Genomic DNA, 144,179 nt, shown 5'->3' with positions numbered 1-144,179 from the left:
GAGTCTGCTCACCAGACGCCAGCCGCCAAGCAAAACACTTCCTTTTGTCTCACTTAATCCTCCCTGACCCCCGCCTCCGTCCCAGCAGGAAGCTCTGCCATCTCAATGCCCCTCCCCTCAGGGGAACATTGCTCAGGGATGAATGGGTCTGGGATGCAGGCTGCCGCTGGAATAAATGAGCTCATGTGCGCCGTGCCTGGCTCTCATCGAGTGAGCATCACCCTATGAATCTCGATGAGCTTACCCAACGTATAGCGACGCTGGATCGGTGTTTAAATGGACAGCCTTGTGCTCGCTGAGAATGAACAGTCAAGAGAGGCCTGTTGACTGTGGGCAGCTCGGCTCCGCGCGGGCTCAGACGTGGGGTCCCTGCCAAGCCCTGAGAGAGGTGCAGCCCCGGCCCCAGGCTCCGAAGGGTCTGATGGTGCTCGTTTTCCACAGGGGGTGCCAAGGGCTCCGTGACCCTACTTAGCATGGCCTTTCACACACACACCCTCAGCCACAGTGTCCCAGACACCTGCTTACATGGGGACTTGCCATCCTCTGGGCCATCGCAGTCACACCTACACCCCCTTTTGGGCCTGTTCCCATTCCCTCTCATTTTAGGTGCTGCATGGGAGAGTGTCTACATAAAAGTCAAGGTGCTGGCCTGAAGGCGGGTGGCTCTGGAGTGTCTACGACCTGTGAATCCCCATTGCTCAGATTAGGAAACTGAGGCCAAGATGATTGTGGGGCCAGCTCAACGTTCCCAGCTTCTGAGTTCCCTGCTTTAGGCTCTTTCTTAAGCTGCCTTGCCATGTGTTACTGGTGAAGAATTAATTTTACAAAAAATATTTTCACAGTCTTCTCGCCCTCCCTTCCCCAGCCCCTTTCAGGAGTGTTGGCTGTTTTTAATCCTACCCCCACCCCTCCTCCTTGTAGGTAAATAGGTGATCGCCGCTCTTTAGAATTGCATGGTGTCTCCGCCCTGCCCGCAGGACTTGCCTTTAGCCGCTGGCTTGTAGATTGCCATGAGCAAGCAGATACTGACACTTGAGAGTAAGCAGAACGAGCAATTTCAATCCTGTTGCTACCCATGTCTAAATTAAGGCAAGGAGGTTCCCCCCAAAAACGCAGACGGTACTAAAGGCTTGAAGGGCACGCTGCAGGAGGCAGGCTCCTGCCGGGAAAGGTTCTCTGACTCTCCAAGGTGCCTGGAACCCCAACACCTCTCTCCTTGGAGGGTCAGCATCCACCAAGGCCGTGACCCCAGCCTCCTCCTCGCCTGCCTTCGCCTGGGTAGGGCTGGCTGTTCCCTGCCCCCAGATTCTGGGCTGCGGTGGTTCCCAAATGGGGATCCCAGTGTGAGATCACTCCCAGTGCACTGTCTCCTGGGCCTGTGACTCTTGCCCCAGCTGGCACACAGGCTGGGAGGGCCAGGGTTGAGATCTGGGGTCCCCATGTCCCTTCGCAGTGATGTCAGCATCCCCTTCTGGATGAAAGGGCTGGGCGATGAAATGCTATGTTGGCATATAGTGTGAAATCCTGTCCTTTCCTGTCCATGGCATCTCTGGATGACTCTGTGAGATCAAATATATCCTCCCCTGGCCCCTTGCCACCATCATTCTCTCTCTCTCTCTCTCTCTCTCTCTCTCTCTCTCTCTCTCTCTCTCACACACACACACACACACACACACACACACACAGACACGCATGCACGCACGATGCTGGCTGCAGTCCGACAGGAATATAGGCTTCCTGCCATTAATCGGAGGCCCTGCCTGCAGACACAGCACCACTGTCTATTCATAGTTCTTGTTTAATTCTAAGAAATGCTGCTCTAGCTAATACCTACTTCAGGGTGCATGGCTGGTTGTTGTATCAGCACTTTTCGAGTTATAAACACCCCCCTTTAGCTGCACCTCCTCATTTATTTTAAGTGCTCTTCGGAACGAAGAGCTGCCGGGTGGCCCGCAGGCCCAGGGGAGTGACACGGAGGATGAGCTGGCCGGAGAAGTGGCCGGCCCCTGGAGGTGGTCAGGGAGGGTGGCCGGGCCTGAGGCTCCACTTACTCCCGGAGTGTGAGCATGGGCACCCACCCCGCCCTCCAGACCTTTCCCGCCTTCCAGGCTCCGCCACATCTTTGGGCCCAAGGCCGTGTGGTCTTGCACACGTGTTGTTTTTTGTAAATTGAATGAATGGCGCTCTCTGGTTCCTCCGGCTCTGCTGGAGGCTTGTGGGGCCCAGGAAACACGCCTCCTCCTGAAACGTGCCCACTGAGCAGGCAGGATGGCGTCAGAATGTTGGACCAGCCCCTGTTTCCCGAGGCCCTACTGTGTGCCAAGCATTGTACCCAGGCCATCTGGTTTTACCCTCCCCAGAGTCGCAGGTGGTGGGTACCGTGCCTTTCCCCTTTTCACGGATGAGGAAGAAGGAACCAAGGAAGGTTCTGGAAGCTTGTCCACAACCTAACAATCCTGAGGGGCGGAGCCTGGATTCATGATGTCAAACTGGGACAAACACCTGACCCAGGTTTCTGGGGGCTTGGGCAGTCGTCACGGCCTTTCTGGGGGAAGTATGTTTGCCTTTGGTTCTGTGTTGCACTTGGCCCTGAGGGCTACGACTCAGCCTCCCCTTCCAGCCTTGTCCTACAGGCACCTCAGCCAGTGGGACCCGGGGGCCAGGGTCTGGGTTGCAGCCACACTCACCCACGTCCCCTGAAGATGAATCGTCACAGCTACTAATCTGAAACAGTATGACATGCCGGGGTGGCTGCCAAGGCTGAACAAAGCCGACAGACGCTTGGCCTTTGAGGGAGAACACCGCGAGCTTCCCTTCGCTTTCCTTTTGATTTGCTCTGTAATTAGAAACGAAAAACAAATTGGAGAGGGTCCGTGAGCAGAAGAAAGCTAATTTGAAAAAAAAAAAAAAAAGAAAGAAAGAAACAGAACGAGTCACACAAACAGGAAGTGGGGGGTGTTAGCTGTGGGGTGTTAGCTGTTTGGACGCTGCTCTGGGGCTTTTTAAAACGACAGCACCTGTTCTAGAGTATTCTAGACCCGTGTGCACCTCCTCTGCCTCCCTTAACGAGCCTGGGGTTTGGGCTTAGTCTTCTGGGGGTAGAGGAGCAGCGCTGAGCGGCCATGCACCAGAGGGCAGGACAGGAGGCAAATATGCCCCCTTGTGCACCGCGGAGAAGATGGATTGCGTATTCCATGAGGGGTTCTCAGTGTCTCATCTAGAAGCCTTAGCAAAATGCACAACCAAAGACAGCTTAAGCCTTTGCTGGAGGTCCAGCTTTGAAGTTCAAAGGCGTTCTTGTCCTTTTCATTATCTGACAGACGGGTCAGAAGTTGGGTTTGGGTGGTCCTTGCTGACCAGCGAGGACCATGTTGTGGGTCCCGGTGCAGAGCCTGAAGCAGACCTGGGACCTGCCCCTCCCTGTGCTGAGGGAAAGCCAGGACAGCTGGATTCAGGTGGGGACCTAAGGGGCTTATAATTAAAAGGCTGTGGTGGAAACCAGAGGCCTGGGATTGGTACCTGCGACGGCAAACTAAAAATGGACTCTACCCACAAGGCAGACAGGAGGATCCCAGCCATGGGGGGCCACCGGGAGTTGGAAAACAAGAGAGGCAGCAGGCATCTGCCTTCTCATCGCCACACCCCTGGCCCCACCCCGGGCAAAGGAGGTCAGCTCCAGGGTGGAATTTTCTAGAAAGGGTGGGCTTGGTTATTGATGTAGGGATTAGGATGGGGTGTGCTAAGATATGAGGGCTGAGACATCACAGTGTAATTTCTCCAAGAGTTTCCTAGACACGTGTTTTATAACTAACTGGGCTTTGCTGTGTGTGATTAGAATACACTGCCTACTAAACTCATCAGCAAGGTTTACTGTATCTGAACAGTCTCATTATCTGTCTAGCAGAACTCTGGGCCCTGAAAGGGTTGGGTGTGGGGCAGGATAACTTTGGGGAGATGGAATAGGGACGATATTAGGGACAAGTCTAGGGCATGTCCAATGGTTATATAACAAAATTAATAATTAGGAAGGACAAATCTGGCCACTTGGCAGTTTTGTGTGGTCCACCGAAGCTGCCCTAGGCCACCAATATAATTGTGAGCAGGTGGGTCTCTAGGGATCTAGAACCACACCCTGGCGTGGTTTCTTGGGTGGCGGTGGAGTGGAGGTGATGAGATTGGACCAGCCGGTCCGCCATCCTACACACTGCCAACATTCCTAACTGTCGAATGAATGAATGAGTTAATGTGCTTTTATGATCAGGTTTACACAGAAATCTACACTCAGGACCCAAGGAAGACAAGTTTCATTCTCCAGTGTCTTTCATTTAGTCTCATCCGAGAGGTACTTATTGGGCACCTACTATGTGCCAGGCAATGTTCTAGGTTCTGGGGACGCAGCAGTGAACACAACAAACAAACACTTGACGACAGTTTATGGACTGGTGGGAGGACAGGCACACAGTCACAGCATCATGAGAAAGGCTGTGAAGGAGGGGGACGGCCCCCTACCCTGCTCAGAAAAGTCCTCCCGGGAAGCAACTGGTTAGCCGAGGCCTGGCAGGTAAGCTAGAAGTCAGCAGACAAAGGGGCGGGAGAAGTGGACCCGGGCAACAGAGAATGCTTTGGGGTAAGATTCTGTATTGAAAGAGTGGGGGGCCTCTAGGCATAGCATGATTTTAGAAAACAGCAGTAATAATAATTGCTCACGGCTCTCCATCAAGAGGATTTTCACTTCCTTTTCATAGGCTGCTGCTCTAATTGGGTAAGAGGTCCCTTCAGAAATAGAGATTGTAATTAGTTGCTATTCAGAAGTCTTCCAAGGAACTAATTTGCAAGTCTCTTCAGGCTTGGCCTTAAAGCTTCCCCAAGGGCTGTTACTTTGTGTGAACCAAGCCCTGAGGAACCTGCTGGATTTCTGATGAAAAGAAAAGAGGAAGTCAGGTGTGCCCACAGGCAGCACACAGGGCACACAGGGCTTCCTGGTCCTGATTCAGAAGCATCTGGAATAATCGAACTGTCTTCAATCCAAACTCCTCTTATTAAAAAAAAGAAAGAAAGAAAAGAAATAGGAGAGTCCTGAGGTGAGCCTGCATCAGCTGAGAGTCTGTTTTCCTTAAGAAGGAAGGGAGTTGGGGTAGCAATCTCAGACACGAGCCACCCACCCGGCTGAGGTCAGGGTGAATTTCAGAATCCCCAGACCTGAGTTTTAAACTAATTCTCAATAGTGCTCTGCATTTTGCAATGTCCCTGTGAAAAGTGCTGGCTACAGGGTGCTGTGGTCCCCCTGGATCAACTCAAGAAAACAGTGAGGGCCTGGCCGGCGTGGCTCCGTGGTTGAGCATCAACCTACGCACCAGCAGGTCACCTGTTCTCTTCCGGATCAGGACACATGCCCAGGTTTCAGCCTCAATCTCCAGTAGGGGGCGTGCAGGAAGCAGCCGATTGATGTTTCTCTCTCTCGTCGAGGTTTCTATCTCTCCCTCTCCCTCTTGCTCCAAAATAAGTAAACGCATATTTAAAATTATTTTTTATTTTTATTTTTTAAATATATTTTTATTGATTTCAGAGAGGAAGGGAGAAGGAGAGAGAGAAAGAAATATCAATGATGAGAGAGAATCATTGATTGGCTGCCTCCTGCACGCCCCCTACTGGGGATCGAGCCCGCAACAGGCATGTGTCCTTAACCGGAATCGAACCTGGGACCCTTCAGTCCACAGGCTGATGCTCTATCCACTGAACAAAACCAGCTAGGGCTTAAATTTATTTTTTAAAAAGAAAACAGTGGGGACCCCTGAAGTCCCATCCTCGATGTCTTGAACATCCAGAGGCCCCAGCCCTGCCCGGAAGGCTCACCTCATCCTGCCCTCCCAGGTGCCTCCTGCTCTTACTGCTGCTAGAGGGGAGGGGAGGGGAAGGGAGAGGAGGGGAGGGGAGAGGGGGAGAGGAAGGGCAGTGCCACTGAGGAAGGCAGGGGGCAGAAAGGGACAAGGTGGACAGCCAGTGTCTCTCTCCCCCTTGAAGGGCCTGTTAAAGCAGTACCATCCTTGTCCCTGGTTAATTGCTGAAAGGGGAAATGCGGCTTACACGAGTGAACTAGCAATTAAAACAGGGGAACAAAGCAGGGAAAACACACCAAAGCACTCATAAAAATGCTCTCTAGTTAACGGGAGCTTGGAGGATTTTTCTTCTCCTTTGATTGTTTACCTCTAATCATGACCTTTAGTTTCTAGAATTGTTGTAAGAATTATAGTGAGAGAGAGAAAAGGGAGCAACAAAGATAAGCCGGCAGGGAAACAGACACAGGGTTGGAATGACCTGTAACAGACCAGACTCCTGCCCGACTTGCTCTGTCTCCTTGAGCCAGCGGCTCTGAACTTGAGCTTTCTCGTCTGTGAATGGCGCTGTGCCTCCCGTCCTCGCCCTGGGAGGCCGACAGCTGAGTCCAAGGCCACCTGGGAGCGGGCGGAGGGGCTCTGCTGGCTCCTGGGCTGCAGCTGCCTGGAAGGGGCCCCGCCAGCAGAGGTAGCGAGCCTGTCGGAAGCACCAGTGTCCATGCCGGTGCAAGGACCAGCCTCTTCTCCCCGGAACTGCAGCAGCTGTTCTGCGTCCTGAGCGTGGCCGGCTGCCGGCTGCTGACCAGCTGCCTTCCGAGGGCAGTCTTTCCTGCCTGCCCCTTTCACCCTGTCTATACCTGTGCCTTGACATTGGCTAGCTCCTCCGGCATTCCAAGCCAAAGAGCGCAAACTCACCGGAACCTTCCTTGGAGGGCTGGTTCGCTGCTCGCAAAGGCTTTGGAGGGGTGGAGGGTGGGCATCTCCGTCACACTGACCCCTCCCCTGAGCACGGGTGCAGCCCCAACAGCTACTCTGCCGCCAGCAAACACACAGGAAGTCCGATCCATAAGCAAAGCCAAGCCCAAATGTGTGCGCCCAAGAGATTAATGTCCTCCCGTGTGTGCGGGTGGGTGGCTCTGTGCGATCCTGAGACTGGAGGCTCCCGTCCGCTTGGTTTGGACGTATCCAGAGAACATACCCCAAAGAAGGTTTCTCTTTGTTTCATCTCGGGGGCATGGGGAGCAGAAAAGAGAGAGACTCAGGTGTCTTCCATCCCGTTCATGGGCTTTCGAACTGCGGCTCTGAGGCCACATTTTGTAACAGAAAAGCAAGCAAACGGGTGTGAGCCAGCCCTGCCCCGTCCCTGCAGCCCTGAGCCTCGCCAAGCAGCATTCTCAACTGGCAATCAGAGCCCAGCTTATCCGCCTCTCAGGGTTGGGGGCTTCAGGAACTACCTCCTCAGATTTCCAGCACCAAGGAAAGGTTTCTGGAATGTTGGGTCCCTTCCCTCTCCTCCCCTCCCCTCCCTTCCCCATCCAGGCCTGTCCTGCATTTAATGATTTCAAAATGTGGTTTGCAGTGAAACGGTGGCCTCCCCCGAGGAGCACTCACTCCCCAAATAGAAAACCCAGCGCTTCTGGGGAGACCCCAGGCAGTGGGCGTGGCCACCAGGCAGCCCTGCACGAGCCCGGGAAAGACTGGACCGGGCACACGGGGCCTGTGTTCCAAGCTCGGGAGTCTGGACTCCCCATGGAAGGCCGTAGACACTCGTGGCAGGCGGCTTCATAAAGTGCAGGAATGACGGACTCCAAGCTGGGTGTAGAGGGACCGACCTGGTCCCGAGGTTCCGGGACAGCAGTCAGGCTGGAGGGGGTGTGACTTGTGCCCAGGCTGCCAGCATGTGCAGGAGTGGCCAGGCTGTGGGGAGCAGATGTCCAGGCGTCTGGCAGGGCACCTGGGCAGAGAGCAGTGCCATGCCCGGAGGCAAGGACTTGGGAAGAGGCGGGTGACAACACGCTTTCAGCTATTTGGAGTTTGGGGTTCCTATGGGACGTGGCTGGGTGATGACCAACGGGAAGGTGAGGCCCGCCTTTCTGCCTTCGCTGGGAAGAGTCCTCCCTGCAAAACCATTCCTTGCCCTCATGTCTCTGAAAGGTCTGGGCAAAGAGCGTCCCAGGTGGAAGGGCAGGAAGTTCAACCACCCAGATGAACTGAGTGTGCTGTGTTCCCTGCAAGAGAGGGAGGGAGGGAGGGAGGGAGGGAGGGAGGGAGGGAGGGAGGGAGGGAGGGAGGAAAAGAAAGGTGGGAGGCAAGGAGGGAGGGAGGGAGATCTTGCAGAGGAGGCAGCTGGGAAGAGGTCAGTGACTCAGGCTCACCCAGCAAATGCCCAGCCTGGCTGAGCCGGAGCTTCGTCCTGAGGCATCCGATTTGGTCCCATGTATTTCCAGATGTTTCTGGTTAGAAATTTCTATAAAACTCAGAGAAAATGCCCCGCCCTTCTGGATCCTGGCCTGTGTGCAGAGCACCCCGCTGACTGAGCTGTGGCGGAGCCCAGGGAGCAGGTGGGCTGCGGCCCGGGCCCCACCTCCAGGGCACCCCGGGAAGCCCACGTGCCCGGCTGTGACCGCTCCGCTCTGCCCTGAGCTGGCCACGCCCGGGCTTCTGGAGGCTGGTTCAGTTCTGAACTCCACCCAGGTGCCCGTGGGAGACAGGGCCCCTGTAATTCCCTAAACAAAGCTGTGGATGTGCTGGAAGTCCGTGTGAGACACCCTGGAAATCCGATTGTGAGACCCAGGGGGAAAGGGGTCCCTCTGCTGAGCGAGGCGTCTTCATTTCGGATCTCGATGAAAACAGAATATGGCTTCTGGGGACAAGAAGGCAAACCCACGCCCGAGGCTTACACCCTCGAAACCTGTAGTGTCTTTGAGAAGAAAGTTTGACTTCCCTTTAGCACCATTGACAGATGATTTTTATGGGACATGCTAACTAGTTATGGGAATTTTCAAAACTCTGGGAAGGGTATTTAATCAGAGCTCCCTTCCTAAGAGTTTAGTGGTCCAGGCCATTCCCAGCGGGCATGAGGTCGAAAAGGCGGGCAGCTGAAGGTCAGCCTGGGGGGTCACTGGTGTGAGACAGAGGGTCCATGCTCCGGAACTGGACCACCAGGGCCAAACCCAGGCCCCACCTCTTAAAAGCCGTGGGCCTTGAGATTTGTGTGTAAGCTCTCTGAGCCTCAGTGTATTCATCTGTAAAGTGGGGGTAACACTTCTCAGGTTATTGTGAGAACTAATTGGCACAGTGACTGCCAAGGGCTTAGCAAATGCCTGGCCCATGGTGGGCACCCAGGACCTTCCCGTCCCTTCACCAGACAGGTCCCACCAGCCCGTCCCGTGTGACACGGACTGCGCTCAGGCACAAAACATGCAGGCATAGTGGAGAGTGTTGTGAGGAGGCCCGTGTGGGACAACAATTCTCAAAGAATGAAGCTGGGTTTCCATTCTTGCATATCAGGGGCTCTCAACAAAGCAAATATGACAGCTAATCTGGGTCAAAGAGCAAAGATAGGCCGACGACCTTGGAAAGTTCCTTAACTTTCTGGGCCTCAGTTTCCTTATCTGTAAATGGAGGTGTCAGTGTACACGGCACAGAGTTATCAGAATCAGAGAGAGTAGGGTGCATGCCAGCACGGGTCTGGGGCTGTGGGCGTGGCCGTCAGCATCGCTGTCACTCCATTGGCCAGCTGGCCCTCGGGCTGTCACTCTGGCTCTGATTACCCACGACTCCATTGAAGGATGGAGGGTTCCCCATAAAGAGGCAGGTGCCCCAAGTACCAGTTAAGTTCTCAGTCCACCTCCAGGCAGGAGTCCACCGCCACGCGGAGCCCCCGTCTCCCAGCCTGGGGTCGTCCTGGTCCATCCCTGTCCCCCCGCCCCCCATATGTGATCCCCCGCGGGACCCGGCCCTCCCCTGCCACATGGCGCGTGCTCACTAAACACTGACCTCAGTCAATGCAACACCTGGGTTTCTTCCACCTGAGCCTGCAGGTGAATTTGTAGGTCACCTTGGGGTCATGGACTTGCTAATGAGTGGTCAGTTGGTCCAGACTCTTCTAGATCATTCTGTTTTGTTCCAAACCTCACACTGACCCTTTGCCCAGTGCTTCCTGAGGGCAGTGCAGGAGACACAAGACTGGAGACCTCCCTGCCTCCTTTTGAGTGACTGGTTTTTACATTTTTCAGAAGAAATGGAGGCAAGGGGATCCTTTTCTGCCTGGTTTTGTCCCCAGGGCCCAGCCTGGAGCCGGGGCAGGGAAGGTGAGCCGGGAGGAGGGCGGGCATGGCTCGCCCCTGGGAAGGCTGGCGGCCTGTCCCCCTCCGTCCCCAGGTGCCTTTGTTCCCTGGAGCTGCAGGGCCTCCGATGGAGGATTCAGCCAGCACAGGGAGTAGATTCACTCATGGGAACCGGCTCCCCTCCCCAGACCCTGACCCACTTGCTTTCTGGCCCTCTGTTCGCTGTGTTGTCTCAGAGAATGCCACTTAGTGTATGAGAAGAGATTCCCTCGCTCCATGGGGTCGTCATGTCTGCGAAGCTTCCTTTCTGGAAGGCCTGGCGTGGGGTGCTGGGGCCTCCGTGGGCCCCGCAGCTCATGCAGCTTCGCAGGTCGGCCTGGCTCCACCACTTCGGGCGCAGCCGGTGCAGGGACAGCCATCGAGCCCCACCCACAGGTGCCCTGGGGTGGCTGACACTGCGTCTGCGCCTCCTGTTCCCCCGCCCCACTCCCTGCTTCCCCGGCCTTCTCTGGCCCAGCTTCCGTCTCCCCTCTCCGGCCTCACAGGAGCTGCCCTTTCCAGGGGAGATCGGTCCCCACCAAGGAAGGGCGTCGCCTGAGCTCTGATCCTACTCCAGCCTCACGCCCGCCTGTGAGATAATGAGCTCCAGGTGACTGAGCACCTACATCAGCATGTCAAACTCGAAGGCTCACACGGGCCACATAAACAAGGTGTACGTTTATGTGGACCACAAAGAAACAAAAGCTTCAATTTTCATAGAAACGTAGGTTTGTTTCGATAGAGACATGCTGAATACAAAGGGCTGGAATAAATGAGTCATCGTTAACATAAAATAATAGAACATTTTAATAAAAAGTAATCTTTTTTTCTTGGACATTAACTTGGCAGACACTGAATAACTGCACAAATTAATAAGCGTAACGCAAATAAACCTATCTTTCTTGTTCTTTGAAAGCGAAATATTTCCTGGTACGCACACCAAACAAGTCAGTCCAAGACTAATGACGTGGCTGTCGCCTGCTAAACTGTTCGCTGCTAGTATTAGTGGAGAGAAATGGTGAGCCTGTGCGTAAGGCACGTAAGGGAAATGAATGCAACACAATTATAGTAATCAGTCATTAGTTAATGTTGTAGTTCGTTATTAATAATTATGTATAACAGGATATTGTAAAAATTAAGTTATGAAATTTTAATTAAAATGTTTCTTACATACCGTTATATTGGGTGGGCCACATGTGGCCCGTGGGCCGCGAGTTTGACATGCTTGACTTATATGCTGAGTGAATACTATAACTCATCTGATCTTTTCAGCCACCTTTGACGCAGGGGCTATTGTTTGCCCATTTTGCAGATGGGGAAATAGAGACTTGAGGAGGTTAAGAAAGCCCCAGGCCTCTGGGCTAGCCCGTGCAAGGTCTCAGAGTCCGACACCAGGTACACCAGTCCCTGAGTTAGCACCTGTCAGCTGCCGCACAGACTGCATTGTAAAGTCTTCCTTTCCTCATCTGTGACCTGTTAGAATGTGTCTCCCCAAAGACAAACCTCACCTTGCTTTGCACTAGCCTCCTCTCACCATCACCCCCAGTAAAGAAAAGGTTGGGGGCAGCTGCCAGGTTGAGGTGACCTCCCAAGGGATGGAGCATAAGACCAGGAGGTCAGCAACCCGCTGGCCAGTGGGAGAGGGCTGACCAATCCAGATCCCACCGAGGGGCCAGGTGGGGCCTGCAGGCAGTAGGCTGGGTCGGCTGGGGGCCAGGGACAACGTGTGCCTGCCTGGCAGAGGCCAGGTGTCAGCCCTTCCACAGCGCTCAGAGCCCGGGCGTGTGGGCACATGCAGGCCTGGGCTTTCTCTCCCGCTCCGCTCTGTACAGCACTATTTGGCCTCCACCCTGGAAAGGCAGGGGAAGTGAAAGGACAAGTGACATCAGCCACTCTCCCTCCTTGTTGGTACGGAGGCTTAGTTAAGGAAGGTGAATGCAAGGGACTTCTTGATCATTTCATAACCACGTTGGCCTGAATGCAGGATGAGTGATGCCTTTGGTGCCATCCCCTGCACACCCCCAGTGCATTGAACATAAAGAAAGCTGTTTTCAGCATCACATAGAACCTTAGGAAGTCAGTGCTGTCTTATACGCCCATTTTACAGATGAGAATACTGAGGCCCGTGTTAAGTAACTAACCCAAGGTCCACCTCCGGTAGGTGGTGGAGCCAGATTTTTAAGTCCCGGCTGCCTGGCCGCAGAGCCTGTGTCTTACGCCACTCTGCCACTTGATGGAAACAGATACAAGTAAAGAAGATCTTTTTTTTTCAGGGGAAAGAACCTTTAACTTTGATTATTAATTGCCTGTGCATGAAGAGCAGCTGCAGGCCAGGGGATATGCTTAATTCTTTGCAGACCTTATTCTTTTAAACCTCATGACAGCCTGTGACGTGTGTGCTACTATCAACCCTCACCTTACAGACGAGGAAACTGAGGCTGGGAGGGTGGAAATGGGTGAGTGCCCCTGGGTCATGTGGCTAGTCAGGGGTGTTGTCAGGAGTCACGTCCAGATGTGTCTGCCTGATTCCAGCATCTGACCTCCGACCCCTGTGAGGTCAACTCAGCAGAATCCCCAGCTTCCTAGCAGGGTGAGAAACCAAATGCTCTCCATGTTTGCTCAGTGTCTATTTAATGGGTTCAGGGAGGCACTCATTTTCTATAAAAATTCTATCCTGGCTCTGGCTGAATGGCTTGGTTGGTTGGAGCATCATCCTGTACACCAAAAGGTTACAGTTCGATTCCTGGTCAGGGCACATATCTAGGTTTCAGGTTCAAACCTCAGTCAGGGCATGTATGTGAGGCAACTGATCGATGTTTCCCTCTCACATAGATCTCTCTCTCTCTCTCTCTCTCTCTCTCTCCCCCCCCCTCTCTAAAATCAATAAATATATCCTCTGGTGAAGATAAAAAAAATTCCATCCTAAAATTAATTCTTCCTTCCACTGGCCCAAACAAGGTCACTATTCCTTTTTAAAAACAAAGTTGGTGTTAGAATTTCCACTGAATATAACCCCACGTGTGTCACCAAAACACTGCCCTTAGGTTGGTAGAAGGTAGCAAGGACGTCTTCTATAGCTCACAGAGGTGGTTTAGCACCACGTGGATGGCACTTGGGCACCACCCCTCATGCTGTCCCCGAATTCATCTCTACGCCGTCAACAAGGGCGGCTGGGTGGATGAAACGAGAAGATTCCACTCTTCACAATAGATGTTTCTCTCTATATACAGCAGCCACCCCCTAGGGAAGACGGGGTCCGGGCCTAGGGCTGCCGCTCCCGGGAGTGGGCGATGAGTTCCCGTCTCTGGGCCTCAGTTTTGCCATCTACACATCAGAACATGAGATCAGATGATCGCAAAGGTGTTTTCCAACTCAAAGCTCGGCGTTCCGAAGACGCTAGGGGAGTGAATCACTCGAAAGCTCTGGGGCAAGGATGAAAGATGTTTGCACTCCGATGATCTTAACTTGAGGGCGTCTTATTCATGTCTGGGCCCCAGGTCGAAGCCCAGGACATCACGTATGGTGTGTTGTGTGTATTTGTATGCCCCAGACGTGACCTGAGAGGCAGCCCAGGATTAAAAAAAAATATATCCTGTGCGTTTCTCAGTACACAGCAGGTGAACTCAGATGTGTTTGCTCCTGAAGTGCTCGACGGTGGCCTTCCAGGAAGCTCCCAAGTGGACCATCCTTAGGAGAGGGAGGGGCAGTGAAGTGACGGAGACAAAAAATCTTCGTGCTGGAAAGGCACTAATGTGTGGGCACAAGGCTGTTCACCCTTTTCTAAGCCCTGCAAGTGCTGGGCACTGAATGCCTGGCACCTGGATGGAGAGATGCCCAGGCCCTGTCCTGAGGCCCTGGAGGAGGGAAATGAGATAAACTCCCTTCATTCCCCGTGATGCAACTATGAGCCGGGTGGAGCAGCTTCAGACAAAGAGGTCAAGGTGGTGGAAATGGCTCCATTGGGGCCCAGGTGTGTTGGGGATAGGGGTGGGGAGGGAGGGAGGGGGAGGGGCAGTGCCTCCAGGGCAGGGTGGGAGGAGGGTTTGGGGCCCCATCTGCAGAGCTGGCTCAGCCTCTCCTCTTTATGAAAGAAAGAAACACAAAACAAGCACCATGAAAGCCCAAGAGAGTGGCTTGCGGGCACCTTTGGGACAATAGGGAAAGGGGATACGGTTGAAACGTGCTACCTGATTAAGAAGTAAGGTGACCTTTTTGGATCTCTCCGTCCAGAGTTCACTTTGACATCCCAACGCACGCTGTAGAGCCTGCTGGTACATGTGAATAGCTAATCTCTGCCTACCGAGAAAATGGCTCTGCAGAGCACCGATGGGCTTAGCAGCTGCCAATCCACGTCGCCTCCGATTGCCTCTGTCTGTCTTCTGTGTCAGCGAGATATTGAATGGCCGCGAGCCAGACATTTCACACAGATGACAAATGTGTTGGACGTTCACTGCAGACCCGCGCGTGTAAAAGCAAATGCTGCCTCAGCAGTTCTCAGTGGGACGCGGGGCCAGCGGCCTTGCAGGCTCCCTCCTCCGGGGCCGTGGTCGGGAGCAGGTACCTAGGACACCCAGACCCACTGAGTCACGACTTCTCAGGAGTCCCCATTGTACCAAACACCTGCGGTCATTCTCAGTGACCCTGACGATGGAGAATTGCCATGAGGCAGAGGAAGGCGGAGCAATATGCCTGCTACACTGCCGGCCACTTAGGAAGCAACCCTCTAATACGTACAGTGATCAAGAGACGGACTGTTGACCGCGTGCCTTCTGTGTGCCAGGCTAGTGCTTTCCTGGTGGGCCCTCGCAGAACCCTCAAAGCAACCCAGAGAAGTAGACTCTCTAATTGTCCCCATTTTACAGATGGGAAAGCAAGCCTGAAAAGGTCCAGGGATTTGGACAGAATATGAATAGAACATTCTGGTGAGTCTGGGAAGAGAAGCAGGAAGAGCCAACAGAGCCTGTTGGTCCAAGGAGGGAGAGAGCAGATGGAGAAGCTGAGGGTGTCACAGCGCCCCGCCCCTGAACTGCACTGCAATTGGGGAGGCGCTTGGGTTGGGGCGCCCTCAGCAGTTTGAGGCTGCGCAGCGGAACCCTCCTCCCTCTCTCCTGCCAGCATTCAGCTCCGCCAGCAGGTGCACGCTCTGCCCGCCCTCTGACTTCTGATTTCCCAGGAAACCCAGCCTCCCCAGCAGTGTGGGAGCCGCGTCCCTTCCCCACCATTGTCCCTGTTCCGGGCCACCATTCATCGGAGGCCAGTTCAGCTTGGCAGCCACCCCATCCCTGTTCCTGTGCCCCTCCCGCACCCTCCCGGGCGTCCGGAAGCCCAAACAGCTGATCTGAGATGGAAAGGAGGCCTTCGAGCCACACCTGGCCGGGCTGGAGGGGAGCCCTGGCAGCTTGCACCCCACGCCAAAACCCCAGGGCAGCCCTTGGTGCCTGTACCCCCGCTCACGATTTCCCTCCTCCTGTTTCCTGGCCTCGCCAGATGGGTGGAAAGTACCAGTTTCCCCCTTCAGCAAAGGCTGTTGCAGTCACCGGAGCCCATTTCCACCCGACGCCCAGAGCCCAGCTGCCTCTCTCTTGGCCTCCGGCCGCTGGGCCGATGCTGAGCTCTTGCTCGGCTGCAGGATCTGTGCCAGAAACCCTCCGTGGAGGGTGGGGTGGGGCTGCCGGGGCAGGAAGCCTGTGCAGCCTCATCAGGCATTTGGTGGCCTTAAAAATCCCCGCCGTCCCCCAGTCATTCATTCAGGCATGCATTCATTCATTCCACAGAGTTTTAAGGCGGTCGCCACCCAGTGGTCCATGGACCCTGGTGGACCGTGAGGTCTGAAGGGTGGCGACGGCTGCTTTAAGGGCCTGGTATGTGCCGACACTGGGGAAACAGAGTGAACCAAAAACTGAAGCCACCTGCCCCCTCAGAGTTTGCGTTCTAGACGGGAGAGACACACAGAATAAGTGTGTAAATTGCGATGAGTATTACAGAGGCAGGTGAGGCGGGCGGCGGGAGAGGCTGAGAGCTGAGCTTCCACTGGTTTCTCTCAGTACCTGCTGCTGACGGTCAGCCTCCTGGTTGCACTCTGGAGCTCCTGCAGTCTGCCCGTTCCACCCGGTTCTCCTGTTCTCCCGTCCCGCACTGCTCCCCTGAGCGAGGCAGCTGGGCCAGAGACTCCGCGAGGGCCCCTCCTCCCTGGCCCCATCCTCAGATGCCTGGGTGAGGGCGCCAACTGGTGGCCCACAGGCAAACCCGGCCCCAACAAGTACGGTTTGGCCCACAGCATTTAAGAAAAAAAATTATTTCAATTGTAGCTAACATTAAAGAAGGCAGGGATGACACATACATACAGTCTGGTTTTCTGGCTTCTCTCCAGACACTGAAAGATCTTCAAAGACGGGGTCCCCATTCCCTCATGGGTAAGGGTGAAGTGGCATCCCCCCACCTCCCAGTGGCCCAGGGACGCCCTGCCCACTCTGGAGGGCAGCTGAGTCTGTGACCCTAACCGAGGTCACCGGACTCAAACCCTGCACACAAAAGAAGTACCTTACCCACAAGCCTAAAAGGACCCTCTAGCCCAGCGGTTCTCAACCTGTGGGTCACGACCCCTTTCGCAGTTGAACAACCCTTTCACAGGGGTCGCCTAAGACCATCCTGCATATCAGATATTTACATTACGATTCATAACAGTAGCAACATGACAGTATGGAGTAGCAACGAAAATAATTTTATGGTTGGGTCACAACATGAGGAACTGTATTTAAAGGGCCAGAAGGTTGAGAACCACTGCTCTTACAGTAAACCCTCCATGTGTGGGCCTCGATTTCACCGACTTCGGATTTAACAGACAAAATTTCCGGTCCCTATGTCATACGCGGAAATTAACACCTTGTTAATTTTAAAATGCTTTTAACCAAGATTTGCTTGAATTAACAGGTTATTTTTGTTGTTATTAATTCAGTGTTATTTTTAACACATTTTAGCGAATAGGCCATATGTTGGAAAAAACACTGGAGTAGTTTCGCCGGCATAAATGTTACATATCTACAACTAAAGTCTACGTATTTAAATCCAAGAGGCGCCGCCCGTAAACAATGTTCAGGGATGACTAGCCCGTAACCACAGGGCACTGCAAGGGTAATCGGTTCTGTTGTCTCCTGACCTGACTTTCTGCAGCCGCTGATGTTCCCACGTGCGCTAGGCCACGCCCCCTAAGCCACGCCCCCGCCGTGTGCATTTGTTTACTCATGGCGCCTGGTGAATGCGTATTTACTAGGCCTATTCAGTGTAAATATAAAATTACTGTGACACGTATAGGAAACTTTTCTGTGGAATTAAACGTTTCATACATACTTAACTTTAATTACACAAATGTGTCTGCATGAGTAAAAACAAGTAAATTAGCTAATTTGTCAATTTTTTAACAGACGCATTCGGAAAACCTACTTATGTAACGGACTTTTGGCTTTCACAGACGCCCCTCGCCTGAATTAGTCCCTTACAGCGAGGTTTTCCTGGACGCGCTTGTTTCTGCCCACGGAGCTCAGAGCCGTGGCTCACCTTGTCAGCTGAGCCTGGTCAGTGCTGGGTCAGCCCTGGGTCACCCCACAAGACGTCTCCTGCACCCCCGCCTCATGTCCTAGGGCTTCCCACCCATTGCACCTTTTCCTTCCGTTTGCTTTGGAAAGAGATGCCATCCTTGCAATCAAACAGGTGTTTCCCTTTGTGATGGGTTCAAATCCTAAAAAGCCAATTTCTCTGGCAATGTTCATGTCAGTTAACCTGGAATCACCTCCTTCCTGAACGCTTTATGTTCTGCAGCAGGTTCAGACCAGATTGGCTCTTTAAAGGCCCAATATCTTTCTCCTTTCTTTTCTAAACATGGAAGCTTAAGCATTCTAGGATTCCCAGTGGTTCTCTATGGACACACCCAAAGACATCTGAGACCTGTGACCCTCTAGGCCAGTGGTTCTCAACCGTCCTAATGCCGAGACCCTTTAATACAGTTCCTCATGTTGTGGTGACCCCCAACCATAAAATTATTTTCGTTGCTACTTCATAACTGTAATTTTGCTACTGTTATGAATCGTAATGTAAATATCTGATATGCAGGATGTATTTTCATTGTTACAAATTGAACATAATTATAGCATAGTGATTAATCACAAAACATTATGTAATTATATGTGTTTTCCAATGGTCTTAGGCGACCCCTGTGAAAGGGTCGTTCGACCCCCAAAGGGGTCGCGCCCCACAGGTTGAGAACCGCTGCTCTAGACCTTTGACCTCTGGCCCTATTGAGTGGAAAGCCCGTTTCCCTTAGATCTGAGGACCAGGAAGGTGCAGGTCACTGCTCGCGTCCAGTCTGTGCTTTTTAGGTTGTAGCTTGTGGCATTGAAGGCGCTCAGGCAGGAGTCCCCGCCTGGGCAGCTGTAGCATCCCCAGAGCTGAGCACACCCAGAGCAGGTACACCAGATCTGAGGTGGGCCCCAGGCCTCACTGGAGTTTCAAGCTCCCCTGTGGTCCCAGTGAGCTGCCAGGGTCGAGACCCACAATTTCAGGGCTGCCCTGGGGCTGGTGACCCCCAGGTGGGTCTTCAGACCATGGGAGGCTGCACAGTGCGTGGTCTCAAAGCACAGGCTGTCTGGATTTGAACCCCAGCCCCAGTGTAGTGCCTGATCGTCAGCCAATTACAGGGGGGTCTTGACTTACAAGTGTCCCCACTAACGAGTTTTTTGAGATACCAGCTGTCTCTCGGCTGATTTTTTGCATTGAGTTGATAGAGTAATTTGAACGAATTAAACTCGTAAGTCAAGGCCCCACTGTACTTACTCTCCCTGCCCCTCAGTTTTCCCATCCATAAATTGGGAACACTAGTCTTATTTAGAACGGTGACGATTAACAGGGGCTGGAACATAGTACGTAAATGGTAGCTAGTATGCTTAGTTATACTGCGTACCTCTTTTTTGCTGTAAGTGTGGTTTCACCAGTGATTCCTCATGAGTTGCCCTTTTCATGAGAGTTTAGGAATTTCTGTACCTGAAAGAAATGATAGAATCACAGCAAGTCAGGCGGTCAAGGTCTCCTCTGCCCCTCCCCCATCCTAAACGCCACAGGATGATTGATGGTCGAGCAATGAGGGGCTTGTGGGGTCAGGGAGTCTGTATTAGGATTTTCAAGTGGAGAAACCGAGGCTGGGCCCAAGCTAACGTAGTTAATGGCAGATTTCGCCAAGCCCCCTCACCTGATGCCTCCGGATTTACCTTTCTCTCTGGGATGCCACTGTTCTCTGGGAGGCTGCTCCTCCCTCCGGTTGGGTCCTCGTGCGTGAGAGAAATGTAAACATCACAGAAGATGTTTTAATTTAAGGGCAACCAGCTTCTCTTCCTTTTAAGATGAAACGCCAGAAAGTTTGAAAGACTTTTTCAAACAGCCCCTAAATGTGGTACCTACACTGATTATAGATGCCTCTTTTTAAATGTCCAAATTAAAAATAGGCATCCAAACGAGAAGGCAGGACCCAGCCGGGAGCCTGCAGCCGTGTCCACGGTTTCCTAGAACCAGCCCTCGCTCTGGCCTAATTTATACTTTCGGGAGATGAAAGGGAGGCGGGGGATCGGGGCTGGAACTGAAGGCCGATCTGGGACGCTCTTGGCATGGACGACGAACCCGGGTTCCGTCTTCTGTAATTAGGAAAAGCTACGAATGGGTGAGGGATGTCACATCACAGTCCTTTCCTCACAGTGCGACACCGTGATTCTCAACGTGGGGTCCCGGGCCAGCAGCGCCCGCCTCCCCTGGTGGGATGAGCTCCCTACAACTCCACATTCACATGTTGAAGTCCCATCCCCCAGGCTCTTCTAATGTAACTGAATTTGGAGACAGGGCCTTTAAAAAGGTTATTAAATTGAGTCCATTTAGGGTGGACCCTAATCCAGTAGGACTGGTGTCCTTGTAAGAAGAGGATGGGACAGCCAGGTGACGAGCAACAAGAAGGTGGACATATGCAAGGCAAGGAGAGAGGCCACCCCAGCCCGCACCTCCATGACTTTGAGAAATAAGTTTCTGCTGTGCCGTCCACCCAGTGTGTGTGTGATACTCTGTTATGGGAGCCCGAGCAAATTTCCACACTCGGGAACTTGCTAGAAATGTCGATTCTCAGGCCTATCCCTGACCTACCAAATCAGAAACTGCATCTTCATAAACCCTGCAGGTGATGTCCACGTGTGCTGGTGGTTGAGAACCACTAACATGAAGTATTAATACTTGGCGGTTGCCAGCCCCCCAAAAATGACATGTGGTTGGAAACATGGTCTGGTGTGTTAAATATAAACCTTCTTTTAGCAGGCTCTGGAGAAGTTCCAGTGGGTTCTTTAATGAGATGGCGTATGCGAAAGTGTTCTGTAAATGCTGGAACGTTCTGTGGACTTTAGGCGGTAGTGAATAGTAACATTGGTATTTAGTCAGCTGGGGCAAGCAACCCTCTGAATACTCCAAAGTGAGAAAATGGAACCTCCCTCGCTGACTGAAATTTCTTAAAATCTTGTCCATTTTCTGCCCCAAGCATTTGGAATGCTGCTCCTTTCTGAGCACAAAAACAAGATTTAATCACATTTCCCTTTTTGCCCTTGCTACTAGGAAGCCCACAACCGAGTGAGGTCTTTAATCACAGCCCGTGTAGTTAGTATATTTGTGTTTTTTTTTCTATTTCAGTTTTATTCTGCATCTATGTCCTTCATGGTGGCTTCAAATACCTTTGGGAAGAAAAAAAAAAAAAAGGAGAAGGAAAGGGAGTGAAAGAGGAAAGAGAGTCCTCTCACAGCTCAGAGTTACCAGATCAGCAAACCTCTGCTGAGTGGAATTGATAAAACATGGCTGGGAAAGACAGGTGTTCTCTTTCAGTGGCAAGGGAGCAAACTGCTCATCAGCGAGTCCTCTTCATGCCCCGTCTTCTTGTTGCCCCATCCCTGTGGGTGATACTCAGGGAACTTGTCCATTGCTGGAGTTATTCCTGTTACTGGAGCTCCTGTGAGCCCTGCTTGGGACCAGTGTGGAAGTGACAGGGCCAGATCTGCATGTTTTTAAGGTTAGAAATCGCTGTTTGCCTGTGGTTTTCAACCCGTGTGCCGAAAGAATTTTTACAACACGCAACACCTGACTATTTAGTCAGGGCACTGATCTCTTTTCTCTTAAATTGTCAAGTAAAAAAAAAAATGACAACAGGCAATACAACAATAGCCATCCAGTGTGGATGAATCAAAATTATACCTATTTTTTGGTCGGGTCAGCAAAAAATCTATTTCCTGGTGTGCCTTGGAATGTTAGTAGTCAGTTTATGTGTGCCATGAATGAAAAAAGGTTGGAAATCACTGTTGGGTAATTAGAAATGGGCAGAGACAGAAAGTAGATACATGATGAATCTGTAGCGAGTAAAGGTCTTGTGGTGTTACAGGGGGCTGGGTTTTACAGTAACTAGAAATGAGAAGTGGTGGGAAAATTGAGTCCTTGTGCGCACAGGGGAATGGATATCAGCTGGCCGGGAGCCTGCCCCAGCAGACAGCGAGCGCCCGACACATTTCCGACAGGACTTCGGTTCCAGTAAAACAACATCGTCCGTCAGTTAATATTGTCCATTTCAGTGTTCACATTTGTTTGGGTCACGTATACCTACTTGTGCACATTATATTTGTGCGTATTTTAAGTAACATTGTATTTTTAATAAGTTAAACCAACACCCGTCTGTATTTATTTTAAAATAAGAAGTTCTAAAAAATAGTTTGTCTGCCCTAACCAGTTTGGTTCAGTGGATAGAGCGTTTACCTGCGGACTCAAAGGTCCCAGGTTCGATTCCGGTCAAGGGCATATACCTTGGTTGCGGGCACATACCCAGTAGGGAGTGTACAGGAGGCAGCTGATCGATGTTTCTAACTCTCTATCCCTCTCCCTTCCTCTCTGTAAAAATTCAATAAAATATATATTTTTTAAAAATAGTTTGTCTAATAATTCAACACTGGAGGCCCAGGTGGACCTCCTCCCCCTGGAAGGGGCCCGGCTGTGTCTCTCGATTGAGAAGGCGCTGGTTCCCTTGACTCTGGCCTCCGAGTCCTCAGGGACTCGCTGCTACAGGTGTGCCATTCGCCACGCCAGCTGGCGCAGAGAAGAAGGAAATGGGAGAGAAAGAAACCTCAGATACCACATGGCAAAGCCCCACTGAGTTATTTTCTGTCCCTACAATTGGACGTAAAGCGATACGCTGATATCGTTTCTATTTTTCACGGCTTTGTGGTCCTGAATGCAGTATTAACTGATATGCTCCCTCCCTGGGGACGCAGAAGGCACCGAGAATTGTCTCCATTTGAAAAGAGCTGGGAAAAGGGCGGTGGAGGTGGGAGGGGTGCTGAGTCCCCGTTTCTCTGCTCTTTTAATAATTTATTGCCTTCAAAACTGTCCATAGCGATTCAAATGGGCAAAATTGATGCCCCTTTTCCTTCCTGGTCCTTCTATTTTCCTTCAGGACAATCTGTTGCTTTGTTTTTAATGGCATGAACGTTCTTCTTAAGGTGAAGGATAGATCCGCTAAGAAGTCAGGGCATGCAAAGGTCATCGTTTTCCTGTTAAAAATAAATAGTGAATCCCATGACCTAGGGCTGGCCTGCAACAATAGGGTGTTGGAGGCCAAGATGCAGGCGCACCAAGGTGGTCTGGTCTCCTGTCTCTTATTCTAGGTCAGTGGTTCTCAACCTTCCTAATGCCGCGACCCTTTAATACAGTTCCTCATGTTGTGGTGACCCAAATTTCACTGTTACAGATTGAACATAATTAAAGCATAGTGATTAATCACAAAAACAATATGTAATTATACATGTGTTTTCCGATGGTCTTAGGTGAGCCCTGTGAAAGGGTCGTTCGACCCCCAAAGGGGTCGCGACCCACAGGTTGAGAACCGCTGTTCTAGGTGGTTCATGAGAACTGGTTCCGCCTGGAAGTGAATGGCCTTTTGGGGAGAAACTTTTGCTCCTAGAATGTAGAGGAGCACACACATCTTCCCCGTGGCCCCGTTGCAGGCTGCCAGCTCTGGCCTGGTGCCTCCTAGCCTGTGAGCCCTTTAGGAAAAGGTCGTATCTCCCAGCGGAGCGGAATAGAGTGAGGGCCTTGTACACTGTTAGATCTGCGCACATCTGACTGGATAGATGAATATGGCATAAACGACGAGCTCAAAGGCAACACGTGCAAATACCCAAATGTTCTGGTTGCAAATAATATCATCCAGACTCCATCCAGCTGCCTCACACAGCAAAGCAAATGTATTAACTAATGTAACAAAAGCCCAGGAGTTGGGGGCCTGGTTTCAGCCACGTACAGACCTAGGTATTCAGATGATGTCACCCCGATACATCCCTGTGTCTTTCTGCTCTGCACCCTTCATTCCCAGCCCAGCCCCTCCCTGTCCCCACACTCCAGGGGCCAGCCACACAGCTCGGCAGCTTGAGAGAAAAGGGAACTGAGAATGGAGAACAGGTTCCCCGAGGAAAATCGAGGCCCCGGTGCCAGAGGAAGCAACAAGCAACAGACGTCCACAGTGACGGGCTTGGAGGAACAGTGCCCCCCCCGCCTTGCATCAAAATAGAGCAATCAAATGTCAGCCTCCGTGCTTGCTTGCTTTCAAGAAGATGGGGTGCTGGACATCAGGGTGGAGTTGAAAGCGGGCGGCTTTGCTTGCCAGGCAGACCTGAGTTGAATACTGACTCTGTGTGTTACTCACTGTGTGATCTCAAGCTAGTAACTTAACCTCTCTGAGCCTCCCTTTCCTGGTTCTTCCCAGCGAGACTGGAAACTCAAAGGGGCAGTTACCTCATTGTACTGTTTTATTACTGCATCTGCAGTGCCTGGCAGCATGATGCCTGTATAGAAAAACTGTATAGCCCTAGCCGGTTTGGTTCAGTGGATAGAGTGTCAGCCTGCGGACTGAAGGGTCCAGGTTTGATTCCAGTCAAGGGCACATGTCTGGGTTGCGGGCTCGATCCCCAGTAGGGGGCGTGCAGGAGGCAGCTGATCAATGATTCTCTCATTTTTGATGTTTCTCTCTCTCTCTCTCTCTCTCTCTCTCTCTCTCTCTCCCCCCTCCCCTCTGAAATCAATCTACACTAATAAAAGAGAAAAATGGTAATTGGCATACGACGATACCCTTTTCATTGGCTAATCAGGGCTATATGCAAATTAACTGCCAACTAAGATTGGCAGTTAACTGCCAACAAGATGGCGGTTAATTTGCATATGTAGGCACAATGCAGGGAGGCGAAAGGGAAAGCAGGAAGAGCCCCCTGCCACTGACAGTGATAGGAAACCCAGGGGGGAGCTATGATCGGAGAATCAGGCGCCTTTGCCGCCCTGGCCAGTGATAGCAGGAAGTAGGGGTGGAGCCAGCGATGGGAGCTGGACACGGTCGAAGCTGGCAGTCCCGGGAGCTAGGGGTCCCTTGCCTGGGCCTAAAGTGGAGCCCACGATCACGGGGCCGCTGCAGCTACGGGTCCCCGCTGCCCGAGCCGGACGCCTCAGCCAGAGGCGTTAGGCCTGGGCAGGGGCGGAGCCTGCAACCGCAGGGAGCTGGGGGTCCCCTGCCCAGGCCTGACACCTCTGCCGGAGGCCTCAGGCCTGGTCAAGGGGCCGATCCGGTGATTGGTGATCGGAGGGTGATGAGGGTCAACTCCTCTGGCCGAGGCATCAGGCCTGGGCGGGGGGCTGAGCCGGGGATTGGGGGGATATGATGGTCCCCTTGCCCAGGCCTGAAGCCTGGGTCAGAGGCGTCAGGCTTGGGCGGGGGGTGGAGCAAGCGATCAGAGGAAGATGGGGGTCCCCTGCCCAGGCATGATTCCTGGGCCAGAGGCCTCAGGCCTGGGCGGGGGCCAGAGCCAGTGATCGGGGGGAGATGGGGGTCCCCTGTCCAAGCCTGACACCTCTGGCGGAGGCATCAGGCCTGGGCAAGGGGCCGATCAGGTGATCAGAGGGTGATGGGGGTCTACGCCTCTGGCTGAGGCATCAGGCCTGGGCAAGGGGCAGAGCCAGCAATCGGAGGGGTCTGGGGGTCCCCTGCCCAGGCCTGATGCCTGGACCAGAGGCATCAGGCCTGGGCTGGGGGCAGAACCAGTGATGGGGGAAATGAGGGTCCCCTGCCCAGGCCTGACACCTCTGTCAGAGGCGTCAGGCCTGGGCAAGGAGCCGATCCTGCAATTGGAGGGTGATGGGGGTCAACGCCTGAGGGCTCCCAGTATGTGAGAGGGGGCAGGCTGGGCTGAGGGACACTCTCCCCCCCCCACACACACACCCAGTGCACGAATTTCGTGCACCGGGCCCCTAGTAAAAATATATTTAAAAAAGAAAAACTGTATTTATGTAGCTGTAGCAAAATGCCAGGCACGTAGAGGGTGATGCATATGTTATAGAGTTGATCATGATATTATTCCACAAAGGAAGGATGGTGGAACCAAGCGCAAGAATAAGGGATGGAGACTTAGGCCACGTAGTGGTCCGCTGGCTGTCTCAGTGGCCTGCTCCGGCCGTCACGGCGATGCCTGTGGCCAAGTGCAGACATCCCGCCCGAGTACTGAATTCTCCTCCCTCTTGTGTCCCCTCTGCAGCTCGAGCTGTCCAACACCGCGGTCCTGCACCAGATGCGCCGGGACCAGGTCACCGACACCTGCCGGGCCAACAGCGCCGTGAGCCGCAAGCGGCGGGTGCTGACGCCCAACGACCTGAAGCACCTGGTGGTGGACGAGGACCACGAGCTCATCTACTGCTACGTGCCCAAGGTGGCCTGCACCAACTGGAAGCGCCTCATGATGGTCCTGACGGGGCGGGGCAAGTACAGCGACCCCATGGAGATCCCGGCCAACGAGGCGCACGTCTCGGCCAACCTGAAGACCCTCAACCAGTACAGCATCCCCGAGATCAACCACCGCTTGAAAAGCTACATGAAGTTCCTGTTCGTCCGCGAGCCCTTCGAGCGGCTGGTGTCCGCCTACCGCAACAAGTTCACGCAGAAGTACAACACGTCCTTCCACAAGCGCTACGGCACCAAGATCATCAAGCGGCAGCGCAAGAACGCCACGCAGGAGGCCCTGCGCAAGGGCGACGACGTCAAGTTCGAGGAGTTCGTGGCCTATCTCATCGACCCGCACACCCAGCGCGAGGAGCCCTTCAACGAGCACTGGCAGACCGTCTACTCCCTCTGCCACCCGTGCCACATCCACTACGACCTCGTGGGCAAGTACGAGACGCTGGAGGAGGATTCCAATTACGTCCTGCAGCTGGCGGGGGTGGGCAGCTACCTGAAGTTCCCCACCTACGCCAAGTCCACAAGAACTACTGACGAAATGACCACGGAGTTCTTCCAGAACATCAGCTCGGAGCACCAAACGCAGCTGTACGAAGTCTACAAACTCGATTTTTTAATGTTCAATTACTCAGTGCCAAGCTACCTGAAATTGGAATAAAGGGGAAGGGGGAGGGGGGGCTGGGGGAGGGGGAGGGGGTGGGGACGAGGGAGAGAATCATGCTTTTTAATTTAAGATTTTTATTTGTCAAAAGAATTATATGAATATTGGGTTATTTTGTAAATTAATATTTCTTTGGGGATGATGCTGCGAGCAGCATAGTGAGAATTATTTAAAATCCTTGGTAGGGAAGGACAGCTGTCTTTGCAGGGGAATAGGGGTGGGTGTCCCTGGTTTTAGACATGAGTACTGCAACACTGTCTCAAAGGTTTCCTTGTGTTCCGGTGAATTCCATGAATTGTGCATTCCATAAATTCTAATTAATATTATTTATAGTTATTTAAACATAGTGTCTGTAGAGATTTCTTGGTGTGGCAGCATAAGAAATCTGTGCTTCATTCTGCGCTTGCTCTAGCTCACTTGGGGGCGTGAATGTTCTCAGTCGCAGCTCATAGACTCACTGTGTGATAAGAGCCATTGTGATGTGTGTTGATGCCACCGTGCTTGACATTCTGCCAGAAATAAACGGAAAGAGGCACCTTTGTAAGGGACTAATTCCACACCGATTTTCAATCACCGCAAAGTCCCTTGTCCTAAAGAAATGTGATTTTTTTTTTAACCCAAGGAGAGAGCTGATGGTAGCTTTTTATTTTCCCCCACTGGAATTAATAGTCTGATAGAATAAGCTTTTCTAAAGAAATTTTTAACTGGCAGTGCCAGTTGTGATGAAGATGAAATGGCTGTTGCTTTATAGTCAACAAGTATTTATTGAGCAACTACTATGTGCTGGGCCTCATTCTAGGCCCTGCAGATAGAGCATTGAACAAAACCAGTAGACTCAGCCCTCAAGAAGCTTTACATGGACACCGAGTATCCAGCTTGACAATTAGCAGACCTCCGCTATCTTGGGCTGTTCATGAGCATGTCCATGACCCCTATAAATTTGCATTTTTCTATGACCCAAATTTGAAAACCACATGCCTGGAGCAGGCCCCCGAACCAGGTGCATCATCCAAGCTCAAGGCCCCACACAATAGATGGCAAAAATATTTCCTATCCTGTGCCTGCTCTAAGGTATTGGTAGTGTCCACCTTTAACCCCAGAACAGACTTGCCAGGCACAGCTTGGAAGAGTGCGGTGATCGATTAGTGGTGTCTGCTTCGGGTGAGGGAAGGGGAGCTTCAGCTGCTTCCGGTGCTGCCTCCTGCCATCTCCAGCCCAGCACTCACGTCTCCATGTTGCTTCCTACTCTTGCCACATAACACCGAGGCAGGACTCCTACCCTCCGGGATTTGCAATGGTCTGGCGTTTCTACCCCTCATGGAGGTCAGGGGTGGACTCCGGGTACACACGGGCACATGCACACCCTCTCTCAAGTCCTCCCAAGGCTAAGAGGCCATCAGTACCTGTGTGATCGCCACGCCTGAGCAGCAAGGACAGCCTTCCGTGATGGTAATCCATGCCCCTTTCCTCTGGAAGGCTGGAAACGTCCACTTCCGGTTCCTTGCTAATGAACACCTGCTCCCGCTCCTCACCTGCAGCCATTTCCCACTTCTCGGTTGACATTTGAGCCACCTCTCTCTTGCAGCTAGTGAATGAGTTGGTAGCAGATATTGTACATAATAATAATAATAATAATAGTTCTAACAATAGGGGATGGGGTGGGCTGGGGCATGGGTAAGTTTTGCTTTTTGTTTCGTTTTTTTGATGCAGCCTATAGCCAAGGGGTGAGAAGACTATTCTAAAACAACAAAAAATGAATAATTTATTCACAGAAACTATGAAAATTGTATGATAAATCTCAGAGCCAGCTCAGTGAGCAGCAGCTGCCACATCTCACCGAGAAAATTATTTTATTGAATGTGAGTGAGGTGTGCCCGGGAGGAGGTGGCCGGAGCTATTTATAAATGCTGTGTACCCCCTTCCACGCTCTCTCCCCTTGTGAAGGGCGCAGCGACTCTACCCTGGATGGATAGAGATTTATGCAACCTGTTTTACCCTTACAGTCTCCGGCTGTCCCTGGAATTGGGACTCTGAACTCTATTTCCAGGCAAAGGAAACTATCCTCAGAAACAGGGCTTCTGCTGACAAAACAGGCTGTCCGTCGTTTTAAAATGTGTGCTCTACAGAACACAGGTCCTAGGGGATGTCAAGTTCATGTGACGCAAAATGAGAGTTTTGCGGTCACGTATCCTTGGCAAACGAAGTGAAGTCGGTTCCCTCCCTGCAGGACTTTTCAGAGCCCTAATGTGTGCTGTGCATTGCCAATCCCAAGAGGATCGTTGCGTCAGCAGCATTTCCTGAACTTACGTGACCAGAATTCTCTATTTTGCAGATCATCTCACAGAGCTAGCGTTCCGCAGAGTATGCTTTGGTTAGGTTGATTTAGCCCATCTGAGTTCTTCAAGGATAAAAACTGCCTCTCTTACCCCCTCCAAAAACCAAAAAAAATCAAAATCAAACAGCACCACAGTGACCAACAGAGGTAGGTACCTTATCCAATGAATTCAACTTTAACTTACGTGCAATGGTTCTAATCCTGGATTCTACCACAGGCAATACTTCCTCCCTCCCAAGGCAGTGCAGGAAAGTTTTGGGTGGTATGGACAGAAGCAGGGGGAGCGGGGGCATAAGGCCCAAGTGGTCCCCCTATGCCTCAAGCCTTAGGCTGCTCAGTGCAAGCAGAGTGAGCTCAACTCTTGATGAGCGCTTCTTCGGTTCCATAGGTTGGAGTTGTTCACTGTGAGTTCTTTGGTTTTTAAATGGAAAGTCGCTTGGGTTTCCTGACTTTTGCATTTCCGTGCCTGTCTTTGATCAGCTGTGCGAGCGAGCTCGGTGCTGTGTGCAGGTCGCCTTCTTTCATCCGTTTTCTCTCTCTACAGTGAGAAAGATTGTCCTTCAGGGGATGATACATCACCATGGTTCTGCAGCGAGAGATTCTTCCTCCTTGTATTTTGTTTTCAGGTTTCATTTTCTAATGGTCTAAAAAGTTTTTAATTGATCCCACTGTTTTTGCCGAATGTAGAAATTAGTGTGTCCTTGGTTAAAAAGAATTCATGGTTAAAAAATGTGCCTGGAAAACAAAACTTTGTGGGGTTTTGTTAAAGAAAACTGTTTGAAATGCTTGCTGTGGCGTGCTCAGCTGGAGAAAAGTACAGGCAGGGGTCCCACCTCTGAGCCACTCTTCAGGGGTGCTGCCGTGTGCGCAAAACCAGGTACAGCCAGGGTAGTACTGACAAGGACATTCCTGCTGACCTACTAGCCATAGCGTTGGAATCCTTGCACCTTCTCTGCCCCCACTCCGCTCCCCGCCTCCCCAGCTGGTCTGGGGAGAAGGGCAGTCTGCTGACCCTGGTGTCTCAGAGGGGACCTTCCTTCCTACCTGTCCACCAGGTGAGCTTCACCGTCCTGCTTGCTCAGGACCCGGGTGCCACAGGAGAGCAGTGGGCAGTGGAAACTCCAGTCAGACCAGTCCTCCTGGTGGCAGAGCCCGGGAAGCCCAGCGTCTGAATCCTGCCCACAGAACAGTGATGGCGAACCTCTGACACGCGTGTCAGAGGTGACACGCGAACTCATTTTTTGGGTTGATTTTTCTTTGTTAAATGGCCTTTAAATATATAAAATAAATATCAAAAATATGTCTTTGTTTTACTATGGTTGCAAAGATCAAAAAATTTCTATATGTGACACGGCACCAGAGTTAAGGTTTTTCAAAAGGCTGGCACGCCGAGCTCAAAAGGTTCGCCATCACTGCCGTAGAAAGTTCCCATCACTAAAGCCAGTCCCTAGCACACTTAGCTGGTGGGGTCTGGACTAGTGCTGAGGTGGTGATTGCAAAAGTCCCTCTTCTAACCTGGCAAGAAGCCGAGGGACTCTGTCCCGGTGGGTGATGCTCAGAGGACATCTCTCAGCCCGGTCCTTCCCCACGCGCACACGCACGCGCACACAATCCGTGCAGACCTGGGGAGCAGGATCCTTCCCTTGCCCACTCGTATGTCAGCAGGACTGACCTCATCACTCCCCGACGTTCCCACAACCAGCATTTCCCCCAGCCTTTTCCCATCACAACCAACTAGACCCTATGAACAGGCAATAGGACCTTCTACAGCCAGCCCGCCTGTTGGCCGTTAACAGGCGCTTTGCAGTCTGCTACTCTGTCAGGTACGGAAGGGGCTGCCCGTACTGTTGTCTTAGGAGCATGCTCAGTATGGCATATGGACATATACTTTAACATCTCTGTGGAGTGTGATTTTTTTTTTTACATATTTGTATGCAGTAGAGGGCTTGTTGTAGAAACCTCTCCCTGTATCTTACTGTACTGTTCAAGAAAGCTGAATCCCACATTGCCAACAAAAGCGTGGAATGTTCCTGAACCTTCCTCCAGGAAAAGCCATTCAAGCCTGATTATTTTTCTAAGTAACTTCAATTAAATTGAAGAAAAAACGAAGCTTCTCTCTGTGTATGGTTTGTTCATGGCTCACGGACAGAAGACTGTTGGGGTGGGGTGAGCTGTGTTCCTTAGCATGTGGGGGCTCCTGCTGGTGTACAGCAGAGAATGGAGAAAGTCCAAGATGCAGACCCCGTCGGCGTCATTGATCCAGACCCTTCCTGTTTAGTGCACGAAGGAGAGCTTTCTTCATTCTGTTTTGTCTATAAACTCTTTGCAGACTATGCGATAGAAGACCCACCATGACCACGTAGTCCTACCAGCCATGTGAAAAATAAGGAGACAGCCGGGGCCAGTGTGGCTCATTTGGTTGGATGTCATCCCATGCACTAGGAGGTTACCAGTTCGATTCCCGGTCAGGGCACATGGCTGAGTTGCAGGCTTGATCCCCAGTAGGGGGCATATAGGAGGTAGCCAATCAGTGTTGCACTCTTCTATTGATGTTTCTCCTTTCCTGTCTAAAAATCCATAAACAATCTATATATATAAAAGGCTAAGCGACTGGCCGACCAGCCAATCAGCCAGTAGGTATGACACACACTGACCACCAGGGGGCAGACGCTCGATGCAAGAGCTGCCAAGCAACAGCAACTTTGCAGAGTGCCCTCTCACACTCTGGAACCCCTCAGGAAATGTCAGACTGCCAGTTTCGGCCTGATCCCCGCAGGCCAGGCTGAGGGACCCCACGTGCCAGAGGGACCCCACTCACTCTGCAGATGCCCTTTGAGTCCCAGCACCACCCCAGGTGCAGCCAGCCGGGGAGGGACTGTGGGAGGTTGGCTCCAGGGTGTGTCTGGCCTATCTCGCCCAGTCCCGCCCCACCAGCCACCTTCTAATTAATTTCCTTTCAATGTGCATGATTCCATGCACTGGGCCTCTAGTTAAAAATAATAATAATAAGGAAACGGAGACTCCAAAAGGCTAAGTGGTGTTAGTGACAGAGCCAGTATAGGAACCTAGGTCGATGCACCTTCAGAATCCCATGCTTTGGACACTAAACGACATGCCTCTCTAAATGACTGTCCCACCGTCCAGAAGTCCTGCCTTTCAATCCCCAATTGCCCAATTCTAAATCCGTTCCTTTTCTGATGCCCCTCTCTCATATAGCTTCTTTCTGCTCCATGGATGGACGTTTCTTAGCTTCATTGATAAAAACGATTTATTGATTTACATTTTGCTAAAGAAGAAATCACTCAAAGTTGTTTCTCTGTTGTATTATAGTCTACTTTCTTTAAATGTATTACCTAAACATTTTAACATGAAACTATTGGGTTAAAAAGTATATTTCATATTTCAGCCCTACCAGACATGGTTCTCATCACCAGTGGCCTGGCTCCCACCCATACCTGGTGTCATCGCTGCCCTTGCTCTGGTCTCATAAGGTTGGGAAATGTCTAGACATGGAGCTTAGTTGTCTGAAGTTAATGGAAAATGCACTTCCTTTTTAATGTAGTCAGTGGATAGAACTTTGTCATTCCCTGCCCCTGTCTCAAGAACATCCCCAATTTTAGTTTACTCCCCCTAGGGTTAAGACAAATGGCCTCTTCTCAGTGGCCAGCTGACCAGTTGGTATTTCAGTGGTATCACAGGTGCCCGCTGTCTGATGCCACAGAAACTACGGAACCTGTGGCCTAGACCAGCGGTCGCCAACCAGTGATCTGCGGCCCACTGGTGGTCCATGAGGTCCAAAAGATTGGTGACCGCTGGCCTATACCATTGCCAGGGCTGGGTCACTATTGATCCACCACCAAATGAACAAAAATTGCACCTGGAAGAATGATTAGCATATGGTGCCAGGGTGTCCTTTCTTGGGAAAAGCTTTTCTTTCAAAAATTTTTATAATGGTAGATGTTCATTGATATTAGAAAGTAAAATGTTGGCAATTCCATTGTCAGTCCCCAAAGTCAAGTCAGACATTTTCTCAAAAAGTCATGACATCCAGAAAGATCAGGAACCACTGGCCAAGAATGCATTTGAGACATGAAGTGAGGGGCAGAAACTCTAGGGCTTGGTGGAGAACAGAATTCCAGGGACATCCCTCCTGGGGTACAATTCTGAGCTTTGCACAGCTGGTACCCATGTGCCTGCTCTCCCATTTGGATCCCTGAGGTCCTGAGTGACTTACCAGAAGTAGAAGACTGGTCTGTATTCATTCACTATAGAGAGCTTATCAGACGTCTTGGGTCCAGAGTGACAGACATTTCCAATGTAACACAAAAAAGGGACATTCTAGCAAAACTGACATGAGACTAAAACAAACAACCTTTTCCCCATTCCAAAATCCTCTCCTAGCGCCAGCCTCCTCCCCACATCACAACAAGCTGTAGATGGAAGTTGCCTGTTGATTCCGAATACGTAGCTGGCCGAGAACTGTTCACAGACATACTACCTCCGCCTCTTCCTCTGACATAGGAAAAACAGGAACATCTGAATGATGCCAGAGTTGACATAAATAAGAACCCTGGAGCCCTAGCCAATTTTTCTCAGTGGTTACAGCATTGGCCCTCAGACTGAAGGGTCACAGGTTCAATTCTGGTCAAGGGCACAGACGTAGGTTGCAGGCTCAATCCCTAGCCTCAGATGCGGCACATGTGGGAGGCAACCAATGGATGTGTCTCTCTCACATTGATGTTTCTGTCTCTCCTCCTCCTTTCCACTCTCCCTAAAAGTCAATGGGGGGAAAAAAAATCTTTGGGTGAGGATTATTAACAACCAAAAAAGGAAAAGGGAAAAAAAAAAAAGAGCCTTTGAGATCGCCAGCCCCAGTTCAACCACCAAGGAGTTGTTCATAATCTAGAGGCAACCTGAGGGCCTCAATGTCCTCATTGGCAAAATGAAAAGAAATTTTAATTATTCTTAAATGAGCCCCTTAAATTGTTTTGTGCTGAACACTCACATCTAAAACAAATGAAGCAGAGATGTCGGGACTGAATAGCGTGAGGCCCAGTGGGGCCTCTTCCCCGTAAAGGTCCTATGGACTTCCCTGGACCCTTAGGGTTCTAAGGAACACAGTTTGAGAACCACTAAGTTAGATGACCGCTGAGCCCTTCCAAGCTTTTACATGCTCTACTGATTTACCCAAATCTTCCTCTGTGGCTCGCTCTGTGGCTTTGCGCCAAAAAGGCCCCTTAGCAACTAGTACTCTGGAGGTAAAAACTGCTTTAAGGAGGGAGTTAAGGCAACAGCATTGGGATGAGATTACAATGGAAGAGAGGAAATTAGGAAAAAGAAAAATTAGAAGCTAAAGGCAGATGCAGGAAACAAGTAGCTCACACCCAGATCCAAGATGGGAAGCAGAGTTCACACTCTTTCCAAATGATCTACCAGGGAAATGCGGTTCCAGATTCCTACAAAACCTCTTTAATTTGAAATATAAGAGACTGGACCAAAAAAACAGACTTGTATTCACCTGCTTTTTTAAATAAAAAAAATAAGAGAACATCTCATTCTGAGAGAGACTAGCAAAGGCCTTGGATTTCACGCTGGTTTAGACAAGCCAGCTGGGGAGGGCGATCTTCTGTGGCGCATCCAGCCTTGGACCTTCACCCCACAGATCATGCCAGAAACAACTTGGTGCTGGAACCAAACTGGCAAAAGGATGAAGGCAAATGCCTAAAGAGGAAATGAAAGAAGGGCCTCTCACTACAGGAACGACACCTGTACACTGAGCGTACAATGAGCACAAACTCAGCTGGAGGTGGCTGGGAGATGTTTGCTTTTAATGTGATCTTTTCCAAAAATATATCGTTCCATAAAGAAAGTTGGCCATAAAAGTGGCTAACTTTTATTAACTCATGTAGTTTATAATGTGCCTTATAATGTATAAAATGTTTTCCATTTACTCCTCATAACATCCAAATAGTTGTACCCTTTTTTAAATATATACTAGAGGCCCGGTGCACGAAATCCATGTACTCGGGGTGGGGGGTCCCTCAGCCTGGCCTGCGCCCTCTCGGGGTCGCAGAACCCTTGGGGGATGTCTGACTGATGGCTTAGGCCCGCGGTTAGCTGGACATCCTTAGTGCTGCTGCAGAGGTGGGAGAGGCTCCCGCCACCGCTGCTGCACCTACCAGCTGTGAGCCTGGCTTCTGGCTCTGGTGCGTCCCCTGTAGGAGCACACTGACCACCAGGGTGCAGCTCCTGTGTTGAGCATCTTCCCCCGGTGGTCAGTGCACGTCATAGCAAGCGGTTGAGCATAGCATTTCATTAGCATATTATGCTTTGATTGGTTGAACAGACAACCCGATGACTGGACACTTAGCATATTAGGCTTTTATTGTATAGGACTTTTATTGATTTTAGAGAAGGAAGAAAAAGGAAGGAGAGATAGGAACATCAATAATGGGAAAGAATCATTGATCACCTGCCTCCTGCATGCCCCACACTGGGGATTGAGCCTACAACCTAGGCATGTGCCCTGACCAGGAATTGAACGGTGACTTCCTGGTTCATAGGTTGATGCTCAACCACTGAGCCACACTGGCTGGGTGTATTTGTATCCTTTTACAGGTAAAAGGGAGCAGAAGAGTCGAGTCATGAAATAACTTGCCCTGATTTTGTCATCTATGGCAGAGCCAGGACTCACACCAAGTCTGGTTGACTCCCCAGCCCGTGGGAACCAGCATCACTTAGGCCAAGCCCGGAGGCAGGCGTATAAATTTGGGGATGATGGTGCTACAGACAGACATGGAGAGAGATTAACACTTTAGCCAAAGTGGCCAAAACTGATTAAATACAACTGAAAGATATTAAGAGAATAAAACAAAAGAAGCTGGAAGAATGAAAGGGTAGAGTCAGACTAAAATAGTCACAGAAAACTAAAGGACTAAATTAAGTTTCTGCCTGTGCTGTTGAAATAGGAAAACTCAGTTCCCTCCCTGTGTTTCTCCTTACCTCTCACACCACATTGTCCCACTCAGCACTCTGACACCAGATGTGCCGGGGAAGTGGGGGGGGGGGGGGAGTACCCACAACAAGCTGGCCACTGACAAAAGGATTTGTCCTACTCAAAGGGGAGTAAACTGCAACTGGGACTGTTCTCGTCCAGACTTGCTTCCACTGACATTTACAGTGGGATAGCGTCAGAGCCCACAGTTTAAGGTCTCAGTCCCACAAGATGACCTCCCGCCCATTCAGATGCCAATCACAAATCACCTGTGCTTCTGACCAATTGGCTATAAATCAGAGGTTCCCACAACCCCTTCTCATGTTCAAGGAATTCACTAGAGCAGCTCACAGAACTCAAGAAAATAGTTTTCTTACTATTCTATATAATAAAAGGCTAATATGCAAATTGTCCCCATGGGCAGTTCTACCAACCAGGAGTTAGACGTGTGCTGACCACCAGGGGTGGCGAGGAACATGGCGAGCGTTGGCTCTGCCCCGCCCCCCGCCAGCAGTGGTGGCAGGCCGGGGGAAGGGAGGCCCTGGCCAGCAGCCTGCAGCCTCTAGGGCAGTGGTTCTCAACCTTCCTAATGCCCCAACCCTTTAATACAGTTCCTCATGTTGTGGTGACCCCCAATTTCATTGTTACAAATTGAACATAATTAAAGCATAGTGATTAATCACAAAAACAATATGTAATTATATATGTGTTTTCCGATGGTCTTAGGTGACCCCTGTGAAACGGTCGTTCGACCCCCAAAGACAGTGGTTCTCAACCTTCTGGCCCTTTAAATACAGTTCCTCATGTTGTGACCCGACCATAAAATTATTTCCGTTGCTACTTCATAACTGTAATGTTGCTACTGTTATGAATCGTAATGTAAATTTCTGATATGCAGGATGGTCTTAGGCGACCCCTATGAAAGGGTCGTTCAACCACCAAAGGGGTCGCGACCCTCAGGTTGAGAACCGCTGCTCTAGGGACCCTACCCATGCACGAATTTTGTGCACGGGGCCTCTAGCTTATCATAAAAGGATATGATGGAAGGATACAGATGAGCTTCCAGACGGAGGAGAGGCACAGGGCGCGGTCTGTGGGAAGGGAACCGACTGTCCGTGCTCTTTCCCAGCCCTCCACTATCCCATAGCCTTCATGTGTCCACCAGCCGGGAAGCTCTCCAGAACCACACTTGGGGGATTTCTTTGGAGTTTCCTCACTTAGGCTTGATCGAGCATTAACTCCATTTCTGGCCCCTCTCCCCTCCAGGTAATGGGGGTAGGGCTGAAATCCAAGCTTCCAGTCATGGATTGGCCTTTCTGGTGATCAGCCCCCCTCCAGGAGCCCACCAAGAATCACCTTATTAGAGCAGAAGACACTGCTATCACCCGGGAAATCCCAAGGGATTGAGGAGCTCCGCGTCAGCAGCAGAGCTCAAATATTACAACGGCAGAGGTTCCTGGCACTCTGATCACTTGGGAATTACAAGGGTTTGGGGAGCTCTGCGCCAGGAACAAGGACAGATATATGTATATTTCACAGCTGTCTATTACAGTATCTTGCCAAAACAACTAAACTAATAATCAATACATTTGGGAAAACTATTCAGAAAGGTTGCACTTCAAATAAAAACCAGATAGCAGAGGTGAAGTTTAAATTAGGGGTCTCAGGCGAGGCTGTGAGCCTGCTGAAGGGAATAAGCCCCGAGTATTCTGACAGTCTGGACAGAGCAGGCCAGCCTGGGTGTCACACATTAGCCCCGAACCGAATTTCCAAGGCGGTTGGCTGAAGACACTGTGTTCCAGCAGCTGCTCTCATCGCAGCGCTGCACAGGGCGCCCTGGGGTGAGCGGCAGAGGGATGCGTGACCTTCCAACTGGACGGAGAGGCCCGAGATCAACAGGTGAAGAGGGAGAGGCTGGACGGCAGCCGGGCGTATCCTGGGGCTGAGACAGCTGTGGATGTCCCTCAGGCTCTGGTCCACAGCTCCCTCTGCTTGGCTGGGCTCCCGGCAGATGTGCCAGGTGTTACCTGGCGCTGGGCAGACCTCCTGTGAGCTGAGTGCTGGGTTTCCCCACCCGTCTAGGAACCTGCAGCTGCCGGGGGATGTGTTTGCTCATTCATTCATTCATTCATTCATTCAAGCATGTGTTAATCATCTGCCTGTTTCAGACCCCATGCAGGATGCCAAGAATATGGGGGTTCTGAGGACTCATAATCAAGAGAAAACAGAAATGTTAACAGATAATCAAACTATACATGAGGAAGAAACACCAACTCTGCCAGGGAAAGAAGCAATCCAAGTCAGTAAGCTAGAGAAATAGAAGGTGAGGGATTAGAGCAGCGATTTTCAACCTCTTTCATCTCACGGCACACATAAACTAATTAATAAAATTCCGCACCACACTGAAAAATATTTTTGCCGATCTGACAAAAAAAAAAGTAGGTGTAATTTTGATTCATTCACACCAGACAGCTCTTGTTGTGTTCTTTTATTTGACAATCTAAGGGAAGAGAGGCCAGTGCCCTTGACTAAATAGTCAGGTATTGCATGGCTTTTAAAAACTCCTGCCGTTGAAAAGTCCCTGGGTTAGAGTAGTGGCTCTCAACAGGGAGTGATTTTGCCCCCTGGTGGATAGATCTCTACCACAAAAACTTGTCTGGCTCAAAAAGGCGGAGGCTGGGAAACCCTGACCGAGAAATACTAAGAGGGTACACTCTGTGGCTCTTAGTAACCAATGGATGTGCGGGTGACCGAGAGGAAAAGGGGGCAGAGAGGAGGACTGGCATGTTCCCATCCTGGAAACGATGGCTGGAGACTGGGGCCATCATGAAGGTCAGGTCATCAGGAGCAGGTTCGGGGAAGGCCATGCTGAACTAAGCTCATGTGGGCCGTCCAAGGAGAGAGGGAGCAGTGGGTCTAGAACTCACGGCTCAAAGTGTGGTCCGTGGACCGGGGGCATGAATATGCCTTGGGCGCTTGCTAGAAAGGCAGTGTTTCAGGCCCTACACCAACCCTCTTAGAGTGTAAGCAGCCGGTGAGTCACACGCACGGTCCCATCTGAGGAGCGTTGGTCTGATGCACAAGAGACAGTCCAAAGGGGAGAGGGGCCATTGCCCATCATTGCCTGTTCTGCCAGCCGCCCTGAGACATGAGTATGATGAGAGCCGCTGGGTCTGGTTGGACGGCGTGTGCGGCACCGAGGCACCTGGGTGAGGGTGCCATTTGACATTGACCCCGAAGCAAGGGATGCATTTCTCTTACCCTGCTTGTCGGTAATGGGCACGGGGGCTGCGGCCACCCAGAAGGTGTACTGATCTAAGCACAAAAGCCCAGCCCCACGTCCCCTCATCTGCCCTTTTGAAATCTAGAAAACCCGGACACCAAAGGCTTTTTCGTAGACTTGCAGCAGGCCCACTTGGCAGCAGAAGCTGGCCTTTGCTGACGTGTGACTAACGATAGTTTTTACTTGCCCCACTTACTGTGAAAACTCCTACGTTTTCCTGCAGGGAACGCGCATGTGTGTTCTTGAGGGCGACAGCCCCGCACCCTCCTGGAGTATTGGGTAATACAAGCTATTTGCACAGCATGATTCTTCTAAAGTTTGAAAAATTTTCTGAGTTCCCAAACACATCTGAGCCCAGGCTTTCAGATAAGAGCTGGGAACGTGTCCTACCCCAGTTTTACAAATGGGGAAACTGAGGCTCGGTAAGGTTTAGCACACGAGGGAGCCAGGGTTCAAACCCGCACTCTTCCTGCGTCGCAGCAGTTTCAAAAAGCTTATTGAGGAACACGCTGGTGAGGACCGGGTCCAGGCCTTTCCCTCACAGGCAAGGCATATTTTCAGACAGAAACCTGGGTCAGAGGCGCGAGGACCTGCGTTTTGTGTGGCTCTCCCGTAACACAGCGAACCCAACGCCAGCCCCGACACTTGAGCTTCCCGTTTTGACAAGCGCCTCTGAGTGTTCTGGCCGCACTGAGCCCAAAGCCGGGCCCCCTGTGACGGCAGCATCCATCAGCCTCAGCCCCCCTGGGCAGACACAGAATCCCAGCAGCCTTGCAAAGGAATGAAAGCAGTGAACGCTCATCGTACCTGTGATGGAGACGAGACAAACGCGGGCAAACCAGCGGGGATGGCTTCTGGGGCGCTGTTCTCATTCCGCAGGCGGGGGTCTGCAGCGGGGTCCAATGCCAATTCCTTCTTGAAAAGACGCTCGAGTGCTTTGGAGAGCCAGCGACGTTCGGGTGCTTTGTCATCTCTTCAGAATCAGGGCTTGCTCCTGGTTCCTCTGCTCCTTCAACAAAGGACAGCTTTTATTCTCCTGACAGAAATAAACCCAGAGCTAGGAATTATCAGCCAGACAAGAGTCCGTGAGCCATTTTCTGAAATTTTGCAAACTCTAAAGCAGTGGTTCTCAACCTTCTGGCCCTTTACATACAGTTCCTCATGTGGTGACCCAACCATAAAATTGTTTTCATTGCTACTTCATAACTGTCATGTTGCTACTGTTATGAATCGTAATGTAAATATCTGATATGCAGGACGGTCTTAGGCGACCCCTGTGAAAGGGTCGTTCGACCGCCAAAGGGGTCGCGACCCACAGGTTGAGAACCGCTGCACTAAAATGATATGCATAACCCATGGACACAGACAATATTGTGGTGAAGGCCTGGGGTGGGGGTGGGGGCAGGCTGGAAGGCGATAATGGGGGTAAAAAAGGGACATCTGTAATACTTTCAACAATAAAGATTTAAAAAAATACTTCAGTGAATACTGAACTCAACAATGTCTTCTGCTTCATTTCTGATTCTTCCCATTGTGTACACATGAATGACACATTTAAGTGTATTTATCACTTAATATTATTTGATGCACACATTTAGATATCTTTTCTGGAGAAGTGTTTATTCAAATCTTTTGCCCATTTTAAAAATTGGTTTGTCTTATTATTGAATTATAAGAATTCTTTATAGATTTTGCATAGCAGTCCTTTATCAGAGATGTTGGGCAAATATTTTCTCCCCGTCGGTGGCTTGCCTTTTCATTTTCTTAACAGTATCTTTCAAAGAGCAATCATTTTGATGCTGGTAGTTTTTACATTGTTGAGTGCTTGCATTCCTTTAAGACAGAGGTGGGAACGTCTGGCTCATGGGCCATATAAGGCCCACGAAATCACTTTTTATCTGACCCTGCCAAGACATTGGGGGTGAGTTCATTAAATGTTTGACCAAATATAGCAGCTAATTTTTAAGTTGATAATTTTTTATGGCCCGAGAATGATGTTATAAATATCCAAATGGCCCTTCCCAGATAAAAGGGCCTCATCAGTGCTTTAAGAGATGTTGGGCCCATCTGGCATGACTCAGTGACTGAGCATCGACCTATGAACCAGTAGGTCATGGTTCGATTCCCAGTCAGGGGACATGCCTGGGTTGTGGGCTCCATCCCGGGTGTAGGGTGTGCAGGAGGCAGCCAATCAGTGATTCTCTCTCAGCATTGATGTTTCTATCTCTCTTTTCCTCTCCCTTCCTCTCTGAAATCAATAAGAATATATTTTAAAGAAGAGAGAGACGTTGGGCTTTATAGCAAGCAGTTATATTACTTGTGGATTAGATTGATCCTTTTGAATTTTTTAAAAAAATCATTGAGGAGGGGTCTAGAGAAGACTTTTTTTCTAGAAAAATTAAGCTCCGTGGGTAAGGTCTGGCCTTTCTGAGGGTCCTACTTAGTGTCCCAAATATTCAATGAAATCTTTCACTCTGGCTAAAGGACACTCAGATAATACCTGGCACTGTGTGACCCCTGGGAGTTACTTGATATAGAGTTCCCCAGCAATTGTCCTCCCCCGAGAAGTTGTTCTGGCCTCATCTGATGGGGTTTTACCCTATACAGGCACTCATTGGTCTTCAGTCAAAGGACCTCTATCCACATTTCTGAAGCTCTTTCTTACCGTAGCTCTTCTCACTCAGGTTACCCTACTCTGCCAATCCGAGACACCCTGGCCTCTCAGAACATCAGTCTGCTCCTGAACTCAGAAGGAGTGGCGGACTGAGTGTGGGAATTACCTCCAGACAGAGAGCCTTGGCCATGGTAGACCACACCTCAATGGTCCCCTTTTCTCAGGGATCAGCCTGGTGCCTGATGTCTGAAATAGTTGTTTCCTATATTTTTCCATTTTTCTAGGGCTTCCTTGTGGGGTTGAGGGGGCGGGAGGTAATTCTGGACTGTGTTTATCCCTCCCGCTCCCTCACAGAAGTCTGCTTATTGTTTCAAAAGCTATAGCTAAGTCAGTGTAACATGGCTTATTTTGTTAATCCCTTAACCCCGAGAATTTAGTTAATCCCTTAACACTAAGAACTCTAATTTTAAAGCAATTATAAACAGTGCCGGTATGAACATTGTTGTTATTAAAAAAAAAAAAAAAAAAACCTTTTATTTTCTTTAGAGGATATTTTCTTGAGACTTACTAGAGTTACTAGAACAAAGGATATGAACAATTTTATAGTTCTTGTTGCAATAGTTTCTTATTGTCCCTGAAAAGCACTGTAATATGAATACATATTTCTCTTAGTTACCAGCATTGGGCTTTTTCTTTTTAATTTATTTTCATTAGTTGAAGCCATGAGTAATGGTGCCTAGAAGATAGCTCCGTTTATTATTTTTTTCTTATATTGCTAGGAAAAATTGTGCATTTTCCCATAAGACAATTAAACGTCTGGATTTTCTTGTATATAAACTATCTGTTCATCAACCTTGATGATGTAGCAAGAGGGATTAATGGCATTTAGATTGTAGAACCTCATTACATTTTGTAGGACAGTATGCTATTAACTGTTGTGTTTTTCACATAGCTTAACTCCCTCTTTTAGTTTGCATATGACTTTCATTTTTAAGTGTTTCTTTCAGTAACAGATGGTTAGATTTTTTTCAAATAGATTTTAAAAAATATTTCTATTGATTTTTTTAGAGAGAGAGAAAAGGAGAGGGAGAGAGAGAAAAAAAACATCGATGTGAGAGCAAAACATTGATCAGCTGCCTCTGCATGCCCCCTACCTGGGATGGACCTGGCAACCTGGGCATGTGCCCTGACTAGGAATTAAACCAGCAACCTTTTGGTGCACAGGACAATGCCCAACCAACTGAGCCACACTGTCCAGGGTCAGATGGTTAGATTTTATTCTTTTATTTTTTTCATCCTCACCGCAGGAGATGGTTTTGATTTATTTATTTATTTGTTTGTTTGTTTGTTTATTTATGAGAGAGAGGAAGGGAGAGGAGAGAGAGAGATAGACACAGAGAGAGACACATTAATTGGTTGCCTTCCATGTGTGTTCCCGGGGGTTGAACCCACAACCTAGATATGTGCCCTGACTAGGAATTGAACCCACAACCTTTTGGTGTACAGGGCGACACTCCAACCAACTGAGCCACAGAAGCCAGGGCAATTCTTACAATTATTACTAAGCTCCTTTTGGCTTTTAAAAGAGCAATAAAACTAGTCCCTTGGTCGGCAAACTATGGCTCGTGAGCCACATGTGGTTCTTTGGCCCCTTGAGTGTGGCTCTTCCACAAAATACCACGTGCGGGCGCATGTACAGTGCGATTGAAATTTCGTGGCCCATGCGCAGAAGTCGGTTTTCAGCCTGGGCGAGTCTATTCTGAAGAAGTACTGTTGATATTTGGCTCTGTTGACTAATGAGTTTGCCGACCACTGAACTAGTCTATGCTAAAGGTCAGGTTAAAGGTCAATTTGACCTTCAAAGATTAACCTGGCCAACCCTACATCCCCATGAATACTGACAATCCCATTTCTCTTAGCTGTGTGCAAGTTTTCCCCAAAGCCTTCTTATTCTATTTTTTATAGCTTAAGGGATAAGTAAACTCCAAATTTGTTTTGTAATTGCATCTCAATGCTTCTTCTTAACTCCTTAAAGGAGCCTGTCTTTAATCCAGAAACTCTTTCTTGGAACATTGCACCTAGAAATGGTGGGTTTCTGTGCCATTCCCTCCCAATGACTGCATTGAGATTGCCACTCGGTTTAGAACACTGATCTTTAATGATTTCCATTTACCCTGGCCTTTCCTCTGGGGCCCTAGATCAGTGATTCTCAACCTTGGCTGCACATTAGAATCACCTGGGAATCTTTTCAAAATCCTGATTTCTGGGCCTCATCCTCCGGAAATTCTGTTTCTTTGTTACTAATGTCGTGGCCCCACCCCATAGTTCTGTCTCTCATGCTTGCTCCGCCTTCCTTTTAACGCCCATCATTTCTTAACCTTTTACATGAACTCTTATTCTTTATGCTTCCTTGAGGGTCTTTGGAAATCTGGGCAGATTTGGTTAAAAAAAAAAATTTAAAGGTTATTTACACTTAGAGATTATGAATAAGCCAGGAAAGAAGTGTTTTTGGATTTTTTAAAATACGCAGATGGGCTTCTTTTTATTTATTAACAGCTTTTGTGCGTTTTCAATATTATTCCTTAAAGCAGCCGTTTCTCTTTCCCACCTGCCTGTCACTTCAGATTTCCATTTGTTCATTTCCAAATCGGGATGGGGCCGTATGAAAGCAAAGCACCCGGTAATGCCCTGGTTTGAAATGTATCCGTTTGCGCATTTGCAAATCTGAGTGGGGAGTTACAAAAGCAAAGCACAAGGTAACATTCCCGCTTTTCAATGTGACTCACATACCTGAGAGTCGTTTAGAAACCCAGCGCGGGTCACAGAGAGACGCTGGCTTGTTCTCCACCCCCCGCATACCGTTTCCAAGGTGTGAGAACTAATATAATGCTTGTCAAACTTATATTAGTTCTGCGGGTAGGCTTCCCCCCACGTGACTGTACAACTCTGGGGGGACGTTTTTCTCTTTATCCACGATTGTACCTAGCGCGATGCAAATGAATAACACGTGCTTAACTGGGCAAGGCCTCATCTGTTTATACTTCCAAAAAGTTTTAAGAAAGCCTATGAAAATGTTAATTATCTGGCGTTGGGGAAAATGTGACACAACCTGACTTAAAGAGGGAAAAGTGAGGCGGGGTAATGTTTCTTTTCCTGGATGGAAAATATATAACGCTCAGCCTTGGTCTCAAGGAAGGCACGTTTTCAGATGACAAGAGGCTCTTCGGGTGAGTGGGGCAGCCAAGTGACGGGGCTGACGTACGCGGGTAGAACTTGAATGTGGAAAATACAAAAGGGAAAACTATCCAAACCCTATAGACACCAGGGGGGCTGGGGTCACGCTAGAGTTGGAAGCCAGTATCTTCATGCTGAGTTTTGGCAAAATGGATCCAACCCTGAACTTAGCCTTGTTGGTAAGAATGAGCAGTGACACAGCAAAGTGGGAGACCATTCTCCGCCTGCTGGGCCCTGGGCACATGCAGACCCTTGTCATGGTCACATTAAGTCGGAACTGCCTCACCTGGAGGGGATCACTCAGGGCCTGGGCAGGGACCACTGACCAGCCAGGGTGAGCCGGCCAACAGTGCTAGGTTGGTGTTATTCGAGGTGCTGGGCAAGGCTTTAAGTAAATCCCCACTGGGCTTAGCGTATCCACTCATTCCACATGCATTTATTGAGACACTAAGGAATATCCAGGTGAATAAATAACAGGATGCGTCCTCAAATTGGTCACAGATCATAGGATATTAATAGCAAAATATGGTAAGGGCATAGCTCAGTATCTTGGGTGGAAATCATGTTTAGACAATGATATGTTATTGCTGACATATTCCATTCTATGACTGATTCTTACTCTTTGCCTCCCAATGTGAGAATAATCCTCTTGCAATATACATATCACTCAGGATCCCAGAGAAATGATCTCCATAGAAATGTTCAATTGTCCTAATTATTCTAAAGTGAAATCCATTAGTCAATAAATGAAACCCAGGCATGGGCTTACTCTTGAATAGAAGCTGTTAAGCTAATTAAACAAGGAGGCCATTAGACTGAAGTGGCTCTAATACCTTGGCAACCTACACAAGCAAATCCAAATATAAGCCTGTAAATGCCTCAAGGTTATGAAAACAAAATGCCAAGGACAACCGATCGCAAACAGTCAACTAGGCTTTAAGCTGTACCCAGTCAACTAACTTCCTTTCTTTGCTTCTGCACCATCTCTATGTAAGTCTGCCCCCTGACTCCTATGGGCAGAGCACCCTAACCATGTCTGGTTTGGTGCTGCCCAATTCGAATTTACTTTTTGGTCAAATAAACTCTTAAAAGTTTTAATATGCCTCAGTTTATCTTTTAACAAAGCATACAGCCTAGGAATCTCCCAATATTTGGGAAACCCATCCAAACAAAAGAAAGCCCACAAAAGAAAGAGAAAAAATAAATCCAGAGCAAATAGAGAAGATTAAAACAAATATAAAAAAATACCAGGTGGAGCTGGTATCTTTCAAGAGATAAGAGAGGGTACTGTATTCATAAAAGAAGAAATGCCAAGAACAAGGGATGAACAGGAAATGAAAAGAGCTCTTAGAAATTAAAAACAGGATAGCCAAAATAATTCAACTGAAGACAGGGAGATAAAGAAACCTCACAAAGAGAAGTAAAAAAATAAAATAAAATAATACAAAGATAGAAAACAAGAATGATGTCACAGGAGGTTAATCTTCCAAGGAGGTACAATTGTCAACTAATAGGAATTCCAGGGAGATAAAACAGTGTCAAATAATAGTGGACATTTCCCTAGAAGTAAAGGAGGGATTCTATGTGTTAAGTACAATGAATTTTAAAAAAAGAAAAAAAACCACCCCAAGGGGCATATCATTATAAAATTTTTAGTAAACAAAAGTTTCTGATAAAAGAAAAATAACAGCAAGTAGAAAAAGAAAACTACTATATAGTCAGAATGGCAAGAAATGAAAATTACAACATAAAAGTTGAAGATGACATACTGAGCAATTGAACTTAGCCCCTCTAATTCCTGTAAAAAAGAAAATAAGAAATTGAGGATGGCTCCAAGTTTTTGGCCTCAGCAAGTAGAAGGATTGGGTAGTCATTTATTAAGATGGGGTAGACTATGAGGGAGGAACATTACTTGAACAAGTTAAATTTGTGATACCTGTATTAGTTAGCTATTGCTGCATAACAAATTATCCCAAAATTTAATGGTTGAAAAACATCAAGCATTAACTGTCTCACAGTTTCTGTGAGTCAGAACTTGGGGGCAGTTTAGTTGGGTGCCTCTGGCTCAAGGTCTCTCTTGAGGTAGCAGTGGGGCTGTCCGCTGGGGCAATGGTCTCATTTGAAAGCTCAACTGAGATTGACGGGATCTGCTCCCTCAGTCTGCTCCCATGTTTTTTGGCAGGCCTCACTTTCTCACCATGTAGGACTGTCCGCAGGGCTTCCTTATGACATCATGGCGGTTGGCTTTCCCCACGAAGAATGATCCAAGAGAGAGGTAGAGAGAGCGAGCACCAAGACTGAAGTGACATTCCATCCTGTCTGCCATATGCTATTCATTAGAAGAGAGTCAATATGCCCAGCCTGCCCGCACCCAAGGAAGGAAGATTACACAAGGGCATGAATACCAAGAGGGGGGCACACTCACTGGATGTCCCTGTGGCAAGGTCATGTGGGCAGTTTGAACAGAATCTGGCATTTGGGGGGTAAATCCAGCTGGAAAGTCATCATCAGGAAAGTATTTATTATTGGATGTTAGGCATCGGAGACCATCTTTGAAAGGACTGGAGGAATCGATCCTGGGCTACGTCTCCAGGAACATGGCCCAGAGCTACCCTGCAAAGCTAGTCTATTAAAGGAACAACCATGGGCCCTGTGGCTACAGAGCCCAGAGAAAGTGTGCCTCTGCCTCCCCTAGTGCAAGAAAGATGCCAGGTGTGCCAGCAGTTTCCTCAGGTAACTAACTTTAGAATCAAAGTTCTCAAAGGAGCATATTCTATGTCCTAGTCACCTGGAGTTGGAAAATGTGACTTTTTAAAGGGTCTATTATGGGAGGGTGGAATTCATATCATGGAAAAATAGAGAGAGAGAGTGTGTGTGTTTGAAAGATGTGAGGCATCTATAAAGGACTATTGTTCACCACATTCTGGAAGGAACTGAGATAATTTAGCAGAAATTGGAAGTCATAAAACAAATCTAAGAGCCACAAAGAGATATGGAGATTATATCCATTCAAAACTCCAAGTTGTTAACCAAAAGCAAATCTGAACAGTTTGTGATAAAGATATGAATACAGACATTAAGAATGTGACAAGTTAGGTGGAAGAAATAGATGAGAAAAATCTCTCAGAATATAAAACAGAAAGACAAAGAAGTGGAAAATTAGAGATAAAAAAGCCAAGAAACACATAATCTCAATCAAAAAGACCACATTTAACCAAGTCATTCAAGAAAAAGAAAAGGAAAATAGAAGGCATAAAATTATTTTTTAAAAAATTTTTAATTCCAGGAACTCAAGGAAAATACTTGAAAGGGTCTTCCAGGCCGAAACCGGTTTGGCTCAGTGGATAGAGCGTCGGCCTGCGGACTGAAAGGTCCCAGGTTCGATTCCGGTCAAGGGCATGTACCTCGGTTGCGGGCATATCCCCAGTGGGAGATGTGCAGGAGGCAGCTGATCGATGTTTCTCTCTCATCGATGTTTCTGACTCTCTATCTCTCTCCCTTCCTCTCTGTAAAAAAAAAATCAATAAAAATATATTAAAAAAAAAAAGAAAAGAAAAAAAAGAAAGGGTCTTCCAGATACGAAGTTCATTGAGTGCAAAAAGGCCCATGTAACTATATGCTATTATGAAATTTCAGAACACCCAGGGTAGATATCCTATCTAATAATAGACAAACATGCTAATTGACCATACCTTCGCTAAGCCTCCCATTGGCTAATCAGCATGATATGCAAATTAACCGCCAACAAAGATGGCGGCTAATTTGCATACTGCAGGCAGGGCGGGACAGCGCCATCCCGCCTGCCCTGCTGCCATCCAGGCCTGCTACCTGCGACCCGGTGCGGTGGGCGTCTGTGTGCGACCTGACCTGGGGCCACCAGGCGATGCAGCAGCGATCAGCCAGCCCACCGGGGCATCCCCTGTGCGACCTGACCCGGGGCAGTGCCCCAAACCCCGGATCAGTCCTGCCCTGTGAGCGACCCGGAGAGGCGGGGCAGGCACCAAGGGATCGGGCCTGCCATCTGCCACCAGGGGAGTGGGCCTAAGCCAGCAGGTGGTTATCTCCCGAGGGGTCCCAGACTGTGAGAGGGCACAAGTGGAGCTGAGGGACACCCCCCATCCCCTCCCCCGCCAGTGCACAAATTTTTGTGCACGGGGCCTCTAGTAAAGATGATAATGATGATTAAATTATTTTTTTTAAGCTAACATTTTTATAGGGCTTACTATGTGCAAGTAGATGTTTTAATCACTTTTTACATACTAACTAATTTAATCTTCACAGCAGTTCTATGACTTAACTACTATAATTATTCAGATGAAAATACCGAGGGACGTACCCATGGATACACAGCTAGCAGGTGGCAGAACTGGGATTCAAACCAGTCTGGCTTTGTACCCTGGACCATGGCTTTTTTTTTTCCTTTTATGAATACCAAATTCTAAAAGGTAATAGAGACATGCCTTCAAATGTCTGAAGGAAAAAGATTTCGAATGTAGAATTACCCAAAATATTAATCCAGTATGGGGGTGAGGGGAGCTTAATACATTTTCAGACATGCAAGAACTCAGATATGCAAAAACACCTATATTTGAGACACGCAAACACCTATATTCTTTATCTGAAAATGTAACTTGAGGATCTACTGTGTCAAAAGGAAAAACAAATCCAAGACAATAACATCAGCTCCAAGTACAGTGAAACTAATTAAAGAATGTAACCAAAAGTAATCCCAGGAGAACTTCTATGCAAATGAGCCTAGAAAGTCAGTGTATATTAGTGTGCTCAAAATACATTAAGCAGCTGGAAGATATGATAGAGAAATTTGTTTCCTATCAACAAGAAAGAAGATAATTTTAAAACACGGGGGCGGGGCGGGGGGGCAGCTGTACAAGAATACTGATTCCAAAAGCAACACAAACTAACCACAAAGCAATTCAGAGTATTCGATGGAGTTGAAGGAAGAGGGTCAATTTGACTTTTTGACTTTCCCCTTTGATGGCACGAGTGTGAGCAGCAACCCCACAGGACTAGATTTCCTTATTTAAGCATCCAGTCAACCTGCCCTGGCCCTTCATTAAATAGTTTATTGAAACATAACTTTCTAAACTCTGCTTTCCATTTACATAAACTTGACAAAGTAACAACACAGCGAACAGGACTTGGGAAGGAGGGAGAAGTGGAGGAATATGCAGGGGTGCAAATTCTCTTATCCTGCATATTGGTAAGTAAAGGAACAATATCCAACAATTAAGGATCAAGAATCAGACATTTAAACAAATTACTTATAGTTATACAAGTATCCAAAATCACAGCCAGTTATTAAAAAATATAACCAACAGAATGAGGAGGGAGGTGTCGCAAAAGGAGACGGTGTAAATTACGTTTTGCCTGTTTCACGTTGGTCATTAGTAAACACTGCTTAAGACCAGCGGTTCTCAACCTGTGGGTCGCGACCCCTTTGTAGGTCGAACCACCCTTTTGTCAGTCGAACGACCCTTTCACAGGGGTCGCCTAAGACCATCCTGCATATCAGATATTTACATTACGATTCATAACAGTAGCAACATTACAGTTATGAAGTAGCAATGAAAATAATTTTATGGTTGGGTCACAACATGAGGAACTGTATTTAAAGGGCCAGAAGGTTGAGAACCACTGGCTTAAGACCAAGAACTCTTAAGGCAGAGGGCTAAGCTATGCAGGCGTCCCTGGTTTTGTTGTGCTTCACAGGGGTGGCGTTTTGACAAATTGAAGGCAGGGAACCTCCACCAGAAAAAAGATTATGACGCACTTTATTGCAATGGTCTGGAACCGAACCCACAATATCTCCGAGGTGTGCCTGGAGTTTAGAGCTATGGAGGTAGCCATGAAAAGACTTAGAGCTGGAAATGAGTCAAAGGGCTTACCTCTGAGAGCAGCCTGGAAGGAGTGGGGAGCAAGACTATCTCCACAGTGTTTGGCTTTTCATTTCCAGATGCATCTTGAAAGAATCCAAAAAGGGTGATGCTCCCACTCAAAACCCTGGTGAAATTTGGGACCCCTGGCCCCCCGCATCTGTCAGCGCTGGCCATCTCGCTTCAGTAAGTGTTTCGGCGAGAAACTCCATTTCAGGAGGCAGTTTTTCCAGTTTGGAGCCAATTTACATTCTTCCTCTTCTACCAAGACGAAGAAGATGGACTGGGCCTGGAGAGAGACTACAGGTGGAATCTGATGCATCGCCTGGGAACTTTTCAGGAATGCAAAATGTCAGGCCTCACGCCAAGCCTACCCAACCAGAATCTTCGTCCTAACGCCCACCCCCACGCCTGTGACTTACACGCACGTCAGTGTTTGCGAAGCCCTGCTCTGAAGGCGTTAGCTCGTAATCTGGCTGCCCTTTAGAATCACCTGGGGAGCTGGGAAAACGTGTGGATGCCTGGGCCTCACCTCACAGCAGTTAAGTCCGAATCTCTCAGGGGAGAACCAGGCAGCGGCCTTTATGGAAACTCCCAGGTGATTCTAATGCTCAGCTGGGAGCTGGCGGTGAAACCCTTTGCACAAAAGGGTCTATCTGATTAGATTTCAGGAAAGCTTTTACCACGACTGCCACCCTTGCAGATTCAAATATTCATCCCTTGCCCGTGGGCTCCCCTACTTCTAGCTCCGTTTTTCTCCATAAATGACTCTTGGTCCGGTGACAGACAGGAGGCAACCGCAGAGGAAAATAAGAAGTGAGCTCGGTGTTAAAAGGAGGATGAGGAGGCCAGCCCTGGCGCCAGCCAGGTCTGTGTCAAAGCGAAATGAGTGATGGGAGAATCATGAAGGACCTTGGTGGTTGGGCAGAAAAGCTCCCTTAATGAAGTGGGGGAAAGAGAACCACTGAAGACGGGAGAGGCGTGGGAGGGATATGATGAGAATTAGGATAAGTTTGGTAAAATGGACCTACCTAAAAGTACATATTGACCCAGTTTAAGCCAAACATTGAAATGATGACACCGAGGGCATTCTTCTCAGAAAACTACCCACCAAGGTGCTTCCCATTCAAATCCGCTCTGGAGCCGACAATAAAATCCAATCAAGTGTTGCTAATTACACCCTCTAATGAATTGTGAGACTGCCTAATCCACAGTCCAGAGGCTTGTACAGTCAATAACTGTGTTAAACAGCCTCAATTACTTACATGTGGTGTCTCACTTTGGTGTTAATTGTATCCATTAACCCACACAGAATCCGTTTGGAATTCCTGCAGGATGGTTTAATGCGCTGATTCCTTGGAGGCCACTAACCGCATTTGCCTTTGCCCTGAAATTATTCAGCCTCTGGATAAATAGCAAAGAAGTCTAAATTTCTTCCTCATGTGAAATGCTTCATAATATCTTTGAATTACACCTCAAAATCACCCCTACCAGTGTTTCCCCATCACAAAGGTGTCTGAAAGATAGACACTAGAGCAGCGGTTCTCAACCTGTGGGTCGCGACCCCTTTGGCGGTCAAATGACCCTTTCACAGGGGTCGCCTAAGACCATCCTGCATATCAGATATTTACATTATGATTCATAACAGTAGCAACATGACAGTTATGAAGTAGCAACGAAAATAATTTTATGGCTGGGTCACCACATGAGGAGCTGTATTTAAAGGGCCAGAAGGTTGAGAACCACTGCCCTAGAGAAAAGGGAACAGGCTTGCTTCCCTCCGTCGGATCCTTTCGAAGGACATTTGTCATCTGAGCGAGTGGTCTCAGGAGCCAAGATCTTCTCCAGCTAAGCAAGTCATCTCCGGTTACCACACTGAATGGGCCCCAATGTTCCTATAGTTAACCCTGTGCTTTTGGGCATCCATGATTAATAGACTTGAGGGCACCATCTTCCTTCTGATGATCATCCTAATGGACACGGTTGATATGGTTGAAGCCAGAGGATGGCACACTCCAATTACGTGATCGGGAATGGGACATTAATAACCGAAGTTGCATGTAATATGTTTTGTTGCACACCAGGGCTTAAGTAGATACTGTGGTGTGTAATATGCAATAGAACAAGTTAGGATATATGTTGCCATGGAGATATTTGATAGGGGTTGTGAAGCCTAGGAAATGCATGCAGAGCCCTGGTGCTGGGTGCTCCTGGACATTCCATACAGAAAGTATTACTTGCTCAGCGTCAAAAGATGTGGGAAATCCTTAAATCACGATCCTGTGATGATGTCAATCAACCTTATGTTAGCACTAAAGGCAGTGACAGATGGTAGCCTGGGCGACGAAGAGAAACCCTCTGTCATAACCTCTAGAGCCATTGAATGCTTCAGCAGCAGATTTTATTGGAAAACCCCATTCGGAACAACATGCTTTGGGAAGGCTGGGCTTGCTTTTTCTTGTAGGTTATATAGCTTTAAAAAATACAATCATAATAATGCATGTTCACTGCAGAAGATTTGAGAAATATAGCGAAGCATGAAAAGAAAGTCATCTAAAATCTTACCATTAAAGATTATTATTGTTTTGCTGTGTTTCCTTCCAATCTTCTGAAAATGCATACTTATACATCAACATATTTCTTTTTTAAATTGATGTTTATTTTTTATTGTCTAAAGTTTTATATATGTCTCCTTTTTCCCCAAATGACCCCCCCCCCTCCAGCCATTCCCACCCCAGGCAAGCCCCCACCGCCCCAGTGTCTATGTCCACTGGTTATGCTAATATGCATGCATACAAGTCCCCTACCATTTGTCTCTGGATCTATTCTTGTTTATCAAATTATGACATCAACATATTTCTTATCTCTCCTCCAGCCCCAAGCCACTGAGTCCTGTGGAAGCCCTTCCCTGTCCCCAGAGCATGTCTGAGCTACCCTTAGGGAAGAGCAAAGTTGGGGCCTTTATTTGGTGCCCCCCAATGTTCAGCGGTCCATAGTGAGGGGGCTGCCACAGTTCACCCAAGGTAGCCAGGAGGCCAGCATCTCCAATGACCCTTTCTCTGAACCAGGGTACACTCCACCAAAGAGACCGGAAGCCCTTTAATGAGTGATTCAGTGGCTGTTGCAAAGTCACCCTGACGTGGGGAGGGGCCGGGGAGCTAATCAGCCGCATCCCAGGCTCTGCATTAGGACCATGAGACGGCTGGCCCCACAGCTGACTCCATTAGTAGGGTCTCGGGGGACTTTAATGTGGGGTGGTGAGACATGCCGGCTAGGCCTTCAGGGCGGTGCCACGCGGACCTCACTTGCACCTGAATTCTTCCCACTTCTCCCTTCTCCCCGTGGTCTCTCCAACCTGCTCCTTTCCCCTTGAGCACACTGCCACTCATCCCTGTAGAAATACTAAGCCCACTAAGCTCTTCTGCTTTGCAAATTTCACAGCCAGAGGACTGCTCCAGGTGGGTTGCAGTTTCTGTTGACTCCATCAGGGGCAGCAGTGAGCACGGGTCTCAGGGGCAGCAGTGAGCACGGGTCTCAGTGGCCACTGATTGGGGCATGTGGGGGTTGAGATGGAGACCGTGGAGTGTGGATAAAGTGGAGTTCTGAGGCCGTTTTCCTAAAATAAGATCTGAAATTATAGACCTGACCTTTCAGGGAGGATTATTTTCCTTCCTGAGGCATGTACTCCTCCTTACCTGGGCTGTATTTGTGTCCTTGCCTTAACTTCCCAGGAAAATTGATAAAGTGGCTTCATTGTTTCTCTCTAATCCCTGGGTGGGGGTGGTGGAAGGCTATCCACAATAAGATCAAACTGCATATATCCTGATTTTTTTCACTTTATTGTGAGAATTTCCCCCATGTCATTAAATATTTTTGGAAAATATGACCAAATGTCAAGATACGTATTTTATACCTATTTTGTAAATTACGTATCCTAATTTTTTAAACCATCCCTCTATTGTTGGACATTTAGTCGCTTTACAGTTTTTACTCGTATCAATAACTGCTATGAATTTTCTCAGACATAAATCTCTGACCCGCTCACAGATAATGTACCGTGAGCTGCAAGGACCTTGCTTCATCCTGTGAACTCCCCTCAGTGCTGAGAGAAGGGGTTTCACAGATGAACTTCACGCATGGCCCAGGCCAGCTTTCACCGGGGCCTGTCAAACCTGCTCTCTAACACTAAGCGACATGAAATCACCAGATCGTGCCACGTCCAATTAGCATCCGCCATCAGCTCTTCACTCTGTAAAGAGGCATCTCGTGTTTTGTCATATTCAATTTCTGAAATGCTATTAACAGAGACCATTAAGGTACTAGAGAATCAAAACACAAGTAACGATCTTTTAAAAACACTTTGCAATGAATGTATCATGCGTGTTGACTCTTCGCTCCAGCAACAAAGTCCCCTAGTCTAAGAATGTCCTTGTCAGAGGAACTACTGAACAGACCGCAGGCAGTGCCCAGCGTAAACTACCCTCCCTGTGCTCCTGGTGCCGATATACACCATCAAATGCAAATCATAGCACTGAGCGCAGGCTTGACAGCCAGGTACAAGCAGTATACATGTACCCGTGCACAAGGCATGTACACACGCACGCACGCACGCTCATACACATTTATTCTATGTGTGATGGCAATGCCTCAATGATATGAAAATCAACTGCTGAGCCATCAAGAGAAGTAGACTGCCAAGACCAAGGATACTTAGATCCCGAAGCGACCTGACTACTGCCTTGGGGTGGAGAAACTTCTAGAAATCACCATGAAAGGCTATAGTTTTACCCCCGTGGGACTTGACTATCTGCCCAGCCCTGGGCCCAGAGTTGCTCCAGGAATACAACCCAACCGAGTTAGGTTGAATCCCAGGAGGAGTTCTGAAGCTGTTTCCAGTCTGTTTTACTGAATAAAACTCTCATTTTGATATGATGGGAAAAGAGGTTTGGCCAAACTCAATCTAAGCGTATCCTGCTTCCTAAACTACCTAGAGGCAACCGGAGAGTTACCATTGGAAAAATCATCCACGTGTTTTTCACTTCTGAAAGTGCCTGCTTACAGTATTGCATAAAGTCTCAGACAAAGGTTGTTTTCTGGCCTATTTTTGCAGCTGACAAAATGGCCTTTCGGGGGCCTTGCCTCTGATGTGCAGACTGGCGTGGTGTCACCTCAGAGGTGACAATCATCCCCTCTGCCTACTTCCCTTTGTGAGAGGAAGACACATCCAATTACCATGTGTCCCTGCCCTTACTTGGCCTCAGCAGATTGGATGTCAGGCCTGACATAAGTCAATTAGCTTTCCTGCCTGGAGGAGCTGCAATTGGTGGCTGACTGAGTGACCTCGCTGTATGGGTCTCTCTTGTGTTTCCCAAATAGCTTCAAGCGTGGCAGCCTTCTGGGTAATGTCTTCCTTTAATATCCAATGAAGATTTAATAAGATGAGTAGAAAAGAGGAGCTTATATATTTGTTGATTGTCCAGTAAATGCAAACAAAGATTCTTCATTGTGCCCAAGCACAATCTTTTTGTGTTATTGTCAAATGCACCATTCCCGGCTAGTTTCTCCCACTGTTAGGATAAAGATAGCAGAACTGTGATTACTTGCAGCACCCTGGCTCTTCAGAACCTATTTGTATGGAAACTATAGATTTTCTGGCCTCTGCAGTTCCCTAACACCATTTAATTAATACTGTATATATTGTTGCTCATGTTACATCATGCATTTTGCAACCCCCTCCCCAACTCCCAACCCTCTCCCTCCTTCCCCCCTCCCTGACCGTGAATACTGGTTTCCAATGACTTTCTCAAAGGTTGTTACTGTGCTTTGTTATGAGAGCCAAAAATGCTAATCTTACCTGAAAGTGTGTAGGAAAAGGTGAGGATAATTTTTCTGATCATGTTAACTTTACCGTTTGGAATTCTATAGTGTGAATACAGACTAACACATTGCAACCATGAACTTCCAGGCTGTGGTTACTGCATTTCCAGATGTGATGTCTTTCAGTGTTGACTGCTTGCTGACAGATTCCAACGCTAGTCAGGTCCCTTAAACTTCCTTGTAAAACCCACTCATAGCAAGAACGCTCCTAAGTCAGGTTAACCAGCACCCCCACCCTTGAACCTGAACACCCTCAGTATCTCATCGTCTTCTTCATCCTCCACCCCCCAAGCCATGTCTGATCACCCTGGCCTGTCTTTAGCCAAGAATCCCGTTAGGTCAGTGGTCGGCAAACTCATTAGTCAACAGAGCCAAATATCAACAGTACAACGATTGAAATTTCTTTTGAGAGCCTAGGGTACTCCTAAGGCTTAGGAAGAGCCACACTCAAGGGGCCAAAGAGCCTCATGTGGCTCACGAGCCGCAGTTTTCCGACCATGGTGTTAGGTCAACTTAGCTAGAATGGCCTTTACCTCTGATGTTTCCTCATAGTAATTTTCCATGCACTCACCCCTATCCTGATATTTGACTAGAATTCCCACTTGTCTCCTTTGTATTTGGAGTTGAGCCCCGTGTCTCTCCCCACTGCAAAATCCCATTGCAGTGGTCCCTATGCCTATCGTGATGGTCCTGAATAAAGTCCACCTCACCATCTTTAACAAGGGTCCTTGAATTTTTTTAATAACCTCTGCCTACCACACACACTGTCCTGTTGCCAGTGGGAAGGCTGGGCGAGGGCCCAGGAGCATAGTGAGAAGAACGATCCTATCCAGACAATGAATGGCTGTTCCTTGTCCAATGCAATTTAAGACTGACCTGAGAGAGCATGACATCAACAAACCAACTGGAGGGAAGAGGGGACACCAATTGGAAGCGCCAATCGCAGAACAGTGGTCGTTAGGCCTTCCGAGGAGAAAGAAGTGGCCACCCGCCCCGAGGGCTGCCTGGCATGTGGCACAGCGCCTGCGAGAGGTTAGGGAGCCCTTCTTGGGTGGAACTAACAGGATGCACAGGGGAAAGGATGCCTGCCACCACCTTGCCACACTTGGATGCTAGACCAGGGACAACACTGCAGTCAGAATGCTGACAACAGAGTCCGGGGCTGGAGAGCAGGGGTTAGCTGTAGATTCGGTGGCCAAGAGCTCTGTGCTTGTCCTCTGTCTGACTGTCACCCCAAATCAACATGTCAGTACCATTCTGGAAACCTATTAGTATTCTCACCAGTGAGAATGATCGGCATTCCATGTTGCCTTCTTGGAACTGGGGCCAGACCTAAGTCCAGGAACTACCCCACGGGCAGGAGTCTGACTTCCTGGGGGCATCTGTTTGACCCCACATGAGGTTGACCCCTAAGGGGGAGAAACAGGTACCAGGCATCTGGTTGACCCCACACAAGCCTGACCCCTAATTGAGAGGAGAGAAACAGGAACTGGGCGCACCATCTGCCTGGCTGGTCCCAGGCATCGGACAAAACGACCCGGGACGGTAGTTGCTTTTTGCAAACGGAGTCCATACAGGATCAGTTTCGGGTCGGGGCACCCTGCCCGCAGGCCGCTGCTAATCTAGGTACTAGTCCCAGGTACCCGAGGAAGACTTAGAAATAAAATTTGAAGAATTCACTCTCAAGTAGAGGTGTGTGAACTTTTCTGCGTGCAACAGGCCAGACAGTGGATACTTTAGGCTTTGCAGGCTGTACGGTCTCTTTCTCAGTTCTGCCGCTGTAGAAGCCAGCAGCCAACGACAAATGTAACCAAACGGGCATAGCTGCATTCTAATAAAACTTTATTTACAGAAACAGGCAGTGAACTGGGTTTGGCCCGCTGGCTGGATCCCAACCATTGCATGTGGCAGAGGGCCGCGGGCAGAGGCGTCACTTACCTGGATCGAACGGTGCTAATAGTGGGACTACAGGACCGAATGATAAATGCACCTGTAATTGTGGTAGATATGCGCAGACTCCCCTCTACAGAGCTCTTATCGTGGTAAACTTGCCATTTACCACCAGCAATTGCATCTGATTCCCCACAGCCTTGCCAAGAGAAGGTTTTATCCCATTTTGAATTTTTGCCAATTCGATAGTGAGAAATGGTATCTCAGTGTGATTTTAATTAGCATTTCTTTCCATCTGAGTAGTTCTGAGCATCTCTCTCGTTTTTTTTTTAATGAACCATCTGTCTTGGGCTATTTTATTATTTTGTTATTGGCCTTTTTCTTCCTGATTTATATCAGTTCTTTACCTGTGAAGATTAGCCCTTAATGTGTATGCTGCCGTTGTTGGTATGGTAGTCTATGTATGTATCAATTAGGCCAAAGTGGTTGACAGCATTGTTCAAACGTCTGAGATACCTCGTAGTCACTCAGGTGGAGCTGTCCGACAAGCATTTGGGAATACACATCCGGAACTCGGGTGAGAGGCCTGGACTGGAGAAATGAGCTTGGGAATATTAGAAAGAATGCGATGGGTTAGGCCACCTGCGGAGAAAAAGTAGAGAAGAGGTAATAAAAAATTCCAACATTTAGAGATTGAGGAGGAACCACCACAGGACAGAGAAGGGGCCTCCAGGGGTGTAGAAAATAAAGCAAAAGGCCAATGAGAATTCTTATTGAGAACTGATCACTGGATTCGCCAACATGGAGACTATAGATGACCTTGACAGGAATACTTTCAGTTGCGGGGTGGGGACAAAAGCCTGACATCTCGGAGAGCAAAGTGATTAGAGCGCTGGTGGTCGGTGAGGTCTGGAAGGTTGGCGGCCGCTGGATTAGAGAAATACAGTCGGCTGCTAGACAGTTGAGGGTTAACTTGATGTCTGAGGTTATAAACTGAAGGGTCTGTTGGAGCAGCCATGAGTTTTTCACCAGCCACATTCAGCGGCTCCAGGGCAGGGAAAGCATCGGTGGAGAGCTACGTCTAACCAGAGCTGTCCAGTCACGATGAAGGTGGTCGTGGAGGATGTATGGATTGATGAGCCCAGGAATCTAAGCTGGAAAGTGAGAAGAGTGCTTCAAACAGAGAAAAAGGTGATAAAGCAATAGATTGGAGATCTAGGTATGGTCAAAGCCAATATATCATACTCATAACTACAAGATATATACACAGATCACCCCAGTCTCTTCTGGGTGAGTTCTACACAGGCTCAATGTCCATGTAGTTTATTTAAAAAAAATACATACAACCGGATGGGTAAATATTTCTTCAGTTTTATTCTTATTTGAGTTTACAATAATTCAAGGATGAAAGATGCCCAGAATAAATGGGTAGACTATCATACCACAGATACATTATATGGCGAGGAAGCCCAGGTACTGAAAGACTTTTTAAAATGTACTTCATTTGGCTACATCACTGATAGTCTCGATGCGGAATTTCTGATGTCTTCCAGAAGATACATTACCCTAAGCTCCCATTTTATCATGTTCTGAGAAACGATTTAAAAAAAAAAAATGGTTGGTAACCAAGAATAAAAAAATGTTTTCAAAAAATTATCTCTGTGTAAATAAAGTGTCTGGTAGATTAGTGAAAGGAAGAAGTTTGGAAAGCAGGAATTTTTATATTGTATAAAAATACTGTGAATTCACATTATTTGAGACTGATAACAAATTATTTTTGTGGGTAAATAGGTCATCTTATCATTCGCATACTTATCTAAAGGCTTTCAAAAAACAGTACAATGTTTTAGAGGAATCTACATCCCTCTTATAAATTAATTCAGTTAATTGATGACTGATTTTTCCACGTTTTTATTTTTTATTTTTTATCACATGCCTTTTAGACGTTTTGTTGCTGTAACCAAGACTGAGAAAGGAGCTATAAATCAGTCATCCTAGTTCTTTCTCAGCATCTACCTAGAATGACGGGATCTGGGAAGGGTGGTAGCAATGAAATGTTCTCTGGAATAAGGCATTGTTCTCTTTATTCTACTGTTTTTATTTATCTGAGTTTTGCTGGGGCTTAGGAACATGAATAATTCACAGTTGGCTACACTTACCATCAAGACATTAAATGGAGGTCTCCCTGCCTGAAATCTAAAAGCAGCAGCAATGCTCTGTTCCACAGACAGCCCTGCTTCTCCATTGCTCTCCTCTTGGGTAATTAGGTAGGTACTCCTGGTGCATTAAGGGGGGGGGGGGGATGGGGGGGGCAGGGTCATAGGAAGAGTACTGGCTCAGGAGATTGGACGCCTGGTCTTTAGTCACAATTTGGTTACTTTGCCGCCGTGCAACCTGTAAAATGTAACTTCTCTGAGTTCCAATTTCTTTTGTTATAATACAGAGAAAGACCTACCTGACCTATTTCACAGGCACTGTCAATGTACTAGACCAAAGGTGTTGATGAATGCTTTAAAAATGTGGTTTGCTGGCCCTGGCCGGTGTGGCTCAGTTGGTTGGACGTACACCAAAAGGTGGTGGGTCTGATTCCAAGTCAGGGCACATACCTAGTTGCGGGTTCAAGCAACCAATTGAAGTTTCTCTCTCACATTGATGTTTCTCTCTCTCTCTTCCTTCCTCTAAAATCAATCTTTACAAAAATGTGGCTTGCTGTTCACTATTTGATATTAAAAAATCAAAATAGAGAAATCATTGGGAAATATAAATGTTTATGAATCACACGGTGCAAATGTAAACAAGTAATTTACCAGTACTTTACAATAAAATCGAATAAATTATTTATGGATTTTTTAAAAATAAAAAAGTCTTTGCAGATAAATATTCGTCAGCTTAACTTAATCATTCTTTCTTTCAGAAGAATGTTCACTATGTGACGTTTTAACTCTCCAAAGGAGAAATTCGATAATTCGTTCAGTTCTCTGCCTTAGAAGCTTCATTATAAGGCAGAAGAATGGAATAATTAAAGTTTTAAAATAAGCAAAAATATATAACTCTAAACCATGGTCCCCTTATTTTAAAGAGTTTAATAGGAACACTTTCCCCAATAGATGTATAAACAATCTACTGTTTATATAATATTAACACTAACTCACAACTAAGCCATGAAGATCAAAGCTAATGTGCATTTTTCTTCCCTTATCAACTAAATTATTAAATATCTGATGGTCTTAAAAATGAACTACATGTGATATAAAAATGCTCACCTATTGAATGAATAAATGTTGGTTAAGTGTTTGGAATATAGATCAGAGGTTAGAAACTGTTTGAGATATAGCAGTGTGTATGACAGGGTCCCCTGTAGCAATGAGCCTGAAAAAACAGATGACATGTACAGGCATGAGAAACCACTGAAGTAACCCACCAACTTCTCTCTTAAAATGGCACACCTCAAAATATCAACGGACTTCTCCAGAAGAACCAATTCATCACCTGCCCATTCTAAATCTTCTATGTTAAATGGCACAGTGGTTTTAATAAGAAATAATTATCATGTAGGTAAGAAATACTACATTCTGGACAGTAACAAAATTTTTGGACCAAATGACAAAAGTATGTCAATAAAGTGTATTTAAGAATAACTATATAATGCTAACATTCTAAAAGCACTATGATCTTTGCTAACAACAAGCCAAGATTCAGTTCTCCATCAAAAATTTGTCTCTCTCTGTCTCTCTCTGTCTCTCTCTCTCTCTGTCTCTCTCTCTCTCTCTCTCTCTCTCTCTCTCTCTCTCTCTCACACACACACACACACACACACACACACACACACACACACACACACTTTCTCGTCTCTACAAATGCAGCTTGGATTATTTCCTGTTCTTAACTATTAAGTCTTCTGAACAAGATCGACATTCTTTCAACAAATCAATGATCAAAAATGACCCACTGCTTTCATGAAAGATCTCTCAAGGTCATTCTATGTTTCAAGGGCAGCCTGCCAAGGACTTGCAGAGAAGAAATTGAATTAGCATTGGCACAGGGAAATTCATAGCAGCAGGTCAAAGTCCATTTATCTTATGCTCAGCAGAACCTATTTAGGTCAGGTGAGGAGTAAGTAATTGGCAAATTGTTCCTCATCTAGCAGAGAGGCGGGTACAGTTAAAAACTATTGAAAGCGTGGTTGGGCCCCTTTCATTCTATGGATGGTATGTGGTAGGCACCACACATCCGTGAGACAAGAGAGGTTAAACTAGAACTCTCCCCTAAACTGGCATTATAGGTTAAACAATAATCAAGTACATTTCTGCTGTGTCTGTGGTTTTAAAATGATTCACTGTAAACATCCTATAGGCTTTCCTACTTCATTAACTTCGGAGATTGAGCTTGATTCTATGTCTGTGTGAAATTAGCATAAATACTGTTCATTCTGGTTCGACACAAATTCCTTTAAAAAACGTTAAGGCCATTTAATGGAATCAGGGCCAAGTGCAGAGTGCCCCGACTGAAGTCAAACGATTTCTGAAAAAGCCATTGGCGGTTATCTTGCGTTTTCCTTCTCGGTACCTTGAGAGCAGTTTGTAGGATTAATTAGTCTCCAACATCTCCATCTCGATCTCCAATAAGCCAAAGAAAATGAAAACTTAAGGCTAACAACGCTGTCCCAAGAAGGTCCCCCAGTGCCGTTAGGTAGGGGATGGAGAAGCTGTCCGGGTCCTTTCCCTTCCTCCAGAAGTGACGGACCATCCAGTCGGCGATCCACAGCAAGGTAAATACCTACAAGAGAAGACCAGTGATTACTCCTGTGGCCTGGACATTCCCAGTCTGGTGAACATGACCATGAGTCTAAACGACTGCTTTCAAAAAGTTAAGAGCATGCATCTCAGAACCATGCTTGAAAAGAAGAAATAGCTCATTGACAGGAGGATTTTCTTTTCACAAGAATACATTTCATTATTTCTGTGATAAAATTCTTCTTCAACATTTCACATGTATCTTCTCATTTTCTTCTAGCCTCCCAATTACCACAATCATCCTTATAGTTAATAGAACTGTGCAACTGCCAAATCACTGGTTTGTTTCAACTTTTTTCTATATGATAATCCTGTGACATAGGAAGAAGATACATGAAGAAGAATATAAATATTACAATTAGGAATCATTTAATTCCTAAATGATTGAAATAAAGAGGGAGAACTGACCATTCATTTATTAATTACTAGAGGCCCAGTGCATGAAATTCATGCACTCGCTTGGGGGTCCCTCAGCCCAGCCTGTGCCTTCTCGCAGTCTGGGAGCCCTTGGGGGATGTCCGACTGATGGCTCAGGCCTGCCCCCGCCGGAAGCAGGCTTAAGCTGTCAGTCAGACATCCTTAGCATTGCCACGGGGGCTGGAGAGGCTCCCAACACAGCTGCTGTGCTCACCAACTGTGATCCTGGCTTCTGGTTGAGCAGCGCTCCCTCTTGGGAGCACAGTGACCACCAGGGGGCAGCTTCTGCATTGAGCGTCTGTCCCGTGTTGGTCAGTACACATCATAGCAACTGGTCGTTCTGCCATCGGGCTGAAACTGGCTCTCCAACATCCCTCAACGGGTCCCAGATTGTGAGGGGGCACAGGCCACGCTGAGGGACCCCACTGGCGCACAATCAGGGTGGGGAGGGACACTGGAGGTTGGCCAACTGGGGAGGGACCATGGGAGTGCTCCAGGGTGTGTCTGGCCCATCTCTCTCAGTCCTAATTGGCCAGACAGACCCCAGCAGCAAGCAACCAACCAGTTGGGGCATCTGCCCCTGGTGGTCGGTGCACGTCATAGTGACTGGTTGACCAGTCGACTATCTGCCCCCTGGTAGTTAGTGCATGTCATAGGGAGTGGTTGAGTGGCCTTAGCATATCATTAGCATATTATGCTTTGATTGGCTGAACGGACGATGGAACGCCAGGACAACCAGACACTTAGCATATTAGGCTTTTATTATATAGGATAAGGCCATTGGTGGCTTGCAGAAGAAAATTTCATGGTGAGAACAATGAACAGAAGGTAAGAGCACTGAGGAATGACCTGTCTATATAAATACAGATGTAGACAGCGTGTCGTTATTTTAAGTGACTATTCAAATACTAAGGTAATCATGTGTTTTCTAGGATATCGGGAATACAGGGGTGGGCAAAAGTAGGTTTACAGTTGTGAGTACACAGGTAAACAGTTTATTCTTGTATTATGATTTATTTTGTAGTATTTATTTGTGTTACAACTATAAACCTACTTTTGTGCATCCCTGGAAAAAGACCTCTGTGATGCTTTGAGTTTGGGGATCAGATAAATGGTTTATTTTGTTTTGTTTGTTATTGTTGTTGTTGTTTGTGTGTGTGTGTGTGTTTGTGTGTGTGTGTGTTTATCCATTTAGAGTGGAAGGATTCTGAGATTTTCAAACTCCTGAAGGGTTAAGGGGACTTAAGATTAGAGAGGTTAACGTTCACTGGTTAGGGACAAGCCGGCAAGTACAGTGGATTACTGAAGAGCACTTTTCTAGCCCTAGTGGTTTGGCTCAGTGTTTCCTTGGAATATTGTGAATAATGAATTATTTAAAATGGCATTAAGTAGCAGGTACTTAACGCAACATGTTTTATTTTAAAACTAAGTGGTTATTTCAGAAATGCATGCTTTTCACAGTGAAAACACCTCAAAAATCAAAGTAAGAGTAAGCTGTGTTTTCTTTCACATCATCTGTTTGTTTTTGATGGAATATGCATAACCTTTTAGAGGTAAATATGCCTTCTGGAAAGGCAGTTTTGTAGCCCCAGCTAACTGTGCACCTTCTAGCTGTGTTACTTGGAATTTAAATAAATACGTAAAGTACAAGAATATATATTTGCTCTGGACAATAGTGGTTCTCTGGCCAGCACCTTCTCTGAGCTAGAATCAGCATTCCCAGGTGCTAGTCTCCGCTCCATGCCCCAACTAACGGCCAGTGACAAACAGCCTTGTGAACTGTGTGAAGGAAGATGATTTCTTTGGGAGAGGAATGCTTAGAAATATGAAACAAATAAACACCAGAAAGAGCTCATTAGCACAGTACTTCCCAACCCCTAACTTACAAAGGCTGAATTCATTTCCCCTATAAAAATATGCTTCCCTAATCCAGTTTCCAGACTGGAAACTTTATGCACTAAAGTCTAATATTTAAATGTCTGTTAAGAAGAATTTAGGATTACCAGTCAACAGGAAGTCAATCTCCTGATATTCAGACAAAAGCATCTTTGCTTTGGTCTGAACTATGTTTGCGAGGTGGCAGGTGGGGGAAGGTGAGACAGGAGGAGGAGGAGGAGCCCATAATATTCGCCCAACTGCCCCAGGGGCCCATGGCACAAAAATAGTGAAGACCTTCTGTCCAAAAGAAACTCGCAGAATGTGTTCGAGGACACACATATTCATAGCCTTGATTTTTAATAGCAAAAAATATAAATAACCTGAAAGTCCAATAGAAGAAGAATGGGTAAATAAATTATGGAATATTCATACAACAGAATATTATATTGCACACTTCCCTGCAACCCTAAGATCAGGAGTCTGCTCTGCCTAGAGACATTTTGCCTGATCCCAGCATAACTCCTTTACCATAGCAATGAATTCAACTGTGTCTTTTTATTTCTGACACGGAATGATGGTTTCATCATCCTTTGATATCTTTAAGAATCCCTTTTAATGAATGCAAACATGTCTCGTTTTACTGCATTTCCCTAGATGGCACAAAAACAATTTAGATTCATTTTGTTAGTCAGAACTAACATGGCTATTTCGTTTTAAAAGTAAAAAGTGGTATGGCGCTAAATATTTACTTTTTTAAATAACTAAAAATTTTAAGTTATAGAATCATTCAGGCCAGTCCTTTGGGAGTGAATATTCTGGGTCACAATCAACCAAGATTTTATTCTGAAAAATTTGAGGAATGGTTTTTTCCATTAGCGCTTGCACACAGCTATGCCATAAGATTTTTTGGTAGGTGATGTGAAAATTCCTCTAAGTCATGTCTGCAATCTCAGCAGGGCTCAGGGGAACGGCCTACACAGCACACTAGAAAAAGATGGCTCAGCTTCCCTGGTCCTATCTTCTTATTCAGACTCGACAGGCTGAAAAGAGTTCCACTTCTCAATGACTTGCTCCGCGGGATGCAGGATGCTGTGCCTCTAATGAGGCAGGGCAGTCATTGCATCTTCTATGCAGAACTGCCTGGAGCCCCAGCATAGCTCTCTAGCGAATTAATCATAGGAGACCTCTCAATTTTAAGACCGTGCCATCTAAGCTATAATAGCATAATCACATTATTATATCACACAAATGCAATCACATAGCTAAAAAGGAATCTCAAAAATTCACCTAGTATTTCAATTTCCTACCTTCAGGTAACCATATGAATCAACTCCCAAAGTTAAAAGTGAAAAAAGTATTAGAACTGTAGACCCTCCCCTCACTTTTCCTTTATCATTCTCTTCACACTTTTCTCTCAACCCAAGCTAACAGACAGAAACCAATTAGGAGGCAGAGGCAGAGCAGTCACACAGAAAGAATAAAGAGATCCCTGCTTTCCAGATGGAATCTGGCGGATTTAAATCCTGAGGAGCGAAAAAAGAATGTGAGTGAGGTCAGTCAGGCAAACTGTTAAAATCCCCTAGTCGGTCAGCTCTTTCCTTTCAGGTGCCACCTGGGACTTGGATTTGGGTTAAGTATCGAAATATAAAATATATAACCACACCACTTAATGAGGACCTACTATGTGCCAGGTACTTATAACTACTGTGCAACGAGAAATCATTGCCCTCATTTTATAGGGAAGAGCAAGAAGACCCCAAAGAATTAAATAACTTGCCCAACAAGGCTAAGCCAACAAGGCTAAGCTGCCTTGCTCAGCTACTGGGTGCTTATTCTGGGGTTCCACTTACGGTCATGTTGCCACTTCTTCCTTACTTAGAAGAATGACTCCAAGGAATGGGCTATCAGAGGCATGGTAGGGATTCTTAATGCTAGAATCCACAGGGTTTAATCCTCTCACTGACACTGTAAGAGACTCATTGCCCAGTAATCCACAGCTACTATGATGATGATGACAAAATACTGAAACAATAATAGCACTTCAGATGCATTATCTCTTTTTTTCCTTATAAAAAGCCCTGAGGTAGGTCTGTTCTTAGTCTCCTTTTACACATGAGAAAACACAGTCCCTGCGAGATTGCCTTGCCCAAACTGCCACAGGTGGTGAGTGGTGGCAAGCAGAGCCCAAGCCCTTACACACTATCCCCACTGCTTCAGAGGAAATGTATCAGATCTCTCAGGTTTGCTGGGAGTGGGGAAAGTGCTGAAAATTATCATTCTACAGAATAAGCTACACTCTTTATTCTGGTCTTTAAGACCTTTCATGATCTTGCCTATAGTTTTCAATTTTATTTTCCATCACTTCCTTTCATAAGCCCTGTGCTTCAGAAATTCTAACTATCTATCCTATCTAATAAAAGAGAAACATGGTAATTAGTGTACGACCGCTGCCCTTCCCATTGGCTAATCAGGGCAATATGCAAATTAACTGCCAGCCAAGATGGCGGCCGGCAGCCAGGCAGCTTAAAGCGAACATGAGGCTTGCTTGCTTCAGTGACGGAGGAATCCAACGTTCCCCGCCTGCCGCTGCCGGCCTCTGAGCTGCAAATCTAAGGAACTATGTTACAAATATAGAAGCTAAACAAAACCACAGAAGCCTGTTTTAGTCGTCTGTGCTTCAGCCAGCAGGATCACAACATTGTTTCAAATACAGAAGGTAAACAAAGGCCAGAAACCTGCTTTCAGCAGCGGAGGCCTAAAAGCTGGAGCCTCAGAGCTAAAGCTGGCCCAAAATAAAAAAAAAGAAAGAAAAAAGGAGCGGTTGGGAGCTTCAGTCACCCGCCAGCCTGAAAAGAGCCCTCAGCCCCTCACCCAGACTGGCCAGGCAACCCAGTGGGGACCCCCACCCTGAAGGGTGTGTGACCAGCTGCAAACAGCCATCAGCCCCTCAATCAGGCTGGCCAGGCACCCCAGTGGGGACCCCCACCCTGATCCAGGACACCCTTCAGGGCAAACCAGCCGGCCCCCACCCGTGCACCAGGCCTCTATCCTATATAGTAAAAGGGTAATATGCCTCCCAGCACTGGGATCAGCGGAGCCACGAGGCCTCCCGGCACCGGGATCAGCGTGACAGGGGGCAGCGCCCAAACCCCCTGATCGCCCTGCGGCTCTGTGTGTGACAGGGGGCGGGGCCACAACCCCCTGATCGGCCCTGCTCTGTGTGTGACAGGGTGCAGCGCCCCAACACCCCCCCCCCCATGGGCCCTACTCTGTGTGTGACAGGGTAGAGCCATAACCTCCCCATCAGCCCTGCCCTGAGTGTGACAGGGTGCGGTGCCCCAACCCCCTGATCCGCCCTGCTCTGTGCATGACAGGGGGGAGCTCCCCAACCCCCTGATGGGCCCTGCTCTGTACGTGACAGAAGGGAGCTCCCCTACCCCCTGATCAACCCTGCTCTGTGCGTGACAGGGTACGGAGCCCCAACCCCCCTGATGGGCCCTGCTCTGTGAGTGACAGGGGGAGGTCCCCAACCCCCTGACTGGCCCTGCTCTGTGCGTGACAGGGGGTGGCGCCACAACCTGCCCATCGACCCTGCCTTGAGTGTGACAGGGCAGTGCCCCAAACCCCCAATCGGCCCTACCCTGAGCGTGACTGAGGGTGGCAATGCAACCTCCCGATCCGCCCTGCTCTGTGCATGACAGGGGCAGTGCCCCAACTCCCCAATCAGCCCTGCTCTGAGCCTGACCAGGGGCTGCACCTAGGGATTGGGCCTGACCTCTGCCACCTGGGAGCGGGCCTAAGCCAGCAGGATGTTATCTCCCGAGGGGTCCCAGACTGCGAGAGGGCACAGGCCGGGCTGAGGGACCCCCCCTCCCCCCGAGTGCACAAATTTTTGTGCACCGGGCCTCTAGTATATATATAAAAGCCTAGTATGCAAAGTGTCCCCTTGGGAGTTCGAGCAGGAGACCGGGAGTTCGATCGCTCGCTATGACATGCACTGACCACCAAGGGGCAGCGCAGAGTGAAGGAAAGCCCTGGCTGGCAGCCGGGGAAAGGAGGCCCCAGTTGGCAGCTGGTAGGCCCTGATCAGCCCTGATTGCCAGCCAGGCCTAGGGACCCTACCCGTGCACAAATTTCATGCACCAGGCCTCTAGTTTTCTATAAATACCCTGCATTTTCTCATTTACTTAAGGCTACTCCCTTCTGTTGAAATGGCATTTCCTATAGATTCCACAAACTCTTATGCACTACAAAACGTCCCTGTTCCCAAAGAAAGAAGCTCTCCCAGGACTGAGCTTCCACAGCACTCTGTCCTCCTCCTCTCAGGACACTCGGGACATATTTATGTCCTTGACTGGGTTCCTACTTGACTCCAGTAGACATCATTTCTGTGCAAACTCTGTGAAAAGATCTAATGAAATCAAAGATACAGCTTCAAGCCTACAGAAGTTGCCATCCTGAAAACTATGACCCTCACTAAGGGCTAAACAAAGTGCCCAAGTTATTCTTGTAAACACAGGAGTGTAGACTGGAGCCAGGCTCCATCACACGTCTGGCTCTGGGTACATCACTTAACTTCTCTCCACGCCAAATGCCGCGTCTGTATTGGGAACTCATAGTGTAACTTACCTCCTGGGCTGTTGTGAGACTCAGCCAGTTCCTACCTGCAAAGTGAATAGAATAATGCTCGGCTCACAATAAATGCTCCATAAACAGTTGCTACTATAATTTTTGAAATCTGTATGTATGTAGATGAAAAGTGGCGCAGATTACCAAGCCTTAAGAAAAGAACTGTCAGAGATGAAAATCTTTCAGAAAGAACAACTTAGGTGATAAGGAGAAAAACTGGCTTATGTATTAGAGAACCAGTATTCTTTTCCTCTCAAAAGTCACAGGTCAAAAGGAGATACAACTGATCCCAACAAAGTACCCAGTCAAATCATGGCAAAACAAGTTGATTATAGACTTCCAGGTAAATTACAGAGGTACTGGGATCACAGCGTATACCTGGGGACCCCAGGGAGTCTGTTTTAGGCCAAACAAAATTTAAAAATAGATAGCTTCTACATTTAAAAACAGACCAATTCAGAATGATCTATTTAGACTTGCAATATAATTTTTCAGGAAAACAATGTTTTATGTATTGCCTGGGTTCTCTGGCTAACCATCAAAGGCAATTTAACTTAATATTACTTTAGTAGTAATTACTGATCTTAACATTAACATACTGTTTCAGTTACCAGATTATTTTAATTTTAACACATATTACTAATACGTACAACAACGCTTTGCAACAAATCATATTTATTATGGGAGTGGGAATTCACAAAATCATACGTTATGAATGCAGGAGGGGATTTGCATGACAGCGAGGGTCACTATACTTCCTGGTGTGCCCAGGATAGTAACGGTTTATACTTGTCGCTCTAATATTTTTTAATATAAATATATTTTAAATGTATTTTTTATTAATTTCAGAGAGGAAGGGAGAGGGAGAGACAGAAACATCGATGATGAGAGAATCATTGATCGGCTGCCCCCTGGTCGCCCCTTCCTGGGGATAGAGACTGCAACCCAGGCATGTGTCTGATAGGGAATCGAACCTCGACCTCCAGGTTCATAGGTTGATGCTCAACCACTGAGCAACACTGGCCAGGCTGTTGTTTTAGTTATTAACAGCTCCCTTTCATTCTCAAGGGTCCTGGTTTGGATGAAAATTACATGGTTGCCTTCGTGATAATCACCCTTAAAATACAAGTGAGGAAAGCAAGCCACAGGACAGTGCTGAGACTTAGCTGGAGTCATAGAGCTAAGTGACCAGAACCAGAACCCAGAAACAGTTGTTCCTAGTCCAGGAGTCTCCCTATCATCCTGCACAGACTCTGCAGGAGCAAGACCAGGGTGACGCCTGCCGTGGGGACCAGCAGTACTCGGCAAATGTGAAGTCTATGGGAGGAAGTCTCTGGCCCTCCCAGTGGGACTTTATGGGGTCAGGAACTGAAAGCTGAGAGATTCAGGGGATCTTGCTTATGTACCCCCTTGTGCCCACTTGTGGCTTCTTGTCCACCACCCCTACACCAGTATGGGACAGATGATGGGGGAAATAAGGAATTCCGTCTTGGCCATGTTAGGTTTGGGGTGCCTTTTCAACATTTAACTGGAGATACCAATTTGGGAGACAGCAGAGAAAGGGTGGTGTCTGAAGCTCAGGTCGCTCATCACAAGAGCAAGAAGAGTGCTGCACAGTCAAGAGCACAGACAGGGCCGAGGGAGGGTGGGTGGTGTGGAGACGAGAAGCCTCAGGGCACTGAATAACCTGCCCCAATAATGAGGGAGAGAATAATAATGCCGAGGCCAATAATGAGGATTAACTGCAGCTCCCGCCATTATTGGAAACTTATTATGTTCCAGGAACTCTACCAAGCACTTTATACACATTAGCTTATCCTCTGAGGCCAGAGAGGTTATGAAACTTAACTAAGGACACAAAATAAGTAACAGAGCAGAAATGCAAGCTCCGGCCTCACGCAAGAGAGCTCTGATCTTTCTCCAATGTTCTGCGCACTGGGGTCTTATTTTCCCTCTTCTTTCCTCTGCATGTGATGACAGATAGTCTGCCTTATAGAGATTTGTCTTCTGTGGAAACATTAATTTTTATGTTTCCATAATTAAAATAATTACACAGAACCATGTGACTGACTTCAGAAGATGTTGTCAATGCCTGTTATTTAACTTATTTTTCAATTACACGTTTGTCAATGCTTCTTTTCGCGAGTATGTAGACCATATTTCTGCCCCAAGCATGTTCTACTAGAGGAGAAATGGAAGATGTTTGCTCTTAATTTGCACTGTTTGTATTGTGGCCACGTTCATATTACAAACCACATGTTTTAAAACGACCATGAACTGTTATTTGGAAAACAGAAACACTTCTTAGAAATTCATTAATCCGTATTAACCAATATCCTATTTCATTACGCAGGGCATTCATGTTCTCATTTAAAGTGGGCTTGGGATTTGCTGAGAACAATTTTTCTTGAGAGTACAAACCTTTTGGGAGAGATGAGATGGTGCAATTGACACATAAGCATAAGATTCAACAAGTATTGCTTAGTCATAAAATTTGAGGAGGCATCTGTTTTTAAAATTATATTAACAAAAAGTATAAGTATGGCCCTAACCAGTTTGGCTCAGTGGATAGAGCGTCCGCCTGCGGACTGAAGGGTCCCAGGTTCCATTCCGGTCAAGGGCATGTACCTTGGTTGCAGGCAACATCCCCAGTGGGGGGTGTGCAGGAGGCAGCTGATCGATGTTTCTCTCTCATCAATGTTTCTAATTCTCTATCCCTCTCCCTTCCTCTCTGTAAAAAAATCAATAAAAATATATATATTTTTAAAAAGTATAAGTATTATTATTTTGTTAAGAGTAGTTTCCAGTAACCATATTTTTACTACAGGACCCTGCTCCCTGGCAATGCCCCCCGCCCCCCCAGACTAGGAATGGCTACGGGGCCCAGATTGGACCATTCATATCTGAACTTTCACAGTTGAAACTGGACGTGAAAAAGCAGGCTACTGTCCGCATGAATGAAAGGCATGCAACGATGGGGACTTTTGCCCCAGAAGTGCAATGCAGACGACAGAGAAAGGAGCCAATGAAGACGGAAGATTATGCATCTTAAAGGAGACTGAGAGTCATGATGGGGAGGCCCAATGCTTTCTAGATCTCCATCTCTGCCCCCACGAAAGGTGGGAGTGTCTTCCTCCCCCTCCAATTCCACATCTAGTTTTATATTTCTTGATAAAGTCGCATTTTTGTGTAAGCAAGTGCCAGCAGGTTTCTGTGACTTGAATTCCAAAGAGCATTGATTAAGATATCCATTGTTTTGCAATATATGTATAAAAACACTTGGATGTTTGTTTTATTATGATGATAAATGAATTTTTCTTTGCTATGGTAACAATAAATAAAGGAATTAATTTTTAAAAAGAGTTTCATATATGTTGTTATTAGTTCAAGTTTCTCATCAGCTGTAATGTATACTCCAATCTCACCCAAAAAATCTTCTAAAGAATGAAAGCCAGGCACAAGCACCAGGTTTGATTCTGAAGTGACAGGGGAAGAAGACTCTAAGGAGGTAAGTCTTAGGCTCTTTCTAGCTGTTTCATTCATTTAATTCTAATCTCCCACGGCTAAGAGAGGATCCTAAGTGGCAGGGACACAGTCTCCCATTTCTTCTGTTCAGTAGTGAGACTGTATGTATTACATAGTTGATGAAATCGTGATAGTTACAACTCTCAACCTTACATATTGAAAATTTGTTATCATTCCACCGTTTAAAAGAAACATTTTGTCTCTCCCACATGAAAAAAACATACGCCAAGAGCCACGGTTTTCTACAACCAAACTTTCACAGCGAGTCGCTCATAGAACTTGGTGCTACTAGAATTCTGTAGAGTTTGTGGTAACCTAATTTTCTGTAGGAAGCCATCAGTAGCTAAAACAGGCAACTAAAAATTTCATTTAGAGATGGTTTGCACTGTTGACCAATTTTATTAAACACTTTGTTGGAATACAATAGGCATCTAGGGCTAGAAAAGTCTCATTGTTCTTTTCCCATTTAGACTTTTTAGCAGGAAAAAAATGTCAATATACTCCTCTTTTGGCCGTTTGTAGGGTATGTGACCCAAACTCTATGTTAGGATGTAAAAAAGGCCTCTCTTTTTCTTTGCTGTAGCCTTCCACAATTTATGCGAAGCACCTGGTAATTAAATACCAAGACTGTTAGCTCCTCTGGTTCAAAGGGCCCCTCTGTTCAAACTGAGGGATAAGATAAGCTACTCTCAAGGCTGCATTTTTACATACGTACCCCTCCTCCCTGCTGGTTTACAACCCAGGGATAATTAGTAGAAAGTTCCCTACCCCCCACCCTCCACCCCCTCCGCCCTCCCCGGCTCCTCTTCAAACAAGCCTCTTTTGAACTCTTCATAACTTTTGCTCTAAGAATGTTTTATAGACTTTGGAAAAGTATTGTAAAAAGATAAGACACCTCCCCAGGACATCTGCCCAAACTGTCCTAAAGAACTAACAAAGACAATCCCCCAGATGTCTGCTCAATTTCACCTAGCAACAGCAGTAGCCCCCAAATCACCCTCCTTTCCTTGTCCAAGCCTTTAAAAGAAAGAGCAGCTTTTTTGTTCTTTGCCTTTTGTATTGATTAGCAATGCACTGGCCCTTTCCCTTCGGGGAAAGTAAAAATAAACTTTCTTTCTGCATCTATCTGTTCTTTCAGTTGTGAATTCTTTCACAGCCTGTCACTGGCCCAAAAAAACCCTAACACTCTATGCTTTTGCTTTTCACAAAGGAAGGCTTTCTAATACAAAGGGGAACAAGTAGGGGCTTTAAATAAAATAGGGAAATGAATCACAATGTACTGCTGTTCCATCTTGGGTAGAGAGATTGCCAGTCTGGGTATCTGATTGATAGTTATCTTTGACCCTTCTCAGGTTTATTATGCAGTCAAGGTACTACATCCTTGAAAAAGACGGTAGGGGATAAGGCAAGAATGAATTAGAGACAGAAAACCCTGAAGAAGATACTCCCTTCTGTACATCTTAGAAGGAAACCCAGCAAGGTCCGTCACAGCCTGGAATTCCATATTATGCTTTTGATTTCACAAACTAGCAGGTTTTAAGCAGTCAGTGGAGCACCTGAACGAGTAAGATGTGAAGGCAGAGGAAATCACTGCATAGAGAGAAAGAACCCACGTGCCCCTGAGTTTGTAGAAGAAAGTACACTCTGGTTCTTGCACATCAAAGTTGTAGCTTCAATGGGCTAATTTGATATAGATGAAAAATTGTGTCCTAAGGTCAACAATTACACCTTTAACTACAGCTAGCAGCCTCATACTAAGTAAATGCTCACTGATGACACAAAAGGTATAACGGGCAATACAGGATGGTGAAGTTTGGTGCCAACCCATCCCTACTATTGAAAAAGTAACTCAACATGTAATGTGATTGATCAGGAATGCCGTTCACACATTACTCTGGCCTTGACATATTTCAACTACTCCGATTGCTCTGGGCAAGAACATGAGGAAGACAACAATCCATCCCATCTACATCCATGGTTCAATGGCCTTAACATCACAAAACAAAGGCACATTTGTTAGGATCCTTTTAATTGCAAGACCCATAATAAATACCTGAACAACATAATTTGCGACATAATGGAGTCCATCCTATATAATAAAAGGGTAATATGCAAATTGACCCTAACAGCAGAACCACTGGGAATGACTGGTCACTATGACACACACTGACCACCAGGGGGCAGACGCTCAATGCAGGAGCTGCCAGCTGGTGGTCAGTGCCCTCCCACAGGGGGAGCTCTTTTCAACCACAAGCCAGGCTGACGGCTGCCAGCACAGCGGTGGTGGTGGGAGCCTCTCCTGCCTCCTCAGCAGCGCTAAGGATGTCCGATTGCAGCTTATGCCTGCTCCCCGCTGGCAAGTGGACATCCCCCGAGGGCTCCTGGGCTGCCAGAGGGATGTCTGACTGCCAGCTTAGGCCTGATCCCCCAGGGAACGGGCCTAAGCTAGCAGGTAGACATTCCCCGAGGGATCCCAGACTGCGAGAGGGCACAGGCCGGGCTGAGGGACCCCCCCGAGTGCACAAATTTTTGTGCACCGGGCCTCTAGTGTGTAAATAAGACACAAACTAAACCATTCCAAGTCCCAAACAATTTCAAACTCAAATGGACTTTCTACTTTTCACTTGACACAAGAACTAGACATAGGACCAAAATTAGAAAACTCATATACTCTGAAGAGCTCCCATACTAAAGTTCCTTTTATAGAAAAATTCAAACATACACAAAAATAGACAGAATAGTACAAATCCCATGGCAAGCTCATTACCACCACTCAGTTTCATCAATTATCAACTCATGACCTATTCTGCTTTATCCATACCCCTAGATATCAAGTCACTTCATCTTTAAACATTTCAGCAAATCCTTACAATTTTGACTGAACACTGATAAAACTTGTGAGGTTTTACGTTCATTGCCTTTTATTTTAAATACCTATATCAGTGTAAGAGAGGAAACTGGTGTTTACTGAAAGCAAGGAGGAGAAAATTTACATCTCTCTCTCTCTCTCTCTCTCGATCTCTCTCTGTGTGTGTGTGTGTGCGTGTGTGTGTGTGTGTGTGTGTGTGGTGTTTTTGTATTTTTTTTTCCTGGAATATCTGGGACCTAAATGTAGATGAAAGTTTTTTTCCCTCCTACTGAAGGAAGAGACAGAGCTGACAAGATACATTCAGTTTAATGAACACTCACTGAGCAATAGGGATGGGGCTAGATCAGCCGTGGGCAAACTATGGCCCGTGGGCTGGATCCGGCCCGTTTGAAATGAATAAAACTATTGAAAAAAAAAGACCGTACCCTTTTATGTAATGATGTTTACTTTGAATTTATATTAGTTCACACAAACACTCCATCCATGCTTTTGTTCCGGCCCTCCGGTCCAGTTTAAGAACCCATTGTGGCCCTCAAGTCAAAAAGTTTGCCCACCCCTGGGCTAGATGCTGGAGATGTAAAAAATGAGTAAAACAAAGAGCCTTTCTCTAGAATGGGTGAGACAGACACATAAGAACAAGAAACAAATGTCAAATCAATCCATGAGGCAAAGAGGTAGAGTTATATATAGAAACATGTTCTAAAAATGGCATGTTTATCAACAGACCAATGAATAGCCTCTGAATATGTACCAGGGGATTGAGGAGAACATAAATTATAATAAATGACCATATCATATAAAGCAATAAAGGTAGCCAGCAGTAAAAAGGCATTTGAAATAACTTTGTTCCTACTGAACAGTGGAAAAATATTACTCCCCAGGTAGTTAGCTGCTTTTTCTTCCAAGCTCTGACAGCAAGTTATATGTAACTGCCCCCAGAGTTTAGTATATTATACTAGAGGCCCAGTGCACAAAATTTGTGCTTGGGTAGGGTCCCTAGTGGCTGCCGGCTGCTGGCTGGGGCCTTCCTTTGTTCCACACCGCCCCCTGGTGGTCAGTGCACATCATAGCAAGCATTCCAACTCCCAGTCGGTCAAACTCCCGAGGGTACACTTTGCATATTAGGCTTTTATATAGAGAGATTATGATCTTATATTCATTATAATTATTTGTTCATGTAATGGTCTTCCCTCCAGACTATGAGTCCTTGAGGATAGGGTCTGAATTTATTCATCCTGGGATTTAAAACCAATTCCTGCATCTACTAGAACGAAGGCTTATTGAATGAATAAGTGAATGAATTATTTACAGGTGACTTCTAATAAAATATCCAGCACTATAACTGTAGAAAAGTTAAAATATCAATTAAGTCATAAGGGTTCTTGTTATCTTAAGAATAGATTCTAATGCCCCTTGCCTGGCATTTAAGGCCTTTCCATCTACATTGCCCCTAATCTATCCTTTTAACCGTATCTCATCTATTCCCTTCTCTGAGGTCCTGTGTATGAGTAACTTTCTCTTTCTTTCATAAGCTCTGTGCTTTTCTATCTCTATGCTTTTACTCAGCAATCTCTAAAGTTTTAAATTACGTATCCTTTTCAGCATAAAATGTTTGAGCATACTTAACACTGCGCAAATATAGTATGCTCATTACAAGGTAATCATAAAATAGAAGAAAACAAGCATTTTAAGCAAATGAGGAAAAACATATGGACATTTAAATCTTTTCTTTCCATACACAGCACATTATTTCACACATGCTTCCCTTTGAAAATTACTGACTTACATATAAAGAAGTAATCTCAGAGAATCTTTGTGAAAATTAACTGAAACAAAATATGTAAAGCACTTAAGAGCGCTGGTCATATTGGAAACACTGTAAATGTCAGTTAATTTCATGAACATCATTAGCATCATGCAGTTTCTTTCTACTGGAATAGTGTCCCAAAACTTATCCTCTAGCCTCACTCATGTGTGTCAAACCCCTGAAAGGCCACATTCAAATGTCATCTCTCTAAAGAATTATTTGAATGCATTCTTTACGGCGTTAGGATTTCTCAGTGTAGGAAGTGCCAAATCCTATAAAGCTTAGCAAGAAGTCATGACTAAGAAACCAAAATAAAGCTGGAACCGTTGGAAAAAATAAGAACAACTTATAAAAAAAAAAGGATACAAATGAAAAAATATGTAATTATTAACGCCAAGAAAAATAAAAATACACAAAAGAAAATATAATCACAGTATATTATCTGGCTCTATAGTAAACAATGTTTAGGTAGTCCTAATAATAGGAACACTGACTACTAATTTAACAAAAACTTGTAATATAACTGTATGGGAAAGATGGGGCATCTCTGAGATTAATAAAAAACTTAGAAATTTAGGCACGTTACTTTAAAACATACAGATAACTACCAGAAGAAATAGCTAAAATATTTCAAAGTGACTGCCTGAGAAATGCTTGAAAGGTAGAACCCTTTAGTACTATTTAATCTTAAAATTCTGTACATGTATTATATTGATCACACATTTTGAAAATAAAGACAATTTCCTTCAATTTTAAAATTAATAGCCTTCCATGTAAAGTAAAGATGGCAAGCTGAGCATAGGCATTCACCTCTACTCTCTCCAGTAACTTCAGTAACACAGCAGTGAAAAGATTTACAAAAGCACAGAAATCTCCCATAGAAAGGAAAAAAAAGATAAAGAAATAGAGAATAAGAAAAGATAAGAAGTTTAATGCAAGAGTCCCAGGAAGCAATTAAGATTCCAGAAAGAGAGAGACAATCACCAAAGAAGCTATTCAAACAATGTTCCTACAACAGAAGAACATGATTTTTTACATTGAAAAGCTTGGCTATGCTCAACAAAACAGTCCAAATACACCCAAACCAGGGCACATCAACAGAAAATTTAAGAGAAATGGGAGAAAGAGATCTTGCCAGCTTCCAGGGAGATAACAGTAAATTTGTACAATGAAATCAGCCATGAGAATGGCATCTGCTGTTCTCAACGGTAATGGGAAAAATTAACAGACAAGGAAGCAATGCCTTTCTCTGTTTCCTAAAAGAAACAGAATTCTATATCAAGTCAACATATCGATGTACAGAAAGAAAAAAGAAAAAAAAAAGTGGCTCAGTGCTGGAAGGTCACGGTTTGATTCCCGGTCAGGGCATATGCCCGGGTTCCAGGCTCGGTCCCCAGTGTGGGGCATGCAGGAGGCAGACAACCACTGATACTCTCTTGTCACTGATGTTTCTATCTCTCTCTCTCTCCCTTCCTCTCTGAAATCAATAAAGAAAAAAAAAATTTTAAAGGCATTTTATAAGATGCAAAGGCTTGCCGAGACCGGTTTGGCTCAGTGGATAGAGCGTCGGCTTGCGGACTGAGGGGTCCCAGGTTCGATTCCGGTCAGGGGCATGTACCTGGGTTGCGAGCACATCCCCAATAGGAGATGTGCAGGAGGCAGCTGATCGATGTTTCTCTCTCATCGATGTTTCTAGCTCTCTGTCTCTCTCCCTTCCTCTCTGTGAAAAATCAATAAAATACATTTAAAAAAAAAAAAGATGCAAAGGCTCCAAATATTTACTCTGACGCACTCTTCCTCAGAAATCTATTAGAAGATGTATTCATATAAAACAAGAGAATAAATAACAGGAAGACATGGAATCCAGAAACAGGAAATCCAAAGGTTCTATCGATCAGATCAGATTAAAACAGGTCTTGAGTTACTAGTTTTAAGAAGATCAAAGCATTAGGAAGGCAGTAAGTTGATTTTTTTAAATGTTAAAATATTTCAAGCCTTTAGATTTACATGTAGTTATACTTTTACATCAATTAGAGCATAAAAGAGATGACAAGAAGTTTTAACTCTTACCTGTAACACAGCAGCAAATAAAAATACTACTACGAAGATTACAGTTAGCGAAGTGTGACCACTTTTCATCAGATGAATTGTGTAGAGGAAAATTAAATGTCCGGGAATTACTAAAAGCAGTAGAACTTGAGCAGACTTATGATTTACTCCTGTAATGTAAAATGTAAACGTTGTTAAAACAAAATCATATTTTGGTTAATTATAGGTCAGTTACTGAAATTTGAGGATTACTTTTTAGTTACAATACCACATCGCATCACATAAAATTCAACTGCTAAAAAGAAATGTATTGAAATTTGGGGATTACCTTTTAGTTACTGCATCACATAAAATTCAATTGCTAAAAATAAATTTCTTTGAAATTCTCCCTGTGTTATAGTATGTTAATTAAACAAAAGGTGGTTGATAAAAATTTGCTATGAAGAACATGGTCAGACTTTACATAAAAAAAGAGGAAAGACAAAAGAAAAAATATAAAGCTCCTACAGTACTGAAATGTTTTCATTTTCCTTTCCCTTTCAAGTTCTTTCACTATTATCATAGGCTGGGCATTTCTGATCCTCATTCAAAAGTCAATTTTTCAAATCTGACTTACTAACTGGTTTGGCTCAGTGGATAGAGCATCGGCCTGTGGACTGAAGGGTCCCAAGTTTGATTCTGGTCAAGGGCATGTACCTTGGTTGCGGGCACATCCCATTGGGGGGGGCGGGGGTGGGAGGCAGCTGATGGATGTTTCTCTCTCATTGATGTTTCTAGCTCTATCCCTCTCCCTTCCTCTCTGTAAAAAAATCAGTGGAGTATTTTTTTTTTTAAGTCACAATTACATTTATTTTCATCAGAAAAAAATGACACAAATTGTGAGGCTTAAATGGTTGTTTTAGTTTTTTGGTTCTCACACGCCTGGTTGGCATAAATAATGCACGTGTCTTGTAACTGAAGTTATCACCCCTCATCCCGTTTATCTGGGATCGAAGGCCTCCATTGAGAAGGCCAAAAAGATCATTATAGGAAAGACAGCCCACCCGTCTCCCTAAACCACCTAGCATTGTTTGCCCGTATCCATGAGGTTCCTCTTTCCGACTCATTCACAAGATATCCCAGAGAAAGGGACAAAAGAATTACACAGAGCTCCTCAACAACTGCAGAATTGATAGGAATGATTTCTGCTCACTGGAATTTAATGAACAAAATCTATTCTATTTAAGATCTACTTAGCACGCAGAAATAGCAAAGTTGTGCAATACTCACAAAATATGTATTCAACAACTGTTGCCCGCCTATCCTCACAGAGAGGAGAAGTTCCTGAAATAAAACATGTAAAAATCCACAAGCACATACCTGAACCAAAGAAAGTTCTAAATGGGTAGTAACAGCCTTTGCGTTCATCAGGCAGTTCTCCTGGAATGCTATGCAAGTGGAGGTACGTAGAAATCCTGCTCGCCTGAATGGCCACCAAATTACCACCAATCCCTGAAACACAGGAGAACAGATAGGTAGCCTCCTATTTTTAACAACTTGCATCAATTCAACCAACTGCAAGCCTCTTTATGTCACACCCTGGGCCGATGAAACAAAATAAAAAGTTCTTCTGAGACGCGGATTTATTTAAGTGGAGGTAGATATTCCAAGGGCATGAAAAGCATTGTTATGAAAAACATTATTTTTTTCAAATCTGACTTACTGTCTGGTCTGAAAGCAGACCAAAGTAAGTTCTTTTTAAAAGTTACTATAAAATCCCAAGATATAAAACTAGGTAACAAGATGTACCATGTTTATCATCTTAATGAGAGAGAACGTATGCTAGATTTATTCAAAAGACAAGGCTAGACACTTTTGTTCTCAGGTTACTAAAAAAATTTGTATATGGCACTATAAAAAAAACCTCAAGAAAGTCATCTTTTAATCTAGATTATCTTCTTATATACCCTGCACATTCTAAAGCTATATAAAAATTTCAATGTAGAGTAGAAGTTTTAGATATAAAAGTGGATTTTGGAGAACTTATCTTCAAATAAAATGTTTTCTTATACATACGTATAAAAAGTAATTTATATTAGATGTGTAGTATATCCTGTGACATGTTTTCCCCAGGCAGAATCACTTTTTAAATTATATTCACTTGGGCTATACTCAAATCAAATTTAATGAGAGCCAGACCAAAACCTAGTAGGACTGGATTAAAATTATCTTATTAAACAGAATCCATAGAAAAATCCCTGTGAACTTAAGTACTGTAATTCCCATTTTATAGATAAGAAAAAACATAAGGCAGATTTTAAAGGGATCAGCAGGGGACTGATAGATTTTTTTCTTTTGCTTTTAATTTTTATTGAATTTAATGAGAGGGATGACAGATATTCATGGACTCAAGTGACTCAAGCAACTGATTCAAACTGAGCTAACTCTGATTTATCCATGAAAATTGATAAGGAGCAGCAGTAAAACAACACAAGATAGTAGATATAACCCAAATATCCAGAACTGAACTACCGCGTTTTGCCTCACTACCCTTAAAAGCCAGGTATGCCTGACTCTCAAACTTCCATCAGTAATAAGATTAAGAAACAGTTCTTTTCAAAAATGTGTTCTGCATGTTGAAAAAGGGGAAGGTCATTTCCCTCTGAGCAGCAACCTGGGGTTGGAGAGAGAATGAATGGGATGGGACAGACAGCCCTCCTAAATCCGAGCCCTAAGATTCCTATTAGCATTTAAGGGCATAGAAAGCCTTGATATCCTTATGAAATAGTGTATCTAATCCTTACCATTAATAACTGGTGTGTAAACAACAATTCCAACCAAGTTTGGATCAGATACAGTTGTGTCCAGAATAAGGCCTCCAATGCTGAAAGATACAAAATCATATAGTTTAGGGAAAAGGAAATGTACTAACTTGAAGCTGTTCTTTATATACAAACACCTCTACTTTTAAAAATAAAATAATTAGCCTGAGCCTGGCTGGTGTCGCTCAGTGTTTGAGTGTCAACCCAGGAAGCAAGAGGTCACAGGTTTGATTCCCGGTCAGGGCACATGCCCAGGTTGCGGGCTTTATCCCCAATAGGGGACATGCAGAAGGCAGCCGACTGATGAAATTTCTCTCTCATCGATGTTTCTATCTCTCTATTCCTCTCTCTTCCTCTCTCTCTCTAAATATCAATAAGAACGTATTTTTAAAAAGAAGAGATTGTTTTTAAAAATAAAATAATTAGACATTAAAAAATAGATAAAATATATTCAAGGTAAAAATCAATGTCAATCACAAATGTTGAAAATAAAACATGATATAAGCTGTAGCCCCACATTTCAGGGGTCACTTTCTGATCTCCAAGATAAGTTACTTGTAAAAAGGAAAGTATATACTTTAAGTGCATATACAATGAACACTTGAAGAAAAACATTTAAAAATATTTTTGTTGCCCAGATAATAAAACTTGTTATAGAAAATATAAATAAAAAGAAAATAAAAATCAACCATAGTTACATCATTCAGAGTTATACTGTTAGCATGTTAGTAAATACCCTCCCCAGACATTTTAAAATGTGTATATGTTTAAAAATAAAAACCCAAATTGTAAAAGTATTTTCTTTCACTTTTATTAAATTTTATTTCTAGCATGCCCTAGCCGGTTTGGCTCAGTGGACAGAGTGTCAGCCTGTGGACTGAAGGGTCCTGGGTTCAATTCCTGTAAAGGGCACATGCCCAGGTTGCAGGTTCCTCTCTGGCCCGGGCCCTGGTCAGGTGCATGCAGGAGGTAACCAATTGATGTGTCTCTCTCACATCGATGTTTCTCTGTCTTTCCCTCTCTCTTTCTGTCTCCCTAAAAATCAATGGAAAAATATCCTCTGGTGAAGATAAAAAAAAATTATTTCTAGCAAACAAACACATGAGCATTATTTAAAAAGTGAAAGTACCACAAAGCTTATAAAATAGTCCCTGGTCCCACCCCCCAGATCCTGCCTTCCACCACCAATTCTTTTCAACTTCGTTAGCTGTTTCTTCTGGCATTTAATTCTGTATTTCTAAATAACACATTTTCCCTACTATTTCTTAACTTATAATTTTAAACATTTCCCTAACGGCATCCACTGTGGCAGATGGAGGATTTAATCTCACTCATCCCTCCTCACTTTAGTCCCTCACAATTCTCTTCCTCTCTCTATCCTGACAGTCTGGTTATCATTTTTGGTGAAACATTTAGAGTTTATTTTATTATAACAATGGGATCATAATTCACAACTGAAACACACAGCATCTTGTTAGATTTCCTCACTTGTACTGTTTGCTTTGTCTCATATTTTTCTTAAATTTTTTAGCTGTTTATTACTAATTCAGCCTCAAATTTGTAGCGAAATTAATGAAATGCCCCTGATTACAGTCAAGCTCATCTGGCAGGTAATCAATCGATTCCACTTTCTTTCTTCTTAGGGACATTCCTCCTGAAGCCCACTGTTCTCCCGATAGCCTGGGCAGTTGCTCTCTAGGCCTGGTGCATGGCTGGCATCCCTACCTACCCTTCAATCGCCCCATGAGGAGGCTTAGTCTATGACTGTGACCAACTCCCAGCATTTCACAGGATCCTGTTGCCTGAAACCTCCCGGAAAAAAACAACCTACATTACAGAAAAACGAACCACATGCTATCCTCATTTCTATGTCGTCTTATTTCTTAGTTCCTCATTATGATAAAATTGTCTTTTGTCAACGTTTATATGAAAGGGCCTATGGGAAACCAATATACTGAAATCCTGCGTGTCTGAAAACTTCGTGAGTCTGTCCTTACGTTTGGTTGATACTGAGACCGTATGTTATGTTCAAAACATTATCCCTCAGAATTTTGGAGGAATCGCTTCTGGTGTTGCTAGTGGGCATCATTCTGATTCCCAATCCTTTGGATGCAACTCGTTTTCATTCCGGAAGCTTTGGGGATTTTATGATGACGTGCTTTGATGTGGGCCCCTCCTACTCCAACTCATGGTGCTGGACCCGTAGCGGCCCCTTTCAATCAGGCCCCTTTCACTCAGGAAGCCCATGTTCTTCCGTTCTGGGGAATTTCCTTATGTTATTTCTGTGATAATTTCCTCTCCTTATTGTTTGCCTCCAATTGTCTACCTCTCTGTTCTCTGTTCTACTTTCCAAGATGGTTCTACCTTCTAACTATTCTACTGATTTTGTTTCTGCTGTTTGTATATTTCTGAATTCCAAGAGCTCTTCCTGTTTTTGTTTTTTCAATCCTCCTCTGAAATCATTCTGCTCTTACAGAATTGTGAATGCTACCGCTTCTCTTATTTCTCTGAGGACATCGGAGATAGTTTTTTGAGGCTTTTCAACTCTCTCCCAGTGGTTCTCAACCTTCCTAATGCCGCGACCCTTTAATACAGTTCCTCATGTTGTGGTGACCCCAACCATAAAATTATTTTCGTTGCTACGTCATAACTGTAATTTTGCTACTGTTATGAATCGTAATGTAAATATCTGATATGCTATATGTGATTTCCGATGGTCGCAACCCACAGGTTGAGAACCTCTGCTAGACTTCCTTTGAGTACCATTTTTTTTGTCTCCGTCTTTCATGTTAGAAGTCTTAATCGAATGTCTGATGAAGGGCTACCCCTCCTTAGAGGGCACAAGGGAAAGCACACTTGGAGCTCTGTGTGCCTGGGCAGAGCTGGTCAGCAGGTGGGCCTCACTGAACAACGGTCAGGTGGGCACGCAGCTCCTTCACTAAAAGACCTGCAAGGTCAATACATGCAGGTTTTCTGTTGAGCTGAAGGCCTCCCCCAGAAAGCCAGGATCTGATTTCTTGCCTGGAGCTGTAAGCCTGACAGCCAGCTGGTGCTTCTGAATCCCGAGCCTCTCCATTTAGTCTCTCCAAAGTGAATGCCTGTCTTCTGCTAAGGTGGGAGGGGCAGCTACCTGGGTGGTCAGACTAGAGAAAGGCTGTTAGGACCTAACTGCTTCTTACACACACTGCCCACCACTCTTCCTTTCAGCTTTCGGAAGTACTCACGGCCCTAATGCCTCCACCTGTCTGGGTTCCTGAGGCTCAGATCCGGGCGCTGCTTCTGGGTGCTCCCCCTGCTGGCGGCTGGGTTTTAGCTTTTTCCTTCTGTTAACAACTATCCATCTGATTCCTATCTTATGAATTTCTCACTTGCTGTCCTCTCTGTTCTCCTTCTCTTTGTAGTTTTTTAGCTTTTTATCTTTTTATTGTCATTTTGGTAGTTTTAGGAAGGAAGATAAGCACATCAATCTACCATGTTTAACAGTAAATTGATACTCATTTCTAGCTGACTCTTTTCACCAAGGGTATAATGAATACCTTTCCTCTCAAAGACTTATAACAATGCTATTTTTAATGGTTGACTGATACTCCTTTTTGTGACTGCATCACACTTCATTTGATCAATATCTGACTGCTAGGCCTCTAAGGTATTCTCTCTTTCTTTCGTTAAAAATTCCACGGTGATTAGGGTCCCTGGAACTAAATCTGTTGCATATATCCTTAATTATATCCTTAAGTCCTGTCAGAGGCCTAGAGGTGGAAATAGTTGAATGGCATACACATTCCTAAGGCTTTCTGATACCTATCTGAGCAATTTACTATGAAAAACAAGTAATGTTCTTGTCAGGTTACAACACACACACACACAAAAAAAACACCCACACATACGAACACACACATACAAAGACAAACACCACTAAATTTCACTCAGCAATCTGGTAAAGATTTGGTTGGAGAGAAGTTTACAACTGGTAGCCAAATGAGGTTCTCTATATCTACTGATTTCTGTAATTTCTATCACATATATCCATTATCACTTTGGATAATAAAGAATTGACCCAATATACATAATATAATTGACCCAAGAAATAAAACAGGCAATCGATTTGTTTTAATGTACACATAGATACAGGCACATAGACTGCGCACGCGCGCGCACACACACACACACACACACACACACACACACATTTAATACTAACCTACTTATAACCATAGCTGTTATGACAGGCTCCCAGCCCGAGTGGAGCACTGTCCTGGTGGCTGGATGTTTGGCTGCTACTATAATCCAGATAGGAGTTAGAGCCAAGAAAAAGACACCAACCAACGGAGAAATGTAGTAATAATTCTCTAAAATTGAAAAAGAGACAGCATTTCAGTATCTGTTCTAACCATGTAGCAAATATTAAAAATTTACCAGAAGATATGTTATCAAACATATTCACAGGCTATTTATTTTCTAAAAATTTCAAACAACTTTGGAACTGTAGGTAAGGTGCCCAGCCCAAATGGCTCAGTGATCGAGCAACCACCTATGAACTAGGAGGTCACGGTTCGATTCCCGGTCAGGGTACATGCCTGAGTAGCAGGCTCAATCCCCAGTGTGGGGTGCGCAGGAGGCAGCTGATCAATGATTCTCTCTCATCGATATTTCTCTCTCTCTCTCTTTCTCTCCCTCTACATTCTTCTCTCTGAAATCAATAAATAAATAAAACTGTAGATAAGATAAAAATATTAATGTAACCGAAAACTAATACATTAATTCAGCAAACATTTATTGAAATACCTATGTGACCTAGCAATAATAGGATGGGAAGAGCAATAATAATAATAGGATGGGAACAGCAATAATAATAATAAAATAATAATTAAAACAACAAGAGTAAAAAAGCCAACATTTATTTGGCTCCTACTATTAACCAAGCATTGTGGGAAATGCTTTATATTCATCGACTCGTTTAATTGCCCTCACAAGTATGAGGAGAACACTGTCATTCTTTCTTTTCTATTAAATTTATTGGGGTGACATTGGTCAACATACACATACAGGTTTCAGGTGTGGGTTTCTATGTTATAAGATATGTATGTCATTTCTATTTAATAACAAACTGAGGCTTAAGAGTTTATAGGATAGAAAACTGGAAAAGAGGAAGCTATCAGAGAAAGAGCTTGAGAACTGATTATCAAGCCTTAGTGTGAACTCCACAAGGCTAGGCCAAGAATAACTGGGGATTTGTCACTCAAGACCTACCCCCCTGTAGAGGAGAGGCCTCTGAACACCGAGAACATTCAGGAGGCCCAAGAAGGGTAGCAAAGCTAGCCCTAGTGTCAGGTGTGCTGTAGCTTCTCCCCAGTCAAACTCAGAACCGAGCCTTGTGAGGCTCAAGCTAATCCACAAACAACAGCCCACAAGAACAAAGTCCAATACTTTGCAAAGAAAAAAATCGAGCATGTAACAATATTACATTCACAATGTCAAGCATCCAACCAAAGATTACTTTTAAGAGTCTGGGATAATATTTGGTAGCATTTACAAGCTTCGTTAAATACAGAGACATCCTACTTCCGTTAGACATGTCACCAGTCTCATAAAAGTATCCAAGTACTTATACTAATCTTTATAAAGCTAATAAATTAAATGTACAAATACAGTGAGTCTTAAATTTTCATAAATACTCATATATACACACAAATTTGGTAAGATTTCGATATAAAAACCACAAAAATAGGTCAATTACTTAATTATGAATTTAAAAATGGAATTAGAAGACTGACATGTTACTCCAATGGGCTAAGTTAACAAGTGCACACACACACACACAAATATGTACTGCTTCATTAGCATAAAACCATTAAACCCATTAGTCGAATTCTCAAATATTTTTATATTTAAATCTCCCTAAGTTTAAAAATTGCCTGTCTCTTCTTGAAACAGTGACATCATCCCAGGACATTTTGGTTATATCATTTTAACTGATGGAGGCTTTATTATCATCAGAGATTACTATCAGCCAGGGCATTCTGGATTCTTCTCAGTGACTCTAATACTTACTTTGTATAGGAGAGACTTTATAACTTAAAGACAATTGATCTCATAGTCCTTGTAGCCTTAGATTTAAGTTAAATGTTACTAAATTTTCCTGACATCTCACAAAATTCTTCAACCCTATTCATATTATCTTTCACTGAAATTTGTATTTCTTCATCTTCCTAACATATTTACAGAACTTCTCACCTATGCCTAAAGATATTTCAAACTAGATAAAAACTCAAACTCTTTTCTATCAGGAAAGAACACCTTACTATAGATATTAAAATAATATCCAAACAACTTTATTCTTGTGGCTTTATCTGATCTTCCATCACATCTTCAAAATAATTATACCCACAAAATTCATTGAAAGATTTTCTTCCATTTAAGGGACTTTGACTAACCCTACATATCGTTTCATTTTTTTCTCTATGATTTTTAAAAAATGAAAAAAACCTGTATTGAATGGATTCCCAGTTCTCCTTTTTAAACCACTGGATAAGGATAAAAAAAACATCCTAACTAGGAAGCATTCTTACCTCCTAAAACAAGCAAGGTTGCCAACAATCTCTTTATAGGGTTAAACAGAAACGAAAAGCATTAAAATCCATTAAACACAATTGAAAAGAACTATTTTGCTAGGTCAGATCATCTTAGTATTTCATTTTCAGGTCAATAGAGGAGCATCATGCCAGGCTTTTAAGTTATTCTCAACATTAAATCTCATCCACTTCAGATGAAAAAAAAAAACAAAAACAAAAAAAACACCCATCCCAACCCCTGAATCACTGCCCTGAATTTTCAAAGAGAAGAAAAAATTTCTCAGAATAAAACTAAAAATAGTGAGTGCAGTGCCTCAAAAATTTAACCAGAGTTATCATATGACTTTCTGTCATATGTGTCAAGAGAACTGAAAATATATGGTCGTGCAAAAGTGTACAAGAATGTTCATAGCAGCACTATTCATAAGAGCCAAAAAGTAGAAGCAGTTCAAATGGCCATCAAATGATGAATGGATGATAAGCAAAATGTGCTATATTCACACAATGGAATGATGTGAATCCATACAATGGGCTATCACTCAGAACTGATTCGTGCTACAACACAGATGAGCCTTAAAAACGTTCTACTTTGAAAAAACAGCCAGACATTAAAGGTCACATATTGTATGGTTCCATTTATTGAAATGTCTAAAATAGGCAAATCCACAGAGACAGAAAGTAGATGCTGGTGCCAGGGAATGGGGGAAGGATACAATGGGAGTGACTGCTAAAGGTTTCTTTTCGCAGTGATAAAAAATGTCCTGGAATTAGACAATAGGCTGCACAGTCTGATGGATGTACAAAACCACCAAATTGCACACTTTTAAAAGGTGAACTGTATGGTATCTGAATTATTATCACATTTCTAAAAAAATTCCAACGATAGCCCTGGCCAGTGTGACTCAGTTGGTTGAGTATCATCTCATGCACCAAAAGGTTGCTGGTTCAATTCCCAGTCAGGGCACATGCCTGGGTTGTGGGCTGGATCCCAGGGAGTGGGTATGCAGGGGGCAGTTGATCAATGTTTTTGCTCTCACATCAGTGTTTCTCTCTTCTCCTCCCTTCCTCTCTCTCTCTAAAAATCAATTTAAAATAAAAAAATAAATTGCCACCTATTTTTTTTAATTCCAACAATTATTTTTTAAAAAGGAGGGGAGACTATATTTTTCAAAATTGCCAATGTCATAAAAGATAGATGTACAGTATATACATTTGTACATACGTAACATTGAGAAAAAGAAAGAAAAAAAGAGAAAGCAAATGGGGTAAAACGTTAAAATTAGTTGAGTCAGGATTCAGAATATACAGGTGCTTTTTTGTACTCTTTTTATTTTTGCAACTATTTTATACATTTGAAATTATCTCCAAATAAAAATTTTTTAAGCACTAAAAAAAAAAAAAAAGAGTGGGAAAACCATGATAAAATAAAAGTAACTGATTTACTGTAAATGTGTTCTATTTCAATTTCCTAACAAATCTAACACACCCATTCCCATCAAATTAGATCATATGTATAATTGCATAGGATTCTCCTTCCCTTTCCTTGGGTAACTTCTAATCCAATTCTGATAGCTAGGGAAAAATTACAAGTATAGAAAAAAGGAAGTGCTAAAATAGTCCTCTTTTTAGGATATACTGGTGTCTTATAGGTGTCACAAAATTGAAGAATTACTTTTAGAAAACCACTAATGGCACAATCAGCAAGAGAAAAGGGTCAATTCAAAGCCAACCATTGCCCTGGCCAGCGCTGCTCAGTCATTAGAGTGTTAGCCTGCACTCTGAAGCTTCTCTCTTTCCCTCTGTCTTCCCCTGCCCCCTCCCTTCCACTCTCTCTAAAAATAAATCAATGGAAAAAAATATCCTCACTCTTCAGGTAAGGATTAAAAAAAAAAAAAAAAAAAGCCAACCATTATTCAATTCTAGAGATTTCCCCACTTTGCTTTCTCCTGCCTCCTTAATCTACCACCAAGGGATTTCATGTACCTTCCTTATGTTTCTGTCCTTTGATTCTAAATGCATAAAAGGAATTCAAAATGCCACTCTATAGAGCATCTTCTCAATTATTTAAGATCTTGCTTCTGGGCACGTCCTCAAAAACTTGGCTCAGCCCTAACCGGTTTGGCTCCGTGGATAGAGCATCGGCCTGCGGACTGAAAGGTCCCAGGTTCGATTCTAGTCAAGGGCATGTACCTTGGTTGCGGGCACATCCCCAGTAGGAGGTGTGCAGGAGGCAGCTGATCCATGTTTCTCTCTCATCGATGTTTCTAACTCTCTGTCCTTCTCCCTTCCTCTCTGTAAAAAAAATGAATAAAATATATATATTTTTAAAAACTTGGCTCAAATAAACGCCTATAAAACTTTCTTTAAAAGCTAACCATGGGACCGTCGTGGAGGCCGCCGCTAGTGACATTGCCGGCTTCTGAGCAGTCAGTCGGCTTCCTCCAGGAAGCCCGCCGGTGTTGAAAGAGAAATATATATATATAGGAAAAACTAAGATGGCGGCATAGATAAACACCGGGAAATTGCTGCTTCCCACAACAATTGATAAATGCATCAAAAACACAAGGTGGACATCATCCAGAACTACAGGAGAGCTGGCTGAGTGTAAATTCTACAACTAGAAGGAAAGAAAAGCACACTGAGAGCCAGAGGAGCTGCGGAGGTGGAGTGCAGAGGTACGGGGGCTCCCGCGTGCGGAAAGGGTCTGGCACCTGAGGACGCGGCTGTCTTTTTGAATCCGGAGGGAGACACAAGCTCCCGACGGCTCTGAAATCCGGTTCCGGGAAGTCTCTGGGGACCCAGGACTCATACGGGGAGAAACTGGTCTGCCTGGCAGCGGGCGAGCTTGAGGGCAGCTTTCCCTCAGAGGTGCTTGCAGCCATTGCCGGGACACTGGGACTCACGACTCCTTAGGGCGGGGCTGAGGCTCCACCACAGCTGTCTGCTCTGCCCTTTGATTCCTTGAGCCCCCACCCCGCCCAGGCTGCGGCAGAGGCTTTTGCATATGAATGCCCTGGCCATTTGCAACCTGTAATTACCTAACCGCAGCAGCCAGCCCAGATAGACCCAGAGCTTCCAAGAGAAGGCCCAAGACCCCACAGCAGCTTGCACTGCTACACAGCTGAGCATCATCAGGGCACCTCCAAACTCCAAAAAAAGGAAGGGGAATCTGCAGTTCTCTTCGTAGCTCCTGCTGTGTAACCTCAGGCAGAGGCTAAATTAGCACCTCCTTAGATCCAAGAGCCACTGTACCCAGTGGTCAGAGGGGGACCATCCAGATCACAACTCCTCAGATCCATAAGGGACACACTCAGGGTGCAGTCTCAGTGAGCACCAAAGCCCCACTGAAGCAAGTCTTGCCCCAGAAGGGTATCTCCAGCACAGAAGTTCTCCCACTGCAGACACAGCTGATTCTCACTGCCAATTGGCCTGGAGGTCAATTCCTCCCAGTGATCCTACAACAACCAAGGCATAGCTACAACAAGACTGTGCACAAAGCCCACAAGGGGGTGCACCAAGAGTGTCCACCTCAGGTAACTGGGGAGGCTGAGCCACTGGGCCCTACAGGACACCTAGCACACAAAGCCACTCTATCAACACAGGGAAGCAGCCAAAATGCGGAGACAAAGAAACAGGTCACAAATGGCAGAAACGGAGGAAAGCAAACGACTGGATATAGAGTTCAAGGCCACGTTTATAAGGTTTTTCAAGAATTTTATGGAAACCGCCGATAAATTTAATGAGTCCCTCAATAAGTATAGTGAGACCATGGAGGACATGAAAAAGGACCAACTAGAAATTAAGCATACACTGACTGAAATAAAGAATAATTTACAGAGATCCAACAGCAGAAAAGAGGATCCCAAGAATCAAGTCAAAGATTTGAAATACAAAGAAACAAAAAATACCCTACTGAAAAAGAAAAAAGAAAAGAGATTCCAAAAATATGAAGATAGTGTAAGGAGCCTCTGGGACAACTTCAAGCGTACCAACATCAGAATTATAGGGGTACCAGAAGGAGAGAGAGGGCAAGATATTGAAAACCTATTTGAAGAAATAATGACAGAAAACTTCCCCCACCTGGTGAAAGAAATAGACTTACAAGTCCAGGAAGCACAGAGAACCCCAAACAAAAGGAACCCAAAGAGGACCACACCAAGACACATCATAATTAAAATGCCAAGAGCAAAAGACAAAGAGAGAATCTTAAAAGCAGCAAGAGAAAGACAGTCAGTTACCTACAAGGGAGTACCCATACGACTGTCAGCTGATTTCTCAACAGAAACTATGCAGGCCAGAAGAGAGTGGCAAGAAATATTCAAAGTGATGAATAGCAAGAACCTGCAACCAAGATTACTTTATCCAGCAAAGCTATCATTCAGAATAGAAGGTCAGATAAAGAGCTTCATGGATAAGAAAAAGCTAAAGGAGTTCATCACCACCAAACCAGCATTATATGAAATGCTGAAAGGTATTCTTTAAGAAGAGGAAGCAGAAAAAGGAACTCTTACCATTTGCCACAGCATGGATGGAACTGGAGAGCGGATAAATACCACACGATCTCACTCATTTGTGGAATATAATGAACAACATAAACTGATGAACAAGGACTGATGCAGAGATGGAGAGGCATTGATTGGACTGTCGGGCTTTGGAGGGAAGGTAGGGGAGGGTCGGGGTAAGGGGGAAAGATCAACCAAAGGACTTACATGCAGGCATATAGGCCTAACCAATGGACACGGACAACGGGGGGGGGGGGGGATAGGGGGGGTGAGGGCATGAGGGGGGGGTAGAGGGTAACGTGGGGACAAGGACACATATGTAATACCTTAATCAATAAAAATATATTAAAAACAAAACAAAATAAAAAAAGAAATATATATATAAAGACTTGCCTATTTTCTAATTGAGCTGTTTTCTAACTCTTGAATTTAGAGTGTTCTGTATATATTCTGGATACAAGTCCTTTGTCAAATACATGATTTGCAAATTAAAAAAAAAAAGCTAACCATGAACTTCTGCATTGATATCAAAATCTAAAAGAATGTCTTCCTCCTAAATAAATATCTATTTAAATTTCCCTAATCGAAATAACATTTGGTATTCATTTCTGGGTACTGTGGTAGGCTGCGTAAGGGCCCTCAACGACATCCGCACCGTAAAATAAACCCCAAATTGTTAATGTTACTTTATACAGCAAAATCCTTCCAATGTCAAGGGTTCTGAAACGGGGAGGTCATCCTGAATTACTTTGGTGAACTGTAAATGTGATCACAGGTGTACTGATAGGTGAGAAGTAGAAGGAGATTTGACTACAGAAGAGAAAGCAATGTAACCACAGAAGCCAGGATGGAGCAATGCGATTATAAGCCAAGGAATGCTGGCAGCCCTCGGAAGATGGGGGAGGTAAGGAGCAGGTTTCCCCCCGAAACCTCCGGAAGGAACCAGCCCTGCTGAGTCTCTGCCTCTAGCCCTGCAGAACTCATTTTGGACTCTGACCTCCAGAAACAAGATGTGTGATATTTGTTACAGCGGCAACAGGAAACAAATACAGGTGGAAAAGTAAAACTCAGTGGAATGTTAAGCCTACTTAATACCTGTGTGTTTTACTACTGATTCTCTGCTATATGTAAACTAAAGAGAAGGATTAATACAGCTAAAGTGGTTCAGATTCCTAGGATTCCACTTAACTGCCCAACATAACCGCCATCTTTTTGATCCACTGATTTCACCTTTTATTAGATTGCCAGTGGCATTTTGCAACTACTGTTATAAAAATTCATTAATGGCATTCATTCTTCCCACCCTGAATTCTTCTGAAATATGTAACTGCTACTAGTATGAGTGACACCTTTGTATGTTAGCTGTTTCTGTGTAAGCGAAAAGCAATGGGCATTGTAAGATGCAAACAATTTTTTAAATGCCCTTTATAAATAATCATCAGAATTTTCTCACTAAATGGACCTTCTAGGAATCACTCTAAACTAAGATGGTGCAGTCCTAAAAACTTCTGAATGCCCAACCTGGTTTGGCTCAGTGGATAGAGCATCAGCCTGTGGACTGAAGGGTCCTGGGTTAGATTCCACTCAAGGGCACATGCCCGGGTTGCAGGCTCGATCCCCAGTAGGGGGCGTGTAGGAGGCAGCCGATCAATGGTTCTCTCTTGTAATTGATGTTTCTATCTCTCTCTCCCTCTCCTTTCCTCTCTGAAATCAATAAAAATATATATTTTAAAAAAACTCTGAAGAAGAGTGACACGCACAATAAATTTAGATTCTACTTACATCACCACATCAAGGCAGCGACATTCTAAAATGTCGTGTAAATAACCCGGTGGCATCCTTGCTAGTGTCCATAGCACTGAAGCAACAACCTGAGGCTGATTGTTACTGCTCTTACAGCTTCGACTAAGCCATCTTTTTTTAAAAATATATTTTATTGATTTTTTACAGAGAGGAAGGGAGAGGGAGAGTTAGAAACATTGATGAGAGAGAAACATCGATCAGCTGCCTCCTGCACACCCCCTACTGGGGATGTGCCTGCAACCAAGGTACATGTCCTTCACTGGAATCGAACCTGGGACCTTTCAGTCCGCAGGCCAACGCTCTATCTACTGAGCCAAACTGGTCAGGGCTAAGCCATCTTTTTTAAGTTAACCTTGAAGAATGAGAAGTCAACATTTTGCCTCTCAGAACTTGCTCAAAAAGAGAAAAGCAGATAATATTCAAATTTTTAAAAAATCACATACATAAGAGAATTACATAGCCATGCAGTTAAAATAATTGAAAGAGTTTTTAAAATTATCTTAAAATAATGCAAACAAAAAGAAAGAAAAGACAACAATCGACTTTAGATCTTTTTAATAGCATTTAAAGATTATTACATGTTGAAAGATTACTATGTGAATAATAAATGCCTATTTGCACTTGAAATAGATCTTTTCTAGCCCTATGTTGCTATTTGAATTTGTCTACAGTGATACTAATCTCTAGAAACTCCCTGCTAAGGCAAGATACCCTACCAATACACCCCTAAGTCCTCATCAAAAGGATCATTTTTGTTATAATATGTATTGAACATATACTATGACAAATCAGACAAATATAACTGTCTTCTATTTTCCATGCATCCACCACTTCCTGAATAACCTCTCCTCACATTAATTTGGTAGCTTTCAAAAAATAGCCGAAACCGGTTTGGCTCAGTGGATAGAGCGTCGGCCTGCAGACTGAAGGGTCCCGGGTTCGATTCCGGTCAAGGGCATGCCCCTGGGTTGCAGGCACGTCTCCAATGGGAGATGTGCAGGAGGCGGCTGATCGATGTTTCTCTCTCACCGATGTTTCTAACTCTCTATCTCTCTCCCTTCCTCTCTGTAAAAAATCAATAAAATATATTTTTTAAAAAATAAATAAATAAATAAAGCATTTGGTGGAGTGCAATTTGCTTAACAACCACTATGGGGCGCTACAAAAATAAAAACAGATTTATCCTTAAGCTTATACCCTCATAATGACATTTACACACAAAGCTAATGACTGCCCACGTGTAAAGAATGTCTTAAGCCCTAACTGGTTTGGCTTAGTGGATAGAGCAGGAGTCCTCAAACTTTTTAAACAGGGGGCCAGTTCACTGTCCCTCAGACCGTTGGAGGGCCAGACTATAGTTTAAAAAAAAACTATGAACAAATTCCTATGCGCACTGCACGTATCTTATTTTGAAGTAAAAAAACAAAACGGGAACAAATACAATATTTGTATTTGCATGTGGCCCGCGGGCCTTAGTTTGAGGACCCCTGGGATAGAGCGTCGGCCTGCGGACTGAAGGGTCCCAGGTTCGATTCTGGTCAAGGGCATGTACCTTGGTTGCGGGCACATCCCCAGTAGGGGGTGTGCAGGAGGCAGCTGATAGATGTTTCTCTCTCATCGATGTTTCTAACTCTCTATCCCTCTCCCTTCCTCTCTGTAAAAAATCAATAAAATATATTTAAAAAAAAAAAAAAAGAATGTCTTAAGAGAAGTATCAATAAAGTGCAAGGGGAAGTCAACGGAGAAAAGGACTGGAAAATACAGGTTCTGTGTAGCCTTCCCGGAGGGGAGGGGAGTGATACAGGAAAGAAGAGAGAAAAACCACAGCTTGTATGAGAATCAGAAGATGGCTGAGTTTGGCTGGAGTAACGACACAAGAAAGGGAGGAGCAAGCCAACCCTTGAGAAGGTCAGTTTCTAAGGCTCCAGGAGGCCTAAATGCCAGGCTGCAACTTGAAATCTGTTCATTGAGCAATGAAGACTTACGCAGGGTGACTGCAAAGAATAAAGTCAATAGAAGTAAACAAAGCTCTTGGGCTTGTTTTGCCCTCCCCCCCTCCCCCCCCCCTCCCCCGCAACCAACTGGAAAGGTAAGAGGGGGGGGTGGGGGACCTATGTTCATTTCAGGTATCAGAAATCAGCAAACTGTATCAGAACTAAAAGAAAGGCAGCACACTGAATGAATGTCCAGCGAGTCTTAGTACAGTGTATCAAAGCTAAGGGGAGCTGTTCCAAGTCATTTCTGAATATCCAAAATTCTAAGTGAGACTTTTCTCCATGTCCAGTTCTTTGAGAGCCATATACTATATGGCCTCTATCTATAACCAAAACTTAAAGCTGCCATGAAATCCTTTTGTCTCTAAAGACTGCTAAGTGTTTAACAGAATTCAGGGATTAAACGTTGTTACTAAGAACTGGACATCTTAGCAGGATGCACGGGGTCTTGGAACTTAAATGTTCAGGCTACCAAGCATTCCAGGCTGACAACTGCTATCTTATGAGGCCCCCTAGTGCTCACAATGCAGATACTTCAGAAGTTCAAACACTGACACTTCAGAAAAACCTTTTGTAAATCAACTATAGAATCCATCAGTAGCTATGATTCTTGTACCAATTCCATTCTGGGATGTGGGGGTTCCCACACCACCAAGCAATTCTCAGACACCAGCTGAGTGTCCTACCATTCACCTCAATTCTGACACTATCTACAGGAAGATATAACATCAGAATCCACAGGTTAAGGGTTCAGCCCTTCCTACAAGATCCCCCCCCCACACACACACACACCCAACACACACACACACACACACACACACCTTCAGATGCCAGTCCAAGTTCAGGTTGTCACCTGTGCTTCTGGTTGAATGGCTATAAATCAGAGGTTCACACGACACCATCCTTGGATTTGATTAATTTGCTAGAGTGGCTCACAAAATTCAGAGTAACATTTTACTTACTAAATTACCAGCTTATTATCTATAATAATAAAAGGGTAATATGCTAATTAGACCGGACGTCATTCTGGACAAAGCTGGGACCGGAGGGAAGCTTGGGTCCCAGGTGCCAAAGGGAAGCCAGTGCCGGCAGCCAGGGGAAGGAAGGCCTACTCTTGCACAAATTTCGTGCATCAGGCCTCTAGTCCTATATAATAACAGCCCAATATGCTAAGTGTCCAACCGTTTGTTCGATAGTTAGACCAGTTGCTATGACATGCACTGGCCACCAGGGGGCAGTCGCTCCAATCGGTAGGATAGCTTGTTGCTGGGGGCTGGCTGAGATGGGCCAGACATGCCCTGGAGCCCTCCCACGGCCCTTCCCTGGCTGGCCAACCTCCTGCAGTCCCTCCCCAGCCTGCCGGCCCCAACCAGGGCTGGGCGAGATGGGCTGGACATGCCCTGGATGAATCCGTGCACCAGGCCAGTTTCGGCCTGATCCCCACAGGCCAGGCCGAGGGACCCCACTGGTGCACAATCCGTGCACCTGGCCTCTAGTAAAAGAATAAAAAAATAAAAGGATATAACTCAGAAACAGCCAGATGGAAGAGATGCATAGGGCAATGTATGGGGGAAAGCCCATAGCTTCCATGCCCTCTCTGAATATAAAATTCTTCCCAAATCTCTATGTGTTCACCAACCCCGAAGCTCTCCGAGCCCCATCCTTTTGGGGTGTTATGAAGGCCTCATTAAATATGCATGAGTGAGTAAAACATTGGTGACTGGTGAGTGATCCCACCTCCAGCCTCTCTATCCTCCCCAGACATCAGAGATGGGACTGAAAGATCCATCCCTCTACTCTGGGTGATTCCCCCAGCAACCAACCGGCCCCATCCTTAGGTGCTTTCCAAAAGTCACCTCATTAACATACACCCAGGCGTGATGAAAAGGGGCTTGTTATGAGTAACAAGACACCTGTTTCACCTTTTGGCTCTGAAGCAACTTCAGGAATTGAGGACAAGATATTATGACAAAATACTCTGACAAAAGATGCTCCCATTGCTCTTATCACTCAGAAAATCCCAACAGTTTGGGGAGGCTGTGAGTCAGGAACCTTGGACAAAGGCTAAATATATATGAGAAATATATTCTGAGCACCTGAATGACCAAACATCTATTCTTATAAATCACATCACTACAGTAGCCCATCTATATATATAAAAACCTAAGTGACTGTTATGACCGATCGACTGAACTACTGGTCGACCGGTCGCTATTATGCGCACTGACCACCAGGGGGAAGACACTCAATGCAGGAGCTGCCCCCTGGTGGTCAGTGTGCTCCCACAGGCAACCTCCCGTGGCCGGTCAACCTCTTGTGGTCCCTCCCCCCAGCCAGCCAACCTCCTGAAGTCCCTTCCCCAGGACTGGGCAAGACGACCCCAATCAGCCCTGATCGCTGGCCAGGCCGAGGGACCCCACCCGTGCACAAATTCGTGCGCCAGGACTCTAGTTAAAAAATACATCTTTGCCGAAGCCGGTTTGGCTCAGTGGATAGAGCGTCGGCCTGTGGACTGAGGGGTCCCAGGTTCGATTCCGGTCAAGGGCATGTACCTGGGTTGCGGGCACATCCCCAGTGGGAGATGTGCAGGAGGCAGCTGATCGATGTTTCTCTCTCATCGATGTTTCTAACTCTCTATCTCTCTCCCTTCCTCTCTGTAAAAAATCAATAAAAAATATATTTAAAAAAAAAAAAATACATCTTTTTTAGGGAAATAAATGATACAGGTGAAATGTAAAAGATCTGATTTTAATTAATTTAGCCTGAATTATCTTGAGCCAACTTTCAGAAGACAAGGCCTAAAAAGTCTAAGCAATATTTAACAATAAAATTATTTTTCAAAATTATGGTCTCTGATGGTATCATTCCACTTTGCTTTATTTCTTGATTCAGTTAAACTACTAATGTATCATATATAACACTCAAAAACTGAAGCTTCAGATGACAATAGATTATGATTAAGTTGTTCATAAGGAGTGTTTATCACTTGTATAATTTTAGAAAATAAAATTTGAAAAGTCAGCATACATTATTCTCCTCTAAAGTTGATCTATCTTCTGGACTCTCACACTTAGGTCTGTATCATCTATTATGATGACATTATCATCTATTATGATGACATTTTTCAATGGTATTCTTTTTTCTTACTTTTTTACCACTGTGGCTTTAACTAAGCAGCTGAGAAATGTGTTAAAATGACTGCATGGTAATTAAGTAGCCAAGTCTGCAAACAATATACCTTTCTTTTTTATGTATGTAAGGGAACCCATCCCCAAACCATTACCATCCCTCCATCGCATCCCCAACTCCATCCTCAATGTTCCTGGCCAGACCCATAGAATTTCTGTCCTCTTAATAATATTAGAAAGAAACCCTTTACTCTTTTCTACCCCTCCCTTCTTCCCTCTTATCTCTTCCTCAGAGTGGGGAGTCTTATCTAATTAGTAAGATTGGGAAGCCGGCACTAGGCATGCCTAACTCATCCCTTTCCCTTTTGGGATCCAGCCCAGCGATGACAGTCTCCCTTCACCAACCATTAACAGCCTGTTCCTGTGGGGGTGAGGACTACAGGCCGTCCAGCTGCCTGGCTGTGAGTGGGTGAGTAAGTTTAACACGGTAGGAGGACAACATGAAGTCACATTCTCTAATACTAGCCATAAGCCAATATGTCAAGCCCCGACTTCAGCATCGATTTCTAAACCGGATAATAGTTCAGAGGACAAAAGTATGACCAACTGTCACCCAAGAATATAAATTAGAGCAAATAATCCCTTTAAAAAGATAACTCTCATTTTCTATGTTTTTAATTGACTGAGGGAGAAAGGTATTGAGGATTACCCTGAGTATACTTGAATTTATATCATTCCTTGTTCATTCCACAACAACAAAACAACCCAAGACGAGACCTTACATTTAGATCATTAATCGCTTGGTGTCCTTATTCTAGGTAGAAACATATAATCTTCTAAATGAGAAGACTATTCCTTGAACATACGCATCAACTCTTACTAAGCATTATTTTTATGCTGCTCATTACAGAATTCAGGTAATTTTATATAATAAATGAAGCCTCCCTTGATGTCTCTGAAAGTAGTAGATAATTCCTGCCTTTGTTAAGCTCAAGCCCTTCCTTTAGTTCAAAAACATGTATCTGAGACTCTTCTTCAAACCGCATGTACTTTAGACTTACTCTAAAGCAAAGCATAAATCTGTGAAGTCTCCATGAAGATATATGAGGATATGTGAATAAATACTCCTGGTTTGGCTTATAAACTATCTTTTTCCCCCCCTTGTATTACTGTGGGTTTCTGTTTTAATTTTTTAAAATTTGGCATCTAAAAAAAAATGAACCAAAACCAATTTTTAGCACTAAATCGATTCTTACGAATCATATTCATTTATATTGGTAGTAGTGCCAGAGTATAAATCGCAGTAAACAAGTCATTAGATTCTATAACTACTCTATCACTGTTATCAGAAATCACATATATAAGATGACTCCAACTTCACAGAGTATTCAGGTTAATTTTCATGGTGATTTTTTTTCTTTTAGTTAATTGCCAAGCTGGTTTCTGATTGGGGGGAAAATCACTAGGTTTCAAGCACCACCATAAGCTTGTGTTCTGGGACAGTAGTACAATGCACGTATCAGAACACTGTACGTTGACTCCGCTGGCTACCCATTTAGAGGAAAGGGCAGAGGTCATAGAATAGACAGAACTGTGTTCAATCTTCCTACCAGTAGTGGGTAACATACATAACCTGCATGAGCCTCAGTTTTCTCATCTGAAATTAGAGATGATAATATAGAGTTGTAAACTCTATAAGAAAACAAGTATGTAAGAAAAAATATATGAGAACACATAGTACGTGTACAACAAATAGCAGTTATTGTCCTAATCAGTCTCAACCACAGTTCTAACACGGATGAAGCCACCACAGATTCATGGCATTGCTATAACAATATTTATTTAAAGAGACTCTGATTAACACATTATATTCAGTGTCAAGTCAACTTACCAAGACAGGAGTACAAACCCTGGCTTATCCAAGCCAATATGGCAAGCGTTATAAGGTCACCAAAACTAGCAGCGATGGGTGTGGCAACATTATCAGGATTTATACCAGTCTTCTTTGAACCAACGATAACCCCAACCATGATTATTCCTAGAAGAAAGAACATTCATTACTTCTCTGCTATGATTTTAAAAACAATCAATTCCCCTACACACAAAATACATAGGCTAGACAAACAGCCTATGAATTTCAGTTAGACTGCTTAAACAAGCTGACTAACACAAACAAAACATTTGACACCAGTGCTCTGGCAAAATGCCTTTCAAGGAATTCCAAGTGGGGAATCATGGAAGATTCGAGAAGGTCACTGTTGTGTTTAGACACCTGAAAACCTCCGGTAAAATAAAGTTAAAGCTAAAGTTTCAAATTTAGTAACTTGTATGTCTTAGATGTAATGTATTTGTATGTATCAAACACACACATTTTATTTTAACCCTCAAATAATGCATGAAAATATCAAAGAAAGCTAAGTCATATTTATATGCATAGCAACTGGGGAAGAAAACCAGTAAAAACAGATTTGTTTACATAGTGGTAGCCAGGAATACTTGCTTCCTTTTATTATTTGAAGGTATTGAAATGTTAAGAGGAAGGAAGCAATTGAATTTTGAACATGAGGCCAGAAGCTGTCTTTGTATAGAATACTCTCGCAATCCAAAGTTTGTGTCTAGGAACCTATAACTAAAGAACAGAAGCTGAAAATGTGACTGCGTACTTACACTTTTAAGTCCTTATCTCCCTGAATCATAGAAATGGGAGAAAAATGATAACGTTTATATCCACACCTAATTGTATAGATTTTCTCATGCCAACACACTCATTCAAAGGATGCACTGGAGGCAATTTAAGATTAGTTTACTTATGTGCTAATAAAAACCAATATGGAAGCCTTGATACGGCTATAAAAAACAACAGGATCTCATGGCATTTTAAGATTTGAAATGACTCTAAATGCATTTCTTCTAGCAAACTCGTGTTATAGGCAATACAACTAAGAGTACGGTTTACATTCTCTAAGGTCACAGAGATTATATCCACTGTTTTCTCTACTATCCCATAAAGCCAAAATTGTTAAAAGTAGAATTACTGGTGGTGGTGGGGGGGGATGGGGGATAAGGACACATACATAATATCTTAATCAATAAAGAAAATTTTTTTAAAAAGCAGAATTGCTGTCTTGCTTCAAAATAATGTCTCATATCTTATATTCTGGAGGCTTTTTCAATCTATGGACTTAACCTTTCCCATAATACCAATGAAGAACAAAAAAAGCAACAACAGAAAAAGTTTTTAAATGTATTATGCAATAATCAATCAAGATGTGATCGTGCAGAATTTTTTTCAAAATCAGCACATTTAAATATCTATATGGAAAGTTCTATTACAGAATGCCATCTATATAATTTCAGCTGGAAAAAAAATATTTTGTCATTTGGACCAACGGAAAGAGCTGGGAGTCATCAAAGAGGTTTTAATTCTGCTTTTTCTGTGAACAGGCTGATGAAATTAGACAAGTCATCTTACTTGAGTCAGTTTTCTCACCTACAAAAGGTAGTTAATAGTATCTGTTCTACATATATTAATTGGGTTATAAAGGTCCAGTTATCATAAAATTAGAACATATATTGTTCAAAGTAAGAAGCACTGAACATTTATTTTTAAAATTGGAATTTTTATGGTTTTGAAAATTCTAGGCAGTACACACATGTGCTAGACTGAAATTTTTTAAATAATTCTCTCTAAATAAAACAAAATTAGAAAGAAAACAGAAGCAAATGAGCCTAAATAGAATGCTAATGCTTTAACATTTCTTTAACCAGAAATACATTTTCTAATAGCTTAACTTCACTCTCCTTTGGTCAGTGTTGATGCCACCCAATTCTAGTATTTCTATACAGTCACACACCACTTAACAACGGGGATACATTCTGAGAAATGCATTGTTAGGCAATTCCGTCATTGTGCGAACATCATACAGAATGTATGTGTACAAACCTAGATGCTATAGCCTGCTGCACACCGAGGCTGTATGGTATAGCCTATTACTCCTAGCCTACAAGCCTATACATCATGTTACTGTACAACTCAACACGAGATTAAATCAAGCACAAGAGAAAATGATGCAGCTGAAACATGGTAAACATTAGATGTATGAGACTGCTGCCCAAGAAACACATCATATGTTTTACAGTAATTTTTTATAAGTAGAAAGAGTAAACTCTAAAATAATGATAAATAATATAGTAAATACATAAACCAGTAACATAATCATCTATTATCATTATCAAGTATTATGTACTGGACATAATTGTATGTGCTATACTTTTATTTTTTTAATATATTTTTATTGCTTTCAGAGAGGTAGGCAGAGGGAGAGAGAGATAGAAACATCAATGATGAGAGAGAATATCATTGATCGGCTGCCTCCTGCATGCCCTCTAGTGGGGATCAAGCCTGCAACCTGGGCATGTGCCCTGACTGGGAATCAAACCATGACCTTTGGATTCATAGGTTGACACTCAACCACTGAGCTACACTAGCCAGGCTGTGCTAATAGTATAGTTACACATATGATTGGCAGCACAGTAGGTTTGTTTACTTCAGGATCATCACAGACATGGGTTGTGCTAAAACATTACAATGACCATGACATCACTTGGCAATAGGAATTTTTCTGCTCCATGATAATCTTATGGGACCACTGCTGTATATGTGGCCCATCACTAACTGAAACATCAGTAAGCAGTGCATGACTGTATAGACCAGAAACTACTCCTGATACAATTAAGTACTAAAACAAAATGTTTGAAAATATTTTAGAAGTCTTTTTTAATAGATTTTTATTGATTTCAGAGGAAGGAGGGTGGAGAGGGGGAAAGAGAGATAGAAACATTACTGAGAGAAACACTGAACAACTGCCTCTTGCATGCCCCCTACTAGGCATTGAGTCCATAACCCAGGCACGTACGCTGACCGGGAATCAAATCAGTGACCTCCTGGTGTGTGGGACATGATGCTCAACCAACTGAGTCACACCGGCTGGGCAAGAAGTCAAGTCTTAATTATAATTAAATTCTCTTAAGTTCTGGGAAAGAACCTAGCCAAAAAGTTAGCTTCATTATATGATCACCTAGCAAGAGAATCTTCTTTTGAACCTTGTTGGTTATATAAGGGTGAAAAGATGATGATTATAAAATAAAAAGAACCAAGTCTTTATGACTATCAGTCCATAAATAATCTAGTTATCCAATGTGAAGTTCATATTAATTAATAAATATTTTAAAAATGATATTGCAACTGAAAATTTCTCATGTAGTTAGTTTTTTACAACTTCTGGCTCTCTCAAGTTCATCAGCCAACAATCTGCTATGTTAAGCTTACGGTTATATTTGTATTGCCACAGAGATAGTGCAGAGTTTTCTTTGAAATCTGAAAACTTGAAAAAATTTCAACAGAGAGACTGCCTTTGGAACTCAGGATTCTTGGAATCCTTGTTACTCAACGGACAAGCCAGTAAAATCCTCAGCATGATTTTCCGGAAAGAAGTTTCTCAATTAAGTTAACTTAACAGAAACAAATGAGTAACTTGGCTATGCTCCTGATCTTGTTTGATAACTGTCCCAGGGTACCTACGGCCAGGAGACAATCCAAAAGCCTGTTCTGCACTCAGGTTTACATATAATAAATATAAATATATCTGAAAATCTGAAATAAGGTATTTTTAAAGTTTGTGGACAACTTTTTGATGTTTTTTTTTTTTATTATGCACACATACCATTTAAACAAAAATAGGCATGATATTGGGAAATGAAAGTAAAAGACTACGAGTGGGCGCTTGTAAATGTACTTACCCTGCAGAAGAGAGGCAATGAAGGCAGTTGCTACGCTGCTAGAGCACAACAGTATGGAGTGATCAAGGTAGTATTTCCCCTCTGGGATCCAGCCCAATATAACTGCCGCCACGGCTGCTAGAAAACCGACGACTGTTGCTTGAACCTAAAAAAGATTTTTTCATAAAATTCAATGGAATTATTCATTTCGCAAACACACCTGTAAGCCTGATTACATAAATGTGCATATGAGAAGTCAGAGGAAAGTATGGCTATTAGTAATTGAGCTGCCTTTTAGAGAAGCTACTATATTTTAGTTTTAATATTCTCTAAGGCGGTGGGTTCTCAAGCTGCCCAGGTATGGAAGAGGGTCCAGGGATCTGTTTTTAACAAGCACCTCAAGTGACTTTCATGATGTAATCCACACGACATCTAAGAAAATAGCGACTTTAGGGCTGAAAAGTACACAACCCACCAAAGTGAAGCCTGACGCCAGAGGCAGTGTTGGCAAGAGACTGGATTTTATAATCCAAAGATGAGAGTTTGACTCCTCGCTACACCACTTACTCTTGTGGCAAATTATTCAAATTCATTCATTCAACAACTATTAATTTAGCGTCTATTATGTACCAGGCACTATGGTTGGTGTTGGGCTACCACAGTGTCAAATCAGATTTATTCCCTGCTCTTAAAGAGCTTTGGTTGGTGGACCTTAAACAATAACCTTACATGTAATCACCATCATGATTAATGATATACAAACTTTAGTTCCTACCCGGCCGGTGTGGGTCAGTGGTTGGGCGTCAATCTATGAACCAGGAGCTCACAGTGTGATTCCTGGTCAGGGCACATGACTGAGCTGTAGGCTCAATCCCCAGTAGGGGGCATGCAGGGGGCAGCCAATCAATGATTCTCTCTCATAACTGATGTTTCAATATCCCTCTCCCTTCCTCTCTGAAATCAATAAAAATATATTTTTTAAAACATATATATATTTTTGGGACATCCTATATTTGTACAGATATTAAACTCAAACTCTGGCTCTCTTATACACTTAGGACAGAAAATATTTTGTATATTTATATTTTTATATTGTATGTTTTTCATATTTAGAAGTACATAATTTCTAGAGAAAGGAAACTTTCAAAATCATTGATATTCATTTATTCTATCCCTTTTTTGCAGTCGTAAATTATCACTCGGGGTCCCCTGAACAATTAAATGGTAGACTTAACTAAAATGTATTTCATTCTTACAGGTAACAACCAAGATCTGTACACCCAAGATCTATAAATAAATATGTGTATCACTTACCTGTTTTAAAGCCAAGTTGCCAATTATTAGGTTCCACTTTTCAATGGGTGAATCCATCTTCCCAATATTTACCTGTTAAGATGGATATTTTCAGGTATCACTGAATAAGCTATATGCTCTCTATTCTATTTAAACAGCACAGTAAGTCTTAAAGTCAAAGACAAATCTTTAGTAAATCTGATGAGATCACATTGCACTTTAAATATAATTCTTAGTTAGCTACTATTCTTACATCTCACATTCAGCTTGCCTGAGATGTTTCAGAAATTTTTTTAGCTTAATTACTAGCTCACAAGTGGACTAGCTAGTACTACCCACCTTCCCAGTGATGTTATTTTACAACAAACACCATCAAGTGCATCCTAACATGCCAAATTTTGTGTATGTAGGCCCAATGTAAGTACATAATTTTCAGTTGCTAGCATATAATTTCACATCATGAAACTAATGTGACTTGAAGAATTATTGACCAAAAAATCCAGATATAAACAAATCATTCATAGGGACATAATTTATATTTGAGTCATGACTACACTGTTAATAATAAAAAAAAATCATTCAGTTCCATATGAATTTTGATCATATATCTCACTATTAAAGTTTATATATCTTTCTGCTAAATGGAAGAATGCACTCCAAAAAATATTATTATTCACATATTTAATTATGCTATAAGCCAAATCATGCTTATCAACCACTTAGGATTCATAAAATGTATATGCAAATCTGACAAGTTTTTCTAATGCAGCATTTTGGAAAACAATGAGCAATCGTTATTTAAAATACTATACGGAGCCAGGTTTCAATTAGTATCTGCTTGGTCATAGAAGATAGGTGAAAGAGTAAAGTGGAAAATATACAAGGGTATTACATACTTATGGGTAGCTTTAACTATGGTCAAACTGGCTTCAGACCATTCGGTTACGTGCTACACCAACCTTTCCTGTATCAATCTAGAAAACAGATCCTGTTGTCTAAACTCACTCTGGACTGCAGTCTCAAAGCATCCAGCAAATGCAAATATTAATATTTCTCAGTGTTTTGGAATAATTATTCATTCTGTCTTAATTTGTGTACTTCTTTTCTAAGCCTGGAAATCTAAACTATTAATACCATTATTGGGAGCTCTAGTTTTTCTTTATTTTAGAAGTTTTACAATTTGAATTGCAAGTCTAACTTAGCATTATTAGGGACAGAGGCTCTGCCAACTTCTTCATATCCCTCCACTGAAATGTAAGCTCAATGAGGGCAGGATCATTTTGTTTTGTTTGTTGCTGATTCCCTAGCACACACAGCGCTAGGCATATAGCAAAGACTCAAAAATATTTTTAAGCCCTGGCTGGTTTGGCTCAGTGGACAGAGCATCGGTCTGCAGACTGAAAGGTCCCGGGTTCGATTCCGGCCAAGGGCACATGCCTGGGGTGTGGGCTCAATCCCCAGTAGGCGGCCTGCAGGAGGCAGCCAATCAATGATTCTCTCTCAGCATTGATGTTTCTATCTCTCTCTCCCTTGCTCTCTGAAATCAATAAAAATATATTTTAAAAATATGGTTTTAAATTAATGTATTAAAAAGGTAGAATGTTATAAAATAATTTCAGAAATCAAGAGTTCTCTGAGAAGAGGTTTAAGGCAACAGAAGTCAATTTTGGCTATAGTGGGAAAGTGCTTATCAAATTGTGTTAGGCAATTTGCTTCTAGGAAATAGTTTCACAGGCTTTTTAAAAAATACTATTTTTAGGACAATGTATACCATTTTGACTCATTTATATCTAGCATTCAGAAGCAGGAAATTTCAGACCTCAGGTAATAGCACCCAACAATTTATTTGTAGGTAGAACCACTGTACATGGCTTACTTTCCAATTACATACTACTTTTATGTATCTATAATAATATCTTCTATAATAAATATCTACTGTTGAAAAGATAAAAATCCAGAAAAAATTACTCAAGTTAAATATTTTTTAAGCCTCACCTGAGAATATGTTTTTATTGGTTTTTAAAGTGAGAAAGGGGGAGGTGGGGGGAGAGAGAGAGAGAGAAAGAAACAAACAAACATCAATTGATTGGTGGCCTACTGTACTTGCCCTGACCAGGGATGAAACCCACACCTTTTTGGTATATTATAAAGTAACAAGTTTTAAGAACAACTAACCTTCAACAGATTGAGGTAATAGACTATATCTGATATCTTATGTTTTAAGTTCGCTATCGTTATACTTTCCTGAGGCCTTCCTTATAATCTTACACGCTCATTTATCCTGATTCTCCTGCAGAAAATCATAAAAATGAGAAAAGACCCTTAAATTAAAAAAAAGATCAACATAATCATAGATTGGCCTTTTAAAGCTATAATGGCTTTTACTCCTTTAACAAGTGAAAATTAAAACTACATTGGAAAACTGTAAAATTTTTTAAAGATTTTTTGCACATAGTTGAAAAGGCTGATTTTCAAACACTGCTCGTTTTAAGTTTAAAAAATAATTACTCTTCCCTCAGGGAGTACAATTAGGAATCAGCTACAGCAATCTCTATTACACAACAGGCAACTAAGTTAAGGTTGTGGCAGGTGGGGTGTAAGAGAAAGGGAAGAGGGATTTCATTGTAGGAACTGACAGTCCAGCTGGAGAGGGGAGGCACGAGGTGACTGGCAATGTTAGTGAACTGATAAGAAATATAGGTAAAAGGGAATGGTTGGAGTAAGAGAAAGTCATGAGTTTACTTTTGAATGTAGTGAGTGGTGCAGACATTCGAAAATTCAGCTCTGGAGGTCAGGAAAGAGACTGGAGACACGAGGCTGAGCCACGTGCAAGCAGTGTTGGATTACATGAAATTACTGACAGAGAACACGTAGAACAGAGTACTAAAACCTTAAGAAAATCTCAAGAGGATGAGCCAAGAAAAAGAGACCAAAAAAGTAGACTGAGAAGCAGCAATGAAAGAGTTGGGAGAATGAGGGGAGTGTGGGGTCTCAAAGTTGAGGGTAATAAAAATTTCAAGTAGAGAACTGGCAGGGAAGAGTCCATAGGAGGTGAGACTTTGGGGACTTTTCTATGAAGAAGCCATTAATCTGGGATGTGAGGGTGACCTGGCCGCGACATCTGTCACCCCACTGATTGCCAGGGTTGATTCGGCTCATCTGGCTGGCTCAGCGGGTGTCCCCTTCCTCCGTCACCAATCCAGATGCTGCCTCCGGAAGCTACGCGCTCAAAGAGGACGACCTTCCCTCGAGAGGAGAGGATTCGTCTTCAGTCAAGGGTGTTCGAGTAGCTGCCCTCCCCTGCTAGAACCTCCAAACAAGGTCTCAGGAAGTCATTTACCTGGAGTCGCTCTAACGGTGGACAGAGTATCAAAACAGCTGACAATGACGCTCTAGCATTCTTTAAGAATCGTAGTCCTCTGCCTAGCAAACGAGACCATTCTCTAAGCAAGTAAAACACCATACACTAGATGAATATACCATGTTAACATAGCTTGATGCACAAGTGACTGGTTTTCCATTGACTAATATGTTTACTTTACTCCTCTCAAATCCAGAAAAAATTTCAAGTGGCTACTCCTGGTCTTTTAGCTAATTCATCAGCCAATTCTGTCACCTCTCTCTGAAAAGGAGTTCTGGTTTCCAACATGTCTCGCTACAACCGCTGTTACCACGCTGATCCAAGCCAACATTATCTCAGTTTGCCTCCCTGCTTTCAGTCCTTGGCCTCCTGTCGTCCTGACTCAACACAACAGTCAAAATAATCCGTTAAAAATATCTATCCGATCACATCATTCCTCTGTTCAAAATCTTCCAGTGGCTTCCCATTTCACACAAGAACCAAAGTCCTTGCAACGGCGGGTAAGGTAATCTCATCCCCTGTGACTTATCCCCTCGGTCACGTGGTCCCAGCCCTACTGGCCTCTGTGCTGCGCATCTAACACAGTGGTGCTCAGGTTTTTGATGTGCATCAGAACCGTCTGGAAAGCCTGTTAAAATACAGGCTGCTGAGCCAAACACCCATCATTTCTGACACCATAGCTTTGGAGTGAGACCAAGAATTTTCATTTCTAACAAGTAGCTGACACTGCTGATCAGAGGACCACACTTAGAGAACCATGGGTCTAACATATCAACAACAGTCCTGCCTCTGACCTTTGGCACTGCCTGGAACATCTCCATCTCAAAGAGCCTCAAAAAATAAAAGTTAACAAATGAGTAGTACCTGGAAAAAGTAGTGGCTCATGGCAACAAGCTAAGAAAACACGGATTATGCATCAAGTCTATGGTGTCTTAATTGCTTGGAGAACTGAATAATTCCTTCAGTTTATGACTCAAATATCTTATGATCAGTGACACAATCCTTGACCTATGGAAGGCAGCAATGTCACCCTGCCTCCCCAAAGAAAGGCCAAACTACCAAAGGACTTGTATGCATGCATATTAGCATAACCAATGGACACAGACACTGGGGCGGTGGGGGCTTGCCTGGGGTGGGAACGGCTGGGGAGGGGGGGGAGGTCAATTGGGGTAAAAGAAGACCTATGTAAAACTTTAAGCAATAAAAATAAAAAATAAAAATTGGAGGAGGAACCAGACAACTAAGTATCATTAGAATAGTGCTCATTCCCTAAGAATGTTTATGCTACAAGAGACTGAGCACTCTGTTTTAACAATGGACTGTTTTAGTATCCTATTCCTGGCAAAACCATTTTTAAAAGATAAATTAAGAACTGCTACATAGTTAAAACTGAAAAATAAAAAATAAATTAAAAATAATAAGAAAGTCAAGGGTAGGACAATGTTAATGGAACCTGACAAGTAAATTATTAAAACACACTTAGTACTGCTCAGGAGTTTTCGCGTGTTTCGCGCGCCATCTGTTAAGGACTGCTCACGAGTGTTCTTGTTTTTCACGCCCATGGAAAAAGGAGCGAATCTAGATACTTATGTAAATTTTGTTTGGTCCCTCTTTATAGAGGAAAATGTTTTACGCAGTACCATACGTTAAAAAAGTACTAGGAACTTTGTTTAATTGTTTTTGTAAATAAAAATGTTATAATTATTGAAAAACAACACCTAAAGTGCATTATGATGATTTAAATAACGTGCAGTTTGCCCAAAAACGTGTGCTCCCTGGCATATGTCTTAGAGATTTCTATGTGGTACGCAATGTGTTAACGTGTTGGTCTTCTTTAAAAAGAAGAATATTAGCATATTTTCTGATCAGTTAGATATAACGTTTTCTGTACAAATAACTCATAATTTGGTTGTCATGTAAACGTGAGTCTGCACATTCATGTTTTGCTTTTGTACGAAAGTTGGATTTAGAAAATAAAATTATTTGAATTATTCAACACTAAAAAAAAGAAAGAAAGGCCCAACTAGATCACTCTGCAGTGAAGGCTACGACTGATACACTAAGCTCCTAATCAGCTTAGGAGTTCTCTCTTAAATATGAACACACAAACAGACATGACCAGACGTTTGAGGAAAATACCTAATATAAAATACAGATGCCAAAACAACTAAAGTTCAAATTAAAAAACAGTAAATTCAGCCCGACCAGTGTGGCTTATGTAGGAGGCAGCTGATCAATCATTAATGTTCTGATCTCTCCCTCTCATCCTTGAGGTTTCTATCTCTCCCTCTTCCTTCCTCCCTCTGAAATCAATAAAAACCTTTTTTTGTTTTAAGAAAGAGTGGACTCACCTTTATTCAGTTTTAATGGTAACGTGATCAAATTAAACAACATTTAATTTGCAGCATATTCCTTTTTTAACCATATTCCCTACACTATGGCCTATTTCAAAACTAATGTTTAATCTATTATTTGAATAGAAACGAATGCTGGATAATGCGTGTGAATGTTGCTTTTAGAAATATTTTCTTTTGGAGGTAAGCCAGCCAAAATTTCCACTTTTCTGCGAAGTTACCAAGTTGCATAATGCTTGTATGCTTAACTATATTTATCAGAACAAAGTTCATTTTCCAAGACAATGAAACGAAAGCCACCTTTTAATTCTCATCCCAATAACCTCCTTCTCCCTTAAAGGCTGCCACTTTTGTTTTTCAAGACCTCTTCTTTACTCTCTTCTGCCAAAAAGCCTCTTGGGTTTGGTTCTACTGAGGTGATCCACCAGTTCTGAAAACATAACGCACGCATATTGCTGTATACGACTGCTTCTCGGGATAAGGAGGGCCTGTCATTTTCAGATCAGACAACCCAGAGGACACTCCGGGTGTCCTATCAAGCAGAATTACTTAGCATAGCCCTGAGGTCTAGAAATGTATCAAACAGACAGGGAAAAAAATGTTTCCTGATACAGGTTCTCCATAACAGATGGAAACAGCATAGGCAACATACATACTTTGAGGCAGGAAAAAACTTACTGCAGTGGATAATCTAGATGCCAATGTCATTTCCAAGTTCCCTTTGAGACCAAGTAGTGCAGGAACTAAAATGAAAACTTCGGTTACTTTTTTGAACACCTCCCAGTGCTGTAAGGAAAACAAAAATAGAATTTGCTGACACTTAAAAAAAAATACATTTCAGAACAAAGACATTACTAAAAAATCTCAGCCTTTTTTCCAACGTTGCATTTGCATTTTGAATGACAACACGGGTCATTTAATAAGTGAACATTTAGCTTAACCCCGTTCTCCATCACTCTGAAGCCTTGAGTTACTTTAGAAGCTCCAGTTAGAGTTGGGAGTGATAGCTGATAGTCACTACATCCCAAAATACATCTAGCTTGCTACACACTCCACCCTTAAAGTTTACTTTATCCCTTTTTGATGGCAAAAGTTAGTGTAACTCATGCTTAAGAGCACAGACTCAAGAACCAGGTAACGTAGGTCTGAATCTTGGTTCCAACACTAATTACAACCACCCCACAGGAAAACTACATTAATATTATTATCTAATTTCACAAATCCTATATAATAAAAGGATAATATGCAAATTGATCGAACAGTGGAACAACCAGTCACTATGACACGCACTGACCACCAGGGGGCAGACGCTCAATGCAGGAGCTGCCCCCTAGTGCCTCTGTGGCAATACTAAGGATGTCCAACTGTTGCTTAGCCGTCAGTCAGACATCCCCTGAGGGCTCCCGTCTGCCAAAGGGCACAGGCTGGGCTGAGGGATCCACCCTCCCCAAAGTGCACAAATGTCATGCACTGGGCCTCTAGTGAAGAAATAAAGATTCAGAGATGTTAAATGATTTTCCCAAGGTCAAAAAATGAGACTCAGGCCCTAACCGGTTTGGCTCAGTGGATAGAGCGTCAGCCTGTGGACTGAAGGGTCCCAGGTTCGATTCCGGTCAAGAGCATGTACCTTGGTTGCAGGCACATCCCCAGTAGGGGGTGTGCAGGAAGTAGCTGATCGATGTTTCTCTCTCATCGATGTTTCTAACTCTCTATCCCTCTCCCTTCCTCTGTGTAAAAAATCAATAAAATATATTTTTTAAAAAATGAGACTCAGAATTGACCTCAGGAGTTCTGAGTCATCCATGTTCTGGTCCCAATTTGAGGTTTTGAAGCAAAAAGGTTGCAGGGCATCTATAATAATAAAAGCATAATATGCTAATTAGACCAGACGTCCTTCCAGATGAAGCAGGGGCTGTGAGGGCCGAGGCGGCCGCCGTGGCAGGTGGGGGCCAAGGCAGAGGAGGCAGCCACCACAGCGGCGGCGGCGGCTGAGGCAGAGTCCCCCAGCCACTGCAGCAGGCAGGGGCCCAGGCAGCCGCCATCGTGGCGGAGGCCGAGCCCCTTGCATGAATTTCGTGCATCGGGCCTCTAGTAGGATCATAGAAGGGCACTAACTTGGAAATTAGAGTTATGATTCTAGGCCTGGATCTTTCATAACCTGGCTGTGTGATCCTGGATGAGGCCTGTATCTTTCAGATCTCAATTTCTTCATCCATGAAATGCAGATACTATCTGCTCTGTCTAGACCAGGGGTGGGCAAACTTTTTGACTTGAGGGCCACAATGGGTTCTTAAACTGGACTGGAGGGCCGGAACAAAAGCATGGATGGAGTGTTTGTGTGAACCAATATAAATTCAAAGTAAACATCATTACATAAAAGGGTACGGTCTTTTTTTTCAATAGTTTTATTCATTTCATACGGGCCGCATCCGGCCCGTGGGCCGTAGTTTGCCCACAGCTGGTCTAGACCTTTGGGAAATGCCATGATAATGAAAGTAACACATATTAAAGTACTTTATGAACTGAAAAGACGATACAAATGACTTAACACAAAGTGCTATTTTACAAATGCTATTAAGAGGTGACTGTCCCAGTAAGAGACTTTATAAACTAAGCATATTAATTTATGCCAAAAAATAATCAAGAACACAGCCATCATTAATACCAAGACAGATGAGGAAAAAAATTTAAATCCATCAGCTAAATTAAAGAAAAACTCACTTTGTCCCCAAAGTTTCCCTTGAGGCTGTTCTAAACAGGTGTAGAACGAGGGCCGAAAGAGAGTTTAGGAAATGTTTACTCAGATCAGTCTCTGGTAAAACCCTCGTTCAAAGGCTTTTCAAGGAAAGCCCTCCCTTGCAATTAAAGATGGGCCGAAAACAGCACTGGGACTCCAGTAGCATCCTGGATCCCTTACCCTGTCAAAAGCTAACAAACATGTTCTTGTCCCTGTTTCACGATGGGTTAAGGATTCTGCTGTGCTAGTGGGGAGATGCACCATTCAAAGATGATGGTGTGGCCGTGGTGGTGATGATGATGATGATCAATAACAACAGATAATAACGACACTGCTAGGGATATAATGGCTAAAATAAAACAAAAACTTACTAAAAGTAACACAAAAAGCTATCTGATGAAAATGGTATTATAAAGAGTCTAAAGACACGTCTATAAGGATATTTATGATAGCACCAGCGTGGGGGATGAGTAAGTAAATTCTGGTGTAGACATACAATGGAACATCAAGCGCTCACTTGGAAACGCAGAATATCTCTGTTACTAACGTGGAAAGGTGTCCCAGATGTAATATTAAGCAATGACAATAAGTTCCAGAAAAATATATATATACAGCATTTCACTTTGATGTTTGGAAAAAACAACACCTCTGCACAAATGTGTATATACATGTGCACAGAAAAAAGTCTGCAAGCAGGTACAACAAACTCGGAATGAGGTGACCTCCAGAGGTTACGAGAGTTGGGGCTGGAGGTGAGGAATACGGAAGACTTTTTATCTTTTGTTTAACACTCTATATCAGTGACGGCGAACCTATGACACGTGTGTCAGAGGTGACACGCGAACTCATTTTTTTGGTTGATTTTTCTTTGTTAAATGGCATTTAAATATATAAATATCAAAAATATAAATCTGTTTTACTATGGTTGCAAATATCAAAAAAGTTCTGTATGTGACATGGCACCGGAGTTAAGTTAGGGTTTTTCAAAATGCTGACACGCCGAGCTCAAAAGGTTCGCCATCACTGCTCTATATTGTTCAAAGCCAACTTTATTATTGTAAAACTTTATGAAGACTCACGTCCTGGTCAGAATGAGACTATTCTCTTAGAACTTCTGGAGGAAAACAAACAAGAAAACACCTACAAAGAGCAAAGTCTCTATCCAGAGTCAGCGTCAGTTCATTCTACTATGGGACAACTGAAATCTAAAGGTAAGTGTCTGAGATGCGTAGCCTGCATAAAGCACCTGGAACAACAAAGACAGTTAAGTTAAAGACGAAAACCTACTTGGACTATATCCAAAACCATGCCGGCAGAGACGGTTCCAAAGCCAGCTAGCAGAAATGGCACGAGGATCTGCAGGGCCATGATGCCGCTGGATTCCTTCGGCAGCTTCGGGTTTGCTTCCACGATGACATCGTCCTCGCCGTCACTGGGCCTTTCCTCAGCTTGTAGCATGGCGGTCGTTTCGGAGGCTTCCCCTCCGTCACAGTAATTGTAGTTGGCGTAGTCGTCGTACTTGGGGCTATAGCTGGGCGGCGTGTGCCCATTATTGCCATGGAAAGACGGCTCCGGGACTCTGTGATACTCCACGTGTGGCTCAGATCTGGTACCAAACGTCTGTGCCACAGCTGATAACCCCTCTTGCCAAATGCCGTTCGCTTTTTTGTGCCTGTCTTCCGGGTTCTTCTGGTAAATTACTGGAACCATACTCAACAATAAGTTTAAAAACTTATCAGATTGAACTGTATGTAAGCTTAAAGTCCAGTCTACGAAACCTCCTCCACTGCTTGGACCACCACTTGTTTTATTAGTAACAGATCTTCCTTTACTATTAGTCATATTGTCATCGCAAAAGACCCTGTACTCCTTAGATCTGAAGCTTCATAAACCATAGCAGATGAATCAGAACCACACAGATGCTGGTTTCAATTAAGATGCTGAATTCATTTTGTAGCAAAATAATGTTTCCACTAATAAAAGTTGTTCAGATGTTCCACACAGGGATGGAATCTGGAAAAGAAAGGATAAGGTAATTTTTAAAAAGCAGATGAACTATGTGGATACTTAAGGTTTTCATAATTAAAGATATAAAACACTATCCTCACACCATTGCCACCAGAAAGGTATTATTAGCCCCATTTTATAAATAAGTTTTAATCTTTCGTCCCTGTTCATGAAACTGTCAAGCACAAAGCTTTCATTTTAAACCGAGTTCTGATGTTAAAGGTTTAATTTGAGCCACCACGCTGCATTTCTCACCACTTTGTGTGCTGAGTTTGCTTTAAAACCCTCACAATAAATCCTTTTGCCTTAAAAAAATAAAACACCTATGTTCTTAAACCAGCCCTAAGATACATTATACTTCCTGGACTTAACACATAACTGCTTTGTGCCATATAATTGCTTTGTGCCATATAACTGCTTTGTGCCATATAATTGCTTTGTGCCATATAACTGCTTTGTCTGCAGAAATATACTACAGAGCTATTTTCTGTGCTCAATCTCAGTTATAAATTTTCTTAACTTTGCATATTCTATGTAACTAATACCTATGTAATGTCTTCAACTGTCCCTGAAGTTATACAGTGGACAAATTTATTAAATCAAGTGATAGCTTCCATTACTATAGGGTGATCTCAGAATCAAACTGCTACAACACTTTACAAATGTCAGTACACAATAAAAGGTAAGGCATATGATCATATATTTTAAACACATTAAATAATAAACCATGTTAGTTTATTTATATATTTTTAAAAATATGTTTTTATTGATTTCAGAGAGTAAGGAAGAGGAAGAGAGAGAGAGATAGAAACATCAATGATGAGAGAGAATCATTGATCGGCTGCCTCCTACATGACAGCCCACAACCAGGGCATGTGCCCTGACTGAGAATCAAACCATAACCTCCTGGTTCGTAGGTTGACGCTAAACCACTGAGCCATTCTGGCTGGGCACTTTATTTGTATCTTAATATACATAGTGGTCAGGGCACTCCCACAGGGGGAGCGCCGCTCAGCCAGAAGCCAGGCTCATGGCTGGCAAGTGCAGCGGTGGTGACAGCAGCCTCTCCCGCCTCCACGGCAGTGCTAAGGATGTCCGACTGACGGCTTAGGCTCACTTCCCTAAGCTGTCAGTCAGACATCCCCCGAGGGCTCCCGGACTGCTAAAGGGCGCAGGCTGGGCTGAGGGACACCCCCCACCTCACCCAGTGCATGAATTTCGTGCACCAGGCCTCTAGTAGGAATATAATCCCTCCGTTATCTAGGGGAAAACCAAAATGAAAAGGGATCACAAATATTCACTTAACCCTCTATTTTGCAAGCCAACTAAAAGAAAACTCGTTGTAATACACTTACCACTTAATGCCCTTCTCAAAGTCTGCTCTGACACACAATTCCAGAGTGGGCCCCTGATCGGCTGGCCAGTGACCAGATTCTCTCACAGACTTTGAACTAAGACACAAACACATACTTACTATTGCTAGTTCTAGACTGATGGGCACTGAGGCTGCAAGATCATACCCACCTGCCCGGGTAGAGAGCCTATTTGAACAGCTGCAAATGCTGTCAAAGCTATCTATCACAATGGCTCTAAGGGCCTTGGGTGTTTCTCAGGAAACTGGCACTGACTTGATAAGGGACAGATGGCCCCACCGCCTGAATGGACTGCCCACCCATCAATTTAGACGAAGAACTGTTGTTGTTGGTACTGCTGCCTTTAAGGAAAATTATTGTATTCTTCAACATTTGCTTTCAATGCCTTAGAATATCCATCTCTTCTCCTTGGATAGGGGACAAGTGGATGCTAAGGCGTGCTCATCTATATCATCATTCCCTCCCTTTCCTTCTTCCCCTCTTGTGATTTTGGAGGCACCTGGATAGTCCTACTGGGAAACATTCTTTTTTAAAAAATATATATTTTATTGATTTTTTACAGAGAGGAAGGGAGAGGGATAGAGAGTTAGAAACATCGATGAGAGAGAAACATCGATCAGCTGCCTCCTGCACACCACCCACTAGGGATGTGCCTGCAACCAAGATACATGCCCTTGACCAGAATCGAACCTGGGACCCTTCAGTCCGCAGGCCGACACTCTATCCACTGAGCCAAACCGGTCAGGGCGGGAAACATTCTTAAAATACAGATTCTAGGACCCCATACCTACTCACTGAGAATTCTATGTCTGAGCCCTATAAATATTTCCTTTTAAGCTCCCCAGGTGATGTCGGTGCAAGCTTCCTGTGATCTTGCACTGATAATCCAATGAGTAGATTAAATACCAGTTGCCAGTTTGGGCCACCTGCAAATTGATGGGCACACACAGTAAGTCAGTGTTTAGAGAAAATCAGATGAATGGAAACAACGTCCGGGGGAAGCAGAGAAGAAACCAAGCAGCCCCAGAAAGCGAGATAAATAAGGCTGGGCTGCTGCCGGAGAACCTCCGCGTAATGAGAGGCCAGGCTGCATGTCTGGGACTTCGGAGATTCCCGGCAGCCCGAAATGAGTCAGATTGAGTTTCTTTTCCTTCAACCCACTCACCTCTTTTTTTTAAAATGAGCATTTCATTGCCTCCAAAGTATATTTAATCAGACAAAACATAAAACACACCTCAAAGAGATTGAGCTTTCAGACAAATCGTTTTCACTGAAGGGCAAGTGATGAATACAGGCAGTTCCTTCTTCTTCAGGAAGCAGAATTATCAGCTCGATCAACATGGAAATGCAGAGAAATGGAGATGAGCCAGAAAGAAGGGTGGCAGTCCCGGTATCGCCATTCAGTCACCCTAAAATTCAGAAAGCTCCAAATGCGCTCTTGGGAAACTTGACCAACAGAAAGATGGAGGGAAGGGAAGGAAAGGAAAGGAGGAATTTCCCAAGACTGAGTCATCTCTCTGAGAACAGTGCAGGACATGGCTAAGCACAGGGTCTACACTGGGTTGGCCTTTGGGATCCAGATGCAGAGACACGTCCAGTTCATACTTTTGTTCCTATTGCTAGTATTCTTACTTCAGCATAAGCTATTGTGGTTAGATGGGGAGATAAGTACTGCACCAGGGCCGCTGTGCACAGAAACCATACAGAGCCTTTGTGTCACGTCAAAACCAGAGTGCTTCCCGGAAAAAGGAAGCTTGTGAGTGGAGCCCTGGGCTGCAGCTCAGCCCACTCCATCCCCTCAGCCACACACCCTCGTGTACTGCAGAGCGCGCATCATCTCACCCAGCAGCCTGGGCAGTCGGGTAAAATATGAGACTATGTTTAAAGAACATAAAGCACAAATGATGGGCATGTATTTCTGTTGTTTGCTCAGCATCTTTCCCCAGTTTTTTTAGCTAATGGCATCTCCATTTCCTGTGTGAAACCGTCCTTCCCCTAGTCCAGTGGTTCTCAACCTTCTCGCCCTTTAAATACAGTTCCTCATGTTGTGACCCAACCATAACATTATTTTCGTTGCTACTTCGTAACTGTAATGTTGCTACTGTTATGAATCGTAATGTAAATATCTGATATGCAGGATGGTCTTAGGCCAGTGGTCGGCAAACTGCGGCTCACGAGCCACATGCGGCTCTTTGGCCCACTGAGTGTGGCTCTTCCACAAAATACCGACTTCTGCGCATGGGCCACGAAGTTTCAATCGCACTGTACGTGCGCGCCTGCACGTGGTATTTTGTGGAAGAGCCACACTCAAGGGGCCAAAGAGCCGCATGTGGCTCGTTTGCCGACCGTTGGACCGCCAAAGGGGTCGCGACCCACAGGCTGAGAACCGCTGCCCTAGTCCGCGAGGTTCTGGTAGGTCTGTCAACCACAGTTCCCTACCCTCCAGACCACATGCTGACAGGTGGCTTGAGCAGGACCTGAGTCCTCCCCTGGAGTTTCATAGGTTTGTTGGATTATTCTCTGCTGAGTGCCGGCTAGATTACATGATTAACAACAGTCCTGAGGAAAAACAATCAGGTGTGCAAAGAAATGAGATACTTTGTGATAATCACAATGAAGGGAAGAGTTAATTTAACAAAGAATGAATGACGTACAGGGCTAAGAGGGGAAGGCCTCTGGGAGTTTTCTCACTTCGCTTTGGGATAACATCATTCCAAAGCAGTCACTAAGTCTTCCTCCCCAAAGGTCCCCTCTGCCACACCACCAGCACTGCCACTTGCAGGAGAGCCCATCTACATAGAAGATCCACAGGAGAGCCAGAGCGAGGCCATGATGACAGGGTCCTGACAATATCATCAGAACCTCTATTTCATATTCGAAGCCCATCCCACCCCTGATTTTCCCAATCACATGAGCCAATAAAACCCCTTCATTGATTAAGCTGGTCTGAATGGTGTTTCTATAAAAATAGCTTTTTTTTTTTTTTTTAACAACGCACTTTGGTAGAAGTTTTCTTACTACAGGTGCACACCATGGACCACTTGAAACTCATACAGAGATATATATCAATTATGTGTCAATACACCTGAAAAAGTATGTGTACACATAATCAAAAAATATTTTTTAAATCTTTCTCTAAAATTAAGTTTATATTTTAACACAAAAAATGTAGATAGGACAAAATCTCAGACAAAAAGATAGCCTTTCCATGGAATACATTTAAATTTATTTTTAAAACTCCATATTCCCTATGAAAGTTTTGTCATGGGCCAGCACTGGGCTACAGAGATGTGTCAGGGAACCACTGACTTAAAGGAAAATACTAATGCTTCACTTCTTATGAATTCAATTTGGTTACAAAAACAAAAAGACATTACTACTAAAATTCCTTATTTTTAAAAGAAAAGAAAAAGAAGTGTGTGGTATGTGTGTTGATTTACTGAAGTGGTATCTCGGAGGAAACCTGCCCACTGTGCTCGAGTAGGCATTCTGTTTCATTGCAAAGGTTAAATCACCTCAAAAATCCAGCAGAGCTGTGAGTGAGCAGGCCTACATCATGCCGGATTACTGAATGCAGTATATGGGAGTTTAATACTTTGCTATCTTCCCATAACAATAAAAAGGCTTTTATGTAATGTATTACTAGCAATTATCACACTTAGAAAAAAAATCACAAAAGTTGTTGATCAGGTGGGTATTTTAGATTCATATAAATAAACATAAAACCACAGTACTGTCACATACATGTGTACACACACAAAATAACCTAGAAGTCTAACTGTGACTATTACGTATTCTTACTTTTGCCCCTCTGCAAGTGTGCATTCTGTTCCTTTCATTTTCTTTTTGAACACATCTTCTATGTTTCTGTTTATTACTGAAATGTAGCGAGTTCCCAAACGGGATGTAATATATGCTCAGTTAAAATAGCTTTCAGGGAGATCATACCAAACAAAACTAGACCTTAACTTATATTATGCAAATTATTTCCGTGTTTTATTAAAAAAAGAAAGAAAGAACATTGGTATATTCGTTTGACTACTAGCCAGTAAGTACTTAACCGCATAATTGTATAACAGGTTTGATAAGAAGGATCATGTCTATTTAACTTGCTTTTTGCAGCACTCAAATAGCAAGTTGACTTTATGACTCCTTAGTTTTCTTCAACTATTTTCATTTTAAAGATCCCAACCTCACCAATTTCTCTCAATGATTAAATCCTTCTATTCAAGCAAAAGCTATTTTTAAAAGCTTTTTAGATATCAGTTTCATCATCTGAACTCCTCAGCTTTTGCATTTCTTATCCCTTTTCCTGAAGAATTTACCATCAGATCACCACTCAGCACATATGCCAAACAGCTCTTACCGTAATCATCCCTTCGGTTTTCTCGTGTTCACTCTGACAACGCTTTCGGCCGCCCTGCCATGACCTCATTGTCACACCCTTCTCCCTTGAGAAGTCTTCAGAACCCATGAGGACAGCCTAGCCCCATTTCTGCAGGTCATGGCCCTTGACTATGGAATCATATTAAAGAACTCTCTCCATTTGAGCTAGCCCTACAGCTATTATTAAAATCATTTCTCATTGTTAGCCCCTTGATTTCATCATTCTCATCCACTGAGCTCCTTGCATTGCTTATTTTTGGTTACTAATTATTTCATACTGACTCAATGGTTTTCTACTAGATTACCTAAGCCAGCTAAATTATTCTCTTACTCTTCCCAAGTTTCAAATTTGTTTTATTCAGCTTTCCTACTTCTACACTTTGTACCAAATGGTTCCCAACACTCAAGAACTTTCACCTGTTCAATAGGTCATAAAAGTATATTACCTCAAAGAAATCTATCCAAATTAATGTAGGATTAAAAAGAAAAAAAATGCAGGATTAAGGGTACAGAGAGGAAAGCACAGTCAAAATTAAGTGCTCAAAATACGGCTAGCAATTTTCCTATCACGGTTTTAAAAAAGAGGTATTTTTGTTTAGTTTTGTTTTGTTTTTAAAGAAAGGCATCTAGCCCTGGCTGAGTGGCTCACTGGAGCGCTGTCCCAAACACCAAAAAGGTTGTCGGTTCAATTTCTAGTCAGGGGACATACCTAGGTTAAGGGTTCAATACTGGTCCGGCCACAAACAGGAGGCAACAGATGAATGTTTCTCTCTCACATCAGTGTTTCTCTCTCCCTCTTCCTCGCTCTAAAATCAATAAAACATATCTTCAGGTGACGATTAAAAAAAAAAAAGGTGTCCATTTGGTCTTCCACTGCCAATTCTCACATAGCACAGGTGAGATCTTTCTTCCTGTGATATTTAATAGATCACTTGAACCTCAAAAGTTAAAAATCAATATGGTGATGTAAAAGAAATCTCCTGAACTCTAAATATACTGTTGCTGCTGGGCAGAGATGTAAGTCATGGTATCCTTAAGAACGTATGACCAGGAAAAAAACAGGGGTGTGGATGTCTTCTGCCCATTTCCTCTAGCTACCCAAGAAAATGGAACTATCTATCCCAGGGTAGCAATTCTAAAGAATGAAGGTAGGCCCAGTCAAGAACTGGCCCACAAACCTTATGAGGTCTAAGTCTCAAATGGCTCCAAGCACAGCTGAGTTATAGTCATTTACCTTATCCTATAATTTTTATCATTGTTCAGCCATTTAAAAGTGCTTGGAAACTGAAATATACGAAATCCTACCTCACAAATACTGTCCTTCCTAACTAAAAGGCTCACTTCTAACGTGGAATGGAAGTATCTCCATTCCTTTTTTGTTGGCTGAAATACAGTTTACTTTTTTAAAAAATTAATTTGAGAGAGAGAGTAAGGGTGGGGGGCAGGAGGAAGACATCGATTTGTTGTTCTACATATCCATGAATTCATTGGCTGATTTTTCTATGTGCGCTGACCAGATACCAAATCTGAAATCTTGGCGATATTGGGACAGTGCTCTAACCAACGAGCAACCCGGCCAGCACAGAGTCAGCTTCTTTAAAAAACCTTGACTTCTTTGGCTTAAACTGGAAGCTGTCAACTTGCACTGAATTCAAGCACTCACATAGGTTTCACTTCGCTAACAGGTAGTGATGTAAAACTTTCTTAACAAGTTAAAAATGGGAGAAAAGTGAAAAGGCAATTAACTGCCATTTCAGTCACTCTGGATTGACGTGAAATTGGTGGTCTTAATGTTTTCTAACAAAGACAAAAGCTTGGAAAGTTATTGACATGATTCGGCTACTGACATACAAAAGCAAGCTGATTCCATAAATCCATCACTCATTTCTAGGATTGCCCACCCTACACAAAAGGCTGATGCCATGAAATTTAGCAATCCTGCAGTTTCGATATACCTAAAAGACAGCCAAATATTTGCAAAGAATTCATGTAAAGCCAGAGAAATCATCTGTGGGTTTAATAAACCTTCTGTATCATAAATCCTCAATTAGCACAAATAATTTTTCAAAAGAAGCCAGACCCAGAACAAATGATTTTGTTCTCAGAATCACAACTCCACTTTAAAATAATAATAAGGTTTTTTTTTGTTTGTTTTTTTTAAAAAATATATTTTATTGATTTTTTACAGAGAGGAAGGGAGAGAGATAGAGAGTTAGAAACATTGATGAGAGAGAAACACCGATCAGCTGCCTCCTGCACATCTCCCACCGGGGATGTGCCCGCAACCCAGGTACATGCCCTTGACCGGAATCGAACCCGGGACCTTTCAGTCCACAGGCCGACGCTCTATCCACTGAGCCAAACCGGTTTCGGCTAAAATAATAATAAGTTTTAAAAGAATGCTTTGTTTGGAAGAAAGATACATTTTTAAAAAAAACACAAGACAATGAATCAACAAAACTACAATCTACAGTTACACCATTTCCACTTATTGAGAAAATGTTGACAGAGTAAATATGGTGTGTGTCCTGGAACTAAATGTATTCCATAAACAAAGTACAGTTGATCCTGCCAAGTGCCATCTGTTAGATTTATATCTAGCCCCTATCAAACCAATCAACTGAAACATGTGGGAAAAAAAAAGTTCATTTAACTAGGTATTCTAGTTCAATTGATAGCAGTACAAAAATAGATTTTTTTAAAAAGAATACAGGCAGCAAACACTTGCCGGAAAGATCAGTTTGTTTGAAACAACTCAATGAATGGCTGGATATCAAAGGAGTTGTCCAATCAGAAAACTCTGTTTTGAAGTTGAGAAACTGCTTTTAAATAACAACAAAAAAGTAGATTTCCCTTTATTCTATCTTAAACATTGCTTACCTGTATCTAATTTTTTTTTAAAAACTACCCAACATTTAATAACTTGCTCCTATAATTGACATGTAATTGACATTCATTTCCTGCAAACAACCACTAAGAACACAACACCTCCTCTTGAATCCTTATTTAGAAATTATAGCTACAGAAAGCCATGCTACTAAAAACTGGTATTTTTATTTTTCTGTAATAAAGATTGAGCCCCCAACCCCAACCCCTTTTTTTTAACACTAGCAGCAAGGAAATTTACAGCTAAACCTGAAAGTCAAATCTATGATCAATTTATTAAACTTAACATTATACTACTTTTATTTTCTTTGGTACTGGTTTTATAATTCTTTTTTTTGAAACCAATATTTCTTGTAGGCATTGTTTTTATAAACTGACGCAACACACTGTATAAAAGATAGTGAACATAAGAATAATAAAACATTTCCCTACTGTTTTTCTCTGGTACTTAATAATCTGAAATACCTAAATTTAGAAACTAGATAGAGTTCCTCAGCATTTCAAATGAGTAGAAATTATTACTCAGAACTTATACAGAAGTATACTTTCATACTTTTACCCCTAATACATTCTTCTACTCCTAGAGAGAATTCAATTTTAAAAATGCAAACATACTTCTGGGACCTATTAAAATATGCACTTGACTCTTTGTATAATTAAACTGAAAATAAAAGCCTCCAGAAATTTAAGGTGCAGAAAGGATGCCAGTGTGTCAAAGTTTCTTTTTTTTGTTTGTTTTTTAATTTTCATTTGAGAGAGAAAGAGAAACATCGATTTGTTGTTCCACTTATGTGTTCACTGGTTGATTCTTGTATGTGCCCTGACCGGGGATCGAAACTGCCAACTCGGTGAATCAGAACAACGCTCTAACCAACTGAGCTACCCTGGCCGGGGCTCAAAGTTCTAAAATCTTTTTAAGAAAAGGGAAAGGAAGAAAGGAAGCTAATGTGTCAAAGTTTAAAAGAAAAACAAAGCTTTCTTTGTAAGAAAAGTGAGAGGGGGGAAAAAACAAAACGATTTGCCACCTGTCAGGTTATGTTTCTTCTACATTTTAAGATTAGGAGTGGCTCACCATCTTCAGCTGCTGCGTTTCAAACATTTACTTCTAATTTCCCAGGGCCCTTCCTGTCCCCTCTCCTGGAGCCGGCGAGCCGGATGAGCAGGCCTTACCTTCCACCGGGTGATGACTAGGGCAGCTCCGGCGCTGAGGTCTTCCTCGGGAGGTGGCCCACCTCCTCCCCTCGCTGGCACATCTTCTCCCGGGGAAAGGAAGCCAGACCTACCTTCCCCAAACTGCACTTTCCCTCATGAGTGTCCCCTGGTACACCGGGCTCAAAGAGGGTTCAAGTGCGCAAACCCACTAGCAGAGACTACAGGCAGATCAGATAAACTACAGGCACACAGTGTTATGTTACTCAATTATCTTGGCATCAAACTGAAACAATGACCTAACTCACCACCTTTACTCCCTGCAATCAACTCTCTCCTCTACCCTTTGGTCAAGGCTGCACACTTTTCTTTTATTCAAATGCCAGTTTTAAAAAAAGAAAGGAAGGAAAGGGGCGGCGGGGGGGGGGGGGGGGGACGGGGGGAGGAGCCATTTTCTGAACAGCTCTAAATCCAACCTGCAGTTCAAGCCAAAACTACTCTCAAAGCCACCCCAAAGCAACACAGCTGCCACTAATGGTCTTTGCTCATAAAAAAGTCCTGACTATATACCCTTCTTTCATACTTCATTTGAAACTCTGCTTCTAATGTCCACTGGCATACTCGGGGGGCGGGGGGGGGGTCACTCAGCCCAGCCTGTGCCCTCTTGCAGTCTGGGAGCCCTCAGGGGATGTCCAGCTGTCACAGAGGTGAGAAAGAGGCTCCCACCACAGCCATGTGCCCCGCTTGTAGCTGAGCGGCGTTCCCCCTGTGGGAGTGCACTGACCACCAGGGGGAAGCTCCTGCGTTGAGTGTCTGCCCCCTGGTGGTCAGTGGGCATCATAGCTACCGGTCATTCCACCATTTGGTTGATGTGCATATTAGCCTTTTATTATATAGGATTGTTTTTCCTTTTTTTCCCACAGGAGCAATATGTGTTCAATGCAAAAACTAAAAAAAAAAGAAAGAAAGAAAAAAAAGCCAATGATAAACAAAAATTGTTTATTCTGGAAACCCACCATCCTATATAATCACTGATCACATATTGATGTATATGATGACATTTCCATATTTTTCTATATATGTATACTAGAGACCCAGTGCATGAAATTCGTGCACCAGGGGTTGGGGGGGAGGGGGTTGTCCCTCAGCCTGGCCTGCACCCTCTCATAATCCAGAATCCCTCACGTAGGGTCCCTAGGCCTGGCCGACAATCAGGGCCTATCAGGGCTTTCCTTCCCCCAGCTGCCGGCAGCTGGCCCCACCCCGCCTCTGCCACTGCTTGCCATCTGTGCGGCATCGCCACCAGTCACTTCACTCTGCGGGCGACAGCTGTGGGGTGCGATTACTTGGCTGGTCTGGGCCTCCCCCTGTGGGGTGATCGCTGGCCGGCCCTCCCTCTGTGGGGCAATCAATCTCAGGGCCCACAGATCGATCGCCCTGCAGAGGGAGGCCCTGCCTACCCACCATAGCACCACCAGCTGGGTGGCCTGGGCTTCCCTCTGTGGCCGCCTGGGCCTCCTTCTGTGGGGCGATCGCTGGGCAGAGGGAGGCCCCACCCACCTGCTGCAGCACCACCAGCCAGGTAGCCTGGGCCTCCCTCTTTGGGGTGATCGTGGACACCCCCCTCTGCCCCCTGACCGACTGCCCCACTGGCTGGTGGCCTAGGCTTCCCTCTTTGGGGCGATCGATGGCCTGGGTCTCCCTCTGCGGGGTGATCGTGGGGCGATGGCGGGGCCCCCCAAAATAATCACATCGAACCCGCCTTGGCTGGCCTGGTGCCAGTGCATGTCATAGCATGGTCATCTAGATGGTCGTTCTGCTGTTTCGTCATTTGGTCAATTTGCATGTTATGCTTTTATTATTATAGATATGTTTAAAACAAAAAAAGGCTCATGTTGCATAGTATTTTGCATTTCAAAATGTGTCAAAAATGTTTCCTCATAATATTATTCTACAAACCTTTTGGTGAGGATTGTTTGTGTGTGTTTTGTTAATGCTCACCAGAGGATTTTTTTCCCCATTGCTTTTTCAGAGAGAGTGAGAGGGAAGGAAGGCGAGAGAGATAAACATTCATGTGAGAGACACATCAACTGGTTGCCTCCCACACATGCAACCCAAGTACGTGCCCTTGACCAGGAATCAAACCCCAGACCCTTCGGTTCGCCCAGCTGATACTCTAAGCACTAAGCACACTGGCCAGGACTACGAAGCTATTCTTAATGGCTACTTAAAACTGTACTATTTATAAAACTCCCAGGAGCCCTAGAATTTCTTCTCTCTCTCTCTTTTATTTTCTTCTTTCTCTTCTACTTTTCCCTCTCCACACATTCCCCAGTGAGAAAAATATAGTCAACCCTCGGTTCCATCTCCCATCTTGAACAATTCAGTTCGTGATCTGACAACCCTTTCCTGCCGACACATCAGCATGACAAAAAGTGCCTCGCAGGCCACAAACAAAGAAGAGAATATGAGTCAGTTTACCACAAAACCTCACATTATTAGCATCTCAGGAAACTGTGCTGTGAATATTTTTGTGTTTTGTTTTGTTTTGCTTTCACTGCTGGTGAAATGGAGCTTTAGCACTATTTTTAAAACATACAGAGGCCATCAGGGGTGCTAATGTTGCTAAGGGTGTGAAAGAAACAATGATCACAGGCAACTGAAAAGGTAGAAAAACTGTTGTTGATTTGGGTAAACAAAAAGCAGTCAGCCCATGACAGCGTTACACATGATGACATGGTAAAAGCAAAGACGCTGCATACTGACTTCCTGAAAGATACCCCTGGAACAAGTGCTGAAAGTGATTCATTTAAGGATGAGAGGGAGTGGTTAGAAAAATTTAAGAAAAGAAGTATTTGTTTCTAGATCAGACATACTATATAGAAGAAAGGTTAAAAGCAAATCATTTGGGAGTCTGGGGCAAATTCAATTTACATAACTTCTAATGGGGAAAAATGATTCGGTTTTCAAACAAATCGCTTCTCAAACAGCCTTCCGGAATAAATTTTGAGAGCCAAGGTTCCTCTGTACAACTAAAAGGCAACATCCTTGCCCTGGCCAGAGGCTTGCTTGGTTGGAATGTCATCCCATACACCAAAAGGCTGCAGGTTTGATTCCTGGTTAGGGCACATACCTAGGTTACAGGTTTGATCCAAAAAACATATCCTTGGGTGAGGATAAAATCCTATATAATAAAGGGGTAATATGCAAATCAACCGAACGGCAGAATGACTGGTTGCTCTGATGCGCACTGACCACCAGGGGGCAGACACTCAATGCAGGAGCTGCACCCTGGTGGTCAGTGCGCTCCCACAGGGGGAGCACTGCTCAGCCACAAGCTGGGCTGACTGCTGGCAAGCGCAGCGGCGGTGGCAGGAGAGGCTCCATGGCAGCACTAAGAACATTCGACTGCGCTTAGGCCAGCCGTGGGCAAACTACAGCCCGCGGGCCGGATCCAGCTCGTTTGAAATGAATAAAACTAAAAAAAAAAAAAAAAAGACCGTACCCTTTTATGTAATAATGTTTACTTTGAATTTATATTAGTTCACACAAACACTCCATCCATGCTTTTGTTCCGGCCCTCCGGTCCAGTTTAAGAACCCATTGTGGCCCTCGAGTCAAAAAGTTTGCCCACCCCTGGCTTAGGTCCAGGCCCATGGGGAGTGGACCTAAGCCATCAGTCGGACATCCCCCGAGGACTCCCGGACTGCTAAAGGGTGCAGGCTGGGCTGAGGAATCCTCACACACACACCAGTGCACGAATGTTGTGCACCAGGCCTCTAGTAAATAAATAAAAGGCAACAGCCTTCCTTCAATTAGCACATCACAAATGCTTTCAGACCAGTACCATGCTGCTGTATGTTTTTCACAATCATTTATAGCGTATGTATTTGTTAGATGATTGTGACTCAGTGACTGTCTCTGCCCCACCAAGCTCCAAGGAAGGGCCAGGTTACCATCTCATAGATGGTATGTCTCCCCCACAATCCACCACTCACAATTCAAAATGATAATAACTCCAAACAAAATACAGGTCACAGGGGTATGATTTTTCCAGAAAGATGACCTCATCGTTTCTTCAAAAATTACAAAACATTACATTATTTCAATGTTTTTCTCTCTTTTGGTGCTCTACTTTACTAATGCTCAAACACATGCTTATACCGTCCATTAAGCAATGTCCCCGGGAACTGTGACAGGACTGTTCTGTTCTAAGGAGCAGTGCGAGTCTGAATTCAGATTATGAAATCTATGCACAATCAAAATCCCATACCTGAGTATACAGATTTCAATGAATGACATTTGGAAAAAGAGAATATTAACTGCCTGTTCAAAGTTGTATTATTCATGTGGAATCACTGGCAAATGCTTTATGCTATGTTTGAAATTGCACAAAGCTTACTGGGATATTTGCTACTCTTCCATTAGATCAGTGGTTCTCAACCTTCCTCATGCCGCGACCCTTTAATACAGTTCCTCACGTTGTGGTGACCCCCGACCATAAAATTATTTTCGTTGCTACTTCATAACTGTAATTTTGTTACTGTTATGAATCGTAATGTAAATATCTGATATGCAGGATGTATTTTCATTGTTAAAAATTGAACATAATTAAAGCATAGTGATTAATCACAAAAACAACATGTAATTATATATATGTTTTCCGATGGTCTTAGGCAACCCCTGTGAAAGGGTCGTTCAACCCCCAAAGGGGTCGCGACCCACAGGTTGAGAACCACTGCATTAGCTGAATAAATTACATCACTTGCATTGAGTGATTTTATGAGGGAATTTCAAGTGACTTATTCATCAGATCTTCACACTTAAATTAAGAGAAATTATTTGCTTCCAGAAAATGAAATGTCAAGAAGTGTCAACACGCTAATGATATTGATAGTAGTTAAGAGCTTGGGCTCCCAAGTCAAACTGTTTTGGCTTAAATTCTGATTTTCCCTAGCTGTGGGATCTACGCCTCAACAATCAGTTTCCTCATGAAAAAAGTATCTCCTTATGGAGTTACTGTGAGGATTAAATGAGTTCATACATATAAAGTGCTTAGAAGAGTGGATCAAGCCTTCAATAAATGTAAGCTAATTAGTATCATCATTATAATTACACATTTTTACAAAAGGCCTGTGACCAAGCAGTAAAATGATAACCTGGGGAAGATCTGGAATTGCTGAGTAGGGGACTTAGGACATTTTCTAAATTAGACAGTTTTCATTTTCTTTTTAGTATGTTTTTACTAGAGGCCCGATGCACAAAATTCATGCCAGAGTAGACCTTCCTTCCCCTGGCTGCCAGTACCACCTTCCCTCTGGCACCTGGGACCCAGGCTTCCCCCGCAGCCCCAGCTTCATCCAGAAAGTAGTCCGGAAGGATGTTGGTCTAATTAGCATATTATGCTTTTATTATTATAGATTGATTTTAGGGAGAGAGGGAGAGGGAGAAAAAGAAACATTGATGTGAGAAACATCAATTGGTTGCCTCTGGTAGGCACCCCACTGACCAAGGACCAAACCGCAATCTGGGCATGTGCCCTGACGGGGAATTGAACTGGTGACCTTTGGGTGCACAGGACAACGCTCAACCAACTGAGCCACACTGCCCAATTGTTTTTTAACTTTTTTTTTTTTAATGCAGAGAAATTCTCTGCTTAAATTAAATCTTATGTGAATCCCAATTTATAAAACAGGTAAAAGCAGCAAGGGTTGAAGCACCCTGGTTTTCACCCACTCAGTTCCCACCTTACCTCACTTGAGAAGACTCTGAAACCCCTCCTCGGAGCACTGAGTTAGGAAAAAAAGTCGAGAAGGACATATTCCAAGGTGCTCAGAGCACTGACCTTAGGAGAGTCGGGCTGGCCTTGCTTGGTAGGGTAAAGAAGGGCTTGAAATACCATTTTCACTTTTTCAATCCTGCACATTTTTAGATTACTTGAAATTTTGTTTATGCGGAACACTTTTAATTTTTTTAATTTAGAAAGTAGTAAGAGCCTTCCTGAAAACCGACAAGATGGCAGAAGTGGAGCAGAAGCAGCAGCGGACCTTGTGCAAGTTTGCCTGCTGGGCATGGGTCCTGACCAGCTGCTGGACATGCCCTATGAGCAGCCGGTGGACCTGTGTAATGAGCAGCTGCTGCACCTGCACGGTGCCCCACGGCTGCGGCGGCTGAACCGGCCTGCGGAGGAAGCAGCACTGGCTGCTGAAGCGCCTGCACTAGGCCCAGGAAGGGGCACCGCCCCTGGAGAAGCCCGAGGTGGTGAAGAGGTACCTGCAGGACATGATCATCCTGCCAGAGACGGTGGGCAGCATGGTGGGCCTGTACAATGGCAAGGTCTTCACCCAGGTGGAAATCAAGCCTGAGAAGATTGGCCACTACCTGGGTGAGTTCTCCATCACCACGAGCTGGCCAGGCACAGAGCCACCCACTCCTCCCACTTCGTCCCTCTCCAATAGCCAATAAAAGCACAGAGGTAGATGGTCAAAAAAAATAAAATAAAATAAAAAGTAATAAATAAGAAAACATCACTCTAAAAAAGCATTTTCATGGTTCTATCTCTTCAAGTGGATTACCATATTTTAATAAATCATTTCCCTATAGCAGGGCATTTTTTTAATATATCTTTATTGATTTCAGAGAGAAAGGGAGAGGGAGAGATGGAAACATCAATGATGAGAGAAAATCATTGACTGGCTGCCTCCTGCATGTCTCCCACTGAGGATTAAGCCTGCAACCCAGGCATGTGCCCTTGACTGGAATCGAACCTGGGACCCTTCAGTCTGCAGGCTGACGCTCTATCCACTGAGCCAAACCAGTTAGGGCAGCAGGGCATTTTCTTGATGAAATTACATCGCAATGAAAATGAACATCTTTGTGCATAACACTTTCCATATCTAGAGTTATTTCCTTAGGGTAAATTTATAAAAGTTAGTTCCAATATAAGTTCTTAAGATGCACAGCTCAAAATAGGACTCAATGGAACATAAATGTATAAAATCTAATGAGTTTTAAAAGCCATCCTATATCAGCAAACTTGGATTCAAGCATTCATGTTTACGATACATAAAACCTAATTTACAAAACTAATTAGCAAAGCTTCCACATCTCGGAAATACATTAAAGAGAAATTTGATTCAGAAATCGAAATCACTCTACCTTTCATGAATGTTTCGCAACTCCCCTTGCCACTTACCAAAACCATACCCTGAAAGGGTTTCCCTCCACAGATGGGTTCCACAGCCCCGTTCTGTGAAGTCACAGCACTGTGACAGTATAATCGTTCTCTGGCAACAACCTGACGTCACTCAATTCTTCTTCGTAAGTTCTTTGGGGTGTGCAGATGTTCTATTTTTACTTCTTCAAAGATCAAAATCTACTTTCTGTTGCCGCTCCATTAATCTCACATGAATGATAACTTTTTTTTTAATATATTTTATTGATTTTTTACAGAGAGGAAGGGAGAGAGATAGAGAGTTAGAAACATCGATGAGAGAGAAACATCGATCAGCTGCCTCCTGCACATCTCCTACTGGGGATGTGCCCGCAACCCAGGTACATGCCCTTGACCAGAATCGAACCCGGGACCTCTCAGTCCGCAAGCCGACGCTCTATCCACTGAGCCAAACCAGTCTCGGCAACATTTTAATCTAACTTATTCCCTTTGTCCCCAGCCATCTTCATAAAACTACTTTTTGGTAAGTGCTCAGAGAATGCCTTTCTGTTCAAACCCCAAAATCAAAAGGTTTGATATTATTTTTATTATCTCTACGACTATTTTAATGTAAGAGCACTTTTTGTTAAATTATCTTTTAAATAACTGAATGTGGTTCTATCATATGATTTCAACTTTAAAAAAAAAAGGATTTCTAATAAAACCTTTTCCTTTTTTCAAAAGCAACATCAAGGTCATTTAGCGAGGGAACATGGCTACAGAACCTGGCTGGAGAACCTGGAGAACCTAGCAAGAGAACATGGACACAGGACCTGGCTGGAATCCTAACCAGAACTTCGCTGGAGATCCAGAGCAGAACCTCTCTGGAGATCCAGACCAGAACTTGGCTGGAGATCCTGGCTAGGCTGCTGATCAACTGAACACTGCCTCCATGTCATTCCTTCTTCACCGACTCCATCCACACCTTTGGGGACCCCTGGACCTGTTGGGGTTGGACCCCAGCATGTTACTATGTAACAATTCTCATATTAAAGGTATTTACCCTCCATCAACAAAGATTTGTGTAGTCCCTACTGGGTACCAGGCACTTGGCTAAATGCCAGAGATTCAACGTGGACAAGACAAAGACAAGGTCTGCTCTCATTGATCTTTCAGTCGGTGCAAAGGCTGAAAGGTGAAAGGCAAAACAAGGAATCTTTATGAAATGGAAGGATCCAGAACTAAAAAATAGTGGCATGATTCTTTAGAAAAATAGATGGGGCCAGTTTTGGAAAACCTGTAACACCGGGCCAAGAAATTTGAAGTTTATATTTGAAAGATGCAATTCAGCGGCATCTGTAGAAAATATAAACCTAATCAGGCCCCGATTCAAACTTTTCAATGCCCTCTCATCCACTCTCCAATAAAGCCAAAGTCCGTAATAAGGTTAACTCAACCCTGCATAATCATCACCACCTGCCCAAGACCTTCAGCTGTGGTCACGCTGGACTTCTGTTTCCTCTGTTGTAGGGATTTTCTGATTATATACCACAATCTAATAAGTATCTGTGTGTGACACACTCTTATTTTCTATTTCATTTCTTTTTCAAAACACATAGGTCACAACGCACTAAACTGATTTTACAATCTACTGATAGGTGCCTAGTTTGAAAAATACCACTTTAGTGAGCGACACTCTTACACTTCTTAGTTTTTCCGTGTTCTTTTTGCCTGAAACACGTGGGCTCATCTTCACTCTTCCCTTTTTCCTGGCTACTTTGTGTTCTACTTTATGATCTTAGTTCTTACACATCACTTCCCTGACCCTCTTACATATAGTTCCCCCTCCTCTGTGATCCCGAATTACTCCATGTTTTCTAACATTCACTATGCTTTATTGTAACTGCACTTGTCTTTCCAGGCTGTAAACTCCATGGGAGCAAGGAGTATGCCCACAGGTGAATCCCAAGGGCCTAGCCTAGTGCCTATTACTTATTAGATGTAGTGGAGGAATAAAACAAGGAAATGGGCTTAACTAATCTATCTTTAACCACACAATGAAATGATCACCCACTTAAAAACTGTTATTTCTGTGGAAAACATATTCTTAGTTCCAATTTCATAAATGGTGATGAAAGCCCTGGCCAGGTAGCTCCGTTGTTTAGAGCATTGTCCCATACACCAAGGTTTCGGGTTCAATTCTTGGTCAGGGCACATACAATGAATGCATAAATGAATGGAACACCAAACCAATATTTCTCTCTCCCCCCTCCCACTCACTCTCTGTCTCTCCCTCTAAAAATCAATCAATAAAAAAATCTTGCCCTGACCTGTTTGGCTCAGTGGATAGAGCGTTGGCCTGAGGACGGAAGGGCCCCAGGTTCGATTCCAGTCAAGGGCATGTACCTTGGTTGCAGGCACATCCCCAATTGGGGGGTGTGTGCGGGAGGCAGCTGATCGATGTTTCTCTCTCATCCATGTTTCTAACTCTCTATCCCTCTCCCTTCCTGTCTGTAAAAAATCAATAAAATATATATATTTTTTTTAAATCTTAAGTGGTAATTAACTTCCTATAAAAGCTAGCCTACAAAACACCATTATCCAGGACACAACTAATGAGAGATGGCAGTTTATTTTCCCCTCTACCACAGCACTCAGGACTGAGGGACACTCTTCTTTCCTCCACCAGTGGCTCCTCGGACAGTTAAGTGATTTATATAATGGCTAAAATAGGGATAAAGGTCAATATTCCAGATAAGCCCCACCCCTGAGCTTTCACTGGCCCTCTTAGATTTGTGTGCCTTCAAGGTGAGAAAGTTTTCCTTTCTATTCCAATCCCTATGAGATAAACTCCCTGAAACAGGGCTTTCCCTCCCACAAGAAACCCGAAGTTTTTTATGTGCTATCGTTGTATCTGGGTAGGCAAAGTATGAAGGAGTAGTGTGAACATGAGTCTAAGCTAAATCCTCCAATCCAGCTTTCTCAGGACTGAAAATGAAACTGTATTTTAATACTTGAATCCTCATCTGGCTTTTGGAACTTTATCTTGCCGGAAGCCAATTCCAGCATGTCATAATTTCAAGAGTTTCTGATGGCATTTCCCCAAACCTGAATAGGATACATTAAATTGATTGTTTTCTGCCAGGCAGCTCAGGGCATCTTAATCTACATGTTATTGCCTCCTACTGGCCAAACACCTGAACAGCCGTAGGCTAATTCCCCCATTCTGACAATGGACTCTGTACCAAACCCTGAGCCTTTGAAGTGTATATTTCTGCCTCGCCTCAGGACAAATTGTGTTAATAAAAAGCATGGGGACCTTAGAACTTAGATCTTAGTTCCTTTAAGTTAAGCAGCTCTGACCCCCAAATGCCTTTCAAAATTATACTTCGTCTCTGGACTCCTATTTAATCTACGCACAGCCTTCTCCAGATTTCCTGAACCCTTCTTGATACCAGAACAAGAACCAAGGCATAATGCATATAAGAATAACCAATGGACACAAGACACTAGGGGGTAGGGGCCGGGGGAATGTCAAGGGGGGGGGGGGGGAAAGGAGACATATGTAATACTCTTTGTAATACTTCAAGAAATAAAAATTATTTTAAAAAAAATCAACCAATGAATCCATGTATGAGTGAAACAACAAAACAAAACAAAAAAAAAGAACCCTGGCATATCTCAATTTGACCAGAATCTGAAGAGGGAGAAGGGGTGTGATTATAGCACACTACACACCTTCAACATGAACAACAGTAATCCCAGTCTGAGTCTGGGTCCTAGAAGAGCAGGCACAGAGGAGCTAGGTGGAGCAAATGCAATGGGAAGAGAAATGGAATGAAGGACAGGGAGGTTTTTTCCACTTTTCTTACTTAGAATTTTTCTTTGGCAAAAATGTCTGAATAAGTTGAATCTGTCTTTATATCATACAACTGTCCTTCCAAATTGTTTCATTCAATTGGTAGTATACTTTTGAGCAGTCATATTAGAGTAAAAGAAAAATGGGCTTGAATTCCTGGTCATTTCTCATCTTCCAGACTCCTTATGCTGTCCAAAGATCCCCATTTTCAACACCCACACTTTTAGATATAGGGCAAGTTTTGCCGAAACCTCCAAACTGTTTCAGAACAGGAAATGAGATCACACTCTACTCACCTCTCCTAACATGCCCCCACCCCCCCCACCCCCCAGTCAAAACTCTCATTTCCGCCGGGCCAGTGTGGTTCAGTGGTTGAGCATTGACCTATGAGCCAGGAGGTCATGATTCAACTCCCAGTCAGGGCACATGCCCAGGTTGGGGGCTCACTCCCCAGTAGGGGGTGTACAGGAGGCAGTCAATCAATGATTCTCTCTCATCCTTGATGTTTCTCTCTCCCTCTCCCTTCCTCTCTCTGAAATCAATAAACAAAATTTTTTAAAAAAACAAAAAACTCTCAGTTCCTCAGATACGAGAAAGCAATCTGATTAAATCCATTCACATGAGATAGACCATCTGACTGACAGTTCTAGCCTCTGAACCCTACCAGATTACACAGATATAGATATTTTAATTTTATTTTAAAGCTATAGAAATCTAACTACAGTAATTTCAGAGACAAGATGAGAAGTCCCTAGAAGTCTCCCATAAAGGAAGCAGATCTGCTCGGACCAGCATTTTCGGGGATCATGTCCCAAAAGTTGTTCCCACTACCCTCTCCAGAGAAGGCCAACTGGAAAAAACATTTGCAGCTACAGGAAATTTACACATTGCTTGGGTACGTCAGTAACAACATTAAGTTGGATAGGTTATATTTTCAATGTTTGATCATCATTTCATTAGCTAAAACAAAAACCACTCAGATTATATATTGGAATTACTAGCTTCATTCTACTAACAGAATTAAGCATAAATGGGTTAAATGTTTCTATTGCATTATAATTTGGTAGTTGAAGCACAGGATTGGACTGCTCTTCACACACTTTTAATAAGCTATTTATCCATTATTTCCACCAGGAAATCCTTTGTTTTATTTGATAACGTTTCTGAAAATTGATAGAATACTTTTGAGCAGTCATATTAGAGTAATAGAAAAATGGGCTTGAATTCCTGGTCATTCCAAGGGTGGTGTCTTTTTCAGTGGTTTGTGCTATGTAAGAGCTGAAGCTAATGTCGAATTTGTGTGTACTCAGAAATTAACCACGAAATAAGTATAGCAGCATTCATTCAGCAGGAAGTGGCTCTTAACTTCGGCACCATCAAAAATATTTGACCCCAGGTGTTTTGGCTCAGTGAAGAGAGCGTTGGCGGGTCGAAGGTCTCGAGTTCAATTCCTGGTCAAGGGCATGTACCTCAGCTGCAGGTTTCATCCTGTCTGGGGGGAAAAGCAGGAGGCAACCAGTCCATATGTACATTGATGTTTCTCTCTCGCGCTCCCCCTCCCTGCCTTTCACTCTCTCTAAAACTCATTGGAAAAAATATCCTCAGATGAGGATTAAAAATAAAAAAAATTTGTCTTTGCCACCCACATATAAATATAATTATAATAAAGACTACACAAACTGCCGAAGCCGGTTTGGCTCCGTGGATGGAGCGTCGGCCTGCGGACTGAGGCGTCCCGGGTTCGATTCCGGTCAGGGGCATGTGCCTGGGTTGCAGGCATATCCCCAGTGGGAGATGTGCAGGGGGCAGCTGATCGATGTTTCTCTCTCATCGATGTTTCTAGCTCTCTGTCTCTCTCCCTTCCTCTCTGTAAAAAATCAATAAAATATATTTAAAAAAAAAAAAAAAAAAGACTACACAAACTTAGGAAAATAGGACCTCCCACTTCCCTTAATTTCAGGTTGATGTCTTTATTAGTCAGTGCTAGCCCCTTAACCAAAATTCTTTTCTAGAAATGTAGATTATAATTAAACAATAAACAAATTACCCAATTAAAATATGGGGGGAAGATCTGAATAGCCATTTCTCCAAAGAAGATATACAAGCGGACAATGAACACAGGAAAATATGCTCAACATGATTAGTCAGCAGGGAAATGCAAACCAATACCGTTTCACACCCACTAGGATGGCTATAATGAAAATTAGCCAATAGACCAGTGGTTCTCAACCTTCCCAATGCCTCGACCCTTTAATACAGTTCCTCACGTTGTGGTGACCCCCAACCATAAAATTATTTTCGTTGCTACCTCATAACTGTAATTTTGCTACTGTTATGAATCGTCATGTAAATATCTGATATGCAGGATGTATTTTCATTGTTACAAATTGAACATAATTAAAGCATAGTGATGAATCACAAAAACAATATGTAATTATATATGTGTTTTCCGATGGTCTTAGGCGACCCCTGTGAAAGGGTCGTTCGACCCCCAAAGGGGTCGCGACCCACAGGTTGAGAACCGCTGCAATAGACACTAGCGAGTGTTGGTGAGGATGTGTAGAACCTGGAACCCCGCATACACTGATTGGTAGGAAAGCAAAATGTTGCCCCTACTTTGGAAAAGTTGGCAGTTCCTCAAAAGTCAAACATGTGTGTTTACCCAAGAGAAATGAAAGTCGATGCCTGCAATAAAACATCCACAAACGTCAGTAGTAGCATTATTCACAATGGCCTAAAAGTGGAACCATCTTTAATGTCCACCAACTGCTGAATGGGTAGGCAAAATGTGAGACTGTGGTACGCCATTTCAACGGAATATTATCGAGCCACAAAAAGACTAAAGTACTGATACATGATACAACATGGATGAACCTGGGAAACATTTTGCTTTGCCAAAGGGGCCACTTCCAAAAAGCCACCTATGTGATTCCATTTCTATGAAATTTTCAGAATTGGGACATCTACAGAGACAGAAAGTAACCGAGTGGAGGTAACGGGGAAATTAGGAGCGACTACAACTGAAATGGGGTTTCATTTTGGGATGATGGCAATGTTCTGGATGGCGGTAATAACTGCAGAACTTTGTAACGATACTAAAAGCCACATTTTAAAAGGGTGAATTTTACAGCATGTGAAATATATCTCAATTTTTTTTTAAAAAACTGCTCAATTACGGAAAAACTGTTCAATTATGTCTATACATGTAAATGTGATATAGCTAATACATACGGATATGTAATCTTTCTCTAAATGACCTCCGGAGTTTCTGTTGTGTTTTTTAAACTGAGATATACTTCCCATCTACAAAGAAAAGAATGAAAGAACGCGGTGACTCAGAGCAAATGCCGAGCCCTGAAGCGGTGGATGCGGGGTGTGCCCGCGCCGGCCTCGCAGCCTCTCCATCCGCGCTCACCTTCGACCCATCACTCAGCCGCCGCCCGCGGTCTGGCCAGGTGTCCGGGCCCGGACGACCCACCGCGGCCGCCGGGTCCGCGGCCAGCCGGCCCTCCCGCCCGGGGCTGGGCGGGCACAGCGGGCCGGGCTCCGGCGCTGGCGCTGCCCGCGGGCCGGGAGGGCGCACGGCGGCTCGGACTGCCCCGCCGCGCGGCCGCTCCCCGCACCCCCGGCCCCCCCGCGCCCCCGCCCCAGGTCCCGAGCCCGGGTCCCGCCCCACTCCCTCTGGTACCTGGGATGCGCCTGAACCCGGCGCCGCGGCCAAAGCCGAGACTTCCCCTCCATTACCACCTGCCACGGCGCGCGGCGCCCGCCGGAGTGGAGGGGACCCCGCCTCTCAGATCCGCGTGAGGCACCTGGGGCGGGGGGTTCAGGGGCATTCACCTCGTCCCCCCGCGGCGACGGCGGCAGCTGGCCCGGCCCGCGGTCCTCCTGCTCCCGCACCTCCTCGCACCCGCGGCCCCGCGCTGACAGCCCAGGAGCCGGCGCCCGAGGCCGCGCGCTCCCCGCCCCGCCCCGCCGCCGCGGCCGCCCGGCGCAGGCGCACGCGCACCTCCGCCCCGGGCTGGGGGCGGGGGGGGGGAGCAGCCCGAGCCTGGTGATGTGGCCGCGGGGGCGGCGACCTGGAGCCCAAGCGCCGCCCCCTCCCGCCGCCCCCTCCGGGACCCGCGGCCGCGCCCTGAACGTCGCCGATGCGGGGACCGGATCGCCAAAGGAAAGAGGGCCTTTCCCGGAGAGCAGGGCTGGGGCCTCATTGTGGCAGCCACTCGGACACCCCCCCACCTCCGCCCACGTACAGCCACATCCCTGAGTGCTCCTGGGTCCGAGCCCCCAAATCTATGACTCATGG

The 144,179-nt window shown here is 44.5% G+C and overlaps 2 protein-coding genes and 1 pseudogene across 5 annotated transcripts in view; 2 read left to right on the top strand and 1 right to left on the bottom strand.

Moving 5' to 3' along the window:
• The window catches only part of CHST11 (carbohydrate sulfotransferase 11), a 229,197-nt gene extending 200,414 nt beyond the window's left edge, over positions 1 to 28,783 (top strand). For both annotated transcript variants that reach the window (XM_059681790.1, XM_059681791.1), the window contains exon 3: positions 25,792 to 28,783. In XM_059681790.1, coding sequence (XP_059537773.1) covers positions 25,792 to 26,646 — 855 coding nt within the window. In that variant the 3' untranslated portion in view covers positions 26,647 to 28,783. The remainder of the gene's footprint in view (positions 1 to 25,791) is intronic.
• Positions 28,784 to 60,125: 31,342 nt separating this feature from the next.
• Positions 60,126 to 143,862, bottom strand: SLC41A2 (solute carrier family 41 member 2). Of its 3 annotated transcripts, none has more exons than XM_059681789.1 (11): positions 143,714 to 143,862; positions 118,348 to 119,073; positions 115,002 to 115,109; positions 108,630 to 108,701; positions 107,337 to 107,481; positions 103,429 to 103,575; positions 87,740 to 87,887; positions 83,521 to 83,600; positions 82,097 to 82,228; positions 80,759 to 80,907; positions 60,126 to 63,546 (listed from the first exon to the last, which is right to left on the bottom strand). In XM_059681789.1, the coding sequence occupies exons 2-11, from the start codon at positions 118,900 to 118,902 to the stop codon at positions 63,361 to 63,363; spliced, it is 1,722 nt and encodes a 573-aa protein (XP_059537772.1). In that variant the 5' UTR covers positions 118,903 to 119,073; positions 143,714 to 143,862; the 3' UTR covers positions 60,126 to 63,360. The 3 variants fall into 3 exon arrangements, with proteins under 3 accessions (XP_059537772.1, XP_059537771.1, XP_059537770.1); XM_059681788.1 differs by having other exon boundaries at positions 143,562 to 143,831; XM_059681787.1 differs by lacking the exon at positions 143,714 to 143,862 and adding an exon at positions 128,883 to 129,109.
• On the top strand, positions 134,877 to 135,326 carry LOC132225950 (small ribosomal subunit protein uS19-like; annotated as a pseudogene).
• Positions 143,863 to 144,179: the final 317 nt, after the last annotated feature.

This window comes from Myotis daubentonii, chromosome 2, assembly GCF_963259705.1.
Source record: "Myotis daubentonii chromosome 2, mMyoDau2.1, whole genome shotgun sequence".
NCBI lineage: Eukaryota > Metazoa > Chordata > Mammalia > Chiroptera > Vespertilionidae > Myotis > Myotis daubentonii.
The sequence above is the reverse complement of the archived record's forward strand: the minus strand, read 5'-3'. Positions and strand labels throughout refer to the sequence as shown.

Bases quoted from the DNA above. Each gene is read 5' to 3' on its own strand.
- SLC41A2 (XM_059681789.1), bottom strand. From the start codon at position 118,902: ATGACTAATAGTAAAGGAAGATCTGTTACTAATAAAACAAGTGGTGGT. The intron at 115,110-118,347 runs GTAGGTTTTCGT...TTTTCCTTACAG, and splicing joins TGGTTTTGGATATAGTCCAA to CACTGGGAGGTGTTCAAAAA. The intron at 82,229-83,520 runs GTAAGGATTAGA...CCTGTGTTTCAG, and splicing joins TTACACACCAGTTATTAATG to GGATTGGTGGTAATTTGGTG.